Below are 121,896 nucleotides of genomic sequence, written 5' to 3'. Positions count from 1 at the left end.
TAAAGCCTTTAAAACACGGTCAGAAGTTTCTCCCTCTTCTCCAGATCCCTGTGGCTGAACATTTACAGAGAGAAAGAGAGAAAAAATAGAGAGAGTTTATAACAATCTCTGTAGAAGAAACAAAACAATCCAGGAAAGAAAATATCCAAGGATACGGTAAGGGATAAAATTACATTTGTACAAAAATAGATTTTTAACTTTATTGATGCTTTAGATATTTTTTTCCTTATCTTTTATCTTTTTTTTTGTCATTCTAAATTTTAATGTCTTTTTTTTTTTAATCTATGTATCCCATAGCCAAGGCATCCATCACTAAGTATTGGGAATTGCTAAAGCTATTCTTTACTCCAAACCACCTGCTTAAAACAATGAAACAAAAAGAAAAAAACAACAAATAAAAAAGGAAAAACAAAAGAAAAGAAGAAAAAGGAAACAAAAAGAAGAAAAACAAAACAAAAAGGCATCTTAAAATAGATGCAGTTCCTTTGTCTCGAGGAATAAAAATCCAGATTTGGCATCTGCCAATTCGGGAAGGGATTCAGATACAATGGGAGCAAAACACGGAAAAAAAACCAAAATAAAAAGCGAGGAGAGGAAAAAAAAAACCAAACAAACAACAACAACAACAAAAAAAAAAGAAAAATATTGACTTAAACCACAAAAAGCCAGGAAAAGTCTGTAATTGCTACAGTTCTCTAAGTGTATATGTGAGTGGGGTATTATACAGTGTCGATATCTACAGTACATACACGGACACACGGACACCCACCCAGCCCAGCCTGCAGGGATGGGGACAGCACAGCCACCAGCCTGCCTTTGGGGTCAGCAGCTCCCCAGCCTGCTTTTGGGGTCATCAGCCCAGCCTGATTTTGGGGTCAGCAGCCCAGCATGGTTTTGGGTCAGCAGCCCAGCCTGATTTTGGGCCAGCAGCTCCCCAGCCTGATTTTGGGGTCAGCTCCTCAGCCTGCTTTTGGAATCAGCAGCCCAGCATGGTTTTAGGGTCAGCAGCCCAGCCTGGTTTTAGGGTTGTCAGCTCCCCAGCATGGTTTTGGGGTCAGCTCCCCAGCCTGATTTTGGGGTTGTCAGCCCCCCAGCCTGATTTTGGGGTTGTCAGCTCCCCAGCGTGGTTTTAGGGTCAGCAGCCCAGCCCAGGGCTGTCCCCACTGCATGGAGGGCTCAGCAGGGCCAGGGCTCAGCATTCCCAGCCCCCCTGACAGCCCCAAGGGCACTCCTGGGCAGTTGCAGTGCCAAGGGCAGCTGGGCATTGCCATGGGGGGTTTGGGACGTGCTGCACTGGGTATGGGGTATGGGGTGGGTGGAACGTGCAGTGAGGGGTGCAGCAGCTGGCTGAAAGGCTGATGTTTGTGCTATCTTTAGAAAATTAAAGATTGTCCCACCAACAAAAAGGAATTAAAAATAAACATCACACATAGATCACCCGAGTGGAAGCAGATTTTTGCAAGAGCACTGAGAGCTGGTGAAACCCACGTCCTACCTCTCCAGGGAATAATGTGCCTTTTGTTTTCCTTCAGCCACGCTCACCTCTCCACACTCAGCCTTATCGTGATGAGGACAACAACAACAACAAATACAAGCCCAAAGTGAAAAGAATACAAAGGAAAGGCTCAAACTCATGCAAAGCTCGTTGCTTTAAGGCTGCTCTGGCTGTTCCCAACACACAAAAGCTTCTCCTTCCCACGGGAAGTGCTGGATGAGGATGGAGGGGGCTCAGGGAATCCCAACTCCTTTTCACCAGCTGAGAAGTGAAATCCCCAGGACAAGGCTCAGCCTTTCCCAAAATCCCCTCCACCACGGGCATGGATTGGGGCTGTGCTGCTCCAGCAGGGAAACTGAGGCACGGGGATGAGCCTGGGCCCTGCAAAGCCTCCACCTTGGCTTTGTAGGGTGGGATGCTGATGGGGATGGGATGGGATGGGATGGGATGGGATGGGATGGGATGGGATGGGATGGGATGGGATGGGATGGGATGGGATGGGATGGGATGAGATGAAGACTGGATGACATGAGATTGGATGGAATGAAATGGGACAGGGTGGGATGGGATGGGATGAGATGGGGACCGATGGGAAAAAATGGGATGGAAGGTGATGGAACGCGACGGAATGGAAAGGGATGGGATGAAACGAGATTGGACAGGATGGGATGAGATGAAATAAAATGAGACTGGGATGGGATGGGATGGGATGGGATGGGATGGGATGGGATGGGATGGGATGGGATGGGATGGGATGGGATGGGATGGCAGCTCCCACTGTGCCTCCACAGCACCCAACAGCCCTCCCCAGCGACCTCCCAGGAAAAAAGTGGCTCAACCCACAAGAGACCAGTGGGTTTATCCCAGTGCAACATCCACCAACATCCCCAAAGCTTCTCCTCTGTGCCCAGCAAGTCCCAGGCTCCTTTCTGCCGGGGCCTGGGGGCTGCCCAGGGGCTGGGTGGGCTCAGGGCTCGGGGCTGGGGGCTCCTCCACCTCCCTGCACCCCCCTGGGGCTGCGCCAGCCTGGCGCTGGCAGGGAACAGCCTGCTCGTGTTTCCTGGCACCCTCGCCAGATTTCATTTCTCCTGCCTCGTTTTCTTGGCAAATTCTTGCAGGGTGAAGCTGTTTAATAATATTTTCAGTGGCTTGCAGGCTGCTGGGGAAACAGAGCCAAGGCTCTGCCTGCCTCTGCCGATTCGCCACTTCGGGCCAGCCCCAGGGGGAGCTGCCACCTGAAATCCTAAATCCTGAGTGGTTTTTTTTTTATTTTGGAGCTGCAGGGGATGGAGCTGGGCACTCCAGCTGCCAGCTGGGATGGCAACAGGCAGGTGGCAAGGGTGTACCCTCCAAAACAGAGGAGTTTTCAACCAGCTGCAAACCATGGGGAGCAAGAAGGGGATTTTTGGGACCTCATTCTTTGCTTTTTAAAGCACATAGCACATGGAAGTGGTGGGGAAGCCCTTGGCTGCAGGCACAGTGTGTCCATCCTGCCAAGGGGGGAAAACCCTTCCCAACATCCCTCCATTCCCCCTGGTTTGTTTTTTCTCGTGTTTTTGGTGGGGCTCAGGAAATGAGGAGGAGAAGGGGGATGGTTCCATCGCTGGCCACACACTCCTGGGGGAATCCTATCCCATGGGGCATGGGGCACATTCCTGTCCCTAACCCCCAAAATCCTGTCACCAAGACTCAAGGAAAGGGTTGTGCAAAAGCCAAGGTGCTTTTGGTGCTCTCAGAATCCCGGAGAGGACAGGGACGATGCTGCAGCCACATCCCCCACCCAGCCAGGCCCTCCCACCCCCACGGGGCAGATGCAGGGGAGGGGGAGCCCTGTTCTTGCTTCACCACTAATTAACAGCTGCAATTAACCAGCCCTGGCCAAGCCCTCCCACTAATTGTTGCCTTGCAGTGTTTGGCAGGGCTGAAAGAACAGGAGCAGCCTCGTGGGTGAGCCGAAACCCCAAAACCCCAGAGCAGGGTCACAGTGGGATGCTGGGGCAGCACTGGGATGTACTGGGGCGGCACTGGGATGTACTGGGATGCTGTGCTGAGGGCAGGGGTCCCAGCAAGCCCCCAGGAGCTGGGGAAGGGCCATGGGGCAGCCTTAAAGCAAGCTCTGCAGCTGGCTCATGTCCACACCTTTGGGGCGGGCAGCGATGCCCGGGTGCCCTCCGGGGTGGCCAAAGGGCATTTCCTGTGCCCCAGCCTCGTGTTTTGGGGGGGATTCAGCTCAATCCCAAATGCTCTGCTCTGAAGTGGCAGGAGAAGGCTCTGTGCAGCCAGGGGTGACTCATTCAGGGGGCACGGCCTCTCCCTCCGCAAAGTAACTACCGAGACTACTAAGAATAGTTAGAAACCAAAAATAGAAATTTTTTCTTTTTTTTTTCTTTTTTTTTTTGTCTTCTTCTTCTGTTTTTTTTTTCTTTTTTTTTTCCCAAAAAACTCCATCCTCTGAAAATAGCCCAGCTGCAAATCTGGCAGAGTCCAACCACTCCCCTCGAGGGGCTCATCCAAACCCCACTGCCCCCGAGGGCTGGCACCGTCCTTGTCCCCAGGGGAGGGCTGGGGGTGACACCAGTGACACCAGCCCCACGATGGCTCATCCCAAACCTCATGGCACGGCTGGGGAGGGGGCAGGGGTTGGTTGGCAAAGCTCTCTCCGCTCCCACTCCTCTCTACAAGTAGCACAGGGAACCAGCGAGCAGGTCTGGAGACGCAGCAGTGACAGCGAACGGACAGGGAGGAGGAGGAGGCCGGGGGTGCCCCGGAGCAGACGGTGCCTGTGGCCCTGGGGGCAGCAGGGAGGGACGGGCTGGGGCCGAGGAAAGCAGAGGAAGGGCCCCCAGGGAGCCCGGCCGGGCGAGGGACTGACCCAGCAGAGTTCTCTAAGTCATTTGGTGCGGCGCTTCCAGCATTTCCATCAGGAAGGTGTCGATGGGCGTGTCCCCTATTAGCTTGAAGAAGAAGAGGTGCTCCAGGCATTTCAGGCCGATGGATCGCAGCGCTGGGAGGCGGAGCAGGAGCTTGGCAAACCTGGGGGAAGGGAGACACGGCACGGTCAGACATCCCCGTAAGAGACCCGCGTCCCTCATTCAGGTTCTTCCTAATGGTGCCCCACGTTGGGCGCCACTGTAAGAGCCTGAATGAGGGATGGGGAACTCCAGGCAGCTCTTCAAAATGCAGTTTGTTGTATCCATGAGTTACAGCAGGCCAGGGTTGTGGTGACAGAGCTGTGCCTACAGCTGCCAGCTCCAGGAGACCCGTGTCCCTCATCCAGGCTCTTACTAATGGCACCCCACGTTGGGCGCCACTGTAAGAGCCTGAATGAGGGATCGGGGACTCCAGGCAGCTCATCAAAATTTGTTTGTTGTATCCATGAGTTACAGCAGGCCAGGGTCATGGTGACAGAGCTGTGCCCACAGCTGTCAGCTCCAGCTGCAGGCAGGCCTGGAGACCCTGAGTTTAGGTTACAATGCATTATAGACTTTTCTTTGCTGAGCATCTTAATAACAAACCACCAATCTATACCTTAACTATTACCTATAGCCCATCATAACCACTGTAATTACCATATTCATGTTACTGTTCTCCAGTCACTAGAAGTTACTACATTACAGTTTAAGCTAGAAGTTGTTTTTCAGTTTTCTTGCAGTGGAAAATTCTGAGACATTTTTTCTACTTGCCACATTTGCTGCCTTGTTTGCCTGTGCCATCTTTCTGCTTGGTAAAAACATTTTCTTGTTTGGGGTGGGTTTATCCCTTGCTCTAAGCCATAAAAACCCTTTCTAACTCACACACCCTTTGCCTCCTTGGTTATCCAGTGAGACTGGCTCAGCAATTCTTTTCTTCTATACCAAAACTTGCTTCCATCTCTATTCCTTCTTCAGACTCTACATTCAAAAATCTTTCTGCTAAACATACATATCTGTGAGACTCTATTTCCTTTGCTTCTTTTGTGTTTTGTTGTTTTGGGCAATGTTTACCAACTGGTCATTGGTTTTATATGCCTTGGAGCAGCCCAGGTGCCACTGGATGTCACCTCCTTGTGTGAGCGCTCCCAACCCAGGGAAAAAGCCCTTGAATGGCCACAGCAGTCATCTGCTTTTCCTGATGCAAAATGTGTCTTGTACAGCAGCAAAGGGCCAGGGAGAATGGGACCTTGCAGAAAATACACACAAGAGACATGCACAAGCACACAGATATTCTACATGCATGCACAATTCCCTCTCCCTATTTTTTTTTAATTTTTTTTTTTTTTCTGCTGAGCTGGCGAGAACGGTGGGAGCACAGCCAGGAAAAACAAATCAGCCCTACCATCCCATTCAGGAAGTTTCACTTTAAACCAAACCAGATGATGGCTCCAGCCCTTGGATATGTTTAACTGTGAGATAACCAGCCTAGAGCACAACATGCCAGGGCTGGGAGGGGAGAAAAGAGCTCTGACTCCTGATTGCCTGAGGCTGCTGGGTGTCACGTAGGCACCCAGCCCTCCCTGTGGAGCAGCAGGGGCTGCAGGGCAGGAGCAGGGCTGGGTTTTTCCTGGGAGTGCGGAAAAATTCCCTTTTGGTGTTTCCAGGGTGCTCCCAAGCTGCTGCTGGATGGGGATTTGGGGCACCTGAAAAAGAGGGAATTGCAGAAATCCCACAGCATGGAGCAGGGGTGGCTCAAACACAGGGAGAACTTGTTTGCTGGTGAGCACATTGTGCCACGGGGCCAGCAGGATGCCCAGAGTTTGGGAGAACTTTGGGGAGCTCTTGCGCAACCCTGGCCCCCCATCCCAGGGGTTCACCCTCCTGAGGCACCTGGGGTGGTGCCACCACTGCCCTGCACCTCTGAGGGATGCAGGGAGGGCAGCAGGGCCCAGGCACAGCTCTCAGGACGTCCCTGAGCGTGCAGAACCTCTCAGGTCACCAAGGATGGGTGTGAGCATCACACAAGAAGGTTCCCAGTCCAAGGTCACTCAAAGCCAGTGAGAGATCAAATTGCAGAGCCCCTGGTGCAGCTTCTGGGCTTCAAACATTCCCTCAAACACCACTGAGCATTGAGGCAGAGCCCTGGGGAGCTGCTGTGGACTGGTGCTGTCCCTGTGCCATCCTCTGTGTGTGCCAGGCTGCAGATCCTGCACAATGGGCAAAGCAAGAGGGAATCATCCAGAAGAGCTGCTGGCCATGATTCCTAAAGCAACTCTCCTGGTGCCAGGAACAGCTCTTTTGCAGTCCAGAGTCCAGGGTCTGGCTCTGGATTTGCTCCAAAAATGCAGGTTAATAAAGCTTTCTGGGAGAGGAGTGGTACCAGCCCTGCTCCATGCCCTGTGCTCATCCCTCAATCCCTCTGCTCACCACAAACCAAACACATCCCATGGCACCCTCATCCTCACTCTGCCTGCCTCAAACCAACCAGCAACACCCCAGAAATCCCTTCACAACACACCTTTCTTCATCTGCCAGCACTCTGGGACCCAAAGTGGGGGAAAAACCAAATCCAGCATCATTCTGAGGGCACGCTCTGCCCACTGCACTCGCTGCTGTGAAAGCTCCCTTTTCATTCCACCATCCACAGGAGGCCAGGAATGCAGGTGAGATGCAAATCCCAGTTGCCTGGGCTGTTTTCCCCCACCATTCATGCACCAGTAGCAGCTTCCAGTGCTTTGCTTGGTTTCTCAAGAAGCTGTCGGGAGCTGAACTGGCAGTTGCCAGCTCCAGGCTGTAACTGGGAAAATGCGCCCACTCAGCTCCGGAGCCGTCCAGGAACACATTCCTAATTCCCCCTCCCATTCCCAGCTGGATTGGGGGAGGCAGGGAGGGGAGAAAAAGAGCATCAATTGAGGCTTTCACTTCCCAGCAATGATGCTCATCTGCCACCGAAAATTAACTCCATGTGAGTCCTATTTTTCCTGCGGTTTCGCCGGCCGTGGTTTCCAAAAGGGAAATGATACCCCCCCTTCCCACATGTGCTCATCCCACTGCTGGGGCTGTGGGAGCTGGGGCTCCTCAGGTCTGCCCACCTTGCTGGATTTCCTGGCAGGGGAATAAAGAGCTCTGTGCACTGCACAGGGGAGGTTTTTTAGGGATGCTCAGAGCTGGAGAGGGTAGAAATGAGGGATTTATCCACAGGGAATCACTGGGAACACGGAGCCCAGAGCAGAGAGGGGACCCTGGGAGCTGCAGCAGCCATTGCAGGGGGTTTGCAAGGGGACAGGGTGCAGGAGGAGGGGCTCAGGGAGCTCACCTGCCGGGCTGGTCGGGGTATTTGTGTTTGCAGTAAGCCTCTAGTGACGCGTACACCTTCTCCCGCAGCGCCTCCACCTCCGCCGGGTTCGACAGCCCCTTGGAGTCTGAAAGGCAACAAACAAACATCAGCCAAACACCTCCAGGCAGAAACCCCTCTCTGCACTCCCTCCATCTCTTCCAGCCCCACCAAAGTGTGGCTGCAAGCTCTGAGCTCCAGGGATTTGGGGAGCACTCGGAGGTTTACCGCGCAATTACAGATTTGGGGAGCACTGGAAGCTTTACCCCGCAATTACAGATTTGGGGAGCACTTGGAGGTTTACCCCACAATTACAGATTTTTCCTCATCTCACAGCCCAGCCCCAAATGTTTTGGCTCATTCCAGTGGTCCCAGACCCTCATTTAAAAAGGGTTTCATTCCCCCTCCAGCCCTGGGCTGGTGGGGCTGAAGGAGAAGCCCCTGCTCTGGCACAGCCCCAGCACAGGGCACAGCGAGGATCTGTTTTTAGCAGGGTGAAAGGGACAGTGCAGAAATCGATATCCCCAAGCACATGTGCCACGGGAACCTCTCCAGATTCCCCTTCTTTGACCATAAATGGCTAATCCCAAATTACAGACAATAAATTACTGCTGATTACAAGGAGGGGGGGACTAAAAAAAAAAAAAAAAACCCCAAACTGGTCAAGAAGAAAAACAAACCCAAGAAATTGTAATAAGCCCTGCTGGAACAGCATGGCCTGGCTGTGGTGGGAAAATCCAAGCAAGGAGCTGTGCTTGGGCACAAACTGTGCTCAGAGAGGGCAGGGGTGGAGAGGTTTGTCCTTGGCTGCCATCTGGTTCTGCTCTGATCCACTCTGAAATCAAGAGATCCCCCCTGAGAGCTGAGCAGGTATGTGCAGGCTGGCTCCTGGATTTGCTCCCTGGAATGTGCAGGAAAACCCTGGCACTGAACCTTCCTCTTCCCTTGGGCAGCTGGGGCTGAGAGGGAAAAGGGAGCAGTGTGACCCTCCCAGAGTCTGTGAAACTGTGGTCAAACATTGAAGGTTTTGTGTATTTTATGAGCACATCTCATGTCTTTCAGCCTCTCCAGGTCTGCAAAGGGCTTTTCTAGAAATGTAGGTAATAAAAGCCCTTGGATGATGAGGCTGGGAAGCAGAGACAGTTATTTCCATGCTCTGGTGTTGCTCTAATCCACATTTTTCTCTTCAACAGCATCTAGATTCCAGTTTTGTGGAGTTTATTCCAGCTCAAGGACAATTCCCTCAAGCACCTGAACTTTCTTTTCACAGTCACTCTAAAAGGGGGAGAGCTGACAGAACAAGGGGGAATGGCTGTAAACTGAAAAAGAGTAGGTTTAGACTGGATTTTGGGAAGAAATTCTTCCCTGGGAGGGTGGGGAGCCCCTGCACAGGGTGCTCAGATGGTGCCCCATCCCTGGGAATGCCCAAGGCAGGTTGGACAGGGCATGGATCATCCTGGGACAATGGAAGGTGTCCCTGCCCATGGCAGGAGGTTTGGAACAAGATGAGCTTTTTAAAGTCCTTTCCAAACCAAACCAACTTTCACCCCTGCCTCCCCTCCTGCCCTAGAGCCCTCTGCTATTCCAACAGGGCTTTTTGGGGGGAAAAAAGGAGCCAGAAGGGCAGGAGAGCAGCCAAGAGGGGCCAGGAGAGCAGAGCCAGGCACGCACCGGGGTTGAAGAGGACGATGGCTCGCAGGCAGCCCAGCTCTGTCTTGTCCATCAGCATGTCCCTCATTTTGGACACCAGTTCTGTCAGTACTCTGCAAAAGGACAGAGAAAGCACAGAGTCAGCATGAAATAACAATAAAAAAAAAGGGAATTAAAAGCCCCAGGTGTCAGAGCTGGAGTGAGAAGCTCCGGTCACGTTTAACAAAGCTGGGGATGGTGCTGGTCTGTACCAGCTGAGGATGTGGCCTCATTTTCCTCCTCCATCAAAAAATAGCTCATTAGGAACATCAATAGTTCCTGTGAGATACAACAGGGACCATAAAAACCGCCTTCATCCATTCACTGAGAGGCTCTGGCACCTGAGAAAGCTGTCTAAAAATAAAAAATAACAATAAAAACCCACCCCAACAGGTACCTAAAAGTAATTTCCTCTGCCAGTAATTTTTATTGCTCCCTTTGCTCTTACTGAAGGTGTCGGTCTTGAAATATTTTCCACTGATTGCCCAGTTTTTCATGTTAGATCCTGCAGCAAAGTCATGATCTTGCACTTATGACCTCACAGGAACAAATGATGTCACCCAGGTCCGAAGAACAATTTCCTCACAGAGCAGAGCAGCAAAGGTGATTTGGTTTCAGCTCAAGATGAGTCTCAGGGAGAGAAATCAGCATTTCAGCAGCGCCTGGAGTCACACTGTGGGTCAAACACCCTGCAAGCCTGGCTTTAAAACACTTTCCCAAAGCCTGAGATTAAAGAGCCCTTGGGACACGCCTGTGGAACCTGCTGAGTATCGCCGGGGCCTTCTCATTGTGCAAAAATAAAATCATGTCTTGGTCCAATTAAAGATGAAAAGGAACAAAGGAGTGGCCTCCCCGTAGCATTAGAAGGCACCTGGACCCCATGAAAGGGGCTTTGATTTGCACTGGGCAGCCTCCTCTGTGCTTGGGGCCATTGGGTTTTTTGCAGCTTTCAAGGAGGGGTTTTCTCCTTGTGTTTTCATGGGATGGACTCCCTCATCCCAGGCTCCTCAGACCCCTCAAGCAGGAATGGAGGCAGTTTGGGGTGGAGACAGGGATGGGGATGTCCAGGTGAGGTGGTGGTTTGATGGAAACCCAGCCCTCCATCCCTGATGCTGTTGAGTCAGGGATAGAATGAAAGACTCCAGTCTTCAGAAGGTGAATCAGAAGGCAATTTAATGAAAGCAGCAGGTCCTTTTATAATGTGGCTCACTAAGGTGAGACTTGATAGGTCTCAAAGTGAAAACCTCTCACACCATTGGTGAGCACACTCTGGAGAACCAGATCTATAAACAACGGTTACAGAAAGAGAGAGAAGAATTGTTTCAATTCTTTTCCCTAAGTTTCCACCTGTCATTGTCACATTTTCTGGAAAAATCCCTTTGCCCAGGATTTCTCTCCTGGGAAGCTGGAAGCCTCAGAGAAAAAGGAAAACAACATTATCTCATTTGCTTCTCCTGTGCTTTGCTGCTTTGGAATGTGGTTGGAGATTGTTTATCCAACAGGTGGTTGTTTCATTCGTTTCTGCTGTGAATTATTTTGACTTAATGGCCAATTACAATCAAGCTGTGTCAGACTCTGGAGAGAGTCATGAGTTTCATTAGTATCTTCTAAGCTTTCTTATATATAAGCATCCTTTAGTATAATTCAGTTTAGTATCCTTTTATATAATATAGCATCATAAAATAATAAATTAGCTTCTAAGAAGAATATAGAATATTCTTCTTACAATTCTATACTACAAACTCAGCTAACCAAACATTGTGCTGACAAGCCATCACAATTGTCGCAGACATCTTTTCATGAAAAATCCTTTCCTTAGGATTTTTCCTCCTGAGAAGCTGAGAGGCCTCAGGAGCAAAATGGAAACAATGGTTATCTGCTGCTGTGGAATGCAACAGGTGATCTCTGATTAGCTCATGTTAGTTTGTTTGTAATTAATGGCCAATCACAGTCAGCTGGCTCGGACTCTCTGTTCAAGACAGAAGCTTTGTTATGATCATTCCTTTCTATTCTTAGCTAGCCTTCTGATGAAACCTTTTCTTCTATTCTTTTAGTATAGTTTTAATGTAATATATATCATAAAATAATAAATCAAGCCTTCTGAAACATGGAGTCAGATCTTGGTCTCTTCCCTCATCCTAAGACCCCTGTGAACACCATCACAGTCAACCACTAACTCTTAACTTCATCAAGGCCTACCCATTTATTCTAATTAACTCCAATAAAGCTCATCTCTAACTAAAATCTTCGCTCCTCTAAAATCTCTAAATTCCTTACGGTTTATGCCTCACACGTGTGTCTGTGTGTGATCACAGCCCTCCCATGCCATCCTACCTGTCGAAGATGGCCCCGACGCCGGCGCTGTGGGCGCTGTTCCTGTGCACGTGCAGCCCCGTGGCCAGCAGGATCCCGTCCTTCACGGCGATGGAGCGGTGAGAGAAGGAGGCAATCAGCAGCTCGTTCCACCCTGGGCACGAGAGAAACCAGTGGGGCTGCAGGTTAGAGCCGTGGCATCCTTGGGAAGGCTCCTCTCTAACATCACCTCTCTAACAGGAGACTTTGTTATAGATTTTTAAATGTGACAGTGAGGGTGAAAGTGCCACCTCTCCAATGACACTGGACAAACCAACAGTTTATCAAATTTCATCGAACAAACATCTGATGGCTTAGAAAAAGGTTTATCAAACATCAGAAGGCTTAGAAAATCTACAAATTAAAGTGACAAGACTGCACATTAGAGCCATGGGATACTCGAGAAGTCTCCTCTCTAACATCATCTCTCTAAAAGGAGCCTCTGTTATAGATTTCCCAAAGTGACAGTGGGTTGGAGGGTGACACTGCCACCTCTCCAATGACACTGGACAAACCAACAGTCCATCAAATTACTTCTATAAAATAATGCAAAACAATAAGTTATTCACGCAAAGTGTGTAAGAAATTTTGTTACGGAATTGTGAACATCAGAGGGCTTAGAAAAATCTTACAAAGTCTTAAAAAATCAGAGCAACAAGGCTGCAGGTTAGAGCCATGGGATCCTAGGGAATTCTCCTCTCTAACATCACCTCTCTAACAGAAGCCTCTGGTGCAGGAACGTGGCTGGATGTGGGAAAGGAAGGAGGAGCCTGCTTTTTCTTGGATGTCAGGCAAAGGAAAAAAACCATCAGGAACCCAGTGCACTAAAAATAAAGCTAATAAGGGGAGCAGTTTCCTCTATAAACCGTGCAGACAGCGAGCAAACAGCTCTGCCTGAAGCTCCCCGTGGGTGTGGAGCCCTGAGCTCCCCTCTGCCCTCACCTCCCAGCAGTCCCAGCCCTATCAGCATTTGCTATCAGTTCATCAGGCTCCTCCTCAGGCCACAGAAGTTCATTCACCAGCCCTGAGCCCTGTAAAAGGGACCATGGAATCTCTGGCTTTATTTGTGGGTTTGCTGCTTCTGCTGTGAAAATGCTGTATGGGGAGGGATTTGGTTTGTTCTCTGCACAGCCCCATGTCTGTGACTGGAAAACAGATTTTAGTCTTATCAGCTGGGCAGGCTGCTCTGGGATATGGGAAGGACATCCTCTGAGCCCAGACCTACAGGGAAGGGAAGGGAGATGTGACCTCCACACCTTCCAGCTCCCCCTCCCCATCCAACACCTCTTCAGTTCCTAAATCCATCACAGGCTGAGCTCAAGAATTCATGAAACAAAGCCTCAAACGAGAGGAAATGCTGCCAAGCTTGAAGGGTGGAAATTTGGGTGACTTCCAGCCAGGAGCAGCATCTTCAGTAGGAGAAGATGGGGTCTTCTGCAATACCCCTGAACATGTTCTGGAGTTCTGGTGCAGAAACCTCAGGATATTTGGATTTAAGGTTTTTTTTTCCCAGGCTGGAAAAACAACGCAACAATATCCCACACCTCTCCTGTCACAAGAATTCATCTCACAGCCTGGAATAAACACAAGGCCCATGTGTGCTGTATTTACCTTCTGCTGCAGCCGTGGGTTGTGCCATCAGAAATGTTGACAAGGAATAAAGTTCACTCTTTCCTAAGTGGCCACAGGATGTTTCCACCCCAGCCACGGGAACATTTCTTTGGCTATTTACTGGGTGAGGCCTGGCACTTTCACAGGGATTGCAACACTGAAACCCGAGCAGGATGGAGGAGAAGGAGCCTGCAGAGCCCTGCTCCTGTGAGGAAGAGGAGCTCCCAGAGCCAGATCCATGGGAATTCATCACACACAGCCCCACAGCAGCTGCAGCCAACAGGAACCAGAGCTGGCTCTCCACACTCACTCCAAGGGCTGGATTCATCAGCATCCTTCCTCTTGGATTGTTCCCATGCAGAGCTGGGATGTTTCAGCTGAAATAGGGAAGATTTTCCTACCTTGGCTTTCCCAAAGATCTGCCAAGATAGACCCAAGCAGGGAAAATCCACCATAACCACAGGAGCAAACTGGAATTGGAGACCAACCAAGTGTCCCCTGAGAGTTCTGCATTTCAGCCAAGCTCTGGAGTGGCAGAGCAGAATTCTGTGATTCCTGTGACTCCTTCCTCACCAAACAGGGTGGCTCTGGCTCCTCTGGGACAGGGAAGGCACTCTGGCAGAGCAGTGGTCATTGTGTCAATCCATTTCTCTGCCAAGTTTCCCCACCAGCCCTACAAACCCAGCTGCAGGGATGTAACACTCAGCATCCTCTGCCAGGCTGAGAAAACATCAGGTTATTCCTGTCTCAGCTTGGAAACAAGAAAACTGGTGGAAAACATGCTTCAAAAAATCAGGTTTCCTTCCCTTCCCAACAGCTCTGAGAGGGAGTTTTTAAATGATTCAGGATCTGAGGAGAGCTGCTGCCAGCCCATGCAGCACTGCTCCTCCAGAGCTGCGTGCTCCACTTGTTTTGCCTCCCAGGATGCCTGACTGAGGCTCTTAGCTGGATTTTAATGCTTCAATATTTCATGGGCAGCTGTTCTCAGCAGGCCACTCAATAAAACATTGAGCCACTGCTTGGAAGGTTATCTGAGGCCCTGGCAGAGGTGTGTGGAGCAGGGAGCTCCAGGGAGCTGCTCAGCAGGCTCAGGGTTGGAGGCACCAGGAAATTTGGGGTGTGAGGGGGTTGGCAGCCCCTCTCCTGCTGTGGGGAGTGGCTCACAAACAGAGAACACAGGTCAGGAGTTCTCCAGCTCCAGCTTGAATCAGCTGCCTGCTGAAGAGAGAGGAAAACCTGGAATTGCCATGGTGGGGTTGGGTTCCACTTCCCAAAAGGAAAAGGCAGAGCTTTGTCTGAATCCAGCTCCTTGCAGAAAGCCCTCAAAGATCCTCACAGAGAGGCTTCCCCCCTCTCACAAGAGGGTCTAGAAATCCTCTTCAAATCCACACAAAGGGCCCAGGGCCAGCTCTGGCAAAACCCATGGAGCACCTTCCCCCAGAGGCTGCAGGAGCCATCCTGGAAGGGTGCAGGACCTGGACAAAAGTGAATTTGGGAGAAATAAAAGGAACTTTTAAAGTACCAAGGACTTAAATCCCTGGCTTACAAAGAGCTTCATGCCTCAAACTCATCCTCCCCAAGCTCTGCTCCTGTTTCTTGCCCTCCATGAGCTCTGTGCAGCAGCAGGAGCCTGAATTCACTCAACAGGGGAAGACCCTTCCTACAACCAACTGCTTCCACCTCCCAAACGCTGCTCCTGCAGCCCCCATGCTGCACAAGGAAATTTAAAATAAGCCCTGAGAGTTCTATTTTCATCTTGGTGGGTGGGAGAAGAAGTGAGATGTACTCTTCTCTCCTTTCTGGTTTTAATTATGATCAAACATTTCAGTCTGATGAAATTTCATGGGGGCCTGAGCCCAGCTTGGTCTTTCAAGCCTCAGTTTGGGAGGAAGGCAGAGTTTAATTCCTTTGGTTTAAGTCACCCAGCACCCATCTCTGAGTTCCTCATGGATCAGAGATGAAGCTGGGCCATTTTTCAGCTGATTGGCTCCAATTCACCAACACCATGGAAAGCTTTCAAAATCCTATTTAAAAACCAAACTATTAGAGTCTAACAAGAATCAATTAAAGATTTTCAAGCTACCACCAGGACCTAAATCTGAGGGTACAACCTGTCCCAAGGGGACACTGAGCACTGCCCACAGATGTCACTCACCTGCTCTGAGCAAGATGACCTGGTCATCCAGGGGCAGCTCGGAGAAGTGGGGGATCCTCTTGGCCCACTCCACCAGGGTGAAGAGCTGTTTGTCTGCTGCCTGGCAGATGTTTGTCACCGGGTCGTTGGGCTGCCAAAAAATTTAAAAAATAAATTTAAAAAGAGATGGAAAAGCTTGGGAAAGGCAGAGTGAGGGAAAGAGAGGCTGGAGGAGCAGCCTGCTGCCACCCCTGAGGTGGGTGTTATCACTCACAGGCAAAGGAAGTGATTTGGCTGCTCCACCACAAGGGCTGTAATTGTTTTTAGCAAGCCCCAACATGGGAATTGGGAGTGCTGAGACTCCATATCCATCACCCTGACTGATGAATCCTGGGGAAGGGCAGACTCCAGCATCTCCCAGCTTGATAAACCAGCACCAGAGGGGGCATTGCAGGAAAAAAAAGAAAAAAGAGAAAACCCCTTTCCTTTGAAATATTATCCAGTAACAGAAACCATCTGCTCTCAAGGAGGACGGTCAGCCTAAACACACCAAATCCCTGTTTAAAGGAACTGCTCACAGCTCAAGTGGATTTGTGATTAGGAACTGGAAGAGCCTGTTTAACCCTGGGGAAGGCTCAGCTGGCTGATCCAAGTGAGTCTGGAGGGTTTACCTCTGTGGACAGGGATGTGTGAGCCCTTCCCATCTCCCTCTGTAATCCCTGCTGATATCCAGCAGCTTGAATTGTACAATTACCTTCCCTCCATGGCCTTAAAAGAGCAGTTTCCAAACTGCAGGAGAAGTTTGGCTTGCAAGGGGAAGGGTGTAAATTCAGAGGGAGAGCAGACAGGAGTGTCAGGGTAAGCTGTGGCACAGCCCCTGCCCAGGCTGGGCAGAGCAGAACCACATTGCCAAGTCACCCCTGTGCCCCTCAGAGCCCTGCCCAGTGCCCTGGCAGCAAACCCAGAGCTCTGTGCCTCAGTGGCCAACACCTCCCATTCTCCAGGCTTAAAATAGCCAGGATTTGGCACGCTCAGGGCACCTGCCCTGGAATTATTTCCACCTGTCATGTGCAGAGATGGATGGGCACAGGCTGGCACTGCACAGGGATGTGCCCTCCCTGTCCCACCCCCTCCAGCAGCTCCCCCAGGGCTGAAGGGCAGGGCAGTCTCACCCCCAGGGAGCTGGGGCTCTTCCCTGGAAAGGAGAGGTGAGCAGGGACTGGGCTTTTCCTGGGATCTCCCCAGAAAAGTGTGTGAGGAGGAGCTCTGCAGGTTCAGGGTTTCACTGGAAGCACTGGGAATGTTGACGTTCAGAGGCAGGAAGGGACAGAAGGGACACCACAGACCCTGAACATCCCTCATGATATCCCAGTTTCCTCAGCCAGGTGGAGAATCCTGGCATGCAGGTGAGGTGGGATGGGGATCACGACTTATGCTGCAGCAGAACCCAACCCCTGCAGCAACAAGGGCTTGCAGAGCCCCACAGAAAGGGTAATTTAGGTAAATCAGATGTTTTTGCCAAAGCTGGCTCCTGGGCAGGTTGTCACCACGAGCAGGGGCTCCTTGTGCCCCAGCCCTGACAGCACAAGCTGTCCCCAAGCCCTGGTGCTCCAAAGCCTCATCCTCGGCTTCAGTTCCACCTCAGATGGCAATTCCTGGAACCACCAGGGTCCTTCCTGGCAGAACCTGATCACTGGGACACGAGGAGCAGCTAAAAGTGGCCAGAGGGCCCTGCCTGGCTCCAGGGCAGTGCTGGAAACGCTCCCTGGGCACGGAAAGCAAATCCCCTCCTGCAGTAAATAGCAGGGGCACCTGATCCTCCTGGAAAACTGCAGCCTGGAGGCATCTCCCACAAAATGGGCACTTGAAACCAGACTCAAAGGCCAATTAAGACCTAATGGGGAGGACAGCTCTCAGTTACAGGCTTTGCCTTTTGGCCAGGAGCCTGTCCCAGGGCAGGAGCCCAAATTGCCAAGGCATGGGGCAGAGGCACAGCCACCCCCTGGGCCAGGGACAAGCCACAGGCACAAGGACAAGGGGGAATGGATTTGAGCTATGAGAAAGTGGGGTTAGAGCAGATATTGGGGAAAAATCTTTCCCTGGGAGGGTGGGGAGACCCTGGTACAGGGTACCCAGATGGCTGCTCCATCCCTGGAAGAGCTCAAGGCCAGGCTGGATGGAGCTTGGAGCTGGGATAGTGGAAGGCGCTTTTAAGATGATTTTAAGGTCCCTTCTAACCCATTATATGTGGGAGACAAGGGTGCTAATCCCTAAATCACCCTGGCACCCCATCCCAGCTGGAAACGTCCGTGCAGGTCACCAGCCTGAGTGCAGAGGCACAAATCAAAGCACCCAACAGCAAACAGCTCGTGTTCTCCCTGTGCTTACCAGGGCCTCGATTTGTCTGCCTTTCCATCACCTGGGCTCTGGGGAAGGGCAGCAGCTCCCCTGCCTTCCCTCTCCTCATCCCGTGGTGGCCTCGTCACCGGGAGCTGCTGATCTCATCCATCTGCTAAACCTGCTACAAATGTCACCTCGTGCTTGACAATAACAGGGCATTTCAACAAGCCTCCTGCTTCTATTTAGATGCAACACACATCCTTGTTCACAGTAATGCCTGTTGAATTATGCAGGAACCGGCTTTCAATTTGAGGAGACGCCGTGCCAGACGAAGCCATTTATTTCAGCTCCCTCTCTGGGGTTTGTTTTCAAGTCAGCACCAGGCTGGCTCCAGCTCCCCCGAAGGATTTTTGATCCTGAGAGCAGTCAGAGCCTCTCTGAGCCCTCACTAACTCCTTCAAAGAAAGCCCTTTGCAGCTTTGTGGGGATGGGATCCTCCTCCTAAATGCAGGTGAGGGTTTGTGCCTGATCCTGAGGGTTTGTACCTGATTTTGGAGAGTTTCACGGAGGGATTGGCTCTGTCCATCCCACAAAGCCTTGACGATCCAAAAGCCACCTAAGGAATGCTAGGAAAAGCTGTCTTTGCAAAAAAAATCATCCCAAAAAGCCAATTACTGACTCCCAGATCCCTCATAGAATTCTGCTGGAAGTGACCCTAAAGATGCTCTATTTCCAACCCCCTGCCACAGGAAGGGATTTCTGACTCAAACCCTCCAAGCCTGATATAAAGAGAGAGATGAAAGTATTGTTGTAACAGAAAATAAAACACTGCAGAGTCCTAGCACTTGCTCAGAATAGCTGCATTTCATCAGCTCAGCCTCACAGCCACCCAGCAGGAATTGCACAGGGATGTTTCAGTGCATGAGCCTGCTCTCTTGGCAGAGCTCAACCTCTGAGTCCCTCAAAGGACTTGGGGACAACCAGGAGATGCTCCTCAGTCCAGCTTTAGTTGCTATTTTTCAGAGGAATTCCTCTATTCCCCCTGCTTTCATGGAAAAAGGGGCTATGGAGGAGTGGGGGCTGCCCCTAAACACTGCCTGGGCTGCAGAGGGTCTGTCCTAGAAATGGAATTTCAGAGGATGGTTTGGCTCTCACATTAGGAGATTTCTCCCTTTTGATAAGGGAAATCTCATAGTAAAGAGCCCAAAACACTTTCCCTCACTCTCCATAGAATCCCAGACTGGTTTGGGTTGGAAGGGACCTCAAAACCATCTCATCCCAACCTCCAGACCATCTCATCCCCACACCTTCCACCAGCCCAGGCTGCTCCTGACCCATTTCCCTGCCATCCCTCCCTTGTGCACACAACACCCTGGTACAGCTCAGCTGCTCCAAGCAGGCCCAGTTATAATGCAAGTTTCGAACTGGGAAAAGGACCTGAAAACCAACTCACAGGCAAATTTCTCCAGGTTTTCTCTCCTCAGAGCCAAGCAGCTGCATAATTCTGCACCTGAGCAGTCACACCCTCATTCCCCAGCTCTTATCTCTCTGCACTTCAGCCACGCAGGTTTATTGCCTCAATTGGACTCTGAGCTCTTCAGAGCAGAGTGTCCTCCTGCCTTTCAGCTTTATTTACAATAAAACCTTCTCTGAGAGCCCTTTTAATCTCTGCTTACAGCACCTCTCACTTCCCTATGGCTGTGGCACAGAAGACACCAAATGCTGGTGGCTGCTGGCTCTGCTGTGATGCTGCTGAGCTGGCTCACAGGGCCCACAACAGAGCCAAAAATTGCATTTTTGAGCTGGTTCTTTATAGGAGTGTGCCCTTTGTTGATGGAGTGACAAGAGTATTTTTTGTCCTCTCAAAAAAGAAAGAAGCCTAAAAGTTTCTTTCTTCAGTTAGGTGAAAAAGCTGCTTTATAAGCCTAAGGAACTTCAAACTTAAAAATTGCTAATTAGACAAAAACAAAAAAGTCTCAAGCAATTTACTAAAAAAAAAAAAAAAAAGTGAACAAAGCAACTGATTACTTTTATATAGTATTTTATCAAAAGCAAAGACTCCTAGCACTTAGCCCAGTTTTTGTTTGTTATTTTGCCTTTCATTAAACCTTTTTGTTTCTAACACTGCAACAGAAGCCATCTTGGTAATTTTTATGCTTCCAAAAGTAGCTAAGCTATCTTAAATGTGTTATAAGCCTCTAAAAGCTTATGAAACCTGGCTCAAAGAAGTCAAAAGCTTATGAAACCTAGCTCAAGGAAGTTCTATAACAGTCCTTTCCCACAGGGGACAACCCCTTTGTGCCCCAGCTGTCCTGATGGTCACTGTGGTGTCCCCAGGAGGGGCTGGGCAGAGGTGCTCACCGAGCTGGGGGTCAGGCCCATGTTTGCCTCGATGTAGGTCTCTGTCTTTGGCTCCACAGCCAGCTCAGCCTCCAGGATCTTCTCCACGGGCATGTCCTCGTTGGCGCTGCTCGTGGACTCCACCTCGTTCTCGTTGCGGTCCTTGCCCCGCTGCCGCTCCTCCTGCACGGCTGTGAGGGACACACAGGGACAGTGCCAGGGTCAGACTGTCACAGGGGAGGATCACAGAATTCCCAGAATCACCACGTTGGTTGGAAGAGATCTTCAAGATCATCAAGTCCAACCCAGCTTCAACAGCTCAACTCAACCCTGGCACCCAGTGCCACATCCAGGCTTGGTTAAACACACCCAGGGATGGGGACTCCACCACCACCCTGGCAGGCAATTCCAGAACTTTATCACTCTTTGTGTGAAATTTTTTTTCCTGATACCCATCCTGTATTTCCCTTGGTGCAGCTTAGACTGTGTCCCCTGGTTCTGTCAGTTTTTGTCACCACTGAGTCAGGAAGGGATAAGTGACACAGGCTCCAGGTCGGAAGGCCAAAGAGGCAAGGAGCCCCCATATTATTGGAACCCCTTCTTTTACACACTGCTCCCATACAGGTGGACCTGACTGGTCACTAAATCAACACATTCCACACGATTGATTCATTAAGAAGACACCCTTTGGTAAAACATCTTATGAGGAAAACACCTTATTGCAAACACCACCTGCAGATTGCTCTCCATTCTTTCTCTCTGCCTCCCTAAAACTTGCCAGACGAATTCATGGAAACCTTATCTGCCTTTCTCTCTCTCTGACCAGACTGTTATCTCCACAATGTGATGGCTGACTCACAATTAAAATCTCATGTACATATGTTAGAGAAGTGTTATAGAGTTTAGATTTAGATTTATAGTTATGTTTTACCCCCCTTGTGCTGTTATCGGGGGGGGCCTGGGTTGGGGACATTTGGGATTGGGTTGACTCATTACTATGGCAGCACCTGACCCCCAATCATGATTTAAGGAAGTGATCTCCACCACTGAACAGTGAAGAAGGAATCAATGGACAGAATTTTGGAGGAGCTAAAGGGTTAAAAGGCAAAACCTCCATTGTGTGGATGAGCACACGGTGGGAAAAATCCTCTGCTCCCAGCATTGTAATATTATATCTATTCAGCCTTCTGTTGTATTTTTTATAAGGTTTTAATAAACCTTTTAAATTTTTTGGAATTGAGTAGCATTTCTCACAGAGTCTCCCCTGGGCCCTGCAGGTGGCCATGAAACCCCAAAGGATCCTGAGGATCACCCCCCTCCTGATGTCTGTTCCCAGTGTGGGATATGCCAGGGAATGTGGGGTGTGGAGAAGGCAGGAGCAGCCCCAGCCTGGGGAATCAGCTCTGTGTGTGCATGGAGAGGGATGGTCCTGCTTGGACAGGGAAAGCCCCTTCTCTGCAGAGGGACAGGTCCTGGAAATAAAAAGGTCAAAGACAAATGATGGACAGCACCACAAAGGAAGCCACACCTCGAGTCACTGTGGGAGAGGGAAAGGGGTGGGTGAAGGGACAGAATCAGGGAATCCTAAAGAAAATTCAGGTCAGTTTACGGCAGAAATCCCAAATTCAGCCACCTCTGAGGCTGGCAGTGCTGGATTTCCCTGGAGGCCATTGCCATGCCCCTCTGCAGCTCCCGTGGGACAGGAGCTCATGCAAACCTCCATCCTGCCTTTGGCTCCAGACAGACAGGAGAGACCTGTCCCAAATCCTGTGGGGTGGGAATGATCTTGCCAGCAGCCTGTCACATGCTGATGAATTATAGCTGAGCAGCTCAGAGATGAGAAACACTCACTAGATGCTAATAACATTATTATTATTATTAATGACCTCCCTTGGAAACCTGCACATGCTTTTCCTACACCTGGAAGGCAGCTTTGTGCAGCAGCAGTGGGAACTCTCTCTTTCTCCATCACCCTGTCACAGACCCTAAATCCCACATTTTTCCACAGCACATCTGAGCCCACTCTGCTTGAGAACAGCCCAAGCATCTCTGGCCATGAGACACAGCTCTCTGAACCCACCAAGCTCCTTGCTGAGGCACTCCAATAATGTCAAAACTCCAATAATGTCAAAAATTGCAGTGTCAAAATTGCAATTTATTGACAATTACCCCAGCACTCCTTCCCTGCTCCAGCTGAAGCAGGTTATGGGATGTTCAGGTAGAGCATAAAATAAAATTAAAATAAAATAAAATAAAATAAAATAAAATAAAATAAAATAAAATAAAATAAAATAAAATAAAATAAAATAAAATAAAGTAAAATAAAATAAAGTAAAATAAAATAAAGTAAAATAAAATGAAGTAAAATAAAATAAAGTAAAATAAAATAAAATAAAATACATAAAATATAAAATAAAAATTTAAAAATAAAATAAATAATACAATAAAATAAATAATAAAATAAAATAACCCCAGGAAATTGAGACACAGGCCAAAGGAACCCTCTCTAGCTGTTGGTCCCATTAACCCAGCTCCTGGGGCCAATTCCCAGTGCTCCCCCTCCTCCCCTCAGCGTTGCTGTTTGCTGCATGTCAACAGAGCTCAGGCTGTGCCATGTGAAAGCTGTTATGCAAAAAGGCAAGAGGTTCCTTTCTGCAAACTTCTCTGGGCTGCAGAGGCTCCTCAGGCCCACCAACGTTGCCTGCTGGGCTGCCAGAGCCAGGTAAACTCAGATTTGTGTTGTGGCTTTTGTCCATCTGGCATGGATTCTTCTTCTTTTTCAAAACCCTGCTTTAATTTCACCCCTCCAACCCCACTCCTGCTTCTCCAAGCACCAGAAAAAGGGAAGTTTTTGCTTAATGCCAGCCCTCCTTCAGCAGCACAGATGCACCAAGATTCCTCTGGGCACATTAGAGGAGATGAAACACCTACTAAATAACACGAAAGCCTGAGAGAGAGGCAAACCCTCCACAAATGGGATCTTATAAAAAGATCTAAATGCCAAAGTGCTGCTGGAGATTTGCAGCAGCTCTCAAGGATGATGGTACAAAGTTGGGATCACTGGGGTCACTCCACCATGGTGTTAACCCCAAAACCACATCCTCGTGCTGGACATGGGATTTGTGGCAAAGCATTGCAGAGAGCTGGGCAGACTGGGGCTACTTAAAGCCTTCAACCTGCAAATCTCAACCTCATCAGTGCCACATTCCTGGTCTGAATGGTCAGACACACTTCAAGGGTTGAGGGAGAGGATCTTCCAGGGCACTTTGACAGAGATCAGGCCGAACCCAGCTGATACAAACAACCCAGAGACAGATGGGCAGAGATCAGACATGTAAGGAGTTCCTTCTATTGATCCGAGCTTGGAGCTGCTGCACCAGAAAATCGGTGCTGCAGCTCCCTGCAGAGCTGGTCAGGGCCAGCTGACTCATCCCAGCTCAGCCCCACGCACAGCCTGCACTGCAGCACCGACACCCCGGGCACAGCAGATGGCACAGGCCCACCCAGCAGCCAAAGATAAACCCAGCCCTCAGCAGGGAGTGTCATCTGCTCTGCTGCACCCTGCTGCCAAGCACAGAGAGCCTCCTTCAACGGCAGGGCAAGCGTGGAATCACTGTGCCATCACCCCTGTCCATCCATGGATCCATGGATCCATCCATCCATCCATCCATCCATCCTTCATCCATCCATCCATCCATCCATCCATCCATCCATCCATCCATCCATCCATCCATCCCTCATCCCTCCATCCATCCATCCATCCATCCATCCATCCATCCATCCATCCATCCCTCATCCATCCATCCATCCATCCATGGCTCCATCCATGAATCCATCCATGAATCCATCCATCCATCCATCCTTCATCCATCCATCCATCCATCCATCCATCCATCCATCCATCCATCCCTCATCCATCCATCCATCCATGGATCCATCCATCCATCCATCCATCCATCATCCATCCATCCATCCATCCATCCATCCATGGATCCATGGATCCATCCATCCATCATCCATCCATCCATCCATCCATCCATCCATCCATCCATCCATCCATCCATGGATCCATCCATCCATCCATCCATCCATCCATCCATCCATCCATCCATCCATCCATCCACCCATCCATCCATCCATCCATCCATCCATCCATCCATCCATCCATCCATCCATCCATCCACAGGCACAAGCCTAGTGGAAAACATCCAGATTTTCTGCCAGCAGCATTTCCCTGGAGTTCCTGAGGATCTGAGAAGCTGTTGTTCCTTCTTAGGACAGGAGCAGAGAGAGACTTCACCATCCCAGGAAAAAAATGGGGACTGTGTTCCTTGAGATATAGGAAAAAAACACAGAAGAGAGGGAAGGAAAGAAGGCCAAGTGTTTTTTTCACCCATGAAATCTGGGAAAATCCCAGCAGTGAGCAGACCCCTCACTCACCATGCAGACCTAGGACCTCATCCCTGGAGTCCACTCCCCACTCCACTGGGGATTAATCAAATAAACCACAGTGGAGATGGCAAAAACACATTTTTCAAATGGATCTGGTTTGGGAACTGCATTTCTTTGTGGGTTTGGTTTTTATTTATGTTTTTCAGAAGAAAAACACCAAGGTGGCAGCTGCATGGCAGCTTGTCTGGTGACACCAAAATGGGAATGAACCTGTTCTTAGTTTCTCAACAATGCTTTTCCTGGTCCTGAGGGTGGCACAGCTTTTGGTCAACAGAATGGGTCTGTCCACCTCAAATGCAGGAGCTGAGGCAGGAATTTGCCTTGCTGCACCCCAGCAAAGCCTCTGGTGCAAGGCAGAGCTCTCCCAAGCTGTGGCCACCCCGTGTTCCCAGAGCTGAGCTCCCCAGCCCTCTCCCCGCTTGCTGATGGCTGTGCCAAGGCTTTTATTCCTCTTCAAGGCGCCTCAGATGGCTGAGAGCTTTTCCAGGCTGGTTTTCTAAACATAAGGGAAGCATTTGAACCTTGCAATCCACTTGAGGAGAAAAAAAGATGCAGTGAGAGAGCTCGGAGAGGCAGCCCCACCTCCTGCAGCTATGTCTGAGCCCAGCCAAGGACAGAAGCCTGTGTTTTCCATGGCACCTGATGAAGAGCCTCTCCTGTTATTCTGCCTGATTTGGTCTGTGCTTGCCTCAGGCCAGTTGCTGTCATGTTTCATCTTGAGCTTCTCCAGCCCATCTGCACTTCCCCAGGTGGTACAGCAAGACACGGAGCCCCATGTGTCCAAGCCACTCCTTGGTGACCTCTGGTGTGTCTAAAATCCAAAATGTCTCGTCCTGTGGATTGCAGATGAGCCTCAGCTATCCAAGCCCGAGGGCTGATGGGCCAAAATGCCAAGACCCATCCTCTGCAGGTGCCCACATCACACTGCACACCCTGGCTTTGCTCATGGGGCAGCATCTGATGGCTAAAAAAGCAGCTTTGAGTCCACTGCAAAAGTGCCACCCCACCCAGTTCTGGCGCCCAAACCAAGCCCTGTGGGTGGGCACTGCACCTCTGCACCAAAGGGATGTCAGTGGAGGGAGGAGAGGATTTTCCACAGGGCTTTGGTGTTTCTGAGAGGGCAGGAGCAGCCCAGGTTTGTTTATTTGCTGGGAGAGACCTGGAGGCTACAGCAGCTCCAGTGACACTTGCCCAGTGTCAATACAGAGCTTCATGGGATGGAAATCCAACCCTCCAGGAGGAGCAGGGTGGGGGTAAGGATAATTCACTTATATCCACAAATACCCTTTCACCCACAAATATCCTTTCCATGGGGAAAGGATAATTCACTGCCCCAAAAATTGAGTTTTCTCAGGGAAACACCTCTCTGTGAACCGAGAGCACACGGGGAGGCACCAAAGCTCAGCCCAGAGATCCCAAACCTGCCCAGTTTTAGTTTTCCCCCATCCTGCAGGTTGGTGGTTGTTTATGAGGTGCTGGGTGGGGGTTATTGGGCATTTCTGTTTCTTTCACATTGAAATTTATTTGGCTCTGCTGCCTTTCACAAAGCCACATTTTTGCTGTGCATCATCAGCATCTTGAAGCATTTATGCCCCAGGTACCTGTTTATATCCAAAATGCCAAGACAGCTGAGAAAACAAATTCAGACAGTGTTTCTTCTGCTTTGCTTTCGTGTGTCACCTTTCTTTTTTTCTTTTTTCAGAGGTGCAGCTTTCTGCTACTGTAAACAACCTCAAAAGCTGCGACACATGAAATAAATAGGGGTTTTTTCCCCTCCAACATTTTCAACTGAACGCTGCAATTTTTTTAAAGGATGCAAAATACCACAGTGATAATTAAAAAGTGTAACTTCGGAGTGTTAAAAAGTGGATTGAAACCTTTGCATGCAGTTAGTTCACAAGAGGAACAGCTCTGGAAAACAACAGCAAAAAATCTCTAGCTCACTTCACTCTCTGGACACTGAAGTATAAACAAACAGCAACAAAAGGAGAGAAAACCATAAGCCAAACTCGTTTTCTCAACCTAAGAGCATCCTTAAAAACAAAACAAAAAAAACAACAACCCAAACCAAGCATCATTTAACCAGCTGGTTTAAAGAGCAGCACTTTAAAAGGATATAAGAAACAAGCTCATTAAGCTGGAAGACATTTTCCATTCCAAAATTACTCCTAAAAATAACTGTGCTCTTGAACTCTGCCCCTTTACTAGGCTGTGGCCACTCGCCTGCTTTCACATTCACTTGGACAGTGGGCTGGAAACCTGAATTCCTGATTTCTCCTCAGATTCCTGGTGCTGCAGAGGGATGGTCCAGGAGCTGGGATGGCCCAAATTCCAGGGAATCAGGCCCATGTGGGAATCTCCAGTCCCTCTGGAGTGACTGAGCATCTCCCTGAAGACATGTGAAGGTCTCCAGGCAGTGGAGATGCTGCAAGTCCAACCTTTCCCAGGCTGAACCCCTGAGCTTGGCAAGGGAGAGGGGGAAAACCAACCCACAAACACAGGAAGGGACAGAATTAACTCAGGCTGTGAAGAGCAGGCGTGCAGCTGGACAGATGTCCTGCACGCTCCGAGCCTGGCTCTGGCTCCCAGCACAGCAGCTGCACCTGCATCTGGATTTAGGAACAACCTTGGGGTCAGCCAGGCAGCCTGAGCTGCAGGTGCTGCAGGGGAACAGCTCTCTGCCCTCCAGACGGGCTCTGACATGCACCAACACCATTTCACCCACCTGGCACCAAAGCCCAGCCTGCAGCTGGCACGTGGGACCCAGCGGGTGCTGGCTCTCCCCAGGAGCCCCTCACATCCAGGGAAGGCTCTGGGATCCCTGCTCCCATCCTGGCATCTCCAGGAGCCCCTCACATTCCAGAAAAGGCTCTCAGATCCCTGCTCCCATCCTGGCATCTCCAGGAGCCCCTCATGTTCCAGAAAAGGCTCTCGGATCCCTGCTCCCATCCTGGCATCCCCAGGAGCCCCTCATGTCCCAGGGAAGGCTCTGGGATCCTTGATCCCGTCCCGGCAGCCCAGCAGGTCCTGGCTCTCCCCTGGAGCCCCTCACATCCAGAAAAGGCTCTGGGATCCCTGCTCCCATCCCGGCAGCCCAGCAGGTCCAGCCCAGCAGGTCCTGGCTCTCCCCAGGAGCCCCTCACATGCAGGGAAGGCTCTGGGAGCCGTTTCCCAGCCCTGCTCCCTGTGAGGCAGCCACGGGAGCATGGGAAAGGCTCCTCACTGGTATTTCCTGCTCCCTGTGTGATCCCAGAGGCGCTGCCAGCTCTCCTCAGCCGGGACAGCCCCAAGCTCACCACGCCCCTGCTGACCCCGTCACCTCCCTGTCACCCCCTGACACACAGCACCCCCATCCCAAACCCCGCAGTGCTCACTCACAGCTCCTCACAAGAGCTCTGCCTCCCTCATTCCGAGGCAATTCCCAATTTCCCCCTTTTGAAGCCAAGGCTGCTGGTGCACAGACACCTCAGAGCCTGACGAGGAACAGATTGAGCAGGGAGAGTTCAGCTCCTGGGTGCAAACAGCCACCCCCACAATAACAACCCCTGCATTAGTCAAGATCCCTGATGGTAATCTTAATTTTGTTGACTATCCTCTATTTAGTGGGAGACAGAGTACAAAAAACCAAAGCATTCCACAGCTGGCAGAAATTCATGGGGGAAAAAAATGTTCCCAGCTGCTTATTTATTATGGCTGCAGCATCTCAGAGAGCATGGGGCTCACTCACTGTGAATGTTGGGATCTCTCTGACGTGTTCCTAGCAGGGAACAGCCAGAAGGGATGCACACAGCAGGAGGAATCCCCTGCCCCTGCAGGCTTTCCCCTCTTTGAGCCAAGGTTTGTAGCCCTGAAGGATCCCTGTCCCCCTGCTGCTGCTTCTGATGGGCACAAGCTCCATCCCTCCATGTTCACCTCAGACCCCTCAGCTGCTGGGATCAAACCCTTCCAAACCTTGATTCTGCCTTCTCTAATCCAAATTCTCACTCAATAACCCCTTTTCTCTTACCCTCTTTAAATGGAGTACAGCCTTGGCTCTCACTCCTCCTCCCAGCATCACTCCCCAGCCCAGCCCTGCCTCTCACTCAGCTCCAGCACTGATTTTAGAGGCTTTCACTGTGCTTGCACCAACTCCCAGCACCTCTGGGCTACAGGAGGGAGACTCCTCAGCAGGAATCTGCTGTGCCTTTACACAGCTGTAAATTAGCTCTCCAGAACAAGATGTTTTTTAGGGAAATGAGGCCCATAACCCAGGCTCTGTTATTTAAAAGATACAAGAGTTTATGGTAGAGAATAAAACGCCAGCTATGATGTGAATACTTAAGCAATGCAGGATTTAGCCCAAAACTCTTCCTCAAAATAGAGGTGGGAGCAGGATTGGTGTGAGGCCAGTTCCAGTCAGCTGGGATGGGTGCAGTGGGAACAGACCTTTACTTGACAAACCAGGTGGATTTCACATGTGAAACTCCAGAGCTGCTCAAAACCAGAGCTCAGCAAGACCCAACTTCTGACTTTCAGCTTTAGGACAACTGAGACATTTCTGTGAGACACTGAATTTTCACGTTTGTAACAAGAGACAGGGGAGTTATTCCAGCTTTCCCTACATGGGGATTATGGCTAAATCATCAAATGATGACTGTCAAATCACCAATTCCTGCCCGTCCCTCACCAGATCCATCAGCACTGCCTGAGCGCACTCCTGGAGTTACCACGACCCCATCTGTCACACTTTTAAATAATTGTCTGATCATTATGAATTCATTTGCTATTCATTGTGATAATGTTAATCAAGATGAATTAATAGAGTCCTCACACTGTACGTGCTCCCTGGGGACTTCCACCACCATTTAGAAATTAATTAATGGACCTGTAATTTTTAGCGGTGCTGCCCATGCAATCACCACTAAGGGCAGGCAGGGAGCAGGTACAGGGTGGCAGAGTTCCAGCATTCCTGCTGCTCCTCCCAGCCCTACACACCTTGTCCTGGGGGGCTGAGGGGTAACTGGGTCAGTGGATGCAGTGCCAGGGGAAGGGGATGCTCTGCATTTCTCTTGTTGAACACACAGGAGAATTCTTGGCTGCTTTTTGGTCATCTGAGCCTCCCATGGTTCAGGTTTTGGATCAGATTTTCCTCATCCCATTGCACATCTCCCATGGGATCCAGTAGTGCCCAGGGCAGTGCCAGCCCCCATTCCTGCCCTGAATGCCTCAATCTTTGCATTCCACGGCCTGCTGGGGCAGGAACGTTTGTTCTGAGCACTGAAGGGTTAAGCTCAGCAGGGCCAAGGAGGTCCCCTGGGTGCCCTGGCAATCCCCCCACACCTCCAGCACAGACAGCTGTGACACTTGGTGATTTTGGTCCTCGGGTAACCCCATAAACTGAGCATGGCAGGGAGCAGCTCCAGCACTGCCCCGTTTATTGCACACTCCAGACAGCCCTAAGTGCTCTTCAAAGGCTCCCAGGCTGGAGCTGTGGGCCAGGGCCAGAGCAGGGCTGCCTTTATCAGCCTGTCAGGGAGGCAAGTGTGGCTCTGAAGATGTAAGGGGAGAAAGCAGCCCAGAACTGGGGTCACTCTCACGTCCTGTCTGCTAAAAGCCTGCTCTGCCAGCTAGATTAGAACAGACACAGTCAGCATTTCAAAAGATCATTTAAAAGAGGCACTGCCGGGGAAATTTAGATCCTAAATTTAAATTCCACTAAGGAAGAGCTATCTTAAAGAGACCAAACTGCTTTCCTCTTCCCAATGAGACAAAAAATGCAGCGCTGGAGTAGGTGCTGAGGCACTGGCACAGGATACCCAGGGAAGCTCATCCCTGGAAGTGACCAAGGCCAGGCTGGAGTTGAAGGTGTCCCTAGAACATCCCTCTGGCTGTCCAGGATGGCCAGGACCCCTGCCAGGGGGCTCAGAAGCCCTGGCACAGACCCCAAAACACCTGTGGGTTTGATTATGACCCGTGGAGCAAATTACCAACCTTAGATGAGGATCAGCAAGCCACAACAGTTTAAGTAGAATAATAGTGAAGTTATCACGGGGTGGAAAAGTAGATTTTGGGGGTTTTGGTATGGGGGTTCAGGGGGCAAGATGGAGGGAACTGGGCATGTCCAGCCTTCCTCCTTCTCCTTGGCGTCCATCTTCTGCTGTGAAGTTGGCACTTTTAGATTGGTTTAGAGTAGAAGCTCACTGTATAACATAGGTGATATTGGAAAGTAATTGTAAACATTGTACACGTAGTTTTTAGTATAAAGACATAACAGTGCCCTGGGGGCAGGCAGAGTGCCTGGAACTGTCCTGCTGGATGGACCTCAGCAGCACAGGAGAAAATTTTTTATAGATAAGACGCAATAAACAACCTTGAGACCGAGAAATGAAGAGCCCTGACTCCTTCTTCAAGCGCTGGGCTGGGAAAAGAGACTTTCTAACTTTTCTCAGGGTCACTCTGACAAGATAAAGATCCCAACACCCACCCATCACCTACACACTGCTCTGGCACTCACAGGGAATGGAGACTCTGCAAGAAGAGGCTCTGGAGGCCACGAGACGCTGTGGCTGAGGCGCAAAACCAAACCGCAAACGAGATTTTTATCACCAGCGCAACAACACCCCTCGGCAAGGCTGCCACCACCTCTTGGTGCCCTCTAAACCCCCTGCAGCCCCCTGGGCAGGCTGGCCTTACCTTCTCTCTTCATGCCCATGGCCAGACACTTCTGGTAGCGGCAGTACTGGCAGCGGTTGCGCTGGCGCTTGTCGATCAGGCAGTCCTTGTTGTCCCGGCACGTGTAGGTCAGGTCCTTCCGCACCGTGCGCTTGAAGAAGCCTTTGCAGCCCTCACAGCTGTAAACCCCGTAATGTTTACCTGGGGGAGGGAGAAAAATCAAGTTTAGAGGTGGTCCCAGATCCTTTCTTTGCCAGCGGATCTTCCCAGGGACTCTCCCAGCTGGGTTTTGGGGGGAGCAGAGGTTTCTTGGAGGTGGAAAGTGGTGGTTTGGCTTCCACAGAATCAGGATGCCATCCATGGGTCACATCCTGCCTTCCACCCATGGAAAGGCCATTTCTGGGCCATACAGCAGGGTTGGGGCAGTGCAGAACATTTGTTTTGATCATTATGAATGTTCTGATCACTATGAAATCATTGTGATAATGTTAATCAAGATGAATTAACAGAGTCCTCACACTGTACGTGCTCCCTGGGGAGTTCCACCACCATTCAGAAATTAATTAATGGACCTGTCCAGGGGTGTCCCCCTGTACCTCTGTGAGCTCTCTGAGCCCCCCACAGCAGACACACAACCCAGCCTGCCCTGTACCACGTTCCCACCCTCCACTTCCAGCCTGGATCCCAGGAGGAGTCCCCAAGGGCTCACAAACCAGGCAACCAGAGCTCTCCTGGAGCAGGGAGCTTTTAGAAAAGCAGGAGAATAAAGGGAATTAGCCCAGTGGAGGAACTCCTTATCAAGAGCACCTTTTCATGTGGCACTGAGTGACAGCACCAGTGAGGATCAAAGGATGGGGAGAGGGAGGGCACCCCCTGATGTTTGCCAGTAGGGTGAGGATGGGACCCCACTGCTGAACAGGGCCCTGGGGTCTCCTGGCTTGGCTCTTTATCCCCTGCTAGGAGGCACAGGCAGGTGCTGTCCCTTTGAGAGAGCACCCAAAGGTGCTGCCAGGAGCCTGGGAGCCAATGCCACCCCTCTGCCACACCCCAGCCCCCTGCCCTGAGCCCCTGCCAGCCTCACCCGAAGATCTGTCCCCGCAGATGGCACATATGTGCTTGGTGAAGGAGGCCATCGTTCCTGAGGGGTGTGCTGGCACTTTGAGGACTCCATTGAGCCCCAGGGGTGGCTTGATGTCTTCTGTGCTGGTGACGGAGTTCATGGGCGAGTTGAGCTGTGGAGGGACAAGCACAGGGCTCAGCTGGCACTGGGGACATGGGGCTGTGTCACTCACACACAGGACAGGACAAAATTCCAGTGGGCACCAGCACTGCTGAACCAAGAGGATTTGGGCACACAAAGGCACAAGAGCTGGGGTGGCTCTGAGCTGGCAGCAGGGTGGCACAAGGGGCAGGACACGGCCAGCCTCCCAAGCACTGTGCAGGGCTGACCCTGCCCATGCAAGGAGGATGTTTTCCCATGATTTAATTGGGAAGCAAGCTCCTCCTGCACTGCCCCAGCACAGCCCCCAGAGCCAGGGCTCAGCAGCCAGCCCAAGTTCACACCAGCAAGGGGCACAGGCAGGAAGATCTGCAGTGGTGGCTGGTGGGACAGCTGCTGGCTGGGAGAGAGCCCTTGCAGGGATGATGAAGGCCAGGACACTCTTGTTTAGCTCTGCAGTTTATGGATATCCCTTCAGCATTATCTCTCCAAAGGAAAGCTCCATGGCTCCAAATAAACACATCCCAGCTGCAACAGGGCCTGGATTCCAGAGCTGGAGTGGGTGGGACATGTCCCTGCAACTCCCAAATGTCTGTGCTTCCTTCCCCTGGGCCCCAGCAAGCAGAGAACTGGGTGGAACTGGCACCACGGCACTGCTGGGGAGTGAAGGGTTCCTGGGCTGAATCCCCACTGGGCTGTTACACACATGTGTGCAAAGAGAAACTGAGGCACAGAGCTGTAGAACTGACCTATCTCAGTGAGGGGACAAGCTCACCCCATCCAGGAGGGCCTGGGGGTGATGAGGACCTGGACTTGGTCAGCTCTGGAGCACAGCAGAGCTGGCTGGGATCACTGGGGGTGTCCCCAAGGGAATCAGCCTGTCCCAGAGCCACCATCCAGCCACCCTCCAAGCCCAGGATGGATTCACAGGCCCGTGCCTCAGTTTGTTGCCTTTCTCTACTCAGGCCCGTGCCTCAGTTTGTTGCCTTTCTCTACTCAAACAGAGATCCCCAGCAACTGCACTTGTCACAAATTAATTCACGGAAGTCCCAGGGCTTGTGATCTGTCAATTAGAGCAGCACAGCCTCTCCTCTGGCTTTCAAGTCTCCAGGCTGGTGGGGAATATTTGGCAGGCAGACGACTGGCAGGCACACAGCAGAGCCAGGTAAACCCACCCTGGAGAGATGGGATGGATGTGCCTCCCTCTGCCACCCTGCCTGTGCCAGCTGATGGATCAAAGGCAGCTGGGAGCTGGTGCCACCCAGGGACGCACTGCTGGCTTCAGCTGCTGTCTGACAGAGCAGAGAGGGGAGGGAGGAGCAGGTCCCAGCCAGGAGCATCTCTTTTTGAGTGCCACACGACCTCTGTGCTCCCCTGGCAGCAGGGGTGGCCAGGCCAGGGTGAGCTGCCCCAGGAGCTCCTCCCAGAGCCCTCTCAGGGATGTGGAGCCAGTTCCCAGTGCAGCTGGTGGTGATGGTTTGTGGCACACTGCATCCCTGGCTGTGGGAGCCAGCCCAGAGCCCACGGCTGCCTGATGAAGATAAAACCTTCCACCATCACCTCCCCCAGCCCCAGCAGCCCACAGAGCCCACCTGGGCAGCCCCCCAAAACCACTGGGGCAGAGCAAGCCCCACCAGGAGGGTGGGGGTCCCACCAGCCTCCTCAGCCCTGTGAATCAGCTGCTCAGAGCTGAGTCAGCCCGGGGCTGGGGAGGGGACAGTCACCAGTTCCTCTCCCAGCGCTGGCTCCAAAGCTCAGCAGAGCCAGCCCGGGGTTCCCACAGCGCCCTGGCGCCTGCCCTGGGAGCACGTGCAGGACAGAGCAGGGGACAGCAGCCCCTGGCCCTGGCACAGCATTGCTGCTCTGGGACAGCACGGCTCCAGCTCAGCGACGAGCCCAGACAGGGCAGGAACCGGGGCTCTGCTTCCCCAGTGACACCAGCACCTCTGGGCTCCTTCCTTCCCTTTCTACTCATCGCACCCAGCACCCAATCCTGGCTCTGCTGGCAAGCAGAGCTTTATTCCTCCTCCTCCTCCTCCTCCCATCCCAAAAACCACCCCAGCCCTTCTCCAGTCCCCCAGGCACCCTTACAACGAGCATTGTGCACAGGCAGACGATCTAATCCCACGTCTGATCTCTCCCCACTGGCCCCGGGCATCCCAAGCTGCTGCCAGCGCTGCCTGGGGCGGCTGCTCCACACAGCCCTGCATGGAAAATCCTCCCTTGCAGCTCCTGCTGAAAAACCTGCACTGTTTTCCCCGTTTTCTCATCATTTTCAGGCAAGAGGGTTGAAGCAGTGTGTAAATCCCACAGCTGCAGGGTCTAGCCCTCATTCCTGGGCCAGCTCAGCACCAGCATCCCTGCCATGGATGCTGGGATCCCGTGGCAGGATCACTGGTTTTGGGGCTGTGTTTGCAAACCCTCCAAGATCCTGGGATCTTAGAAACCCTGGAAGATCCTGGGATCCTGGGATCTTGCAGGGTTTGCAAACTCCCAGTACTGGAGGGAGAGCACTGGGAGCACCCAAGGGTTGCAGAGTCCTCCCCTCTGCAGAGCCAGAAGGGGTGGGGTGAGCCCCCCGTTTTCTGGGAGCCTGGCAGCTCCTTCCCACCCCGGCGGGGCTGGGATGGAGGGGACCCACCCTGGGGACCTCGCACACGCTGTGCCCTTCTGCTCTGCTGCCTCTCCAGAGGCGACGAGGCGTGGCCTGATGGCAAGTGGCATCTGCCATCTGATGCAAAGCACCTTCCATCAGTGCCATCCCTGCCCGGCCACGGGGGCCACACGCCTCATTACCCCTGCGCCGGGCCAGGGGGGCTGCGCTGCCCCCCCGAGCATCGGCCTCGCTGCTGCCCCCTCCTCCTCCTCCTCCTCCTCCTCCTCCTCCTCCTCCTCCTCCTCCTCCTCCTCCTCCTTCCCCCTGCACTCTGCCGGCCCAGGTAGGCGCCTCTGCCCACTGCAGGGACAGGGACAGGGACCTAATGTGGCCAGACAGGGAACAGATGGCAGGAGCCATTAGGCTGAGAACCTCCCAAGTGTCACCTTGAGGAAAAACCCTTCAGACAAGTCCCTGAACAAAGGATGGGTGTTCCAAAGGAGGGAGGCAAGGGCTGGAGCCATCAAGAGCTGGAGCCACAAGGATCGGAGCCATCAAGAGCTGGAGACACCTGGGCTGGAGCCATGAAGGGCTGGTGCTACCAGGGTTGGTGTCACCAGGCCTGAGCCACCAGGGATAGAGCCATGAAGGGCTGGAGCCACCAGGATTGGAGTCAACAAGGGTTGGAGCCACAAGGACTGGAGCCACCAGAGCTGGAGCCATCAGGGCTGTAGCCATCAAGGCTGGAGCCACCAGGGTTGGAGCCATGAAGGGCTGGTGCTACCAGGGTTGGAGTCAATAAGGGTTGGAGCCACCAAGGCTGGGGCCATCAGGGTTGGAGCCACCAAGAGCTAGAACTACAAGGACTGGAGCCACCAGGGCTGGAGTCAACAAAGGTTGGAGCCACCAGGGCTGGAGCCAGCTCGCTCCCAGCCCCGTCCCACCACACTCTCACTTCCCCTTCTGCCCTGGAGCTCTGCTTCGTTTCAGTTCCCCGCTGGCCGCTCCTAAACTGCCCTTCACCGTCGCCCCTTCCCCACCAGCTCCCCGGCCTGTGGCTCCCCCCAGGGTTGCCTCACATCCCCCTTCCCTCTCCTTCCCCATCATTTTGGCTCTGGGGCTGCTGTTTTTGCTCCGGCTGCCCGTTCCCAGGCACAGTTTCAGTTCCTCTTCCCCTGGCCCTGGGGTGGGAGGGAGAGACGCGTCCACCCTGCTGCTGTCCCTCAGTAGGAAGCAGGTTCCTGCACATCTGAGGGGGTCACAGGCTGAATCCTGCATGAGAGAAGCTCATCCAGAGGCAAATCTTATTCCTCCCTGACCAGCACAGGGATGCTGGATGCTGGGGAAGCTGCCTGTGGGTCCCCAGAGATAGCAGCCATGTAGTAAAATAGCCCCACACAGTAAAGTAGCCCCACGTAGTAAGACAGCCCCATGTAGTAAAAAGCCCTGTTATCCCTGAGAATAAATCAGGCCAATATTTAAAAATAAAGGTGCTGGCAGGTGCTTGAAGTCCCAGAGAGGGCCTGGAATAAATAAACCTGCAGCCAGTGGCAGGTGGTGGCCAATTCCTTAATCTGCCCTTTTACTAAACATATCCCGTGCGAGCAGCCAGCAACAGGTGGCAGGGGCTGGCCAGCACCCCAATCTGGCTATTTTTAAAAAGAGCTTATCTCACCCTGCTTGGAGGGGTTTTTACATAATCTTTAGCCACTGAAGGCCACTCCTTGCCCTGTGAGCAGGCAGAAGAGCCCTGGGTTTGTACAAGTGACAGGATAAGGGGAAATGCCCTCAAGTTGTGCCAGCAGAGTTGGGGTTGGCTGTTTGGGGTAATTTCTTCAATGAAAGGGCGTTCAGGGAAGTGGTGGAATCACCATCCCTGGAAGTGTTAAAGGTGGGTGTGACACTTGGGGACATGGGTTTGTGGTGGGCTTGGATGATCTTAGAGGGTTTCTCCAACCAAAACGATTCCATGGTTCTGTGGGGAACGTGGGCTGGCCCTGGAGGAGAAATACTGCTTCCCAAGAAGGAGAAGAATCCCAGAAAATCCTAGCGTGGCTCTGGCTCCTGCCACAGCTGCACCAGCCCCCAGGTGACCCAGGTGACTCCCCTTCCACCTCAATCCTGGTGACAGTAGTTGATGGCCAGCCGTGTTCCAGCTCTGCTGGTCCCTCACAGCCCACCCCAATGGAGCAGGATGCCTCAGGCTTAGCTTCCCCCTTGTGCTTCTGCTTTTCGCCTCCCCTTGGTGCCTGTCTGCATGAGGAACGCCCAGAGGTGGCTCCTCCTTGCCCAAACAGGTCACAGTGTCCCCTCAGCAGTGTCCCCACACAGGCCGCAGTGTCCCCTCAGCAGTGTCCCCACACAGGCCGCAGTGTCCCCTCAGCAGTGTCCCCTCAGCAGTGTCCCCACACAGGCCATACTGTCCCCTCAGCAGTGACCCCAAACAGGCCGCAGTGTCCCCTCAGCAGTGTCCCCAAACAGGCTTCAGTGACCCCTCAGCACTGTCCCCTCAGCAGTGACCCCAAACAGGCCGCAGTGTCCCCTCGGCACTGTCCCCACACAGGCCGCAGTGTCCCCCCAGCAATGTCCCCTTACCTGCGGGCTGCTGGTGCCGAATCCCAGGCTGGGCGTGGAGGGGACAGACATCGAGTGTGGCCCCATGGGGGAGCTGATGACGGAGAAGGGGGGGCCCATGCCGTTGATGGGCGAGCTCAGGGTGCTGATGGGCGAGTGCAGCTGGCCCGGCGAGCCCAGCGAGGAGCCGATGCCCGGCCCGATGGACGGGTGCAAGGACGGCGTGGCCATGGGCCCCCGGCTCGTGGGGGAGTTCAGGGACGTGGAATTCACCTGGTTGGAGAAATCTGCAAGAGAAGGAGGACAGGGAAGGGGTTGAGTCATCCATGTGGGACAGCTCCGTATTCCTCACCCAAAATTCCTAGTGTACTCCATCTTTTCAAATCACTTGATGGAGTATCCATGCAGGCATGTGGGACACAGCTCTTAGCCACAGCCCACTGTTCCTCCCACAAAATTCCCAGTGTACTCCATCTTTCCAAACCACCTTCTTCTGGAGTATTTATGAAGGCACTCATGTAGGACACAGCCCTGAGCCACAATCCACTCTTCCTCCCCCAGAATTCCCAGTGTACTCCATCTTTCCAAACCACCTTCTTCTGGAGTATCCAGAATTAGAGGATTAAGAGCATTTCCACCTCGTTAAGAGCATTTCCACCTCAAGCCAAGCATCAGCGCCCTCCTCCACCTCCCTGGCACAGCTCTGAGCTCTGCCAGGTGTTGGATTTGCAGGGAATGCCCCAGATGAAGGCAGGAACGATGCATTTGACTCCATGTTCTCAGAAGGCTAATTTATTTCTTTGTAATATTATATTAAAGAATACTATACTATGCTATACTAAAGAATACCAAAAAGATAGTTACTAATACTGAAAAGCTAATAATGAAAGAAATAATAATAAAAATTAAAAAATAGTAATAAAAACTCTTGATTCTTTCCAGAGTCTCAACACAGCTTGGCCCTGATTGGCCAAAGAGTCAAAACAACTCTACCAGAATCCAATGAAACAATTACTTGTGAGTAAACAATCTCCAAGCATATTCTACATAAGCAAAACAACAACAACAAAAAGCAAATGGAATAAGAATTGTTTTCCTGTTCTCTGAAGCTTCTCAGGAGAAAAATCCTGAGCAAAGAGATTTTTTCAGGGAATGTGAATGTCATAGCCAGGGGCTGAGTGTGGCTCCTCCAGCTATAGGATAATTTGGATTTATCACCGGGGAACAGAGAGAGCAGCACTCAGTGAGGTGTGCGTCCATCCACGGGGAATGCTGCCTGTCCAGAGGCTGGATTTGAGCATTTTTGGAGGTCTTTTCCAACCTGAATGTGCCTGTGATTGTGGAATCAGCAGGAGCAGCTCTGCAGGCAGCAGGACAGGCTGTGTCTGCCTGTCCCGGGGGAGCAGAGCAGGGGGGCGGGAAGGAGGGCTTATAAATAGACTCCAGTTCTCCCAAGAGGAGACATGGAGCCATTCCTGGCACATTTCCTCCCCATCCTGTCACGCTGCTTGCAAAACAATCCCCAGCGAGGAAGGGGCTGGCTCCGGCCCCCAGGGAGGGGCAGCGGAAGGCGGCGGGGAAGGCGGGGGGCAGCACGGGCAGGGCTCCCCCAAAACCCACCCGGAGCCCCCAGCTCACACCTGGGACACCCAGAGACAGGGACACACCAGCACGGCCACTTGGGTGTTCATGGTGGCTCTGCAGACCCAAAAGTAAACTAAAATTCTGTCTTGAGTCAAATGCATCCGTCAGGACAAGCTGTGTCCCCTGGACTTTGGAGCAATTAGCACAGGGGAAACACTGAACCCACAGCAGCCCAGCCTCAGCAACCCTCCCTGGACATCCCTGACCCTGGTGGTGGGGGAAACCCCAGCAGGAGGAAGAGAAGGTTCAGCAAGGCAGCGATGCTGCTCTCGCAAAGATGTGGAACCAGCATCCCCCTGCCGCCTCCAGAACCCCACTGCTGCACTCAGAACCCCATCACTGCATCCAGAACCCCATTGCTGCACCCAGAACCCCATTGCTGCATCCAGAACCCCACTGCTGCACCCAGAACCCCACTGCTGCATCCAGAACCCCACTGCTGCACCCAGAACCTCATTGCTGCACCCAGAACCCCATTGCTGCACCCAGAACCCCACTGCTGCACTCAGAACCCCATCACTGCATCCAGAACCCCACTGCTGCACTCAGAACCCCATCACTGCATCCAGAACCCCATTGCTGCACCCAGAACCCCATCACTGCCTCCAGAACCTCAGAACTTCCACAGAGCATCACGACTCAAAAGTTCCAAGCAACTTCTTGGACACTGGGAGGTTCCCACTCCTCATCCAAACACTCCCAGCTCCAAAACCCCGCTGGGAGAGCAGCAGCAATGGGAAAACATTTATACCCAGCAGGCAAATATGGTTTTTTAAACTTGGCAAAATCAACAGGCCACTTGAGGCAACTCAGCCCAGATGCTGCCAGTCCCTGGGTGGAGGGAACTGGAGTTTGGGGAAAATGTAATTTGAGGTGGAGAGATGGGCATCAGGAGTGGGATATGAGGAGTCTGCCCTCTTCCCCACCACAAGTATCCTAAAGGATCCTGACTGCAAAAAGAATGCTACAAAAAAGATAAAGATTTCAAAAAGAAAAAAGCCTAGATTGAGGAAATATCCTTAACAGACACAAATAAATTCCCAAACTGATGAGCACCACTTGGACTGCAGCAAACAGAGGAGGCAATTCCCCAAAGGCATTTTCAGCTCAAGCATTGTGAGACTGTTCCTTCTCCTTGAGGAGTTCTGCCATTTAAAGCTGCTGTGTGTGACTATCTCTTGACCAAAATAAACTCTGTGCCTGTTTCTAAATTAAAGAAAAAAAATAGGAAAAGAAAAAAAAAAAGAAGTTCTGAAAGCATTTCCCCTCTGTCACACCCCTCAAGTGCAGCTATTTTCTGTGTGTGTCCTTTGTTTCAGCACAAGGACCTCTGTCTCTCCCCGAAGATGCCCCATGGCAGTTGGGAGATCAGAAACCAGAGCTCGTCAGCAGCTGGAGAATTTGCAGTGAAGCTCTTTTTCCTGCTCCAAACTACGAGCCTGCCAGCCACTGAGTTTGGATGGGAATTTTCTTCCCAAGGAAAATGACATTTAGGGCAGGGCCACATGATCCGTGTGCAAGGAGCCCTGGGAGTGTTCCCACACCAGCAATCATCCCCTGGACACCAGAGCCAGCCTGAGTTTTGTGTTTCTGCTGCTCATCCCTTTCCCCCAGCAGATCCTTTTGGGATGGATTCCCACCTCAGAGATTTGCAGCAGCCCCAAAACCAGATTTGCAGCAGCCCCAAAACTGATACCAAAGCTGGGAGCAGTTCCAAAATCCAGGGTAGCATCTCTGCTGCATCACCCCTCACTCAGACAGAACTCTTCTGGCATTACCATAATCATAATTAGAACAAGAATATTATTGATCATTTTCAATAATAATAAAAAAAAATCTTTATAAAATATTGGTACTCAACACCCATGAGCAGCTCCACTGCTGTTTTCCACCTCCTTGGCATTCAGCACAAGGCTCCAGCTTGGACCAGCCAACATCCATGGCTGGATGCACCCCAGATGGGCAGGTCAGACCCTCCAGGAACACCAGAAATGCCACCAGCCCTCATCACCCTTCCCTGTGGCATTTTGTCACCCAGTGTCACTCCAAGTGCTGCTGCCTGGCCAGGGCACGTCTGCAGCAGCTGAGGCAGCTCCTGCTGATCCAGCACTACCACCAAGGGCTGTGATTTTAACATTTCTAGACCACGAAATGTCCCAGAGCAGAACAATTTCAACGTGCAGAGGCACTTTTTTTCCCAGGATAGGTCATTTGTACTGGAATAAAGTGTACCAGCATAAGCTTTCACCAGAATAATCTTCATTTATGCCTAAGAGGCTTTGCCAGTAAAACTACAGTGACCTAGCTCTGCTGGAAAACCTTTTCTGGCATATCCTGGGAGTTTACTCAGCAGCTCAGCACTCAGATCTGAAAGAGGGGAAGTTAAAAAAATAACCATATTTCAAGGCACAAACAGACTCCCTGAGCTGTGGTTTTCTGCAGCTGAGGAGAGCTGCCCACCTAGGATAAAACCCACAGCCAGTCCATTGGGGTCAGAGGGGTTTGCAGCAGGTCAGAGGGGCTTTTTGAGGAGCTGTCACTGTAGGACCAACCCAGGAGCCTGTCCCTGGCACCAGCTGAGATTTGGAAAGCCACTCACATTCCCCTGCTTCCGCTTCTCTTTTTTTTTTCTTTTCCCCTCAGCACCTCTTCCTCCTTAATCAGAAAGAGAATCAACCCTGGGTATTAAGCAGGAGGAAATTCTAAATTTGGGTTGCCACTCCCTTCCTTAAGTCAGCCCTTGGTGTCAGAGCTCTGCAGGGCCACGCAGGACCAGCAGCATGGATCAGCCACCTCCTCTTCCTCCTCCTCCTCCTCCTCCTCCTCCTGCTCCTCCTCCTGGGCTCTCCAGCATCACTTTGGGGTGCCCAGGTTGCAAATCCTCACCCCCAAATGCACGTGGAGCAGGTAAAGGCAGAGCCCCACGTTCCTTCTTTGGTGACTCTGCACCAAAATTAACTCAGCAGTGCAAACCTGTGTCCTTTTGCTTTCATTCCTCAAAAGCAGCTTGGGAATCTCTCGTGATTTCCTGAAAAGGAACCTCAAATAATGCAGGTTTCCCTTTCCTTTCCTTTCCTCTCACCTGCCCCACAGCAAAGCAGGGGAGGACAAAAACCAGCAGGATCTGGGCAGGACAGTGGTTTCCATGCGAAAATTGCCATGGTAATGCTGTGACCACAAGAGGTCAGGTCCTCACTTTTGTCCTGATCACCAACTCGGGGATGAATTTAAACAGCCCCTGGCCTACAATCTTGAGTAAGTTTGCTCTCAGTTTGTAGCAGCACAGCTGAGAACTGGAGGGAGGATGGAGCAAGAGCTGCCTGCTCTCCTCCCAGCAGTGGCTCTGCCATGGACCCAGCGGTGGCACACTCAGGGGCACACTCAGGGGTGTGCAGGGTGGTTCTTATCCCAAAATCTCATCCATGGAACCAAAAAACAAGCAGCACCCTGTGGTAAATCCATACAATTTAAGCTGCATTTTTAAAGCACTTTGCCCAGTGAGGACAGGCTGATCCTCCCAAAGCACCTGGGCTCTGAGCACACAGGGAATCCCTGGCAATGGATCCCAAGCTCTCAGAAGATGCAGCTGTGTTTTAGCCACAAATCCCTCCTGAGGATCTTTTCCACAGCTACAGGCAAAAGGGGTGTAGGACCATGGGAATACAGTGTGGTCAAGAGTGTTGAGTAGCTCTGATTTCAGCAAAAAGAACTGGAATCATTTTTTCCTTTTATATTTCTGGACTCAAGTACAAACACAAACCTGAGAACATCCCTCTAAGACCCCTCAAACCCTGCACATGGGGCAGCACACAGAAATCTGCCTTTTAGCAGGCATTTCAAAACCACCACGTGCAGTTTCTCTTCAGGAACCCGCTCTGAGATTTGGGAGAGTTTCTGCAGTTTCCACACTCAGAATCTTCCCCAGGTGATGCTCTGGTGGTTCAGGCTGCTCGGGGACAGTGAGAAACTCAAGTTTCAGCTGCAATCTGCACAGGGTGGGTTCCTCCTCCCAGCAGGTTTCACTTTGGTCAAACTAAAACCTCAAAGCCACAGAGCTTCTCACCTCTGGCTCTGCTCTCTCCCCAAAACCTTCCTGAACCCAGCCAGCAGCAGAGATGCTTTTTGGGACTTCACTGCAGCAGCAGGGCTTTTCCCAGGCTGCAGGAATCCCACAGCATCCCTCTGAGTGCTGCCAGGCACTGGAGCTGCCTCCTGCCAGCATTTCACCTGGGGAGCTTTACCACTGCACTCTGCACGCCAGAATTCCTGCTCAGCACCCAGGAAACCTCTGCTCTCTTCCCACAAGGAGAAGGAGAAGTGGAAAATCATCCCACTGCTCCCCACAGTGGGACCCACCCCAAACCTGGCAGCAGCATCCCCTGTCCCACAGCTGGGTCATCCCTGCATCCTCTGTCCTGTTTGATTTTCTCCACTTTTTGGCAATTTGGCTCAAATTCCTCCACTTTTTGGCAATTGGTGCCCAGAGGTCTGGAGACCCCCCCAGCACAGGATCCACACCAAAATTGGGATAGCTGCTCCTGGTGCTTCAGAGCTGCCATGGAGGAGGAAACACACAGCCCATGCCAGGGCTCACCAAGTGTGCTCAGCATCAGCACAGGAGCTTCTTTGGGATTTTTTTCCCTTAAAACCCCCATCCCACCCTCTCAGGAGCTTGCTAAAATCCCACCCTGCTCCTAGAGCAGTGGCAGAGCTGGAAGCCTGCACCAATCTGCAAGGGGGAAGGATTGGAAAGGGGAATTTTCCAGAAGCTGCTGTCCCCAGTCACCGGAGGAATAGGGTCCACACCACATGGACCCCATCTCAAACCATCTCCAAGGGGGAAGGATTGAAAAGGGGAATTTTCCAGAACCTGCTGTCCCCGGTCTCTGGAGGAAACATCACATGGGCCCCATCCCAACCCATCTCCAAGGGGGAGGGACTGAAAAGGAGAATTTTCCAGAAGCTGCTGTCCCTAGAGGAAACACCACATGGAGCCCATCCCAACCCATCTCCCCACCACATGGAGCCCCCCCCCACCCATTCCCAAGCAGGCAGGGGCAGGCAGAGAAGGGAGAAGGGAGGAGCAGGAGCCATGGGAAGCGTGAGGAGAGCAGAACAGCCCAGGGGGAAGGGGAGCAGGCAGCTCTCCCCCACCCTGGCAGGGCTGGGCGGAGGGGGAGGGTGCAGCCAGGCAAACAAGGATTCTGCTGATAAAGCAAATGTGACTCAATCACACGCTTGTGCAAAGATGTCACAACAGTGCTGAGAAATTACAGGCTCCTATTTCATCCCTCCAGGGCTGGCCCTGCTCTCACAATGCTCTCTGTTCTGCACTCAGAGTGCCCCTCATTTACTGCCTGGGAACCCTCGGCGGGGCCAGCCCATAATGGGGACACTGTGGTGCTGCTGCCAGGGCTGCCAGGGGTGCCTGATGAAGGGCTCGACGTGGCAGCTCTGCAGAGCCCTTTGAAGAAGCAGCTCAGAGCAGGGCTGGCCCCTCTTGGTGTTTTTGGGGTGTGGGACAGGGGATTGATGCCCCCCCAAGCCAGCTGGCTGCCCCAAATCTGGCAGAGTTGGGGTTTTCCAGGCAAACCATGCTTGGGGTTGCATCTCTCCAATTTTTTGGGTGTCTTCAGGCCCCTAAAAGGGAGATTTGGGGGAAAAAGGGGCAAGGGCTCAGCCACCACTGGTGCAATTGTCCCCTGTCCCCCTTCCCCAAGCACAGGCCATGCTGAGAGGTGACTGGACCTGCTGGTCCCTTTCCAGCCCCCAAACTGCACCAGTGAAGCCAAACTAACAGGAAATGCTGCCAGCAGAGCTCCCTCTGCTCCACAAAAACAGAGGGCTGCTCCTTCCTGATGGGCATCACCATGGTGGGGACGTGGTGATGGTGGCACTTCCCAAAGTGTGCCCATCCTGCCCAGGGAGCTCCTCGTCCTCCCTGCAGCCTCTGACCTCGCTGGCTCCATCCCAGTCCCCAAAAAGAGCACAGTGAGAGCTCACCACAGTGGTCCCACAGGTTGCTGGAGCTCGTTATGGCCTTTTAATTACATTCAATTGCAGTTTTATGGGCTTATGGGCAAATTGGAAGTGATCTGATTGCCCTTGAGGGGGTGCTGGGCTCTGAGCTATGAAAATCCAAGCAGGATCCAGCACGGGGAGCTCGGGAGCTTTAGGCTCATTCCAGCAGAAAGAGGAGAAGCTTCCACTCACCCAGGAGATCCCCCAGCACATCCCAGTAATGAGCCACACATGTGCCACGTGCTGGGCCCACTGGAGAACCCAGATCCAGGTCATCCCACCACTGTCCCCAGCACTTGGGACATCCCTATGCTGGGTTTCAGGATGTGGAGAGCAGATGGGGCTCAGACCTGGAGCCAAGCTCTCCATCCCTGTGGAACCCTGATCCCCAAAATATCCCCCTGCAAAGCAGGCAGGGCAATAAGCATCCCAAAGGATGCTGAGTGCTCTGGGAAACAGGAGTGGCACAGAGATCTTTTATGGAAAATCCTTTCCTTAGGATTTTTCCTCCTGAGAAGCTCAGAGGCCTTAGGAACAAAATGTAAACATTGATTATCTGCTGCTGTGGAATGCAACAGGTGCATCTGGGATTGGTCTCATGTGGTTGTTTCTAATTAATGGCCAATCACAGTCAGCTGGCCCAGACAGAGAGTCCAAAGCACAAACCTTTGTTATTCATTCTTTCTTATTCTATTCTTAGCTGGCCTTCTGATGAAATCCTTTCTTCTATTCTTTTAGTATAGTTTTAATATAATATATATCATAAAATAATAAATCAAGCTTTCTGAAACATGGAGTCAACAGTCTCATCTCTTCCCTCATCCTCAGACCCCTGTGCCCACTGTCACACAGGAACTCCCAACCACCAGCTTCAAGGCAAATCTGGGATGAGCCAAATCCTCAAGGCCAAGAGCAGAGCAGCCCAGCAGCTCTCCCAGGCACCGCCTCTAAGATCCACGGGCTAAAATGTGTTGCTCGTTTGTTAATGAGTCCTGGATGTGCAGGATGTGCAACGCATTTTAGCCCATGGACAAACCACCCACTTTGTGACTGTCAGCTGCAGGTCCAGGAGGAAGAAGGAGCCTGAGAACTGGGTGCTACACAGGAAGGTGATGGGGAGGTGCTGTCCCTCCTGCCAATCCCCAAAATCTGCTCCCACCTGAGCTCAGCACCATCAGCCCTCGTGGCTTTGGAGACCCCACAGGATGGGCCAAGCTCCACGCTCGGGTCTGAGCCAGCAGCAGGAGGTGAGAGGAGGAGGAGGAAGGCAGCCCTGAATTGTGGATCCCTGCCTCTGCCTGGCTCCCAGGAACAGCAGCCCACAAAGCACCAGGCAGGAGGATTATATTACGGTGCTGTGCGTGCACATTAATCCAGATTTGAGATAATTACAGTCATTCACTTGGCATAATGGGCTTTAATTGATCCAGCAGGGCCTGGGCTGGTGCTCACCATCAGTGTGCAGCTGGCAGCCACCAAAGCTGTGCTGCCACTGACCAGCAAAACCAGCACTGATTACTGGTTTTCCAGAAAACCAGTTGTGGCTTTCCTCAGGGAGTGCTAGAGGATGGCAAGGCCACGTGGACTCCTCCATCTCTCAGTTGAGACCCAGCAAGCCTGGCATGGAGGTGTCATCTGGTCAGGAGACATCTCATGAGCATCCAAGTGGGATGAGCCAACCCTCCAGAGGGTTTCACTGCTGGGAACTGGGCAAGGACAGCCCATGGGAAGGCTGTTTTCCAAGCCTCCTTGGAGAAATGCCCACCTCTCAGAACCATGCCTGGTGGGAAGCTGGCCAGCAGATCCCCGAAGGTCCCTCCCCAGCAGCATTAATGCTCACAGACATGGAAACACAGACAGGGATAGGAACCCAGGGTCCCAAAGCTGCCATCCCTTCCCACCTCAGCTCCTCCTCCACATCTCCACCGATGGCTGGAGAACCCTCTGGAGTGAGCCAGCTCCCTCACGGGCAAACCACCCACCTTGTGACCCTCAGCTGCAGGCCCAGGAGGAAGAAGAAGCTTGAGAACTGGGTGCTACACAGGAAGGTGTGTGACAAGACAGTGAAGGCACAGTCAGATCCCCTTCCAAAAAAACAAGTTCCCTCTAGAAACTAGATGCCATGCACTTTTTTCCAAGAAGAAGAAGAAGCTGCCTCTGGTTTTATGTGACCTGCTGGGGATCAGTAACACATTTTGGGCAGGAGGGGATGTTTAAGCCCCCTCAGCTCCAGCTGTGTGGCCGCAGGGATGGGCAGGCAGGCTGGGTGGGTTGTTCCCCCTTCCCAGGCCAGGGAGGAGGCTTGGGAAAGCTTTTCCCTCCCTCAGGCAGGCAAGCAGCAAGGGATGGGCTGCCTGCAAGCTGCCTTTGGGTTTAAGTTTCTGGTTGGAGTCCAAAGCTAATTAGGCTGCGCCAAGTCCAATCAGATAGCCGCAGCTAATTGAGCTCGGCACTGACGGGTCAATGTCCAGCAGGGCTCGGCGTTCCAGCACTTCTGGCAGCCCACAGATAACTGCCAGGGCCTGGGAAGGGGAAGGACCCCTCACAAAAATGTAAAAATGTTCCCTTCATGTCCAGGCTGAGAGCTGAGCACGGCCCTGGGTTAACCCCTGAGCCACCACAAGCATTGTCCAAACCCCAGGGCTTGGCAGGGCAGCCAAGCACTGGGATCAGGGAGAGCATGAGGAAGATGAGGGACTTTGAAGAAGGCTCCAACAAGCCCTTCCTCGGGTGGTCCTCAGGCCTGCCGAGCAGCTCCCCCAGCTCCTGTTTTCTCAGGCAGATTCCAGCCAGGAAAACAACACCATCCAGCTTCCCAGAAACCACAGAGCTCCTTTTTCCCTCTGATCCTGCCTGGACTCCCAAGCTGAACAGCAGGAAGATGGCAGCCTGGATCCCTGCTCCAGGAGAATCCCCACATCCACCCCCAGCTGCTGGGGAAGGCTGCTCCTCTCCAGCTGACAAATGGATGAGAGGTTTCATTAATAAACCCCAGCTTCTCCTCACACTTCTGATTACAATCTCTCTGTTTGGATCCCTGCTCATGTTACACGTTCGTCTCAATTATATATTCCCTTCTCCTTAAATCCCCACTTATCTCCTTCACCACGTAAATCACAGAGTGGGCTCTGGTTTGGTTGGGTTTTTGGTTTCTTTTTGCCTGCCTAACTTTCCCTGCTCCAACAGCAGTTAGAAAATAAACAGGAATTTAAACTGCAGCATGTCCTTGTAGAATTTGAGCTCGTCTTCCAGCAAACCCATCCAAGGAGGTGACACTGATCCTGCTCACCACCACTTGCTTCCAGCCCCACCACGCTCACTTTTATTTATTTTTGGCCCAGCCAAATCCTTACTGGGGCATCCCTGGGAATATTTTCCCCCCTCAAATCCCTTGTTGAACACGAGACACCGACCAAAGCAGCAGCACAGGCCCAGCCCAGCCTGGCTCTCCCTGCACAGCCCCACATCCCTCTGGCAATTAAGGCAATTGCTTGCATGGAAACCTAATTATATTAGGGAAGTATTTAGTAATTTTTAACTGTTGGGCTGGTGGCTCTGCTCCCTCCCACATTCCAGCAGCGCTGGGTAGGAGTTGCAGCACTGGATTCTCCCCTTCTTCCACCACTGCTTTAAAGAGAGGAAGAGGAGCAAGGTGGTGTGGTGGGCTTGGAGACCCTGGATGAGCTGGAGAGCATGCAGCAGTTGGCATGGGGTATCTGGGAATGCTCAGCCCTGGCACATGGTAGCCTCTTGGTGCCACCAAGACAAAGATGCTCCAAATCCCCTGCCTCAGCACCCTGCTGCCCCCAGCCATCTCTGATGCAAATTCAACACTCCAGCCACAAGGTTTTGGGTGTCCTGGATCTGTGTCCATCCTCCACTCTGGTACACAAAACTCGAGTAGGCGAGAGCAGAGCAGAGGCACCTCTACACCAAGCCCCACCAAGTACCCAAAAATCACCATCCCAGGAGCACCCTGGCCCTGTTTGTCCACAGTAGGAGCCATGGATTGAGCTCCACCACAGATTGACCTCCACCACAGATTGAATTACACCATGAACTGAGCTCCACTACAGACTGAGCTCCACCACAGATTGAGTTCCACCATGGATTGAGTGCACCATGGATTGAGTTCCACCATGGAATGAGCTCCATCATGGACTGAGCTATACCACAGACTGAGCTCCACCATGAACTGAAGCTCCACCATGGACTGAGCTCCACCACAAATTGAGCTCCACCACAGATGGAGCTCCACCATGGATTGAGTGCACCATGGATTGAGTTCCACCATGGATTCAGCTCCACCATGGATTGAATTCCAGCACAGACTAGGTTCCACCATGGAGTGAGCTCCACCACAAATTGAGCTCCACCACGGATTGAGCTCCACCACGGATTGAGCTCCCCCATGAAGACCGCCACAGGGCCCTCACATCTCCATGGGCACTCCCAGCTCAGTCAGGAGCCAGCAGGACCATGGGGCTCCCCCAGCCCAGCCCTGACTCCCCAGCTGCCCACTCCCAGCCCTGGAAGGGCCGGCGGTGCCTTTAAGAGGCCGGAGGGGAACGCGATGGCCGCTTTTCCGAAGGCCCATTAATTTGCCAGCGTCACATGCTCCGCAGCTGCAGCCTGGCAGTGATTTATACTCCTCTGAAGTTCATCAGAGGGAAAAGTACTTCCCAGGCACAGCCTATCCCCCTTCCCTCCTCTGCTCCTCTCTCTCTGCCCGTGTCCAGAGCCCGGTGAAAATCCCGCAGCCCCATCCATCACCCCGAGTGTCACCCCCTGCCCTCGCCACCCAGCCCAGGCACTCCCCTTCTCCCCGGCATCTGCCAGCAAAAGAAAACTTCCTCTGCCTCCCTCTCCTCCGTGACCCACCGATGAGAAAGTCATTAATTAATAAGGGGCAGCGCTGCTCCGGCTCCTCTGCGGCCTGCAGAGCCCCCTCCTCCCCATCCCCAGGCCCTGTAGCCAAAATAAACGTCAGGGAGGAGGAGGCGGGCGTCCCCTCCTCCTGCCGTCCTCCGGGGAGGTTCAAAAGTTCAAGATTTTCACATTTCCCTAACGTTATTTCAGGAAATTGCTGGAGAAAGGAAAGCCGGCGCTGCCGAAAAAGCGATCCAATAACACACAGCATCCAGAGGCAGGGCTGGGTGTGTGCCAGGCGTGGCTCAGAGGGAGCCCCATCCCCACCCCGACGCTTGTTTTTTGGAGCATCTGTGCACACCACTGGGTTTTTCCTAAAGCAAAGCCACAGCCAATCCAAAAGCAGCCCCAGAGATGGCAGACACCAGGATAAGCTGCCACAAGGTCCTTGGGTCGCTCCCCAGAGAGAGGGTACTCAGAGCACCAGCACTTATCAAATTCTAGCAGCTGGTTTGGGGGTGATGCTGCCAAGTTGGTTCAGAGCATCCCCAAGAACATCCCACATTGTAGAGAATATGGGTGCCACACTCCTGGGTCCCCAAAGAATGACAGCTTGGTCCCAGATGCGTGCAGGGCTCTCTGCAAGCACTGCCCTGACGTGTGTTTGGGTTCCCTCCTTCCTTCCTCTCAAAACCCTTCAGATTTCACATTTGCACAGACCTCAAACGCGACCGGAGTCGCACCTGGGTTTGCATCAAAACCGGGCTCAACGACAGCTCTCACTGCAGGTCCGTGGGAAAGCCTGGTAAAACTACTGAAACTCCTGGCAAACCTGAATTTGGGGTTACAGTGAAACATGAAACTCGGCTGCTTTCATGTGGTTTGGGGTTTTTCTGTTGCAAAACACTCGGCGCAGCAGCTCGGGGCGAGAGCGCGACAGCCGAGCGCACCGCGGCGTGTCCATGGCAGAGAGGAATCCAGATACAGCCCTGCAGCTCTCCCTGGCAAACGATTAACCAGGACTGGGAGCCACCTCGCGAGCCGGGGGGCTGGAGCAGTGCCACCAGCACGGGCAGAGCTCTGGGCACTGGCAGGGACCCAAGGCGGGGAGGTTGCACCGGCACCGGCGCGGCTCCGATGGATCCGTGGTTGTGGAAGAGCCTGGACGTGCCATGGCACGTGGAATTGTGCCTCAGGCAGGTGCTGGCAGCTCCCTGTGGGACGAGGAGAGCCCAGCATGGCTCTCCTGAGGGCCATCTCATCCTACAGCTCATCTTTTCCCTGCCCACTGATGGCAAAGAAGGGGTGGGAATCCTTCACTGCCCAGCATTGCCTCACTCCATCCAGGCAGTGAGGGGGTGGGATTGGTTTGATCTGGGATTTTTTAAGTTTGAGGAGTTCTTGGGATGCTTGGAGTCAGAGCTTCTGCTTTGAGCCCACTTTGTCCAACCAGCCCCACTAATTCCAACTGGGAAGTGGTGATGGAGACAACGCCTTGAAAATGAGCAGTGTGAGTATTCCAGATTGCCTTGGAGGAACAGGAGTTCTTCCCAGGTATCCATCCCCCTCAAGGTCTATTAACCCCTTGCTCTCCAACAGCTCCTCAAGGTCTGGGTGTCACCCAGGGCACCTCAGGCGGGGAAGAACCACAATGGATCAAGATTTTGGATCAAGATTTTGGATCAAGATTTTGCCACCCATCCCTGAGGCTCCTCAAGGCTGTGACAGAGCTCCAGGCACCAGGCAGTGCCTCCAAGAAAAACCACATCCCAGAGCAGGGAGCAGACACTCAGCCAGGTCAACCAGAATCCCAGGCTGATTAAGGAAGTTTGCATTAATTAGAGAAATGTGTTAATATCCTGGGAAAGCCACCAGCCCTGGAATGCTGTGCAGACACCTCCTGCTCTCCTGGAACAGCTCAGTCCCTTGTCACCACAGCCTTCCCCACTCCCTCCCTGCACTGATCTCTGACAGGTATCACCCCCCTCACTCCCATCTCTTATTTACACCCCTGGGCCATTTTCCCCCCTCTCTCACACATTTTAAAGCTGCCCACTTTAAAGCACTGCTGCAAATTCCCAAGACATCCCAAATGAGGTTTAAGGCTGCACAGAACCCAGGTGACACCAGGGCCAAGAAGCAGCACTGGGATGTTGGGTCACTTTCTGAACCCAGCCCAGGCTAGGACGGGATTGAGCTCATTCGTATCTACCCTATAAATAATAATAATCATAATAATGCCATTTTTGCAGCATGGTTCTTTCAATAGGGGATGATGAATGTATCTGTAACGAGCGGTGGTAAAGATTTTCAAGCCATCTAATTAGGCAGCCGTTTCCTTTCCAGACATGCCCAAATCCCCTTGGAAAAGGAAACGTGGCCTCCAATGCTCCCTCTCTGCTGTGGGAACGCTGCCCTGTATCCTGAAACTCAACTTCCCCGGGGGCACCCTTTGGAATCCCCAATTTCCCATATCCCAGAGCTGCCTCGCGCTGAAGGAGCACCCAGAGGGAGCTGGAATCACACAAGATCTGCTCCAAGAGGAACCAAAAAATGCCAGGGAGGTGCTGGTGTGCAGAGCCACTCCGCTGCAGATGGTGCCAGGGAGATGATGGGGAGGAGAAAGGGACAATTCAAGGGACAGGGCAGCCCATCCCATGCGGATGTGTTTTTCCTTTTGTGCCTGGCATTCCCAGCAAACACTAACCTCATTATTGATTTCTGCTCGTTTGTCATTTTTATAACCTGGCCAGCACTTCTCCTGAGGGCTGTGACTAATCCCACTTCCCCGAGCTGGAAGGGGAGAGAGAGGCTTCAACTCTTTTGGGATGGGCTCTGGCAGGGCACCCACAGAAATCCCAAACATTCAGGACTTTATCCGTGGCAATGGGGACACCTGCCCTCCCCAGCTGAGCCACCAGCGCTGGCAAGGCTGATGGAACCAGCAACCCTTCCCTCCTTCCAGGCACTTCCCAGCAAAGCCTGGGGATGGAAGTCCCAGAGGAGAAGCTCCATTGAGTTAAAGGCAGCAGATGCTGCTTCCCAGGGGTGGGACACAGGGAGCACCGACCACGGCATCTGCAATTATGGAAAGCCAGATAAAGAAAATCAAATCTCATGCTTCAGGGCATGGGCTGATGAGCCCAAGGGTCAGGAAGGAATTTCTCTCCCCTTACACAGCAGTGCACAATTGGGTCAGTGCATTACCAGGTGCCACAAGCCTGGGATTGTTTTTCCCTCTCCTTTAGAAAGCCCTTGGCACAAGAGCTGTGTCTGAGGGAGATGATGCCTCTCCCATCACCCACATTCCTAAAGCTTAGAATTCCTATTCCCAGGTGAAAGATGGATCAAGGACCTCACTCCAGGCCACCCTCTGCTCTGACACCACTCGTGCCCCTCTCAACCTTAATTATTTCTACCACAGTCACCTAAATTAGCACAACACTTCCTGTGAGAAAGGCCCTTGTCTTCCCCAGAGTTTGAAAACACTGTGTACACCTTTGGTACTATTTAAACAATGAGCAGGAATAATAAAAGCAGCAGTGTTGGCTTAGGAAATAATGCACTGGAAAAGGAGATGAATGGAGAGGATGGAGCAAAAAAAACCCTGATGGTTTTATTCCCAGAGGTTGGGAAGTGATGGTTTTATTCCTAGAAGTTGGGAAGTGATGGTTTTATTCCTAGAAGTTGGGAAGTGATGGTTTTGTCCCCAGAGGTTGGGAAGTGATGGTTTTGCTCCCAGAGGCTGGGAAGTGATGGTTTTGTCCCCAGAGGTTGGGAAGCGAAGGTTTTGTCCCCAGGAGCTGGGAAGTGAAGGTTTTGTCCCCAGAGGTTGGGAAGTGATGGTTTTGTCCCCAGGAGCTGGGAAGTGTTTGTGGTAACAGCGGTTGCTCTCACTTCACGCCTCATCCAGCATCCTTTCCCTTCCTTGAGCAACTTCCCTGTGCTAAAACTCGCTTAGCTGGGAGGATCTAACCACAGGGAAGAGGGTTCAGTTTCAAATTAAAACAAAGTGAGCAAACAAACACAGATCTGCTCTGGAGCACGTGTCTATCTGCATCGGCCCTTGCTAAGCCAGGCTTTGCCAAGCCACACGCCTCCTAATCCTGACAAACAGTTGCTGGCCTTTCCCACTGCCAAGCAGCGATTCCCTGTCACCCAGGGTGGCATTTCCCAGTGTGATCTGCACTGGTCACACTCAACACCTGCCAGAGCCAGCAGCTCTCCCCAGAAAGCACAATTCCTGTGAAACCACACTTCACAATCCCTGTTAGAGGGGGCTGCCGGGGGTTTCATCAAACAAGACCTGTGATTAGAGCACTCTGAGCTATGGAATTCATGCACCCAGCTGTGAACAGCTACCCAGCAGGGAATTTGGGGGCAGGATGAGGATGGCATCCCTGCCCTCCTGCTCTCAGGAACCCAAGGCTGAGCCAAGCACCTGAGACAGGAGCCTGAGCCCCCTGGCCAGCATCACCTGCCCGAGCCTGTGACCTCGCTGTCAAGCTCAGTTTGGAGCTCAGTGCAAGATGAGCTGTCCCAGAAAGGTGTAAATCAGCCAGAGGGTGGCTGCTGAGCTCCAAAGAGGACACAGTCTCAAGCTATGTCAGGGAAGGTATAGGCTGGATATTAGGAAGAAATTTTTCACCAAAAGAATAATGAAGTACTGGAATCACCATCTCTGGATATGCTTAAAAACAGACTGGACGTGGCACTTGGTGCTATAGTCTGGTTGAGGTGTTAGGGCATGGGTTGGACTTGATCTTAAAGGTTTCTTCCAACCTCATTATTCTGTGATTCTGTGACTGATTCTGTGATTCTGTGAGTCTGTGATTCTCGGATTCTGTGATTCTGTGAGTCTGTGATTCTGATTTTCTGAAACGAACCCCACCCCAGTCCCAGCAGCACGTGGGCACATCCATGGGCAGGAAGCCACGTGTGCACAGGGGAGGTGCAAGGCTGGAATCAAAGGTATGAAATGGGACTGAAGGGGATTTGGCATGCCCAGACTCAGTCCCTACAACCTAGACACCCAGCCAAGACAGGAAAGCAGGAGCAGAAGCTGGGATGGGGCAATGGGAGTGGGAGAATAGTTTGCAGGGGAATGTCTGAAGGAGCCTGTGGTGGCTTGCTTGGGGAAAAAAAAAAAAAAAAAAAAAAGGAATGAAACAAAAGAAAGGAAGGAGAATATAGCAGCTGTGGAAGAGGCTGAGGGCTGTGTGGGAGCACCCCCAGCAGCATGGGGAGCATTCCCTCCCCATGGGCAGGGCTGGACGTGGCAAAGGCTTGCAAAACCAAACCAAAGGAAGGAGTGGATGGGGCCAGGAGCCAGCAGAGGGGAAGGAACCGTGCAGGACACCAGGACAGAGCTGGGGGCAGTCCTGCAGCCAAGGGGAGAGAGGGGGGGCTGCCCTCAGGTCTGCATTTGAGTGCCCAGTGGGCTCCTCGAGGTGATGGAGACACTGCCTGCATCCACCTCCCCATCCCATGGCTCAGCAAAGCTCCAGAAATGCTCAAAACCCCCAAGTCACACCAAGACAGGAAATTCTGGCCACCATGAAGCCATTCTCCCCCCAAAACCAGCATGTCCCAGAGCTGGTGTGAGAGCACAGAGGAGGAAACATCCCTTCCCTTCCCCTCAGCCCCATCCAGCAGAACAGCTTGGAGCAAGCTGGGAACATCACCATGCTGGGAACAAAGCCGTGGTTGTACCCTGGGCACTGGGAGAGCTGGGAGGGCAGTTTCTTTTTAGTTTCTTTCTTTAAGTGGAAAGGCTTCAGGGGGTTGTTTTTTCCTTTTTTGTTTTTTCCTTTTCGTGGGTTTGGTCTTTTCCATGTTAACCGAAAATGTCAATGAAACCAGGACAGTTCCCAGAAAAATTACTTACACAGATGAATTAATTTCATGTTGGGGGGAAGTAACAATGGAAATTCTCAAAAGAAACCATGTCAACAGCTGTTTTTGTAAAAAAAAACAAGTTTTGCATTGAAACAATTTCTGGTTTCTGCTCCTTTGCAGTGATGTGAAATTCTGCAAAGGCTGAAATCAAACCGAACAGAAAGATTTGGAAAAAATCTTAGAACAAATTTGTTCCAAAAATTTGGAACAAATCTTCATAAGACCCATCCAACACCCTCCCAAACCCCCTCAGGCCTGGGTTCCCAAGAAGGGTTTGGTTCAATAAGGATTGGACAGGGATGAGGTGACACATCCCCATGTCCCAGGGGCAGCACCTGGCTCTGGGACCCTAAAGTGAGCCCAAAACATATCCTGACCCTGCAGGACATCAAAAGGGGACGCTGGACTGCTGAACATTAAAAATAACCCCAAAAGAGGAGGAAGAAGCAGAGGCTGAGTCACGAGTCAGGGCTGCAGCACTGTCAGAGGTGCCCAGGGTCAGCCTGGCAGGATTTGGCTCGGGCTCCACCCAGCAGCACAGGAATGGTGTTTCCCTTCATTCCCCAGCACCTCTCCTCGTCCACCCCTGCTCCTGCCAGAACCCTCAGCTCTGCCATTTGCCTCAATCTGCTTCAAATTACCCACAACAATGCCGGGCCCTGGGCGGACACGCAGAGTGTCTCAAATTTATTGTCATTTCCAGCCGTCCCTAACACTGCGCAGACACTGCTGGGACGTTTCCTCCTCCTTTAAGAGCCTCCCATGGCTCTGCAAGGCAGAGAGGGAGATGAGTGGAGCCAGCTGGCTCTGCGGCTGTGCTGGGGGCATGGGAAGGGAGCACTGGGGGTCCCCGAGGTGATGCTGAGCTCGGGGCAATGTCCCCATGGCCCTGCAGTGACCCACGGGGACACGCGGCCGCTGAACCCGTGCTTGGCTCCTGCTCCAGGGAGGAACGGCCCAGCCAGAGGGGCTTTGAGGGGGCAGGACCACCCTGCATGGCTGAGAGCACACCAAGGGGTGGGATTGCTGTCCCTCAGATCCCTGCATGGAGCTGGCTTTTGCCAAGGAATGAACTGGGACGTGCCAGGGTGGCTGCGCCGGTGACATCCCTGCACCAGCATCTGCTGCCCTCCACATCACAGCATCTGCTCTGAATTAAAGTTCATCCTGTCCCACCTCCTCCATGGGCAGGGAACACCTTCCACTACCCCAGGGTGCTCCAAGACCTGTCTAATGTGGCCTTGGACACTGCCAGGGCAGTCACAGCTTCTCTAGGCACCCTCTGCCTATCCTCTGAGTAAAGAATTCCTTCCCAATATCTCCCCTAAATGTCTGCAACCTGTGCCCACCCTTTGAGTAAAGAATTCCTTCTCAATATCTCCTCTAAATCTCTGCAACCTGTGCCCATCCTCTGAGTAAAGAATTCCTTCCCAACACCTCCCCTAAATCTCTGCAACTTGTGCCCATCATCTAAAAGAATTCCTTCCCAATATCTCCTCTAAATCTCTGCAACTTGTGCCCATCCTCTGAGCAAAGAATTCCTTCCCAATATCTCCTCTAAACCTCTTCTCCTTCAGCTCCAAGCCATCCCTGGCTGGCATCCCTGCAGCCAGGCAGGCACTGAGCCTCTGCCTGCAGTCAGCCTCGTGTTGTCACACAAATTGCACCTGGGAAACTGTTACAAGAATTAATTGATCATATAAGTACAGTAATTGGAACTTGCAAAGCATAGATAATTGCCTTTTATTAGTTCCTGTAGATAATCCATTATGCACTGATTAGGCCTCAGTAAGGATCTTACAGCCCTGGTTTGATTAATGGCAGATTATGGATATTAAACTCAAGCAGGAATAGATAAGTTACTATTTTCTTTCTTGCCTTAGGAGTACATCACCCTGTGAGTTTTGGCCAGGAGTTTTCTGAGGTGCTGGGGAAGTCAGGCATGTCTGAAATCCCCACCTGACCTGACCATACTCCATCTCTTATGGTGGGTACCAGCTCCCAACTTCTCCCAGTGGCTCAAGATCCCCCAATCCATATTTATCAACCCGCTTCCCACTGACAGCCACTTGTTCTGCACAGTCTGACCAGCTCCAAGCCTGGAAAAATAACTGCCATAATTTTTTAACCCAAACCTCACCCCCATCTCAGATCCTCTCATTTCCACACACATTTATTTTCCACAATGCGCTGCCCAGGACAGAATATTGATCTGCATTTCCTGCCTACAACTGCCTGGCTGCTGCCTGAGGTCCTTCCTGCCCCACTGCCACGTTCAGAGGGGCTGTCCCCACACCAAAACCATCATTTTCCCTCCAAGAGGGATCCTCAGTGGGATCAGCTGTAGGACCAGGGCTCTGCTCCAAGGACCATCACTCCCCGTTTGCAGAGTAAGGAGCACAAGACGGGGGCAAGTGGACAAAATCTGCCTGCAGGCTACAGGAGGCTTTATTTAAGAGGAATAAATAAAAAATAAGGCTGTGATTATCTCGGGCCACTCTCCAGCTGCCACCCAGGGACAGAACGGGGAGGGGAGGGAGCGTTTTCCAAACGAACAAACAAACGCCAGCGGATGTGACATGCCGAGGCACAGGGACAGATTCCTCCTCTCTTCCCGGCCAGATAACCCTGCTGCTGGGGGTTAGGAGAGAGGAGGGAAGGAGGAAAACAGCAAATATGAGGAAAAGGGGAAAAAACAGCCCTTGGAGAAGCCACGGGAGCGAGGAGGCTGCGTCCAGCGCCGGCCTATTCATCGCGCACGCTCCGCGCTGCCAGGGCTGGGGATGAATGGGATTTACTGCCCATTAAAATAAAGCCCTCTCTGTAGTTTATAAACAATGTGGCTGCTCGGTGGGAGGTTGGACATTTTAGTTCATTAAGCAGCAAATAATCTCTGTCACTTTTTTTTATTTTTAAGTTTATTTACACGTAGGGTTGGGCTTTTTCATCCTTTCCTCCTCCTCTTCCTCCCCCCCCGCAGCCAGGAGCCAAAATCTTCTCCAGGCCCAGAGCCTGCTCCTCCTGTGGCCTCTGGCCAAGCCACAGAAATAATCCTGCTTGTGTATCAAAAATGTTCCTTACAGGAAAAAGAAATTTCTATCTGCCTAAACGCCAGGCGTGGCCAAGGGGGTGCCAGGGCAGCGCTGCTGGGCACAGAAGGAGGCTCAGCAGCCATCCTGGGAATAGAACTGGCCCTGGGGGAAAGCCAGGGACACCAGCAGAGACTGCCAGGTCTCAGTGTGGCCTGGGACACCAACAGGGACAGGGACACCATGATCAGAGCCCATTGTGCCAGGCAGGAATGTGAACAGACCCTTCCCCTGGCATTAGGGTAACACACTGTGTGCCTGCCTGGAAATGCCAACCCTGTCTGGGAGCCTTACCTTGGGCAAGGGAAGGGTGACAGGGTGACACAGCCCCAGTGAACCCCTCATGACACCTCCAGCTGTGTCTGCCTGGCCCTTTTCCAGAGGCTGGCAGAGCTGCTCCTGGCCAAAACTCCCCAGTCCCTGGCTCCACACCAAGCTCTGCCAGCAAAACCCCTCGGGCAGCAGAGGGAAACCTGCAGGATGCTGAGGATGCTGACACCAACTGTTCCTGGAGCCTACCCTAAAAACAGCCCTGGGATGGCACCGTGGAGCCGGTGAGGCTCTGTGGTGCCCTGTCCACCTCCAGCACAGGGCACAACTTCAAGGGAACAAGGACATGGGGCAGGGACAGCCCCCAGGTTAGCCCCAGCAGCTGTAAGGATGCTCTGATGGACTTTTCAGGATGTGAACTCCCTGCCAGCCAGGGCCAGGGATGCCCTCCTGAACTGTGCTCCCGGCTCATGCTGAGTGGCTGCCCATCCTCTCCTGCTGCCCCTGCCACCCCCAGTGACAAGACACAACTGCGAGGGAACCAGGACATGTAAGGATGCTCTGATGGGCTTTTCCAGGGGGATGCCCTCCTGAATTGTGCTCCCAGCTCGGTTCTAAGTGGCTCCCCATCCTTCCCTGCTTCCCCTGCCACCCCCCAGTGACTCAGCCCTGCTCCCTGATGGGCAGAAGGGATCCCTGCTCTGTTATCTCGCTCCTGGAGCACTTGAGCAGACGGCAACCGTGCGAGCCATTATATCATTCACGCACTATCAAAAGCTCACACAGTGGCACTTAATTACAGCCCCGGAAGCACAGGCTTCCTTAATAAATCAAAGAAATAAAGTCTGAGATGATGCACTGAACAGAGGGGGTGGGCTGGTGGGGGGAATAAAGAGCTTACAGTCTCCCTCTGTGTGTCCCCTTTAGATAACAGATGCTCTCTTCTTAACCTCTCACTTCATCAGATCAGCTCCAGCTGTGTTTGGATCAAGTGCACAGCCTGGCTCACGTCCAGCCTGCCTGCTTCCCTGCTCCAATGCCAGCTCCATCCCTGCTTCCCTGCTCCAATGCCAGCTCCATCCCTGCGGCTCCAGCGCTGGCTGTGCCGGGGTGCCACAAGGAGGGGAGCCCTGCCGAGGCAGGCCCTGTTTCATTAAACACATTTCACTCCATCCCTGCTTTCAGCCACCCAACTGCTTCACCAGATCATCCCTGAGACTCTCGGAGGGGTGAGCACCAACTCCATCAGCACCCTGGGGCTGTCTGTCCCTGGTGCATTCGTGTCACTGCAGTGACACACGGGGCATGTTTGTCACTGCAGCCCCCACGGCTCAGCTTCCAGAGGCTGAGCCCAGAGCCCAGCCTTGTCCTGGCCATAAATCACGGGAGAAACCCCCCGAGATGCCCTGGGTTCATGCACCACCCAGCTCTCCCTGTTTATTTGGAAGTGTCACCTCCTCGCTCCCATGATGGATGGGGCTGGCCCAGCAGTCCCATGAGATCTCTCCAGGCACAGCCCCCCGTGCCAGGCTCTGCACCCCGGGAATGTTGGGGGTGCCAGGAGTGCCCAGGTGCTCTCACCCACCTGCAAACGTGCGGTGCCAGCCCAGGAGCCGAGCGCAGACAAAGCCGCTGAGAAATCCCCGCTGCTGCTGCTCCTAATCCCCCAACAGCACAAAAATAATGGAGCATTATCTCATCAGGCTTTAACTCACTAATTACCCCCGGGATGGCTTAATAAGGAAGGGACACCCACCTGGCAGAGGCAGCCTAAGCCTGTCTGCTGGCCAGTTACACAACACCACGCTGGGACAGGGGAGCAGGAACAGCCCTGTTCCCAACCTGGGGGATGTCCGAGGGACCCCAAATCCCCACAAAACACAACTGCTTCCCCAGAGCTCATGGCACTGCCCTGAACATCCCCATGGACCCAGCCAGGATGAGGCAAGTGGGAGTTTGCTCCCAAACTCCCCAAAACAGCCCCAAAATCTCAGGGGCTCGGTGGAGGAAAGCACCTGCTCAGAGATCATCCCACATCCTCCTCGGGCACATCCCAATGGTGCAGACTCTGAGATGGGTTTAAACCCTGTCCTGCCAGCTTGACCTGCAGGTGCCAAGGGCTGTTCCAAACCCCCCTGGCAGGACCAACATCTCCTGACCACAAGAGCCCAAATCACAAACAGCTCCAGCAAATCTTAGCCAGGGCTGCCCACGAGCCCACGTGTCCTGCTCGGTGAGCGGAGCTGGAGCGTGAAAAGTGAGCTGGGTGGAGGAGAGAGCTTGGGTTACAGCTGGGAACAGCCACAGCGGGGATGGAGAGGGCTCTGACAGCTCCTGGCTGCTCCCTGGGCAGCGATATCTCCAGATCTCTTACAAATAAATATCATTGCTCATTATCTCGGCATTAAAGTTACATGCTGGGCGAGATGGGCACTGAGCTTTCTCTCGCTAATCTAAAACGGATGCCAGCGCTTCCATTATTAATCTGCCAGGTCCCTGCTGCTCCATCGCTGCCAGCTCTGCCACTCCACATCCCCACAGGGCAGAGGAGCAGCTCAGCAGCCTCTCTGTAAAGGGTAAAGTCTCCTCCAGGGCCAGGTCTTAGGAGTTTCCGGAGGTTTTGGCTTTGCTGAACCCATTTCCACAGAGCAAGGGGCAGTGGGGACAGTGGAGATTCCCCACTCCACATCAGCTCAGCGTGCAAGGATACACAAAAGCATCCAGGAGAGCTCTCCCCAAACCTTCAGCTTGACAAGGGTGGTGGCTGCAGACCTGCTAAGTGTGGGAGATCCCTGTAAGAAAATCTCCTGGCACAAACAAAACTGAGACCAAAACCCCTCAGTGGCTGAGTTCACCCCAGGAGCAGCACCCCAGTGTGCCACAGAGCAGATCACAGGCTGGGAGCACGTCCCTTGCAAGGCACTGATGGGGTTTAACAACCAAACCCTGCTGTATCCCGGGCTCCTGACCCAGCCTGGCATGGAGCTGAGCTGCTGCAGGATCCTAGTAGGAGCATCAGGGGGTAGGATGGTTGGGATGGATGTAGAGCAGAGATCTCTGAAGCCAGGTCAGGAACTTGGGGTTTATTGCAAAGGGCCTGGGTGCAGGGCCCTGCTGGGAGCTGCCAAACACAGCTGGAGCAGGACCGAGAGAAGAGAGGGGGAGAGAGGATGAGAGGGTGAGAGAGTAAGAGGAGTTAAGAGCGTAAAAGGGGTAAGAGAGTGAGGTTCCCGTTACAATCCAATAAATCTTCTGCGTTGAATACTGTGATTCTCACTAACCAATCTAGTACAAGATACAAATCCTACAGCATTTCCATACAGCCTATAAGAATCGCTACATTACCATACTGTGTTACATTTTAAACCCTAAAAACTCCTCTTTGGGCCCCTTCTGCCAAGGTGGCAGGGTCTGCTCTGACCCTTGGGCCTGTCTGCAAGCAGAGGGTGTTGTTCCATCAAAAGGGGATTACCTTCAGCTGGCCATGCCATTGTTTTCCTGTTGTTCAGTAACTGAGGTATCTCAAACCTTGCTTTCATTTCAATCTCTCTTATAGTTTCCATATTCTCCAAATCTTTTGCCAGGCAATCATATTTATAAAGCTTTCCTGTTCCATCTTCCCCAACATCAGCGTGCCACAGAGCAGATCACAGGCTGGGAGCAGGTCCCTTGCAAGGCACTGATGAGGTTCAACACCCACACCCTGCCGTACCCTGGGCTCCTGCCCCAGCCTGGCATGGAGCTGAGCTGCTGCAGGATGTGGCGGGCACTGCCCTGCTGCCCACGCGTGGCACCAGCCGCTTCCTGCCACGCCACAGGACGGTGAGTCACCAGCACGGGCTGCACTACTGCTCCTGGCCCTCTGCAGCTGCAATCCAGGGCCCTGCAGCAGCTTCAGGGCAGGGATGGAGGCACAGCCTCCACAGGAGATGGGCTTGTTCCTGCTGCTGACAGCACAGGGCAGCCCTGATGCCCAGAGAGATCAAACTGGACTGCTAATCACTGGTCTGGCGTAGAGAGAATGCCCCAAAGGCTCAGCACAGGAAGTTTCCCTTCCCCTGACCACACACAGATGGACCAGAAGCAGCTTTTCCCATTTCCCCAAGGTTAATGCCTGAGGCATCCACCCAGTCCAAGAAATCACCCAGCACAGCCCCAAGTCACAGCGAGGTGACAGCACCATCACCCTGCCTGCTGCCTTCCCTTCATTTCTCCTTTTTTAAGAGAACAATTAAACTTCAGCCCCTTCATTATTTATACCAGACTCTGACCTGGCATCCTGCTGGCTCCTGCTCCTTCCCTTCACATCTCAGCAGCCCCCAGCCACGCTGCCACACTGTCCCCATGGGATGGGGGCTCCTTGTGCCAAGGGGAACATTTCCTGCCTGCCCTGACGTCAGGCAGCCGCGTCAGGGAAATGAACGCGGATTTCAACATCCTCCGGTTGGTTTGTCAGCTGCTCCTTTCCACATCCCCACCGTAAACCCCCCCAAAAAAGCACAACCCCACGTGTCTACCCCGCCGTCCTCCTTCTGCTCGCTTGGCTCCATCCAGGAGAGCGTTTGTCACCTCCAAATAAATTTTTATTAACCGAGCTGCAGGTGGCTGGGGCTTCCCACCTCCTGTGCTCTCAGCTGCGCCGACACCGGAGCTGTGCCGAGCTCCCAGATGTCAGCTGGGAGCAGCTCCTGCTCCTGCTCTGAGCCCAGCATCCAAAGAGATGCTCCAGCATTCCCACTAAGCCCAGCAGGAATGGGGAAGCAGCTGGGAGCAGCTCCTGCAGCTCCTGCTCTGAGCCCAGCGCCCAAAGAACTGTTCCAATCTTCCCCCCAAGCCCAGCAGGAATGCTTCAGATAACAGAGTGGCAGCACGAGTGGATGCAGGGGATGGTGGATGAAAAGGAGCCCTCCTTGGGCTTTTCCTCCCGGTAAAATCACGGGCAGAGTGAAGGAACACAAAGTTCAAAGGCAAGGGTCTCTCCTGCAGGACTGACCCTCCCCAGCCCTGCTGCTGCAAAAGTGGGATAAAGATTTTCTGAGTAACAGAGGAATGGGAGAAAAATGAGGGAAAACCAGGAGAAAGTCCCAAGCAAACTGCCTGCAGCACAGGGTGGTTCAATGTGGGAATGGAAACCTTCCCAAGCCACATCCCTGGGCATCCCTGATCCCCAGCCCAGGGACAGCGGGAGCCACAAGAGAAGGGAGAGCAGGAACCCGAGACTTAGTGGTCCACCACAATGGGCTGCCAAGGACGGCGTGCAGCAGGGACACAGGGGTCCCTGTCCTCTCTGGGGACAGCCCAAGGCCACCACGCCGCCCTTGACGCACAAACCAAAGGGATTTGGGCACCTCTGATGCCCTTGGGGACACCACCGGGCTCCTGCCCAGGGCGACGATAAACCCGAGATTGGGAAACGCTGAGACGCTGCCACAGACACTTTCAGAGCCCGGCCGGTCCCCCCGCAGCCCTGTCACCGCTGTCACCACTCCCCTTGCTCCCTCCCACCCCTCTCGAATTAGCAGCCATCGACCTCCTCCCCCTGCGGAGCTGACATTAATCCGGGCATGTTTGTTTAACAACAGCTCCCATTGATCTGCAGCCTGATCCTCCCAGTCAATACAGCCTTTTGCCAGGGTCTGGAGTGCAGGGCCTGCCTCTGGAGTGGCCCTTCAGGAGAAAGGCTGTGCAGGCTGATAGGATCAGATGCTGTCAGTGCTGCTCTGGGACCCATTAGCTTTAATTAGCTGATGATGCTGTAGAGGCCACATAAAACAATGAAGGGGATTGATCCCTCGTGTAACACTATTGACAGTGGAGCTGCATCTGGGATCAGTTTGGTGCCGGATGCATCTGTAGGGTCTATAAAACCAAGGCCTGTTTTCTTTTTCTGGGCTGTTTTTTTGGTTTTTGGGGGTTTTTTTAGCTTTAATTTTAAAATCCCATCATGGCAGGGCTGCCAGGTTTAAAAAAAAAAAGGGGGAAAAAGCCAGAGAGGAGGGGAGCGCTCTCTGGTTAGGGCACATTTAAGCATTTAAACTTCCTCCCTGCCAAAGACCCTCCTGAGCATGGCACACGCCGGTCATTAGGTCATTAAGGCACTGCCTCCAGGTCATTGTCATTATCCCACTTGGAAAACAAGCCAGCAGCTCTCCATGTCCTGTGCTTTGAAGGGAACACCAGCCCCTGAAACACCTGTGTTCTGCACAGCCCTTTCCCTCTGTGCAGTGTCACCCAGCACACCTGCAAAGCATCACCACCACACCTGCACAGCCCTTTCCCTCTCCAGTGTCACCCATCACACCTGCAAAGCATCACCCAGCACACCTGCACAGCCCTTTCCCTCTCCAGTGTCACCCATCACACCTGCAAAGCATCACCCAGCACACCTGCACAGCCCTTTCCCTTTCCAGTGTCACCCACCACACCTTTCCCTCTCCAGTGTCACCCAGCACACCTGCAAAGCATCACCATCACACCTGCACAGCCCTTTCCCTCTCCAGGGTCATCCATCACACCTGCAGCAAGCAACCAACATCCCCCAAGGACCACAGAGAGAACCCTAAAACACCAGGATGTCACTGGGAGCTTTTCCATTTTCAACTGGCCTGCTGCAATCAGAGACACTGAGGTGGGAAAAGGCCTTCAGATCATCCAGCTGGGCATCTCCATGTGGGATTTCTCCTGGGGGCCTGGGATGCTGGCAGCCAAGTGTCTCTATGCCCCAGGTACTCCCTAATGAACGAAGACATCCCAGTGGGATGAGCCCACAGGCATTACAGGCAAGCAGAGCTCAGTGAGAACCTCCCCAGAGCACTGGGGAATCACAAGAGGTTTCACCTCGCACAAACTCCACCCTGGAGCCTCCAGCAGATGCAGCAGCACATCCCTGCTGAGCCACAGCTCGGGGATGCCAGTCCAGAAACAGATCCAGGGGCTGAAAACTCCCCTGAGCAGGCAGCGAGCTTTCCTAAAGGGAGCCAAGGGAAGGATCTGCACAGGGAGCACAGGAAAGCATCCCTGACGACAGCAGAGCACCCCTGACCACAGGAAAGCATCCCTGACCACAGCAGAGCATCCCTGACGACAGCAGAGCACCCCTGACCACAGGAAAGCATCCCTGACGACAGCAGAGCACCCCTGACCACAGGAAAGCATCCCTGATCTCAGGAAAGGATCCCTGACCACAGCAGAGCATCCCTGATGACAGGCAAGTATCCCTGATGACAGCAAAGCATCTCTGACCACAGGAAAGCATCCTTGACCACAGGAAAGCATCCCTAATGACAGGAAAACACCCCTGATGACAGCAAAGCATCCCTGATGATAGCAGAGCATCCCTGACCACAGGAAAGCATTCCTGATCCCAGGAAAGGATCCCTGACCACAGCAGAGCATCCCTGACCACAGGAAAGCATCCAACCACAGCAGAGCACCCCTGATGACAGCAGAGCATTCCTGATGACAGGAAAGCATCCCTGATCACAGCAGAGCACCCCTGACCACAGCAGAGCACCCCAGACCACAGCAGAGCATCCCTGACGACACCAGAGCATCCCTGCAGAGTTCAACCCTTGGAGATCCCTGGAGCCCTCTCTCCACACAGCAGCTACAAAATCTCCCTCAGAACTCTCCAAAAAGGCGAGGCAGAGAAAACTTGTGCCCTGAGCCCTGTGGGGCAGGCAGTCTGGAGGCTGAGAGCAGTGCCAGGGCAGGGAGCAGCCGGGCAGGCGGGGCAGGGAGCGGGCAGGGTGCCACAGCCAGCCGAGGGGAGGGAGCACATGCCAGCCCTGCCGCTGACACCCCGGCCTAACACTTTCCAGATGTGGCTGCAGGAAGACAGAAGCAGAGCTGTTCCCTGCTGAGGAAGCTGGAAACGCTCAGAGATAATGTGGAATTCCTGAACGGGAGCCAGCGGCGGGCCGGGGCTGGGGCGCGGGGACAGCCAGGGAGAGGCAGCGCACACAACTCCTCTCTCTTTGTGTGTGTGTCTGTGTGTGTGTGTGTGTGTGTGTTTTATTTCGGGAACTGTGCATGTAAAAGCCCTTAATTTATACTCTGTGTGGGTTGCCGGCTGTACCCAACAAATGGAACATTTTCTCCATCCCCTGTGAGTGTGATAAACAGCCGCTGCAGAGAGCGAACAGAGCCTTTTTCTTCCCCGTGATAAATACACTCCCAGCTCCTTGGCTTGCAGATTATTATTTTTTCCTCTTCTCCAAGAGGGAGGACTGGGCTCCCTGGCCAGGTAGCCAGCCCAGCAGCAGGCAGGGGAGCAGTGGGTGCTGACTGGGTCAGCTTGGGAGCTCTTCATCCCCAGCAGTGATGAAGGTGGCACAATGCTGTGAGCAAACCCTGCACCAGACACCTGCAGGGACCAGAACCTGTTGTAGGAGTGATGGGGGTAGATGGAGATGAGAGATCTCTGCAGTCAGGTCATGGAACTTGGGGTTTATTGCAAAGGGCCTGGGTGCAGGGCCCTGCTGGGAGCTGCAGCCACAGCTCAGAGCAGGCTGAGAGAAAAGAGGGGGAGAGAGGATGAGATGGGAAGAGAGCAAAAGGAGTAAGAGAGCGAGGTTCCCGTTACAATCCAATAAATCTTCTTCTGTGTTGAACATTCTGATTCTCACTAACCAATCTAGTACAATGCACAAATCCTATAGCATTTTCATACAGCCTATAAGAATCACTACATTACCACACTGTGTTACATTTTAAACCCTACAAACTCCTCTTTGGGCCCTTCTGCCAAGCTGTAGGGTCTGCTCTGACCCTTGGGCCTGTCTGCAAGCACAGATCCCTTTTTGTTTCATCAAAAGGGGATCACCTTCAGCCTGCCACACCATTGTTTCCCAGTTGTTCAGTAACTGAGGTATCTCAAACCTTGCTTTCATTCCAATCTCATTTATAGTTTCTATATTCTAAAAATCTTTTGCCAGGCAATTGTATTGATAAGGCTTTCCTGTTTCATCCTCCCCAACACCCTGTCACACAGCAGGCAGAGATGGGCACCCATCAGGGTGTCCCACCAGGGTGCTACAGAGCAGGCACTCCATGCCAGTGGCACCCAGCACCCATTTCACACCCAAACCCTGCCCACATCCTGGCTGAAAGAAACTTCAGAGAGGTGACACCCAGGACAAGGAAACTTTCATCCAAAATCAGGAAGTTTTGCCATTTCTGACTGAGGAAGGTGCCTTGGACAAACAGCATTTCCTGTGGTATTTCAACACTTTTTTCGGAGCAATCTTTTCTCAGAGAGAGCAATCTCAGAATGGCTTCCAGGAACGTGGATGGGCTTTGGAGCAGGCCCAGGAGGAGAACAACACAGGAACCAGGAAGGTCTCTTGGAGCATCCCTTGGGTTCCACGAGCTGGCATGAGGGGCCAGAACAGGCTGGCACAGGTGACACAGGGCAGGGAGCACAGCAGCAAAGCACTGATAAGTTCAACCTGGAACCCTGCACATCTCCAAATCTCCACACTGGCAGCCCACGGAAATTGGGGTGATGGCTCTTCTCATTTGTAATCCAGCTGATGGGGAGCCCAGTCCACTCTTCCTGCAGCTTGGTTTATTTAATGTTCCCAAAAAAAGGAGATGTTGCTTGAGATAACGTTGGGTGCAGCACTGCAGAGACCTCGGCGCTGTGGTTTTGTCACCAACTTCCTGACAGCATTCCCTGGGCACCGGTGGGAATGGGGTGGCTCAAGGTCAGCTCTGGGATCCTCCACACAGGCAGCAGGTAAAGCTCTGGTCCAAAACTCCTCCAGTGACCCTGGCTGACAGCTGAGGGGTCTCCAAGAGGACATTTCTGAGCGCTGCCCCCAGCCTGGCCCCCAGTGTGGCAGCAAGTCAGGACAGAATAGGTCAAAGAAGCCAATTCCCCCTAAAACAGTCCCTTGGTGAGCAGGAAGGGGCTGCCACCAGTCAGTAACCCCAAAACACCCCCAGGAGCCCTCTGAGCCAGAGGGGAGACCCTGAGGAGCAGCCTGGGGACAGGGACCCGGCCCTGGCCTTCCCCCCTGTGCACTGACACCCACATGGATCCCGACCCCATCACCCAGTGCCTGGACCTGCCCATCTCCTCTGGGGATGCCAATCCCACATGGATGTTGTTCCACACCAGTTACATCTTTATTTGCTCTGGGGACAGCCCATGGGGAATGGCTGCTCTCAGCTGTGCCTCCCAGGGCTGAGGGGAGGCCAAGGAGCAGCACCACAGCAGAGCTCCCATCAGTGATACTCCCCTTTAACCTCTGTTAGCCAGCCAAAGTCCTTGAATTATCCACCCCAGCACGTCCCTGGGGCTCTGCTGAGCCCCCAGCCCCCCTGGCCACGGCTGCCCAGCCTCCCAGGCAGCGTCCCTGGGCGTGGAGAGGCAGCAGAGCTGATGCTGATGGCCGTGAAGGTCAGTGCAGAGGGAAGGTCAGCCCTGGCAGCCCCGCGGGCAGCAGCGCCCGCTCCCTGCCCTGGCCCTTCCCAAACCCACCCTTTCATTTTTTCCAATAAAAACCTTGGAAATGCATCCCTGGGAACGGGAGAGGAAAGCAAATCCATGGCTGTGTTCACTCTGAGCAGCTCTGCGGGTGCCACTGCTCCCTGCCCTGCTGTCACTGTCACTGCCAGAGCCACACAGGCTGGTTGGCAGCTGCTCTCCCGCCGCTCTCCAGGGAATGCTGGAGTCCCTGGGAAGCTCTTGGGGCAATGGGATGACCCGGGATGCTGTTTGCCACAGCAGGGTGTGATTCAGAATGATCTGAGTGACATTCCAGCCAGCCACAGCCGTCCCATTCTGTACTTCCCTCACTCACTGCTGGGGGAAACTGAGGCACACAGGAACCCCACCTGTGTGGACAGGACAACAACCCACACTGCCCATTCCCCTACAGCAATCCCACCCCTGTGTGGCTGCACATTGTTTTTACCAGTGACATTTCCATTTCTTTGCCCTCTTCTATTCTTTTGACTTCTCAGTGCAATCAAAAGCCCTCCCTCAGCAAGAAGAGCCACGTCCCCAGCGCTGTCCCCAGGCACTGCAGGCCCCCAGAGCTGTGCCCAGGTGCTCTCCCCATGCTCCTGTCAGTGCACAGAGGCTGCCAGGCCCAGGAGTGCCCCACAGCCCCCAGCCCTGCCTGCCTGGCTGCACGTGTGCACACACGCGTGCAAAAAAAAGCCGCCCCTAATCCCCCTTACATCTGCTCCTCCCTGCATCCATCCACCAAACTGGAAACTCCCCAGCTCCTCACACAGCAAAATGTGGGGGGCACACATCCCCAGAGGGCATGGCTCCTCCCCAGCCCGGCCCCAGGGCTCCCAGCACAAAGAAGAAAACACAGTGGCCAAGCTGGGCATGGCTGGATGGAGGAGAGGAGAGCCATGGACACAGAGGTGGGAAGGAGCCTGCATCCAAGCAGGATGAAAATCCCAGCCTTACTGGCATTTTGAAATCCCTTACTGGGATACTGAAAATCTCTCCTTTTAAAGGTGGTTTCAGCGTCCCTCCTCTCTCTGGGAGCAAAACACAGCCCCGAGGAGAAGGACAAAGCCACCACGTGTCCCACCCCTGCTCCGACACCTCCTCGTCCAGCCCAGGCTGTCACTTGTGATTTGTGGTGTTAATACTGCAGGGCAGGGACACCAAGGGGTGACAACAGCAGGGCAGAGCCAGCTCTTAGAGGGTCACAGCTGAAGGCAAAGCAGCAACACTGATGGGTCCCAGGATCCAGGGTGGAGGAGGAGGACAGAAGAAAGCAGGCGAGGAAGGCAGGCTAAGATCAGCAACACAAAACTCTGACTTTACACGAGCCTGGTCCAGTTTAGGGATGGAGCAGCAGCACCTCAGAGAGGAACCAGGATGCCAGGAGAGCCGGGACGAGGTGACAGGCCACAGGATTGCTCCCTGACACCAACAGCAGCCGCCAAAGCCGCACTGATCCAGCCCCAGGCATCACCTGCTGAGCCTGCCCCGGCTGCCCCGCTGCTCCCACCCCGCTAATGCCCGGCCTGAGCCCGGCAGACTCGACAGCAGGAGCCCTTTTTAAGACCTGCAACCCTTGAGAGGCTTAAGGACAAGAATATCTCCATTATCCCAGCCCTGCAGCTTAGAGGCTGGGAATTACCGGCGGGGGCACCCGGGACCCCTCCTGGCTGGCATCCCCCGCTCCAGCCCTGCCTCTGCTTGCAGGGGGATGACAGATCTGCCCGAACCCCCCCCTGCAATCTGCAGTCCATCCCCTCCCCGGTGCTTTTCACACCTCCCATCAGCAGCCAGGCATGTGAGCCTGGCAGGCAGCCACAGCCCGGGAACGTTTTTGCTGGGAAAAGGGCAATTTAATTATCCTGCTCTTCTGTTTCATGACAACACAGGAACACGCTGCTCAGACACGGAGAGTGCCATGCAGCACACAGAAATCCTGCCTGCAGCTTCCCTGAAGGGGCTCCTGGATTCCCCAGCATGGAAATGAAGGGGTTAAAACAAAGCCCCAAACCGCCAGGTTTTTTCAAGAGTCCAAAGGAAAAGGGGAAAATGGGTTTGTTGGCCAGCTGCAAGGCTTCTTCTGAGCTCAGAGCGAGCTCTGAGTGTCATCTGGGGGCTGTTTGGCCACGCTGGTCTATTTTTACAGGGGAAAATGGTATTTTGAAGGGGAAGGTTGAGCAGAAGAGGTATTAAAAATACTGCAGCCCTCTGCGGGGAGATCAAACTTCACTGAGTTCCTCCAGACTTCACAAACCATGCCTGACCTTCCAAAGCCCCACTTAGCAGAAAATTTACTACTAAAATATATTAAATAATAGAAAATGTACTCAAAAGCACCCCTTAAACACGGGACACAGGGACAGAGAATGCTGCCAGCTGCATGGAGTGGGCAGGAGAATCCCGGGATGCTGGCTGGGCTGGGCTGGGCTGGGTGAGGAGCAGCACGTGTGCCTGCTGTTTGTTGTGACAGCAGCTCCATTAGCACCCAGGAGCCAAGCTGCCTTCCCAAGGACACGGCACAGACACTCTAATTAGTGCCTTAACCCTAATTAGTACGTTAATGAAACTCTTGTTGGCTGGGAGAGAGCAGGTGTGAGAGGATGGAGGGGGAGCTGCAGGGTCCCCTGGGCTGAGCCAGCTCTGTCCCAGGCCCCCAGGTGCCTCTGCCACCAGAGCTGCAGGGACAAAAAACCAATGGGGAGGAAGAATAAAAGGACTTCTGAGGTGGGAAGGTGACAAAAGGACAAACAAGCTGGTGTGGGGCACAGCAGTGTGCCAGCTCAACCACCCAAAAGCCTGGCACCAGGGAGTTCCCACGCCCCAGTGAAACTCTGGTGACAATCCCAGCCATGAGCTGGCACGTCCTGGGCACAGGACAGATTACAGGTGACAAACACCCAGCTCTCTGCCCACCCAGCAGGGCTGGCAGTGGCATTTTGGGGACAGCAGCACTGCAGAGCCACAGCAATGTTGGGGAGCTCCCCTGCAAGGCTCCCTTAAAAATCAATTTGCACTCTCACAGCTCCTCTGGTTGAACCTTCCCTCCCTTTCCCCCTGCAGGAGCAGAAGGCTCAGAGCTGCCATCCCTGCAGTGGCAGCACCAGATGTGACAGAGGACGCCCCGTGGCCAGCGCCTGACACCAGGCTGGGTGACAAAAGGCATTTCTCAAAAGGCTCTGAGAAATGTGTCCCCCCAGCCTGCTGGGGAGCAGCCAGAGCTCTGCTTCCTGCAGGGCTGAGCATCAGCAGCTCCCTCCAGCCTCTCCTCTCCTGCTGCTGCTGCCGGGGAAGGATGGGTTAAACTGCCCCTGGAGTGTCCCTGCCCAGGAAGGTGCTCAGCAGGGCAGGTGAGCACCCTGTGCCTCAAGGATTGGGCTGGGGGGTGCAATGCTCATGGTAACCAGCTCTGGTGGATGCTGGAACTGCTCTGAAGGATGCTGGAACTGCTCTGAGTGATGCTCAGGATATCTCTGTGTGATGCTCAGGATATCTCTGAGTGATGCTGAGGATATCTCTGTGTGATGCTCAGATATCTCTCAGTGATGCTCAGGATATCTCTGAGTGATGCTCAGGATATCTCTGAGTGATGCTCAGGATATCTTTGAGTGATGCTCAGGATATCTCTCAGTGATGCACAGGATATCTCTGTGTGATGCTCAGGATATCTCTCAGTGATGCTCAGGATATCTCTGAGTGATGCTCAGGATATCTCTGAGTGATGCTCAGGATATCTCTGTGTAATGCTCAGGATATCTCTCAGTGATGATCTATCTCTCAGTGATGCTCAGGATATCTCTCAGTGATGCTCAGGATATCTCTCAGTGATGATCTATCTCTCAGTGATGCTCAGGATATCTCTCAGTGATGCTCTATCTCTCAGTGATGCTCTATCTCTCAGTGATGTTCAGGATATCTCTCAGTGATGCTCAGTTTATCTCTCAGTGATGCTCAGGATATCTCTGGGTGATGCTCAGCACAGCCACAGCAGGGGATGCCCTGCCTGGACACACCTGCCCTGGCTGTGACAGTGCAGGACCACAGGGGACAGGCCTGTGACCGCCAGCTGACCCCCCTGAGCTGGCTTGGGGTCACAGAGACCCCACACTCACCTGAGCTGGCTCGGGGTCACAGTGACCCCACACCCCCCTGAGCTGGCTCGGGGTCACAGTGACCCCACACCCACCTGAGCTGGCTCGGGGTCACAGACACCTCACACTCCCCTGAGCTGGCTCGGGGTCACAGAGACCCCACACCCCCCTGAGCTGGTGGCCAGGGGCTGTGACAGTGCAGCTCCACCTGCTCCCTGCCCTGCAGCACAGGAGCCTTTCCCGGCCTCATCCTGCCACCCCCACGCCCAGGCTGAAGCCAAACCACTCCGAAGTGCAGCTCCCACCCCTCCTCCTCCTCTCCTCGGCGTTTGCAGATGGGTTTTACTCATCCCTGGCTCCAGCCCTGCTGCACAGCCACGGCCACGCTCGTCCCTAGGAGAGTCTGAATGGGAAATGAGCAGCAGGAGTGCAGACTTCAAGGCTGGCGGCTTTAGATGTCATTTGGGTTGTTTTGTTCTTAATCAGATCCATTGTCAACCCACAGAAATGTGCCTGTGACACCCTGGGGACGCGTAGTCCTGACGCTGTCTGGGGAGCAGCAGAAATGCAGATGATTCAGCTCCAAAATTATCAGCAGTGGGGTGGGATGGGATGGGATGGGATGGGATGGGATGGGATGGGATGGGATGGGATGGGATGGGATGGGATGGGATGGGATGGGATGGGATGGGATGGGATGGGATGGGATGCAAGCCTCCCAGCAGATCCCTGGCTATTCCTGGGCAAGAGCTCAAAGCCGCCCTTGCATATCTCTCTCTCCTCCTCTTGCAATCAGAGCAGAGAACACAATTCCAAATTCCCTCATTGAACACATTCTGGTCTCCCCCAGCCCTGCAGGAAGGGAATGGAGCCGGAGCTCCTGGGTCATGGCTTTGCTGTCTGGCATCCCTGAGTGCCAGCAGTGCCAGGAAGGACAAACAGCACCCCAGGCACGACCCTGTTGGCCTTTCCCATCTGCCAGGAGGGTTTGTCCCGGCTCCTGCTGCCGCTGCTATTTTCTCCTTGTTTTCCTAGACATTGACACTTCCTCCCTGCACCCACAGGATGGTTTCCAGGCTTCAATTCTCTTCCCTATGGCAACAAAAAGCCAGCCAGGAAACCTCAACCCACTCACTCAACTCTCTGGCACAGAGAGGGAGGTGGGGAAGCTCCAGCCCCTCTGGGCTGGTCACTCCAGCTCCACACAAAAATATTTGAAAGCAAAACTTTGGTGACAATTACAAAGGTGTGGCTCACCTGGAGTGTCACCATAGCCCAGGCGAGCAAGGGGACACCAGAAGAGGGATGGGATTTGCAGAAATCCCTGTTGCACATCCATCCCAGCCCAGATTCTCTCAGATGCTGGGTTTGAGCACTGGATTGATCCAGCCTACAGCTCCCCTGCTCCACCAGCATCCCAGGGATGCTGCTCCACGAACACCCAAATTGTCCCCACTGCTCCTAAAATACCCAAACTGTCGGGGAAAGGCCAGAGCAAGGAGTGGGTGCTGAAGAGGAAACAGGGAGGAAGGATGAGAGAGCAAACAAATCATCTCAACTCAAATCAAAGCAGGCCACGGAAATGATTACGCTTAAGCTTTTCACGCCTGGTTAATTTTTTTATTATTCAAACAAACTCCTGGTTTTGTTTTGCCACCTTGAAGGAAGAAGCAGAGGGGAAAGAGCTCCTCCAGCAACCCCAGATAATAACCACTGGGAAAAAAAGGCTTCCTGATCCAGCAATGGGAGACAATCAGCACGAGCTGAGGTGCAGGAGCATCTTTAACATACCCTGCCTTGTCAAAACAAAAATAGGAACATTTGTGGGGAAAAGGGCTGAAATTAGGGATTTATTTGGGGTGGGAAGGCACTGCATCACGCACTTTGCTGCCACAGCAAAAGACATTTTGGGAACTCCAGGGAAAACTGGGCCGGGGATGGGATCCAGGGATGGGATACAGGGATGGGATCCATGGATGCCCAACGAGTCTGAGCAGTGAGGACACGGTGCAGCAGGAAGGATGTGACCCTGAGGTGCCTGCTGGGCTCACAACCCCACTCCCATCTCTTCTTTCAGTTGTGTCTCTGCTCGGGACTTTTGGCATCTTTGCTTTTTCCCAGCGCTCCCACAAAGCCACCACCAGCCTTAGAAGGATTTTCCCCCTTCCAGGACAATTCTTCAAGGCCAACAGAGGGATGAAACCCTTCCAAACCCACCAAGCAGCAGCTGAGATGCTTCTCCAGCTGCTGAGGCCGAGGAGGAGCAGCCTTTCCCCCTGTGCAGCCGCTGCTCCTTTAACGGCGCCGCCAGAGAAAACACCCGCGCTGCAAATCCAACTGTGCGTCATTCAGCTCTCATTCTGATTGTTAAAAATTCATTAATGAGAGCAGATTGGTATTATATCGCTGCCTTAATTAAAGAGGGCTACGGAACAGCATTTTAAATAGCAATGTCATTTTCTAATTGACACAGCTACATTATAAAGAAAAATACTTAAACAGAACTTGAAACCGAGCCGGTTTCTTCTGATGGCAGAGCTCATTTTGGCTTCAATTTTTAATCTGCTCATAAAATATTTACGGGCAAGGGAAGGGATAATGTTTCTCCAGGTGTACAGTTCCCCTCCTCCTGCCCAGGACCCGGGGAGGATGGTAAGGGAGGAAGGCTCCAGCATCCAGGGAAGCTGCTCCTCCATCCTCCTCATGCAGGATCCCATGGCTGCGTGCCTTCCTAAGCCCCAGGAGATTGGGAGACCCCAAGCCCTGCTCCACTTGCATCCTTGCAGTTAAATCCCACTGGAGTTGAGTGGAAAATGTGGGGTTTTTTTGCTGTTTTGCCTGAGCCCAGCATTTCTCCCCCACCAAGGGCAGAAGGATGACAGGGAAAAGCATATCTGTGCCTGAGAGGGGTTCCAGAACTGCCTGGGTGCCTGTGGGCCTGCAGAAATCCCTGTTGCATGTCCATCCCAGCCCAGATGGGCAGGCACAGGGATGTGGGATGGGGATGCAGGACAGCTCAGGCCAAAAGCATCCCACATCAGGCCACGTCCAGACACCGGATCTCCCCTCTCGCGCGCAGACACTCAACACCTTCCTCCCCTTTTTCATCTGCTTCATCCACAAACTCCCTACATCCAACAGCTAACTCCACGCACTCCAGAGCACAGAGTCCTCCTGTTTTCCATTTAGGAAAAAATCTGGTCACCACTTCAAGCAGAGCAGGGAAGAAAACAGAAAAAATTCCTGCGCAAGGCAGCGCGTCCCCCTCTCCCCACCCCGCACGCAGCACTCTGGGAAAGCAGCCCCTGCTCACGCCAGCAGGAGAAGATTTTTGCACCAGCATGAGTGGAAATTAGTGGCATCAGGCCACTGGGTTTTGCCAGGCAGCCGGGGTGAGCTCATGGCAGAGCTCACAGAGCTCACAGAGCCAAGCCCAGCGAAAGCGGCAGCACCGCGCCTTGGCCACCGCGCTCGCAACAAGCACGAGGGCAGGGTGAGCCAGAGGACAGGTTGCTCACAGGCTTAAACTCTGGAGCTAACTCTCACTAGCATTCCAGATGACCTCCCAGGTCCTAGAGGCACCCTCCGCCCTGCCTCAGTTTCCCTCCTTGCTCGCTCCCTTTGTCCAGGTGCCTCTGCAGCATCCCCAGCCTGAGGGGTGCGGGGATGGGGGGATGCTCCAGCCAACCCCAGGTTTGGAGCATCCCTCACCCTCTGCCTGCTCACAGCAACTTCCAAAAGCAAAACAGCAGCAGCCCACAGGGTGGCTTGGCATGGCTGTGCTGTTTTTCCAAAATTTAGAAAACCAACAAGAAGGGAAGCATCAACTTCTCCCTCGCTCTCCGAGGGAGGGCTGCTCACCTCCATACCCCATGGGAAACAATGAGCAGGAGCTGGCACCACACAGGATGAGCCCAGGGAGGTGGCAACACACCCACCAAGCTGCTGGGGGGTCCAATCCAATCCAATCCAATCCAATCCAACCCAATCCAACCCAATCCAAACCCTTGTCCATCCAAGCCTCCCTCTGCCACCATCCTCCCCACGTCCCCTGCTCCTGTGGCTTCTTCCCCTCCTGTTGTGAGAGGGTGAGGCTGTCCAGCTGGCTCGTGGAGGATCTGGCCAGGCTGTTTAATCAGGGAGAGTGATTGGGCCGTAATTTCTTCTGATAAAGTATTACAGATGCTGCATTTCGAGCCATCTGGCAGCAGCCCACGTTTCCTGCCTCTGCTTCTCGCGCTCTCGGGAGGAGAGGGGAGAGAGGGAGCAAAAATTAACGGCAGGACGGCAGGGAGGGCTGTGCTGGGATGGGAAGGGATGGGATGGGATTGGAAGGGGAGCAGGGAAGGAATTCCCAGCTCCCATTCCTCCCACAGGATGGGACAAGTGAAGAGCACATCAATGTCCCCAGGAATAAGCAGAGCAAGCGGGGCTGCTAAAGCCAGGGCAGGGACAGAGCCCTCAGAGCATCCTCCTAAGCAGGAAAATCCCCCTGGAAGGGTGAAACTCCCTTCTCCCTGCCTGCCCCACACTTCAGCCCCAACACAGGCACCAATGAGGGTCCCCAAGCCTTTAACTCTGGTCACAACATTGAGAAAATCATCTCATCAGAGCGAGGCAAGCCCAAAACCAAACAGATCTGAGCCCGTGCAGCCTCAGAGCAGAGAGTAATTCACCCTGAGCCCAGCAATCCGGCAGCACAGGGGGAGGCTCTGCAAACAAGAGGCAGCTCCTTCGGATTTAGCCCAGCCTGAGCAGAACCACATTAAAAATAACTGAAGGGAAGGGCTCTCACTTCATTACTCCCGACAGAACTGGGTCTTGGTCACGCCAAGGATCTGCTGGGGAGCCCTCACAGCCCTGCCTGGAGCTGCTCAGGTGTGAGGGGGGTGCAGGGGGCTTTATTTCCCACTTTTCCCTCACCTGCTGGTGCAAAATGCACAAATCCCTTGTGCCCAGCATTCCCTGCATCCCCATCCTGGGGAGATGGGGATGGTGCTCCAGCAGCTCCAGCAGCACACAGAGGCACCAGAGATGCTCCTGGCTTGCAAAACCACAGGAGATGCCTTGGGATGTGTGGGATCAAAGCCCTGAAGTTTCCTTGCGAACCACAGAGAGTTAAAGGCTGGCCAAGGCCCTGCAGCACGAGCTTTATGCATATGTAGCCAATGTAATGCAATTATGCATTAATCTATAACTAACAGCCACGGTAATACAACATTACAGTAGGTAGATTATCCCATCTCCTGTCATTTATTATTGTTATTTGTAATCCATTAGTGTCCAGAGCTGGACTGGGGTCAGAGTGCAGTGTCCTGGCAGGCTTTCACCCACCCTGGAAGGAGAAGGAGGATGAAGACCCTCCTGCTATGGGGCCAAATCCTGCCCCACAGTGGCTCCTGGGCAGGGATCCCTCTCTCTGTTGGCACCAGGACAGTTTTCAGGGCTTCCCAATGGGATACATCCACCAACACAGCATAAAGCCACCACGGCTTCGCCCACCATTCCCTGCCCCAAAATGCTGGGGCCAAAGGGGATGAGGGGCTCAGCAGGAACCTGGGAGCCCAGGGGCCAGAGCAGTGCCCCACCATCCCCATGGAACCACTCCAGCTGCCCTGGAGCACAGGGAACAAAGCCCAACTGGTTCCACACAGCCACCAATTAATCTTGATCGACACCACCCTCCAGGGTGAGTCATCCACCCCGAGTCAATTTACATTTTTATTAAATCACACAGGAAAATCAGGAGCCTTGTTACTTCCAACTCAACACGAGTTCTGTGTTCCCCCACCGTTCACCCTGTGGGGAAACACCCTGGTTAAACCTGGCACCTCCAGTTTAACCATTTCTCCCTGGCACTCCCCATCCCAAAGCAGCTCTTTCTGCACGGCCTGCAACTAAAATCAGGCTGGAAACCAGATCCTGGAGGGGAACTGTGACAGCTGGAGATGCTGCTGCCCAGGGAAGGAGGGCTGGGTGCATTCCTGGACACCCAGTGCGTGCCACAGGCAGCACCAGTGGCTGTTAGTTATAGATCCAGACCCTGCAGGGACCTCCAAGGGTTCAACAGCTCTGTTTGTGTCACCACCGTGGAGCTGGATCTGCCTCAGGAAGTTCCCTGGGAGGGAAAGGCAGGTCCATGTGCACAGCAGCAGCTAGGGGATCAATCAGTGCAGGTTTAAATCCATCCTCACACCCATCCCATCCTGTAGGACTGTATCATCCTCACTGCTGCTACATAGCAGTGCTAAATTCAACAGCCTTTTATTTATGGCTCCCACATGATGCAGGAGGATCTGCGGGAGAGCAGGGAAGGGATTTCTGGAGCAGGGATAAAATCCAGTGTGTGCACAAGCCAGAGCAAAGGGCTTCCCCTGGCGCAGCACGGCAATCCTGTGGCTGCTCAGCGGGCTAAAACAAGAGGAAGGGTCTCCTGACACTGCCTGGATTAATATTTGCTCTAAGAGAAAGCCCAAAAGCTCCTGCTGGGATCAGGATTCCATCCTGCTGGGGACTGGGATGGAGAGTGCTTGCTCAGAGGAGCACTTAATGTGACTGGGTCAGAAAATTATTTCCCAAGGATGAATGCTCCAATGATGGAACGTTTCCCAAGGATGAACGCTGATTGTTTGTGAAGTCTGATCAATTTGGGCCATATTTCCTGTGAAAGGAGCAAGAGGAAGGAGGAGAATTTCCATCTTGCAATTAAATTCCAAAAATCCTGTCTTTTTCTCCCAAAGCAGCACAAAAGCACGGTTTGAAATCTCTGTGCTTCCTGCCAGCGGGGAGGGCTCCAAGTTTCAACCACACTCTTTGCAATTCAATTAGCTGCATCCTAGGCAAGGGCTGAAATCCCAAAATCTGAGCAATGTGCTCAGGGATACTCGTGGCACAGAGATACGACGGCACAGGGGTGTCATAGCACAGGGATCTCGTGGCACAGGGATGCTCTGAGCCAGCTCAGCCTTTTGGGATCACACTGTACCAAATCCCCAAACCCCAGCTCAGCCCTTTGGGATCACACTGCACCAAATCCCAATTCCCTTTAGGATCACACTGTACCAAACCCCATCCCAGCCCTTTGGGATCACACTGCCAAACCCCAAACCCCAAACCCCAATCCCCAGCAGAGCCCTTTGGGATCACACTGCACCAAACCCCACTTCCCTTTGGGATCACATTTTACCAAGCCCCAATGCCAGGCTCATCCTTTTGAGATCACACTGTACCAAACCCAAACCCCATCCCAGCCCTTTGGGATCACACTGTACCAAATCCCAATCCCCAATTCCAAGCTCATCCCTTTGGGATCACACTGTAGCAAATCCCCATCCCAGTCCTTTGGGATCACACTGTCCCAAACCCCAAACCCCAGCTCGGCCCTTTAGGATCACACTGTACCAAATCCCAATGCCCTGCTCAGCCCTTTGGGATCACACTGCACCAAACCCCAAACCCCAATTCCCTTTGGGATCACACTGGACCAAATCCCAGCACAGCCCTTTGGGATCACACTGCTGAGCCCCAAACCCCAGCTCAGCCCTTTGGGATCACACTGCACCAAACCTCAATCCCCCCATCCCATCCCTTTGGGATCACACTGCACCACACCCCAAACCTCAATTCCCAGCTCATCCCTTTGGGATCACACTGCACCAAACCCCAATCCCCTTTGGGATCACACTGCACCAAACCCCAATCCCAGCTCATCCCTTTGGGATCACTCTGCACCAAACCCCAATCCCCTTTGAGATCACACTGCACCAAACCCCAATCCCCTTTGGGGTCACACTGCACCAAACCCCAATCCCAGCTCATTCCTTTGGGATCACACTGCACCAAACCCCAATCCCCTTTGGGGTCACACTACCAAACCCCCATCCCCTTTGGGATCACACTGTACCAAACCCCAATCCCAGCTCACCCCTTTGGGATCACTCTGCACCAAACCCCGATCCCCATGCCATCCCTTTCGGCCCCTCCAGGCACTCCCATCCCCCGGCAGGATTTGCTGGCTCAGCAGAGCAGCTCTGCCCCCTCCCCGGGCTGCGGGAGCTCCAGGAGCAGCCGGGAGAGGGAATCCCCTCCCCAGCATCCCCCTCCCCTTCCCGGCTCCTCCTCGGGGGGCAGCCGCGATGCGAGTTCGGATTTCCCAGGCTGCCTGCAAAGGGCCTTTCTCGCATTCCTGCCGTGCCTGCAGCGCTTCTCAAGTCCTGTTTTTCCACTCCAGCAGCCCCCCCTTCCTTGTTTTCCTTCTCCGGCTGCTGACCCAGATTTCATAATGAATGAATCCATGCAGCGCTCTTCAGACTTTAATTATTTTTTTTTCACTTTTTCTCATCATACATTATGCATCAATAATAAAAAAAAAAAAAAAAAGAAAGAAAGAAAAAAATCCACCAAATACCAACGCACCCCAGCACAATTAATTTAAGGCTGAATGGTTCACCTCTGCCTGTCGCTAATCGCAAACGGGCCTGGAAATTGCAGCGCTTGTTTTAGGCCTTGTGTTAATGTCAGAATGAAAACAAACAGGTTTCAGGAGGCTGCTGTGCCTCAGACAGCAATGCCAACTCATGGCTTTCTTCAGAAGAGAAGCAAGCACAAAAACCAACCAGAGAAGTTGGGGGTTTAGGCTGTTTACAGTGAGAAGTCGCCACGTAGCTGCCTCTTCCTGCCCTGCTCCTGACCACGAGGGAGAACTGCACAGAAAGGGCAGGAGGACACAGGGGGATCAGGGGGGAAATGAGGAGATCGGGGGGAAATGGGGATCAGGAGGGAAATGGGGATCAGGAGGGAAATGGGGATGAGGGGGGAAATGGGGATCAGGAGAGAAATGGGAAAGAGGAGGGCAGTGGGAACCATGAGGGCAACGGGAAACAGGAGGGAAATGGGAACCAAGAGGGAAATGGGAACCAGGAGGGAAATGGGCACCAGGAGGGAAATGGGGATCAGGAGAGCAATGGGATGAAGGAAAGAGATGCAGAATGGCAATGGGATGAAGGATGGCAGTGGGATGCAGGATCGCAAGGGGATGAAGGATGGAGGGAATTCCTCCATTACCAGGACTGCAGAGGCTTTGGTGCAAACCTCCCAAGCTCACAACCAGCACGGTGACTTTGCTTTTCCCAAGGGATGACATTTTAATCCCTCCACCTCCCAGGCCTCAGGGAAATCCCTGAGCCAACCCTCCCTCCCTCGGGGTGGGCTCAGGGAAACACCACAGGCTCAGGGGCTCTGCCAGCTGTGCCCACACCTCTCCCTTCCCTTCCAGGCAGGGCCAGAAACACATCCCTGGCTGAAAACCAACTCTGGACCAGTTGTGACCTTTCCAGCTGAAATTCCAGCCCTGCCACAGGCACAGGCAGTGCTGCCCTGATTTACAGATGCTCAGGATCTGCCCATGTCTGTGCCAAGCCCTTCCTGCAGCCCTGCCTACGCAAGTCCCTGCAGAAAAAAAAAAAAAAAAAAAAAAAAAAAAAAAAAAAAAAAAAAAAAAAACACCAAAGCAACACATGCAAACACAAAAGGCCCTAATTTGATCATATTCCTCTGAACTAAAAGCACCTTTGACCTAAATTTCCACCACGGGTTGGAATTCACCCTCGGCTGGCAGTGGATTAGGAGAGAGCAGAGCCTAAGAGAGATCCAGGATCCTGCTGCCTCCCTTCCAAGCAGAGGGGAAGGAGGGCAGGAACCCCCTGCACACCCTACCCAGCCCTAGAAGCGCCTGGGTGTCTCAATTTATGTAAAGTGGAGCTAATTTCACATTATCATATGATATTAGAGCAGCCTACCTCTCTCCTGCAGCCCATGTGCAAAATCCCTGAGCAAAGCTATGAGGAGCATATGGAAAAACATCTCCAAGCACAAACATCCACCTACAGCCTGAGCTGTCCAAAGTCACAGAGCCATCACAAAAGAGGTTTCAAGCAAAAGCAAACAGTCTTGTGGATGTTTTTTCTCTCCCAAAAACACCCAGAGATTGAAGCTTCTCCTAAACACGTTCAGTATTTTTGCTCCTGCTGGCAGTTTAAAGGGAGCTGGCAGAGTTCTCTGGTTTTGTTATCAAGGTAACAGCAAGAATTATTCCTGCTCTGTCATTAGGAGCAGTTTCCATCCTCTCCAAGGCTGCCAGAGGTGAGGAGAGGCTCTGACAGAGGCAGGAAGGTTTGGTGGGTGCTCGGGGAGACAGAGCTGACCACGAGCTGCCCCTGCATCCTCTGACTTTGTCAACACCTTGGCAAGAAATTTCCTGGAGAGGAGGGAGAGAGGAGATTACACAGTGCTGACAAGCTCCTGGGATGTTTCTGGGATGCCCTGCAAGCTGTCAGGCTGTGATGGGCAGCAGGGATCCCATGGCACAGTCCCTGCCGGGCTGTGGGGATGAGACTGTCGGGTGACACTGGACTGAGTCACCTGAACCTACCCATCCTCATCAATCATCCTGGCACGAGGAACAAATAATCCTCAGGGAAAGATGGTTTTGGAGGCTGCTGAATTGTTCTTGGCACTGCTTAGGGGAGTTTTGATTCGCCAGAAAATCCCAAGCATTTTAATAGCACCAGAATATTTGCTCATGAGATGATGAGTCTCATGAAATGGGACCTGGCCTCTGTGTCCCCCATCACAGGGACACTCTACTCTGTCATGTTGATGAGGAAGGATGCTGAGACCAGCCAGGGTCACCTCCTGCATAGGGTGACATGGCCATGGGGGCTGTGGACACAAGACCCACCTTGCCTGGCCAGGAATTCCATCAGGAGCTGCACCAGGGTGGGATGAGCAACCATGCCCACCATGCATGCCCCAAACATGCCCACCATGCATGCCCACCAGCCTGGCCAAGCTCCAAAATACCCCTGTGCCACCAGACCAGGGGGTTAATCCTCACCTTGTGCCCACGCCTCTCTGCTCTGCTCTTTCCCAGTGCCAGCCAGAAGCAGCTCCAGCCACCTCCCAAAGCGTTGACTTTGGCTGTGGGCAGCCACATCTCTCCCTTGGGGCCACCTCACAGCCTGTTTTCCCTTGGCCCAGGGAAAAACTCCTAATTATTGCTTTTTTTTTGCCTCTCCTTTCTTCTATTTTAAGCTCGCACGCCTAAAATTAGATCTGCTCGCACAATAGGGCTCTGAGATTTAATCCCTTCCCTAAAAGCTGACAAAATAAATTGAACGTTTGAGTCATTTCTACAAACTCCTCAGCTGCCAAAAGGAGTAAATAAACAAACAAACAGAAATTGCAGGAGGGCCAAACCACTCTGTCCGGAGGGATTTCAAAATAGCTGCACCTGCACCAAACCATCTCCTGCACCCAGCGAGGAGCTCCTGGAGGGCTCCTCTCTGTAAATCTCACTGTGCTGTGGATGCTCAGATGCTGCAGCAGCTCCTGGGGAGCCGAGTGAAGAGCCAGCAGACACAAGGCTGCCTGTGTGGGTGGTGGGCACCAGAACATCGTGGCTCCCCCTAAAACGCTCACGGGGACAGAGCTCAGAGAGACGCTCAGGTTCCAAAGGCTGTGGGCGCACAGAGCTTGCACAGGAAAAACAGAGAGGGATCTATGGTGGGATCTTCAGACTTTAATTATTTTTTCTTTTTTTTTCTCATTATACATTATGCATTAATAATAAACAAAAAAAAAAAAAAAAAAGAGAAAGAAAAAAATCCACCAAATACCAGTGCACCCCAGCACAATTAATTTAAGGCTGAATGGTGCCTGCTGTTCCTGCAGCCCCTGGTGACGGCTCACCACACCAAGAGGAGCAGAATCAGCCCTGGCTGGAGCCACAGCCCTGCTGTTACCTCACCTCCAGCTGCTCCACACCTCAGCCTGCCAGGTGGGGCAATGGCACAGACCGCGCTCACAGCACAGCAATTAGTTAATATCTGCAAAGTGCCCTGCAGTTAATTAATTGCCATTAACTCATTAGCCAGATTTTGACCTCCTAAGCCCGGCTTTAAGGCCTGCCCTGCTAGGCAGGGGCTGGTGTGCTCAGCCAGCTGTGTGTATGCAGAACCCACGCCCAGCTGGCTGTCCCTGTGCCCAGGCAGCACCACCAGTGTCCCCTGGGTGTCCCTGCATGGCTACACGAGGCCATGCAGCCCTGCCACCCTGCCCGCCCTCCCAGGGGTGGCTCTGGGGCTGTCCCTGCAGGGATGTGGCCACCAGGCTGAGCGCTGGCTGGCTGTGTGTGCACTGGGAGCAAATTCCCATCTGGCACTGGATTAGTGCCATATGCTGCCCAGGGAACCTGGCTGCCTGCAGCCTGGCACCAGGGGGGTGCCCACCTTCCTCTGCAGCCCATCCTTGCTGTGCTGGTACCCAGCCAAAGCAGCAGGGTGAAAATTTAACAGCTGTACATCCACGTCCCATCCCCGTGGGTATATCCCCCTCCTCAGTGAGGGATGTCCCTTCCAGCATCACCCGAGGCTGCACGAACACTGCTGGGGGGATGCAACAGCCAGGGCTGCAGCTGCATCCCTTCCACACCCCCTTCTGCACCCCAGGACAACACTGGCACAAAGCCCTGGGTAGAGGCTCCCATCAGCCCTGTCCATCCTGCCAGGTGCTGTGGCACTGCCAGGGCTCAGACCCTGCAGGTCTCTCAGGGACCAACAGGCAGCAGGCAACAACAACCAGCACATGATGCTCGTCCCAGCTGGAAAATCACCTGCCAGCCCTCTGCAGGAAACCCCAAAGTTTCACCCCAAAGAGCTCCTTGCTGTGCCCCAGTCCTTCACAAAAGCTCCACGCTCACTGCCTGCACATCCACCCTTCCCAAAGGGCTTTCCATGGACAATCCCAGATGGGCCATGGGGCAAGGCCCACACCAGCAAGGTGGGCAGAGCCCAGGCCCCACACCTGCTCCATGGGATGCCCACAATGGGCAAAGCCACTGGGCACTCCAAAACACTCCAAACCACTCCTGGATGCTCCAAACCAGTTCTCCAGGATGCCCACAATGGGCAAAGCCACTGGGCACTCCAAAACACTCCAAACCACTCCTGGATGCTCCAAACCAGTTCTCCAGGATGCCCACAATGGACAGATCCCAGCCCTGCCCACCCCATGCCACCTTTCCAGGACTCCCACACCAGGCAGATCCCAGCCCTGCCCAGCCCATGCCAGCTTCCAGGGATTCTCACAATGGACAGATCCCAGCTCTACCCATCCCATGCCAGCTCCCAGGGATGCCCACAATGCCCACACCAGGCAGATCCCATCCCTGCCCACCCCGTGTCAGCTGTCCAGCTCGGGCCGGCAGCAGCCCCGGCACACGAGACCGCGGCCTCGGGAGCAGCCAACAACAACAAACTCGTGTGTGAGCCACAAAGGGGAGAAACTCTGCGAGGAAACAATCCCAGCCCGACTCTTCCCGAGCCCACACTGTAAATAACGCCACACACGGGTTTGTTTTATTTGTTTTAATGATGGAAACACAGCCCGGATTGTCCTGCTGGCTTGGGCAGGCCCTGTCCCCGAGCAGGGGAAGCGAGGGACACCCTGCAGAGCCACTGTGGCCAGCAAGCCTACAATAAACAATGAAAACTGTGCCTCAGAGCTCGGGGCTGAGCAGAACCTCAGCAGAACCTCAGCAGAGCCTCAGCAGAGCCTCAGCAGAGCCTCAGCACTCCGCCAGGCTGAGCCCAGCCCAGGTGGCACACAGAGGCCAAAGCTCTGGGCTGAGCAGAACCTCAGCAGAACCTCAGCAGAGACTCAGCAGAACCTCAGCAGAACATCAGCAGAACCTCAGCAGAGCCTCATCAGAGCCTCAGCAGAACCTCAGCAGAGCCTCATCAGAGCCTCAGCAGAACCTCAGCAGAGCCTCAGCAGAATCTCAGCAGAGCCTCAGCAGAATCTCAGCAGAGCCTCGGCAGAGCCTCAGGAGAACTCAGCAGAGCCCCAGCAGAACCTCAGCACCCTGCCAGGCTGAGCCCAGCCCAGGTGGCACCCAGAGACAAGACCCAGCAGTGTCCTGTGCCAGCTGCCCAGCTGGCAGGGAGGGAACTGAGCCCCAGAGACGGGAATGTTGCACACTTCAGTGGTTGTTTCCAAGGCAGTGGTGTCTGGTCCTGCATGCTGGGGCTACAGGCCTTCCCAAGACACTCATCCTTGTTTTCCACAGCGATCTCAACACCAGATTGGCTCGCCCACGTCTCCATCGCTGCTGCCATTGTCCTGACACACCATTCCCATTGCTCCACAGGCAGGAGGAACCTTCTGAAATGGTTTTCTTGGCCTCAGAACAAGCCTGTCCTTCTCTGCTTCCTCCTCCTGGTCCAGCTGGGGATGGAGGGTCCAGCCCTCACCTCCCACCACATCACTCAGTGCCAGGAGGAAGCCAGGCTACCCAAAGCCAAGACAACCCTCAGACACAAGCAAGTTAAAAACACCTCTTTTTCAGACCAAAGTTCAGTCCCCAAATGGCAAGAGAATCCAGGAAAAATGCAGCAGGCCCGGCTGGTGGCCGGCTTCCAGCAGCAGCACCTCCCTTCGGAGGAATCCAGCAAGGAGTCTCACTAATCCACCCAGGACACACCAACATTTCTTCCTCATATTACTGGGTAGGGTGTTGGTTTTTTTTGTGGGTTTTTTTTCCCCTCTTTTTCGTTTTTTTTTCCGTCTGCTCAGCAGATTTGCGTGGGAAGGCACCAGAGCCACGGGGATGGAGCTGGGATGGGGAGGGGGATAGAGGGACCCCTGGAATTGTGTGTGCTCCTGGCACCAGCCCAGGGAGCAGAGTGGGGAACAAACACTGAACAAATACGTAACATTAACCCCGTGCCTCAGTTTCCCTGCCCTCACAGATGTGCTGGGGGGCAACACAGGCACTACAGGGGAATGAGGGGACACAGACAGCACTGCCAGCACCCAGCAGGACGTGTCCCCAGTAGGATGGGTCCCCAAGCCTTTCCTCCAACCCCAGTGAGGACCCAGCTTTCCCCCCCAGACCATCCCACCCCACTGCTTCTGCCCCCTTGCAATTCCCAAACTGCACCCCAAACCCACCTCACCCTCTCCCCAGCTCTGCCCTGATAAGGTCCCACACGTTTCCCATGAGGGTTTTTGCCCCTCATCACCCTGCTGAGCTCCAGCTTGCCTTGTGCTGACTGCAGACAGGGCACACGTGGCCTTGCCATCCACATCAATCCCTCACTGTTGGGAAGGACAGGAGCTGGGGGCTCACATTTGGTCCTCAGGGGCTCAGCACCAGCCTCTCCCCAGCCCCTGAGGCGCTGCCCTCCCTCCCTCCCTCCCTCCCGGTGAGATGCCCCCTGAGGAATTTGCACCTCATTCCTTGACACCCGCTTTAATTACAGGTATCACGGCAGCTCCTGTCTTTCACAAGAGCTCTGAGCAAACTTCCTGCTCTCTTTTGTCTGTGAGGGGTTCCTGAGTCACTGCATCCCTCCTCTCACAAGCAGAGGGTGGTGGGCTCAGCCGAAGCCCCCCCAAAGGCTGGGGCAGAAACTCCTGGCACTCAGCTGTGACATCCCAGGGTGATCTTCAGAATTCCAGCCCTGGTTTCCACCAAGGAGAGCCCACAGGCAGGAGTGACACTGAGACATGGGAGGTGCTGTCTCTAAGAGCTCCCTGCACTCAGGATGCTCCATGCTCACCCACCAGCCAGCACAACAGCAAAACGCTGAAAATCCTTCCCCAACAGCACATCCTGATGCTGCAGCACCCCCGTGCCTGTGGCACTGCTCACCAGGCTCTGCAGGGAGCAGGCACACCCCAATGCCAGCTTGGTTCTCCTCCCCAGCTGCTCCCTGGCACCACTGCCCCATCCACCCATCCCTTCCTGATGGAGTTCCCTCTGCAGGGTTGTGGGTTTGAGTGCTGTTGTATTTTGAAACATAAAGTCATTAATTTCAGCCTAATGAGGATTTTATTGGCTGGGGATTACCATTATTCAGCTCAAGGAGATGCAAATAAACATTCACAAGCTCTAGTTCCGTGGAAGGATCCTGATCCTGCTGATGGCTCCCACCCCTATCCATCCAGACAGGTCCTTCCACTGCCATCCACCTTCTCCCTCCCATTCCCAGATTTCCCTGTCCCAATCCACGGGCTGGGATTAATTTCAGCCTAATGAGGACTTTACTGGCTGGAGATCACCATTATTCAGCTCAAGGAGATACAAATAAACATTCACAAGTTCTAGAGTCTGTAAAAGGATCCTGATCCTGCCGATGGCTCCCACCCCAGCACCAGACAGGTCCTTCCACTGCCATCCACCTTGTCCCTCCCATTCCCAGATTTCTCTGTCCCAATCCACAGGCTGGAACCCCAAAGGCCTCAGGAAGGGACCCTGGGCTCACAGCAGCCACACCACACCACTCTGCTTGCTTTAATTTTTAATCAAGTCACAAGACGGGGCGGATGCAGCTGGAAATAAATCATCAACCACAACAGCAATAAAAGCACCCTGGTGGCCTCGGCTCAGACGTGGTGAGCGCAGGACGAGCAGCCAAACCACCACTGTCCCATCACTGACAGGGTGACAGAGCAGCTCCTGTGCCAAGCCTGGACACTGCAGCTGTCACTGAAGAAATGGTGACAGGGTTGGGCCAGGAGCTGCTACAGCCAGTCAGGCCAGCTCCGTGTCACAGGGAAAAAGGGATCCAGGATTGCAGCAGTCCCTGGCACACCTGCCCTGGAGACACACATCCCTCCTAGCTCGGGGCTGCAGCTCCCCTTTGCAGCCTCCTCCAGTCCCAAGGGGAAAAGGGGAAAGAAAGTCTGTGCAAGCCTCTCCCACGCAGGGCGCCAGCAGAGCTCCTGTGCAGGGATTGAGCAACGTGGGGATGAGCCAGCAGCATCTCCCCAGCCCTCACCCTCACCACATCAGCCAGCTCCCCTGAGCCCACCCAAATGCATGCCAGGAAATGGAATTTCCCTCTGCTGCTGCCCAGAGGATTCCTCTGCACCAGGCAGGAGCACGGGGCTGCTGCCTCCCCACCAGGGTCCCTGCTCGCAGCTCGGGGATGTTCTCCCTTTCTTCTCTGTGAGGATTAGACACACTTCTTTTCTCTCATTGCTTTTCAAAAGAGAGCCTTTTTATCACTGCTGATCCCTGGGGGAAATCTTTCTCTGTTTCTCTCTATTTCTCTCTCTCTCTTGCTTTCATAGCTGGGACAGTGGGAAAGGAAGTTTTCCTTCATCTCAATCTCGGTGCTGACAGGCACAGCACAGCCCCCCGAGACCCTGTGTGTACCCCCAGCTCTGCCTGACCCCACCAGGGCTCTCCAGCAGCTCCCAGGCCTGACAATACCCAGCACAAACCCTCCCTGAGCCATTTCGAAACCCACACTTGCGAAATCCTCATAAAAACCCCGGGCAGGACCCGCCAGCAAACCCAGCTCAAGGCAGCCACAGGTGCTCTGCCCTCGCCTACCTGCTCCCATTACATTTCCCAGCGTTTTTAAATGGATTTTTTTTTTTTTTCCTCCCCTCTCCCTCCTCCCTCTTCCTGACTGCTGCGGAACAGATCGAGCTGAGGAGAGGAAACCAAAGCTGGGAGCTGGCAGGGGTTTAGGCACGCACGGCGCTTTTAATGCAGCGCTCGCATGAGGATGGGGAGAAATGCCCAAGCGTGCCTGGGATCACAGCTCACAGCAAAACAAGCAAAGCCATCCTAAAGTGCTGTCAAAAACACCCAAAAAGTGAACTCATGTTTTTTTCTACCCTCTGAGCTCTCTCTGTTACAGCAATCAGGGCCCAGGCTGGTCACAGACAGGGCGTTTTTTTAATTATCGACCATGTTGCAATCTTTTTCTCTTTTTATTTTTAGGAGGCCCTTTAAAACTATAGAGGAAATTATCCAAAAGAAGTTTGTTCAAACGGCCTGTCAGTTTGAGGAAGTGAAATTAAACCAGAAAAAAAAAAGAAACCCTAGCCCTGAATCCTAATAAATCACACATCCACACACACACAGAAAACTGGAGAACTCCGGGCATGCCTCCAAAGGCAAGGAAATGGATGATAAACAAAACAAACCTAGCTCTGCCCGGTAATAAAGGCTTCCACAGGGGGAATTTCTCACCCCGGAATCACTTCCACTGAGAAGGGCACAGCTGGTGGCACATGGGGAGCTTCCCCACTGAGCTGAGCCTGCAGGGACAGCCAGCGATGCCATCCCATGCTGAGCTGCTCTGCATGGACAAAAACCCTACACTGCATGAACTTCCCTCCATAAATCCCTCTGGAGCATGCCCTGGTTCTGTCCCCACTGAGAACGGGTCGATCAGCCTGTGATACAGAGAGGTGCTGCTTGGTTGTGCTGCTGTCACCAGCTGGGCCGGCAGTGGGGACCTGCTCAGGGCTCACAGACCCACCCAGAGCAAACAAGACTCACCTTGGAGGGGGGGGAAAAGCTGCAAAACAAAAGCAAGGAAAAGGGCGGATGGAAGAAGGATGATGATGCTGAAATAAACCCCACCAGGCACTCAGGTGTCCAAAGCAGGAGGCAAAATCAGAGTGTGGGACAGCAAAAATGGCAGTGCCAAGGCTCCTCTCAAGCTCCAGATGCAGCTTCCCACAGGTGAGGGTGCTGCAGAGTGATGCCCATCCCTCCCCACCACGGGGCTCATCCTCTGAGCCCACCCAGCAGCAGTGAGAGCAGGGCAGGCACACTGGCAGGGCACAGCCCAGCGACCCCAGAGCAGCCCCTGCATGCCCAAAGCTGCATTTTGGGAGACCACAGCTGGGCCAAGCGCTGAGGCTGTGACAGCAGAAGCAGAGGAGGGCTGGGGACATGCAGGAGTGAGCCCAGGTGCAGCTGGCACTGTCCCCATGACCGCCCTGGCACGGCCACCAGGGTGGAATCTCCCTCCCTGCTGCAGGGAGCTGAGCCCAGCCCATCCTCTGCTCCGTTCTCTCTTCCAGCAGAGGCTGCCATGAAGGAGTTAAAGCTTTCTGAGCTGGGCTCTCCAGAGGACTGCAGTTAAAAGTCCACCAGGCATTTTCCCATGGTGGACTTTACCCCGGTGCGATAACGCGCCCGGAGGTGCCAGCCTGAGAGGGACCAGCCAGCAGCCCTGGCACAGCAGGGACAGCTGGCACCAGGCTGGGAGACCCCTGAGAAACCTGCACAGGACAGGAACCTGCAAACCAGCCACCAAAAGCAGCATTTGGGGTTTGGCAGTGAGAGCCGCATGGAGCAGCACTGTGCTATCCCACCTCGTGTGGAAATGATGTGCCTGCCCCCAAGGAGCCCATTCCATCATGTCCAGCTCAAAACAGGCTGAAATTCCCACTCAGCAGAGCCCAGAGATTTCTCTCCCCATTCCTGAGGGCAAGGCAGAGACAAGCAGCACTGCTGTCCCTGCTGGAACAGGCACCTGGCTCTGCTCTCCAAGGTTGTCTGCAAACCCTCCCTCAGCAGGACGACACACACCATTTTTGAAAAGCTGGGTGATGTAACCAACCCGTATTTATCATGCTGAAAACATCCCAAAGCTCCATCTCTTCCAGCTCCCAAGCACACAGTGTTCTCTTAATAAAATAATTGCAATGATGAATAGCTCCTTATAATGTTCTTCTTCTGCAGCTAGTGACAGGGCCAAGAGCTGGGATGGAAAGTCCTTCTCCTCAATGAACCCTCAAGGTACATTCAGAATTTTACCTCCTCCAAGCAAAAAGGGCTGAAAAACTGGGGAAGTGCTGGCAGTGCTGTTCCAAGTCATCCCACCAGGCAGAGAACACCAAAATCCCTCTCCTCCAGCTCAGCCCCATCATTGTCTTAGTAATAAAGTCAGCAAATCACTGCAGGTCAATCCCAGCCCTTGCTTAAGCTGATGCAATCCTGAAGCCACCTGATGAAATCAGTGCTGAGCTCCAGATCCTGCCACAGGCTCCACAAAAACCCACCCTGACAAAAGCTCCTCTGCCCAAAAGTCCACGGGACCCCCAAAACCAGCACCAGGAGCTCCAGATCCTGCACTTTGGAAATCAGGCTGTGGATTCAATCCTTCACTGCCATTTCCACGCTGACAATCACAGGGCAGCTCAATGCATTGAGGATTGGGGTTGGCTCTTTTTTTTTTTTTTTTTTTTTGTAAAGTCATTTCTACCTTATTCATTTGTAAAGGTGCTTTGAATTAGGCTCTGCCTTCCCTTCCCACACAAAGCTGGGTTTTACTCTCAGGCTCTCCGGGTGTTTTCCCACAGCCTGTGCTCTCAAAGGCTCAAAACTGAGCAGAGAGGTGGCACAGAGGGACCTGGGACCTCGACTGCAGCTGGAGGGACTTCCCAGAGCCGGGGAGAACTGGCAGGACCGGCTGCTCCCACCCTGCAGGCACATCCCTACACCCAGCTCCAGGCTCACCCCTTCCTACCCAGCACTCTCCCACACCCCAACGTGTCCTAAAAAGGGCTGGTCTGGGCTCTCCAGATTTTGTGCAGGACTGGAGCATCTCTCTGCTCTCAGGATGAGCTTCACCCTCCATGGCACTGCTTTCAAGGCTGTATCCTAAAGTTTGCCTGCTTGGGAAAGCCCTGAGCAGAGCTTTGGGGATCCAACACCATTCCCAAAGCTGTGCCCCCAGGGTGTGATGCTGCACCTTCCAGCATCTGAGGGAAAATTCAATTTCTCCAAGAAACAGACCTGGAGGACTCCTGGATCAGCCCCACATCCCCTGAGCTGCCCCAGAGTTTTGGGAAGGTGCCTTTAGAGGAGGATCCTCCCCTCATGTGTGTGTGTGCGTGGGCTCCAGATGGGCACCTTGCTGTTTGTCACCTGCCTACCCAGGGCCTGCTGCAAGAAATCCCTGCCCTGCAACATTTCCTGCACACACCTAGAGGCTGTGAAACCTGGCCAGACGTGGTTTCCCTCACCTGGCCAGCCTCAGCCGCCGTGGCTCAACAACACCGGGACGACCGGAGGAGCGGCGCCCAGCTCGCCTCAGCCAGCCCAGACTGAAAAATGCAGTGGGAAAAGGGAGAGCCCGAGCCCCACAGAGCCTGCTGGCCTCTGATTGCCACAGGACAAACCTGCCCCACGGGTGAGGCACGGGCCTGCCACGAGGGAATTGCTGGGTTTTGCCCCTTGAGACTCCAAGGTGAAGCACCATGGCACTGCTACCAAAACACGGCCCCAAACACTGCCAGAAAGCCCTTGGACAATGAAATCTGTGTCTCCTAACCTCACAAACAGGGTGTAATTCGGGGTGCCAGCATCACCCACCCCACACTGCCCTCTGGGGGTGCTGCTCCCAGCCAGTCCCAGCTCTGAAGCCTGTTTAAAGGCTCCACATTTGCACACAACAGGTACCGAGCTGGCCTGGGGCCAGCCTATCTCCAGCTGGGATCAGCTAAGCCTTCCTAAGTGCTTAAACAGGGGCCTGCAGGTCCCAGGAGCCTTAACTCTCCCTGGAGCCCCTCTGAGGAGCATGGTGTAAAAAACAGCAAGGCTGGCAGAGGAGAGATGTGGGTTTAGGGCAGCACAGGTCACTGCACGCTGCCCTCCCAGCCCCATTCCCGACTGCAGCGCTCCCCAGGATCGGCCTGGGCATCCTATTAAAAAAAACCCACATCGGGGGCTGGGCAGAGCAGCCTGTAAAGCACAGGGCATTAACACCCAGGCTGGCACAGCTGGCTCACAGCGTGCCCAAGCAGCCAAGCACAATCTGCTTAGGGGGCAGAAAGTTTTGGTTTGCCCCGGCAGGAAGGGAGCCTGGGTGGCCTCTGTAGGTACAGGAAACCCCTTTCTATCACACACATCGCTCTGCTTCCTCTGGATTTCTTTAACCTTTCACTCTTGGCCTGATTTATGCTTTCACACTGATTTTTGCACGCCTGCATTTCCCTCCTCCTCCTCCTCGGTGCTGCGGAACCACACCAGCAAAAAAAGCTGGCAGGGCTTTTTTGGCATCCAGCTGCCCAGAGCCAGAATAATCCGTGCAGGGAAACCTCCTGCTCTGGGTTTGGCAGGAGGAGGGGAAAATGCTGTGTCCTGTGTTGTTTGCTCCAGCACGCAGCTCCAGCCCACCCATGGGATCCACGCCGGGCTGCGTGTGATGGGCAGGCACTGGAGCAGCAAATGTGGGAGCCCAGGGACACATCCCAGGCAGAGATGGAGATTCTGCTGCACAGGAGCTGCCTGGGGAGCCCCGGGCTCCAGCACAGCCCAGGGCTGGCTTCTCCTTGCAGACAAGGAAAGGAATCCGTGAGCAGCTCAGCGCCGAGCCCTCCAAAGCATCCAGGCACTGCACAGCAGGCAGCACCCTGTCCACAAAGGGCATCCCTGGCACCACAAGCACGTGGAGCAGTGCCCAGCCGTGCCATCAGAGGCAGGAGGGCGTGAGGACAGCGGGGACACAGCCCTAATGTCACCTAAAGGGCCCCTTGGGTGGCAAGAGGAGCTGCTTGTTCCCAGTCTCCGCGGGGATCCTGGCACAAAATGAGCAAAACATTGGATTGTGTTGGAAGCTTCCTGGGATGGGGAAGCTGAGGCCAGCAGCTCCAAGGCACTGTCAGAGCAGGGACAGCAGCTCAGGGGAAAAGCTGGGGAGGAATCACAGCTGAAGTCAATTCTCCAGGCCCAAAGTGGGAGCATTTTAATCCATTCAGTTGGATAATAAAGAGTGGGAGCAGGTGGCCCTGATGGGATGACAGAGCCAGTGCACCAACCTGGTGTTCCATCCCTGCTGGGGTGTCCTAAACCCCACACAACAACCTGAGCCTCACAGGGAAAAGGAGAAAACTCAGGAAAGCATCTCTTCATTCCATTTGCATGGGACATGAGAGGCCACCCTGAGAGCCACCCTCAGCCTGGCACGGGCACCAAAAAGGAAATGAAGTCTCAAAGGTTATCACTGTGGTGTTTGACTGAGCATAAAAATCCCGCTCTGAAAACAAAAACAATGAAAGAAAGGCAGGGGGAGAGAGGCAGGGACGTACAGCCCCAAAAAACAGGAGAGGGGATGCAGGAGCTCACCCCACATCTCCATGGCAGGAAGAGTTTCCCAGGAAAATAAATGCAAAGTCTGTTATAAAAGTTTATCAGCGAGGAAGAGCGAGCGCGCCTGACTACAGGATAGAGATGTCATTATTTTCATGCATCTGCCTTACCCAATTTTATTTAGTTGCTTTCTGCACCATTTCATGCTCATTCTGCTGCTGAGCTAGACAATTGCTTTATAACTCTAGGGTGCAATTTCACTGTCTGTGAGCCACACGCACGCACAAGGGGAGAGCAGCACCTCCCTCCCTTCTCCCCACAACCCCGAGCTTTGGAGAGGAGTTTTCTTCATATATTTGAGGGGGGAAAAAAATAGAAATTAAAATGCTAAGGCACTGTGTTTAATATATTCCAGCAGTGTGTGTGGGGAGCAGCCCCAGCGAGCAGAGGCTCCCCATTAAGGCTGAGCAGGATGAACTGGAGGGCAATCTGCTCTCTCACGCTACTGAGGATGAGAGAGACAGAGCCTGGCAGGCTGCAGGGCAGGAGCGCTGTGAATCACGCTGGATTTTTATGATCAATTGAAAGTCACACTTGAACAAGTGCAGGTCAGCAGGGAGGGCTGGTCACGCAGGTGCAGAGCTCCAGACAGCGGCTTTAACTCGCTCAAATCACCTGGTGCCATCCTTGCTACCCCTGTTTCCTGCTCAGCCATTGAACATCCCCCACAGGGCTGCTGTGGGGTGGGAGGGTCACCAGAAGGAGCCCCAACACTGATGGGATGCAGTGTGGGATCAGGGATTTCCCTGACACAGAGTGCTCCAGAATGACCATGCCTGCTCCATGCCATCAGAGACCACAGCTCTCTACCCCAGGCAGAGCCACAGCTCCCCAGGCCTGATAAATTCACTCATCTCCCACAAAAGGGGCAGTAAAAGAAGGGCTGGGGGCAGGAGAGGAGCCCAGTTTAGGTTGGTAAGGATGATCAGTACAGAATATCTCCAATGTCCCTTTTCCAAGAGCTCCCACCTGCACACGCCTGCTCCATGTCATCCAAGACCACAGCTCCTCCACACCATGCAGAGCCACAGCTCCCCAGGCCTGATAAAACACTCATCTCCCACAAAAGGGGCAATAAAAGAAGGGCTGGGGGCAGGAGAGGAGCCCAGTTTAGGTTGGTAAGGATGATCAGTACAGAATATCTCCGGTATCCCTTTTCCAAGAGCCCTCACCTGCACACAGGTCTTGGGGAGCAGGGCAGGGAAGCTGCAGCACTGGCAAACCCCTCTCACCAATCCTTCCCAGCCCCAGGAGCAGCCAAACAGCTCCCCCAGCTCCGTGTGATGCCCCTGGCTCTGCTTCTGCCTCTCTGATCCAATTCCTCTCTGCCAACACTCAGCATCCCTCTCTCAGCTCCGCCATCCCAACCTTGCCATTTCCACATCTCAGGGTGGATCTTGGCAGGAATTTCACCCCCTCTCCTACCATCTCCATGCCTCAGGATGGATTTTGGCTGGAAATTCTCCCCTCCTGCCCTTCTCCTTCCTCTCTTGCCTCACCACTGCCATTGCCTCACTGCCACTCCGGAACGGGCACGTAGGAGACGCGCTGCCCACAACAAAATTGTCTCGCACAGCCCACAGAGTTCACAGCAAAGGGAAAATAAAAAAAAAAAAAAACAAAACAAAAAAACAAAGCAAAACAACTCTCCTCCAGCACTCACTTGTCAGCCAGAAATGGAAAAACAATAATCAAATGTTCCTGAAAGGAGATGGGGCATCCCCCCCTAACCCGGCCCTTGCAGCACAAAGGATCTGCCCCAGGAGCTGAGGGGGCTGTAAATCTCTGGAGCTCCCTCAGCTCCCCCTCCCTGGAGTTTTTTCCCTTTTTTTCCCAAGTCTGTAAAGCTGAAGAAAGCCAAAACTCCACAAAAGAGGAGCCCATGAAAAGTAACAACCAGCTGGGAATGCCATTACCATTTTATTGGTCCCCAATAGCGCTATTGCCCCTTTTATCTCCTGGCTCTGCAGAGATCCTGCAGCTGATGGGATCCAAGGAAATCCAGACAAGACCCAAATATCAACATCCACTCATGGCCCAAAAAAAATCTTTGACCAAAAAAATCAAATCCCCCAGGGTGTGGAAGAAGGAGCAACGAGCACAGTGGGAGGGAGCAGAAGGGGATGCCAGAATTTAAACCCTGCTGTTTAATTCCCAAATCTTTGGGGTATTGTTTCCTCCTTGCCCTGTGCTTTGGGAGCACCTGGCTCACCCACAAACCCCACCTGGGAGCTTTCCTTTGCTCCTGGGCCAAACAGCAGCTTTGTGGGGAGGAGTGGATTTGGGGTTTGGAGGTTTTGGACCCTGCAGAGCCCAGTGGAGCTCGGGGGAGCTGCCACCGCAGCTGGATCAGCTCTGCAGGGCTGGCTCAGCTCTCACCACCCCACACCCTCACTCCGGGCCCACTCCCAGCTCGGACACTCCCCCGTGCCTCAGTTTCCCTCCCTGGATCTGCCCCACCTTGGGCAGATGTGGAGTTTGGGAGGCAACAGCCACATCCCCTGCTGATGTGGAGCTGGCACGGGCACAGCTGGGAGCAGAATTACAGCCCCAAGGTGCAACCTTGGAACTTTTATTGTAAGAGAAAAGGGAAAGAGAAGGGAGGGGGGGGAAAAAAGCCCAAGCATTTCGTGTTCACCAATGCTCTGTTTGAACAGGATTATTTTTTAACTCCACGTTAAACAAAATTTCAAAGGAGAGGAGCTGCATTTGGGCTTAATTTGAGCCCTTTCTTCCCTTTCTCACAAGGGAATTGTTCCCTGTTTATCTCAGAAAGCACCCTCCATTTTGAAAAGCTCCCTCCCCTCTAAATAAAAACTCAGGTTGATTTCCTTGACTTTGCTTTGCTTTTCCTAAGCCAAACCTTGTCAGAAAAGGCAAGTTCTCACAGCCAGTTTCCATCTCAACAATAGAGCATTTTCCCAGGCTAAATTGCTTCTGTCTGAAAATCTTCTGGCAGTTTGAGCTGGCTGGCATGTGCGGGGATCCTTCTGTAGGGTTTTTTAAATCCTTATTTGCAATATTATTTCATCTGCTCCGCGCTGCCTTGATATCGGAGCAGCCTTTGGAGAGACACAACTGCTCCTCCCTCCTCCTCCTCTGTCCTCCCTCCAGGCACACGCTTCCCTTTGAGGAGGAGGAGAGGGGAGAAATAAAATAAAAGACAAGCAAAGAGGAAAATGTCAGAAAGCTGCTTTTTGTGTGCGTGTCAAACGTTCAAAGTTATTCCAGACTCTAGTCTTTAAATGTAATAAAATACAGCAACTCCTGACAAAATCAATTAAAATAAAACCACCCAGGCTGCCTCCCCTTATTGCTTTGTAGCTCTGCTGACTCTCCAAGAGCCCACCTGGGCCTTTTAGGGAGCAATTAGGGAAGTGATGGGATGGATCCCGTGCAGAACGAGCATCCCTCAAGGGCTGAGCATCCCTGGCACTTCTGAGCATCCCTCCACACTTCTGAGCATCCCTGGCACTTCTGAGCATCCCTCCACAATTCTGAGCATCCCTCCACAATTCTGAGCATCCCTGGCACTTCTGAGCATCCCCCCACAATTCTGAGCATCCCTGGCACTTCTGAGCATCCCTCCACAATTCTGAGCATCCCTCCACAATTCTGAGCATCCCTGGCACTTCTGAGCATCCCTCCACAATTCTGAGCACCCCTGGCACTTCTGAGCATCCCTGGCACTTCTGAGCATCCCTCCACACTTCTGAGCATCCCTCCTGAGTGTCCACATCACCCAGGATCCCACTGAAATGCCCAGACCCCTCCACAGCAAAGGTCAGAGCGAGGGGAGCCCCAGTTCCCTCCTGCCCTCCCCACAGAGGAGGATTAATTAGAGCCCAATTAGGCTGCCCAGCTCACAAGGAAGGGCCCTGCAGCACTTGGCCAGCAGGGCTTTGAGGGATCCCAGGCTTTGGTTCATGGAGGAGCCCAGCTGGGACCCCTCAGTGTCCCCACAGCATCACCGCACCCCTGCTCAATCCCTCGCCAGGGGCCACCAGCTCTTGCTGTCTCACTGCTGGGTTATTTATAGCAGGAACGATTTGGGGATTTCAGGCAGCTGGGAGCCCCCCAGGGAATGCTCTGAGCACACACAATCCCCAGGAAAAGGCACCAGGATGCTCACAGGAGCACAGAGCCCACAGACAAGGCAGGACCCCAAAGCCCTGCAGCACCCACTGTGTGTTTCTCTCCTTAACCATCCTGCAAAAAACCCTAAAAAATCCAAATTTCAGCCCAGTGGCATATGGCAACCCACCACTGCTCCCAGAAAACAATACTGAACAAAAAGGTTTTTAACCCATTTCTTAATAAATATTTATTTTTGCCTTGAAGATGTGGGTGGGACAAAGCCAGGGTGTATTTTCCAGTGAAATGTTTTGATTCCCCCCTTGTTGGGTTTTTTTTTTTTTCCCTCAACAAGAGCAAAATGCCAATAATAATATTTGCAATGAATAACTCAAATTCTGTGGCTTTCTCCCCCGCTCTCTTTTAAATAAATAAAATACCCCAAATTTGAGAAACACAAACGCTCCCTCCAGCCCAGCAGGACGATGTGGAATAAACTCAGGGACGCTCTGATTTATTTCACTGCCACAGTTCTGGAAAAGGCAAAAAATTCCTTCCCAGCTTGTTTTGCATGTGACAACAAGAGGTTGAGCCCCACAAGAGAGACCAGGACAAACCAGACTTCACCTCCTGCTCCTCATGGAGCCAGCCAGGTGTGGGGCAGAGGAATTTCCCTCCCTCAGTGGGATGCTCAGATGCTCCCCACACCCCTCAGCTCTCCTCCCTGCACGTTGTCACACCAGCTGCTGATTCCTGAGGGTATCTAGAGCAGGACTGAGCATGGTGGCGAGCTCTCAATCCACACAGGAGCTCTCCAGGCTCATGGATGCTCACCAAGCACCCTGGGCTGTCCCAGCTGGATGTACGGGGGTTGTTTTGCTGATTCCCTCGGAAATGCTGCGGCTCCAGCCCTGAGCACAGCACGGACAGTGCTCACCCCACATCCTGAGCAGCTGCAGCTGGGCCTGGCACGGCTGCAGGGCGGGGAGAGGGACACCCGGACAGAGAGGGACACACGGAGGTTCCAACCTGCTGCAGTGACCTCCGGAGGGAAGCACTCACACACCCATTAACTGCTTCTTCCCCCACCAAGCTGAGCTCACCATCCCCGTTTTCCTCCCCAGAGATACCCAGGGAATGGGCAAAGGGAGAACAAAGCACTGAGAGGGCTGTAAAAGGCAGAGAACCTGAAGAAACGAGTCCTTGGTTGGCACATCAGTGCCCTGTGAAAGCCTGACCTCAGCCCGTGCACCCCACCACGGATTTTTTTTCTACGTTTTTCTACATTTTTGTACATTTTTCTGCTATTCTACATTTTCTACAAAACGTACAATTTGCATTTCCTACATTTTCTCCTCCTCCTGGACACCTGGCACAACACAAAGTACCAAAAACTGGACAGCCCTGAGCAAGCTGAGCCTAGCAAAAGCAGGACTGCAATTCCAGATGGCTCTAAGGCAGCAGCTGCTGGACCCTGAGGGGTTTTTAAGCCCCTCCATGGCTGTGGAGGTACCCGTGCCACATCCCCCGTGCCAGGCTGCAGGCTGTCCTGGCACTGGGGTGGCACACAGGTGACAGCAGCCAGCCTGGGAGATGCCCAGGGACGTGCTGTTCTCACACGGGGAGCCTCTGGCTGGCATCTGCCAGCAGCTCTCCAGAGAAGCAGGAAAATGAGATACGACTATTAAAAGTGCCCAGAGCTGGCCACACTTCCAGCCATGACATCAGCAGGGTTATCTCAGTCTAAGCACGGGCAGGACTTGGCCAGGAACCACCAGGTTGGCCTTGCTGGGCCAGACTGAGCTGGGACTGCGATGGGGACACAGGAATGGAGCTGAATTTTGGGATTTTGATGGGGACACAGCAATGGAGCAGAATTTTGGCTGTGCTGCTGCTGGGATTTTGATGGGGACACAGCAATGGAGCAGAATTTTGGGATTTTGATGGGGACACAGCAATGGAGCAGAATTTTGGGATTTTGATGGGGACACAGCAGTGGAGCAGAATTTTGGGATTTTGATGGGGACACAGCAATGGAGCAGAATTTTGGCTGTGTTGTTGCTGGGATTTTGATGGGGACACAGCAATGGAGCAGAATTTTGGCTGTGTTGTTGCTGGGATTTTGATGGGGACACAGCAATGGAGCAGAATTTTGGCTGTGTTGTTGCTGGGATTTTGATGGGGACACAGCAATGGGAGCAGAATTTTGGCTGTGTTGTTGCTGTTCCCCAGCTCAGGCCTGTGCTGGTGTGCAGAACAAACCCCACAAGCTGGGCTGGTTTTCTCCCCTGGGTTTTTCCAGCACCAGCTCCTAAAAATGACACGAGATAGGGTTGGTGAAACACTCCCAGACCCTTAAAAGTTGGGAGCTGGTGGAGTTTGGACCATCCTGACTCTAAAGAGGCCCCATGGCTGATCCAGCTCTGCTCTGGTTTCACTGGCAAGTTCACATTTGTGAGCTGAAGCTCTCAGCTCACATTCCCTTCAATCCCACAAACTGCTCACAAGCTTTTAGACACAACTTGCCTGCACCGCCCACAGCAGCACCAAGATCTCCCCTCCAAAACCTGCAGCAACCCTTGCAGCCAAAGGGATTTTTTCCCAATAATCAGCGACCAAAGATCAGCACATAAAGTTCGGGAGTTTCTCCAGCACAATCCCAGGCCACACAACCCAAACAGCTCCCACAGACAGATGGATTTGCTCCTGAGACAAGGATGAGAAGTTTTAACCTCCCCCAGCAGGGCTGTCCTGGGGGGATGCCCTGTTTTCCATGGGGATGCTGCACAGTGTGTGGCACAAGCCCCATTTCTAAATGAGCAGATAAATCAGTTGTTTTCCCCTTGCACCAGCGTGAAAATTTCTAAATTTTCTAAATCCTTCGTTTCTCAACGAGCAGATAAATCAGTTGTTTTCCACTTGCACCAGCGTGAAAACCCTTCCTTGAGCCAGCAGTCACAAACTCTCCCCCTCCTACCCCCTCAAACGACCCTGACCAATAACACAATGTCATTTTTAGCATTTACAGCATAACAGGAGAGTTCAGGACTGACAGAAAACACAGTTCATGTACACAGAGGCCTGAGCCCGCCCGGATCAACAGAGATTTGGATTCTCTTCCACAAAAGCATCCAAGGAAATGTGAATCCCCCCAAACTTAAACCACTCCAGTGGGGCAAGAGAGGCCCCTTCTGCTGGGATGAGCCCCAAAAGCCGCACTGGACCCAGCCAAAAGGAGCTGTCTTGGTTTGCAACCAGGGACACACTGCAGGCGAGAGATGCTTTTGGCCCCAGCAGCATCTCCCAGCCCAGACAGCGAGGGGCACTGTGAAAATGAGAATTTTGGGGGGGCACGGAGATGCCACCCACAGCTCTGCCAGCCCACAGCACCAGGGTGTCCCTTCCAAAGCCCCCAGACCACCACAGCCCTGGAAAAGCCTCTCAGCAAGCTCGGCTTGCGGGAAAACATTGTGATGGTTGTTTGTATTTGAAAGGGATAACTGAAATTGCAATTTGTCAACAAAACAAGCAAAAAAAACCAACAACACAATACAAAAAACAAAAACAAAAAAAAAAAACAAAAACAAAAAATCAACAAGAGGAAGAAAGAATCAAAAGAAAGAACCAAACCACAGCAGCGGCAGGCTGGGGAGGCTGAGCAGAGATTTAAAGCCCAGCAGGGACGGTCTGGCCGGCCGTAGGCAGGCTGGGAGCCCCGGGGCTGAGCGGGGACAGGGATGGCAGCGCTCTGCCCGCTTCCCCCGAGCCCGGACTGGCGCCAGGCCACTCCGCTCAAACTTTTCTTCCCCCCAGCCCGAGCAGCGAGCTCTGCAATATCACTTCTCCTCCTGGAAGCGAGACGCAGGAGGCATTCGCCCTTACAAGCCAGGACTTGACTCAGTCACCGAAACGATGGCAAACTCCGGTTGGAAATGGGTTTTAAAAGGAGGAGAGGGTGGGGAAGAGGGGGGGTTAAAAAATAAGAACAAAAAGGCAGGAGGGTCCCAAGCGCGGCGGGGCTGGGAGCCGGCGATGAGAGCCGGGCGCTGCCTCCCCCTGCCCGGCTGCGCGCCCCGGATGCCGCGGGGAGAAGAGAGAAATAATTAAAAAAAAAAGGGAGAAAAAGTCAAAAATTAAAAAAAATAATAAACCGAGGGGAAAGGCAAGAGGGGGAAGCGCAGGCTGCGCGCTGCCGAGCCCCGAGCAGAGCCGGCCCCGGGCGGGGAGGGGGCTCTGCCCGCTGCCGCTGCCCCGTTCCGAGCGCCGCTGGGGCCGCTGCCCGCCCGGCCCGGCCCGGCCCGGCCCGGCCCGGCTCGGTTCAGCTCAGCTCCCCAGCCAGGGCCCGCCGTTCCCGGGGCTGCGCCACGAGAAAAAAAAAATACCAAAAAACCATCAAAACAGCAGCAAAGCAAAAGAAAAATCCCAAGTGTGCGGCAGGGGCCGGGGGCAGGGGCCGGGCCGGGCTCCCCGGGGAAGGGGCGAGCGCATCCCCCGCCCGCCGGCCCTCGGTGCGCGCCGCTGGAAGGGGCAGCCGAGCCGGGGGAGGGGGAAGGCGGCAGGACAGGCGCTGATTTTATCGTGCCCGAGCACCCCCCACCCCCCGCGGCAGGAGCGGAGAATCTCTCGGAACAGAACTCACCCAGCGGCAGGAAGTGTTTGGTGTCCATGGCTGGTGCTTAACTCATGCCAAGGGGCTCGGCGAGCGCGGCGGCGAAAACACACAGGCAGGGCGGGCGGAGGGGAGGGAAATCAGCGCGGGGGGAGAGAGGGGAGGAGGGGAGAGAAAAAAAAAACACCCACGGGGAGGAGGAGGAGGAGGAGGGAGGAAGGGAGGAGGAGGAGGAGGAGGCAGCGGGGAAGCTGCAGCCCCGCCGCGGCCCCGCAGCGGCGGCCCCGCGCAGCCGAGGCCGCGGAGTTGTGGCAAACTCCAACAATGTAACTCCGGGGCCCGCGCAGGGGAGCCGAGCCTGGCCGAGCCGAGCCGAGCCGAGCCGAGCCGAGCCTGGCCGAGCCGAGCCGAGCCGAGCCGAGCCGAGCAGCGCCGCCCCGCGCCCGCCCCGCCGGCCCGCGGAGAGCGCTGCGCTGGTGCTGTTGGGTGGTTTTGTTTTTTGGTTTTTTTTTTTAGGGGGTTGTGTTTTGGGTGTTTTTTTTTTTTTTTTATTCTTAAAGTGATGGGGGAAAGGAGGAAAATAGAGGAGGGGGGGGAAGGAAAAAATAAAAGGAGGGGGAAAAAAAAGAGGGAGAAAAGAGGTGGCGAGAAGGGGAAATTAGAGATGGGGGAAAGGATGAAATAAAAGGGAGGAAAAATAAGAGGGGAAAAAGAGGTGGCGGGAAGGGGGAATTGGAGATGGGGAAAGGATAAAATAAAAGGGAGGAGGGGGAAAAGAGGGGAAAAAGAGGTGGCGAGAAGGGGAAATTAGAGATGTGGAAGAAGTGGGGGAGATGAGAGTGGGGAGAAGGGAGGGGCGAAGAGAGAAGGAAAGGAGAGCAGAAATAGAAGGGAAATAAGCGAGGGAAAAGAGAAGGAAAAGGAGAGGAAAAAAGATGGGAAAGAGCAGGAAGGGAAAAAAGGTAAGGAAAGAAGAGGGAATTAGAGATGTGGAGGGAGGGGGGAGATGAGAGTGGGAAGAAGGGAAAGGAGAGGAAAACGAGAGAAGGAAAGGAGAGGGGAAAGAGAGAAGGAAAGAAGAGCAGAAATAGAAGGGAAATAAGCGAGGGAAAAGAGAAGGAAAAAGAGAGGGGAAAAGATCGGTTTTGTTTGGTTTTTTTGGGGTTGTGTTTTTTTTTTATTCTTACAGTGGTGGGGAAAAGGAGGGAAATAGAGTGGGGAGACAGGGGGGAAAGGATAAAATAAAAGGGAGGAAGAAAAAAAACAGAGGTGGTGAGAAGGGAAAATTAGAGATGGGGAAAGGATAAAATAAAAGGGAGGAGGAAAAATTTAAAAAGAGGGGGAAAATAGGTGGCGAGAGGGGGAAATTAGAGATGGGGAAGAAGGGAGGAAAACGAGAGGAGGAAAGGAGGGGGGAAAGAGAGAAGGGAAGAAGAGCAGAAATAGAAGGGAAATAAACGAGGGTAAAGAGAAGGGAAAGGAGAGGAAAAAGATGGGAAAGAGCAGGACGGGAAAAGAGGTGAGGAAAGAAGAGGGAAAGAGAAAAAAGAGGAAAAAAAGAAGAGGTGCATGGGGCTGCAGCGGGAGGGGGAGCAGAGGGGTTCCCAGGGTGATGCTGAGCAATGCCAGCTGTGCCCAGCCCCGGAGCCCTGCCTGTCCCCAGGCTGTGTCACAGCGCGGGCAGCGCTCGGAGCACGATTTATTCCATTTCCCATCCGTGAGGCACAACAAACAACTCTCTGTGCGTGTGCATGTGTGTGTGTGTGTGTGTGCAGCTCCTCCGCAAACTCTCACCTCCCGAGCCCTGGTACCACCCCTGGCTGCTCCCCTGAGCCCCGGCCCCCCTTGCCAGGCAGGCCTCCAGGTTTAATAAACGATACTCAGCCCTGTAAGAATGTGTATTAGCGGCTTGATGGACCAGAGCGACTCCGCTATGCATGAGGCATATTAAACACGGTATCGACCCCTCGCTCTGCACGGCCGTAACATGCATAACAAACAGGCTGGGGCCACGCTGCAGCTGCTCTCACACACGCTGGGGAGCCAGGCTGGGCACTCTGCGAGGCTCCGGTGACACCAGGGACAGCTGCTGCTGGCACAGGTAGCTCCCAGAGCAGGGCCAACCCTCCTGCAGGGAGTGCACTGGGGTGGCTGGGACGATCAGGGGTGTCCCAGATGTTCTCGCTGTGTGGCACATCCGTGGAACGCTCCCCAGCCTTATCTGCCCTGATTTGTTCTTTAATTGGCCAAGTGTCTCGCGCCAGAAATATCAGCGAGCTCCTCCTGGAAAAGTGAGGCCTCTTATCTGCCATCGGTGTAGCCTCTTATCACTCCATCTCCTGCCTGGCACTGTGGCATCTCCAACCTCACAGGAAAGGCCCCCAACACTTGAATTTCTCCTACAACTCTTTGGTTTATAGGAGAACACAAGATTTAATTGGCCAGAAATATCAGCGAGCTCCTCCTGGAAAAGCGAGGCCTTTTATCTGCCATTGTGTATCCTCTTATCACTCCATCTCCTGCCTGGCACTGTGGCATCTCAAGTCACACAGGAAAGGCTCTAGAAAGGCCCTCAATACTTGGATTTCTCCTACAACTCTTCTGTTTGTAGGAGAACACAAGATTTAATTGGCAAAGTGTCTCAAGCAGCTCCTCCTGGAAAAGCAAGGCCTCTTATCTGCCATCGTGTCTCCTCTTATCACTCCATCTCCTGCCCGGCGCTGTGGGATCTCCAGCCACACAGGAAAGGCTCTAGAAAGGCCCTCAACACCTGGATTTCTCCTACAACTCTTCTGTTTGTAGGAGAACACAAGATTTAATTGGCCAGAAATATCAGTGAGCTCCTCCTGGAAAAGCGAGGCCTCTTATCTGCCATCGTGTGTCCTCTTATCACTCCATCTCCTGCCTGGCACTGTGGCATCTCCAACCACACAGGAAAGGCCCCCAACACTTGAATTTCTCCTACAACTCTTCTGTTTTTAGGAGAACACAAGATCCTACCCTTCCTGCAGGGCAGAGCCACATGGGCATGGTTGGATGAGGGGTACACAGCTGGCAACACCCCAGGATCCCATTTTTGGACCTCTTCACCAATCCATTCCCATTAGAATAAAAATTCCCGATCCATTGCAACCCACCTGAAGAATAAAAACAGCAAAAAGGACCAATCTTGTGTCTGTGGCTGCAAACTGACACTCAGGTGGAGCTGCAGAAGTTAAAACTAAATAAAGCGTCTTGGATCCTTTTAATCCTCTGCTCCTGTAATTTCAGCATGTCCAAACAGATTTTGGTGTGTGTTTATAACTGGTAACTTCATTTGCTCCCGGGCTGGGACCTTAAATGCCAAGTTTCATCTCCAAGTCAGTTTTTAAGGGTGAGTTACATCAACTCCTGGGAGAAAAGGGGGGGAAAAAAGGAAATAAGCGAGGAAATAAATGAAAGTTGGGGGTTGTCGGAAAAAGCAGGTTCAAAGTCTCTAAGAGTGCAAAAATCACGGGTTTCGTGGATATCTGTGTACAGACTGACAGCTCAAAGGTAGAAATGGGTTTCCTAATAGACAAACTAAAGCTCATGTGTCTGATAAGGACAAACACAGCTCGGGGCAGAGCTGGGCACTCACCTGCCTGTCCCAAGGCCTTTGGGGCTCTGAGTGTGTCCATCCCCAACACAGGGCTGGGGATGTGGCCCCAAAGCCCCATCCCAAAGCAGGCTCAGCTCCCAGGGTTACCCGAGCCAGGGCTGCAAATCCACCTTTGCAGGCTCCCAACACACCAAATTACCATAACCAGGACATTTCATGCTCCTCTCCCATCAAGCTGTTTAGAGCAAATTAAATTTCTCCCTAACCAGGCTGTAACAGTTCGTGTTAGATGTGGATCTAAATGTTAATTGCAGTGACAATAACAGGTCTGATCCTGCACTCCTTATTTGAGTAAAACCTCCCACAGAAGCCAAAGGAATTTTGCCCCAGAGAAGGCAGCTGGATGCAGTCCCACATTTCCAGTCTCTTGAAGATGCCAGAAGGTAAGCCAGGATATTTCTGTGATGTTACAAACCTTCTCTTTCCCTTTCCCCTCCCTTCCACCTCCCCAGAGTTCTTTAATGCACCATTAATTTAATAAGCTGCCTAATGCTGTGCTCACCTTCAGCCTGGCACTTCCCAGCAAGGGCCTCAATCATCATGGGGGGGCACATTCAGGTGATTTTGGCAGCTCCTTGCCTTGTGCATCTGGTTGGTGCAGGGATGCTTGAAGGTCCTGTGCAGCCTGGGAGAGCTGGCTTGGCAAAATGCAGCTCCTCTGCACCCTTGGGTGATGCCAGCACCCTTCAGCTCCTGGGGAAGGCAGGCTGATAAAATGGGATTATTTAGGGGTGCCTGGCCTCAGCTCTCAGTGCTGGCTGGATTTGGCAGGGAGGGATGCTGTGTTCATCTCATAAATCAATCAGGCAAAGGTTTCTCCTTCCATCCACACTCCCACCCTGTTGCCATCGCTTTGGGGCAAAGGGATCCAGGTGCTCGTGGGCCTCAGCAGGAGACAGGCACTCAATTCAAAACTTTCTTTTATGTCTGTACTTTCATTTACTATCTCTGTGAGATTTCGAGAACTCTCTGTGAATTTATTTCTTATTTCTTTTTCTTGTATGATGAAAACTTCTTTGACAGTTTTGTTCATCATTTGTCGCACACGCTGAAGTATGCAGGGTATTACCACTAATATAACTAATAAAACACTTAATACATAGAGACTCATTTTGTTTTGGGAGCTGGGACCACGTTCAGAACTGAGCCCAGGGAGTGAATCTGGAAATCACAGCCTCTATGATTTTTTTCTAAGTGGTTCCAGCTTTTCTTGTCCATAACCCTGAATTATCTGACAGGGCACAAAGGCAAAACCTGCTGTGCTTCCCCTGCTGTTTTATACCCTCCTGCACAGTTAGGAAAAAGAAATTAAATCTATTTTCCTGCCTGGCTGCATTTTGTTACGAATTAAAGAAAGAATAAATGCAAAACCTGAGTGAGAAAGAATGGAAGGAGCTCATGGGCTGTGTCTGGGTTCCCCCTCTGGCTGCACATGGAGGCTGGGACAGGTGCCCAGAGGTGCCAGATGTGGGAGCAGGGATGGCTGTGGCCAGGCAGTGTGGGGCTCCAGTGACCTGAGAACCAAACCCAGCCAAGGAGAGACTCCTTCCACCCATGCAGAGCTTGTGGGACCGTCCCAGGCTTGTCCTCCCCTCCTGCAAGCTGCTCTCCCAAAGTCACTGATGCGGGACCAGGATCTGTACTCCCAGCAGAATTACAGCAGAAAAGTCCCTGCACTGTGCAATTTCCTGCCTGGGTCTGCAGCTCTTCATGACAGCACCTACCTCCTGCTCTCAGGGGCAACAGGAGCTCACAAATTGCTTTTTTTTTCCATTAGGAAGGAGAGAAAGACACAAGAAGACTTTGGGGGACAGACTCTGGAGCCTGAAAGTGAAGTTATTCCCTGAACAGAGCCTTGCCAAGACCCTCAGCATCCCTCAGACACATCCAAACCCAAACCCACCCATCCAAACCCACCGTCAACATCCAAATGCACCCAGCTGCTGAGGGGGCTCCTGCATCCCTCAGACACAAAACCCAAACCCACCCAGCTGCTGAGGGGGCTCCTGCATCCCTCAGACACAAAACCCAAACCCACCCAGCTGCTGAGGGGGCTCCTGCATCCCTCAGACACATCCAAACCCACCCAGCTGCTGAGGGGGCTCCTGCATCCCTCAGACACAAAACCCAAACCCACCCAGCTGCTGAGGGGGCTCCTGCATCCCTCAGACACAAAACCCAAACCCACCCAGCTGCTGAGGGGGCTCCTGCATCCCTCACACACATCCAAACCCACCCACTCAAACCCACCCTCAACATGCAAACCCACCCTGCTCCTGGGGGAGACACCAAGCAGCAGAGCTCCAGGATGAGCCACTCGTGTCAGTGCTGCCAGGTTTTGTTTCCCAGCAGCATTTAGCAGGCTGCTGATGTTTGTTTGTGAAGTGAGATGCTCATGATTTATTTGATCTGCTGGAGAGCCTCATTCCCACGCCGAGGACAGGCAGAGTTGCTGCATTCTCTCCTCTTTTGGGCACTGCTCAGATCAAATCCTCTCTTGCACGGGCAGAGCTGGACATTAGACATTGTCAGAGACCTCCAAACCCCAGGCCACGAGGCTGCATTTGTTCTTGTCTGTCTCTGCATATAGAACAAGTGTTAATGGAGTGTTCAGGCTCTGAAAACAGGTTTGGGGAAAAGGTCTCAGGGCTCTGGTCTGGATCCAGCTTGAATAATCCTAAGGGAGGTTTCATCCTCTCCTCGTGCTTTTCTGGCGGATTGGGTTTGGCATGTCTCACCTGGCTTGCAGGGACAGAGGTTTAATGAACTGCTTTGCAAAATGACTTTACAAATGGAGAGTCTACTGCTGCCCTTTTTAACACTTGGAGATCTCTTTATTCCAGCTCATCACCCAGGCTGGAGCCTGGCTGCCAGAGAAGCCAGCAAGAAAAGCATTAAAGGGATGGGAGATGAAACTCAGCACAAGAACTGTGAGATTCACAGAGCATTGTCCATCCTGGCAGTGCCACAGCAGCCAAACCTTCATTGATGGGAGCCCAGGAACCCAGGCAGAGATTCACAGAGCATTGTCCATCCTGGCAGTGGCACAGCAGCCAAACCCTCACTGGTGGGAGCCCAGGCAGAGATTCACAGAGCATCTCCCATCCTGGCAGTGCCACAGCAGCCAAACTCTCACTGGTGGGAGCCCAGGCAGTGCCAGGGCAGCCTCTGAGCTCAGCCCAGCCTGCTCAGCGTGGCACAGACACAACCTGATTCACACCAGGGCTTTGGAGGATGTGACTCAGTCCCTCAGACACAGCTCCTCTGCTGGCCTTCCCCTGGTCCCTGCATACAAAACACTTTGCAAATGAAGTGTGAAGATAATATGCTTTATCATGGGCATTTATTACCCGTGATTGTGGTATAAATCTCCCTCCATTCACATACATATACATAAGGTGTATATAAATATGCAGTATCCAGCAGTACCCAGAGCCCTTTTTGATGATGTCAATGTAGCCCCCATAAAGATAGTGGGAAATGATTCATAATATTTATATGACAGACATGATATGAACTGTAATAGCCTGTTGGGATGGAGAATATCCATAGGTCTCTGTCAGCCACAAATGTGATTTAAATATTATATATGTGGCAACTGTAGCATTAGTAATATGATAGCTGTTATTGATAGTGGTCATAAAATGCAGTAGTTTTGCACTGAAGAATGTGAAAAATAATCTAGTGGTTTTCCTAATGCTCTTCCCAGCAATGCACTGAAAGGAAGTGTACTCTCAATGCCTCCTTTTTTCAATGCCTCCTCCTCTCCTCCCCCCAGCCCAAATTACCATCACATTCTCTCAGATTACTGCCGGGGCCATATTTTACTCTGCTGATGTCAGCTTGTGGCATCTCATCCCCCTGGGGCTGCCTGGGGAGGCCAAAGGGTCCCTGGGCTGTTGTGGAGGCTGGGAGGGTCCTGTTGGTGCTTCCTCTGAGGGCACAGAGCAGGAAAAAGGCAGAAAGCAGCAAGAGAGGGGCTCAGGGCAGTGGTGCCACTCTGGGTGTGAAGTCTGGACCGTGGCAAAGGGTCATCAGCCAGAATAAATCAGCACAGCCCTGCAGAAACAATGCAGCCACGCTGAGTGATGCTCACTGGGCTTGCCCAGGGGGGTTCTGACACTCAGAAATGGCAGTGGGACATCTAAATCTTATTCCTTTCCTTTCCTGGCCTTCCACACCCAAAACCTGCCCAGCCAGGGTCTGCTGGAGGACTGGAGCAGCAGCAGGAGGATGGATGAAGGCACCAGGAACCTTCCATGGACATCAGGGCTTACCTGGGCTGGAGCACAGGAGAGCTGAGGTGACACCTCTGGCCCCAAGGGATTTGCATTTTGGCCACCACACACCTCAAAAGGCTCCTTAGGGGCTGGTGGGAGCTGAGGGAGCCCTGGCCACAAAACCAGCCCCACATCTGAGTAAGAATGTCTTTTCCATCACTTCCAAAGCAGCAAAGGTCACTTCCCTGCTGGCTGCCAGCCTGCCTTGATCTCCCCATCTCTGCCCCTGGAGCAAAAATAGAGGGGAAATCTCCTTAAATCCATGAAAAACCACTGCCACATCCATAAATTACACCAGCCCTGGATTTCCCTGTGAGCAGAACCCAGGGAGGGTGACACTTGCCAGGGTGGGCAGCCCAGCTCAGGGTCCCTTGGATGCCACAGCCTGGTGTCACCCAGCGGGGTTTGGGGGGGATTCAGGGGTTCAAATCACCCCAGAAATGTCTGATGTCCATGCAGGGAGCTGCTTTGAAAGGGAGCCTCCACCAGGGATGAGGTGCTGCCCAAAGGATGCTGCACCTGTCAGGGGCAGGAGGTTTGGGATGCTGCCTCCATCCCTCCACATCACAGGGAATAAATCAAGGCAGTGAAATGTGCTCCAAACACAGCAGACCTCAGGGCGAAGCATTGATCAGCTCCCTGGTGTGGAGCCTTAAAAAATAAATTAATTAGAGTTCTGTTAGCAGGGCTTTGCAGAGGGCCCCACAGTGCTGGCACTAACGAGGGCTGTGGGGCTGCAGGCTGACCTCTCCCACCCCTCTCCAAAGGGATTGCATTCCCCAGGACTACATTTAAATATTTTAAAGCTAGCAGGATGGCCACATTGCAATTTAATCCAAAGCACCCAGCACACAGACCAAGGAAGGGCTTGTGCACAAATGAGTGATATTCCAGTGAGGAAGAGGTGCTGATTTTCCCCAAAAAAGTAAAGGGGAACAACAACCCACCCTCCATCAACAACACGTCCAGCCCTGCCTTGCAGATGATTTCTTCCCATTTTTAACTGTGACAATACAGAACATTTTATAAAAGAAAGCAAAATTCTTTTTGAAAGTTGAAGTCCAGGAGTAATTTAATGTCAGTTTTCTCCATCATCTGCATTTCAAGGGACCTGATGGATGGCCACATTTCAATTTAATCCAAAGCACCAAGCTCTTGGTGGACAGACCAAAAAAGAGTTTGTGCACAAATGAGTGGAATTGGAGTGAGGAAGAGGTGCTGATTTTGCCCAAAAATGTAGAGGGGAACAACAACACACCCTCCATCAACAACACGTCCAGCCCTGCCTTGCAGATGATTTCTTCCCATTTTTAACTGTGACAATACAGAACATTTTATAAAAGTATTTTTGGAAGTCCAGGAGTAATTTAATGTCAGTTTTCTCCATCATTTGCACTGCAAGGGACCTGATCTTCCTCTTCCCCACCCTGGTGTGAGCCAGGCATTGCTCCAGGGAAAACCATGGGCCTATTTCTGCTGTCGTTTCCACAAACATAAATCAGGAATTTACTCAGTTGAAATAAGTGGAGCTGCCCCAGTGTAAAAGCAGTGTGAGCTCAGAGTTACAGTGCTGTAAAAGCAGTGTGAGGCTGGAATCAGCCTCGGTATTTATGGAGATGGTTTGAGGAAAGCCTGGGGAAATTAGTAAAATCGGGAACAAACAAAGAGAGAGAGAAAAAAAAAACAAAAGAGGCATGTGATTTCCTGATGATTTGGCAAATCAAATCCTCCAGGCCAGCACTCATATTCCTTCCTCTGCTGTGCTGCCTGTTCTGCTGAGCACTCCTGCCAGAAGAGCCTTGCTGCATTATTCCTCTTCTGGGTGACGCAGCTGCGAGATGCTCGCTATGGAAATGCCGTATAAAAATAAATTGAATCGAATTAGGGAAACAACTAAAGTAATTTCTTCTCTGTCCTCACATTAATCCATTTAGGTTGATTCTCTGGGTGCTCCAAAGGGGATTTGCATTACTATCCTGTCAGCAGCCACAGTCCCTTCCTCTCTGCTCAAACAAGCCTCGGCACCTCCTAATTTGATGTCTTTTTATTATTCTCCCCCTCTGCCTGCCCCTGCACGGAGACTTCAAGGAGGTTTTTTCCAGGGTGATTGGCTTCCCTGGCAGGTTGGATTAAGGCACGATTTGCTCTCAATTGCGACGTTTTAATGAGATTCAATTTTTTTTTTTTTTAAGCGGGGAGGGGAGAGAAATTAAGAGAAGGGAAAACAAAAACCATCTTGTAAATGAAATCATGATGTGTGAGGCCTGAGATCTAATGAGAAGCATATCAGTGGCAATCAGAGTTGCTAATGGAGCCTCAATGGAGCATTGATATCTGCTCCGAGGCAGCCACGGCGATTCCGGCAGAGCCTGGGCCCTCATCCCCATCCCCATCCAGCAGGGATTTCTGCTGCCCTAAAATCACACGTTGTGTTTGCGAGAGGATGAATTCCAGAAGGTCCCAGGGCCCGGGCTGTAAGTAGGTCAGGCGAGATGTTCATCACCACGCTCTCCCATGGCCTCACAGCCTCCGTGCCCTGAGGCCAGGATGCAGAGCAAGCAGTAAATAGCACAGGGCTGGGGATAAAGGGCTCCATCCCCCTGCCAGGCTGGCCATGGGGACCTGGACGTGGCACTGGGGACACCCCAGGGTCCTCCCTGTGCTGTCCCACACACTGGTGTGGCATTGGTTCCGCTGAGGGATGTTCTGGTCCATCCCTGCTTTGTTCCTGCTGAGTCTGTCAAGGTGAGCTTGGGTATTCCCATAGGTAAAAAAGGAGCTGGCTCTGCAAAATATTCCCAGGAAAATCACCAGCAATGCCACTGGTGTAAGAAATTCAGCCCTTGATGCTGGTGAGGAGCTCTGCTTGCCTGAGCTCAGGGACAGCACTGCAGCACCGCCACCCCTCACATCAGCGGGGGGAAATGCTGATTTTGCACCTCTTCTCAGTTGATAAAACTCCCAGGATTCGCCATGAAAAGCCCAGAATCACCCTCAAACGGGGATGGTCCCCAAAGTAGGAGGTCTTGCACTTGGCTCTCTCGCGCTGCCCCAAGCCCTGAGCCCTGCACAATCCCCCCTTTCCTCCTCCTCCAGAGCCCATGAGGCTTTCTCCGCTCTGTTATTTCAGCCCTTTGGAATTTCCCTGCAAAAATGAAAGTCCACCAGAAAAATTCCCTCTTGGATGTGTCACACCCCCCCAGAGGGGCAGACACAGAGGGCTGGTATTGCCCGGGATGCTGTGAGTGGATCTGGGGGCACAACCCCTGCTCTGTTCTCCTCTCAGATCCCGTAGCACCCCCAAAAGCGCTTTGGACAAGCAGTGCCTGGGTCATTGCCCTGTGCAGCTCCCGTGCCTGCTCTCCCAGCACTGTGGTTTCCAGGATGCATCCTGCAATCCTGACTGCCAGCTGCTGAGGCTGCATGTTTCAGGGAGAGAGAGGCAGCTCAGGGATTTCCAGTGTAAATCATGGGACAATCCAACATAAATGTTTCAAAAGAGATATGGGAGGGGAGATGGAGAGCAGCTTTTGGAGGGGGGGGGGGGTGATTCTGCTGCCATTTACACGATGGGAAGTCCTGGAGTGACCTTGGCTGATTCTCCCAGTTTCACTCAGATTTTGTGGCAGCGTCACCAAGAGCTGGGTCTGACCCCTGAGGTCTTGCTTAGCAAGCAAGGTTGGAATTCCAAGAGTCTTTTCCTGAAATTTCTTGAAATCTCTTGGTTTCCTCCCTCAGCTCGCAGGGGTTTGTACCCCTGGCACAACTCTGCTCCACAAACACAAGAAATCCCAAAATTTTTGGTGCAGCCTGACAGTGAAATGCCCTGGCCAAGAATGGGAAAGGCAGGTCACAATTCCTGTGGCTTTTTGGGAATATCTGGGTTTGCTGCTGCTCCAAGCAGTTTTTGATCCTGCTGTTGGGTGCAGCACTGAAACACAGTTTGTGGTCCACCCTGCTGTAGGAAATATTATCATCCTAAAGAAATTCCCAAAATGCATCCCAGAGGTGCATAGGCAGAACAGGAACCCTCCACTTCCAGACCCAACTCAGCACCAGCCACAGGAGATGTGCTGGAGGATGGAAGGTTGGCCTCTCCTCGCTTCTGCTGCTGAGGTTTTCCAGCATTGATGGGGAGCATGGAAGGCAAGGACCAGGACAGTTTTATTTTCCGTGCCTGCTTTTCCTCAAGGATCAATGACTCCGGGGTTTTTTGCCAGATGAACCCTGGTTAAGTGAGTGTATCTTGGCTCACTCCAGGCTGGCTCTCGCTCAGCATCTCAGCAGGCACTGAGTTTGAAGCTGGGTTAGATGTTGCTCTGGCCTTTGTATCCCTCTCCAGTGGGCTGGGCTTAAAAACTTGCTTTTGGCCTTCTGAGTGTGTGATCATTCCCTAATTCAGCCTAAACACCTTTCCTGTGTGGGCAGCAAGGCTCAGGTGTGTGCCAGTCCCAAGGGCACCCGTTGGTGCCATCCCAGAGTGCTGCTGGGCTGGGCTTAAAAACTTACTGGGATTAAATTTACTGGGCTTAAAAATTTACAGAGTGCTGCTGGGCTGGGCTTAAAGACTTGCTTTTGGCCTTCTGAGTGTGTGATCATTCCCTAATTCAGCCTAAACACCTTTCCTGTGTGGACAGCAAGGCTCAGGTGGTGCCAGTCCCATGGGTGCCATCCCAAAGTGCTGCCCTAGGCAGGGATCCATCCCCCAGTGCTGCCTTTGATGCCAGGCAAGCTCAGTCCTGCTGCTCCCAAGTAATCCCTGGTTCTGCAGCCACAGCTCAGTTTTACCCAGAATTTTGTTGGTGGTCAGGTTTCTCCATTGGGTGCTGCAGGTACATGGCAAAAACCATCAAAGCCTGAGGAGAAAAATGGGGAGAAATTGTCCAGGCCTGTGTGGACAAGGGGCTGTCATGTCCCTGTCCTTGTCCCTGTCCTGCTGCCCACACCAGCAGCCCTTCCAGACCCTCCCCAGGTAATTACAGAGCTCACATCACCTCACCACACCAGTGGGTACCTGCCCCGTTATCACCATGGCTCCACAACATTCAAACCTCATCAGTTTTCAGTCCTGACAGGGCTTTTTAATAACCTGATGAGGGTGCAGCTGGACTTTGACATGTCCAAGGGTAATCAGAGATTCTGGGTCTGCCACAGAAGCAGAATGCAAAAGGAAACATTATCAGAAATAACAATAACAGTGTTTGTGAGCTGCACATGCAGGAGCTCGGTGTTGGGGTTGTTGCTTCATTCCAGAGAGCTCTCCTGCTAAATCTTTTCTGATATTAAAGCTGGCTCGATAGGGTCCTGCTCCCTGGTTGAAACATCAATATTACTAATAAATAGAAATAACAAGTGAGGTAAAGGGCCAGACCAGCCTGACCTGCTTTATGAATTAATGTAGTGAAAACTGGCCCTTTTCCTCCAGCCTTTATATACTGCAGGCACATATATGAACATTGTACACATTTATTGGACATCAGAGCTTTGGAATACAGCTGGAGCCATGCTGTAACCTAATTACTGTGCCAGGGAAAAAGTGGGAAAGGCCCAATGCACATCCCCCTTTGGCTTTCAGGGTTGCTGTGAATGAAATCACCTCTCCCAGGCAGGATTTTTGTGCAGGGTGGATCCCCTCCAGCCCCAGAGCTGAGGGGTTTCTGTGGGATCCAGGGCTCGTAGTTTGCAGGGATTTTAGCTGGAGTTTGTGGGTCTTGTGGCAAGGCCATGTTTGGTTTGGAGCTGGGCTGTTTGGGGGATTGCTGCCAACAGGAGCTGGGCAACCTGACCCCTCCACCCTGTGAGTGTGCTGGTGGCTAAATATATCCATATATCCTTGGCTATATATGTCCATATATCCATGTATCCATATATCCCTGGCTATATAGATTCAAATATCCATATATCCCTGGCTATATATACCCATATATCCATATATCCTGGCTATATATATCCATATATCCATGTATCCATATATCCATTTATCCTGGCTATATACACCCATATATCCATGTATCCATATATCCATATATCCCTGGCTATATATATTCAAATATCCATATATCCTTATATCCCTGGCTATATATACCCATATATCCATATATCCATAAATCCATATATCCCTGGCTATATATATCCTTATATCCATATATCCATAAATCCATATATCCCTGGTTATATATACCCATATATCCATAGACCCCTGGCTATACATACCTATATATCCATATATCCCTGGCTATATACACCCATATATCCATATATCCATATATTCCTGGCTATATATATTCATATATCCATATGTCCTCATATCCATATATCCCTGGCTATATATATCCATATATCCATAGATCCCTGGCTATATAAATGTACATATATCAATATATTCATATATCCATATATCCCTGACTATATACACCCATATATCCATAGATCCCTGGCTATATATATCTATATATCCATAGATCTCTGGCTATATATATCCTTATATCCATATATCCCTAGCTATATACACCCATATATCCATATATCCATAAATCCATATATCCCTGGCTATATATATCCATATATGCATATGTCCTCATATCCATATATCCCTGGCTATATATATCCATATATCCATATATCCCTGGCTATATATATCCATATATCCATAGATCCCTGGCTATATAAATGTACATATATCAATATATTCATATATCCATATATCCCTGACTATATATATCCATAGATCCCTGGCTATATATATCTCTATATCCATAGATCTCTGGCTACATATATCCAAATATCCATATATCCATATATCCCTGGCTATATCCTTATATCCAGATATCCCTAGCTATATACACCCATATATCCATATATTCCTGGCTATATATATATCCATAGATCCATAGATTCATAGATCCATAGATCTCTGGCTAAATATACCCATATATCCATAAATCCCTGGCTATATACACCCTTATATCCATACATCCATAAATCCATATATCCCTGGCTATATACATATAAATATATCAATATATCCATATATCCCTGACTATATACACCCATATATCCATATATCCCTGGCTATATATATATAAATCTATCAATATATCCATATATCCCTGACTATATACACCCATAGATCCATATATCCCTGGCTATATATATCCATATATCCATAGATCCATAGATCCCTGGCTATATACACCCCGATATCCATAAATCCCTGGCTATATACACCCACAAAGGTGGGGTCAGAGGTGCTGGGCACTGCTCTGCCCCCCTGGATCTCTGCCCCGTGGTTCCTGCCTGCTGGGGGATGATTTCTGGGAGGTGCGAGGCAGGCGTGACCGAGCTTTGGGATGTGAGCTGATCCCAGTAATGTTCCAGCCCAGATCCACTTCCTGGGGATGCCAGCACAGCTTTACACCACGGAGCAGCAATCTGGGGCCAGCCCTTGCTCCCAGACACACACACACACCGTGTGCTGTCCATAATTTATAAGCTATTCAAAATTTATCGCCGAGAACAAACTCCGGCTGCCGAAGGGTTTTAAAGCCTTGTTAAGTATTAAAGTGGAAATATCCGTGCTGGTGAGGATGGGCATGAAGATGAGGAGCATCCTCCCTGCCTGCCCACCTGTGCAGACTTGGCGGGACTCAGATTACCTTTCCACCCCCTTATTTTCCTTTTTTCCCCTTTGTGCTGCCCCTCCATGCCTGCATTTCTCCAGCCCCTGGGTCAGGGGTTTAAAGCCTTGTTAAGTATTAAAGTGGAAATAACTGTTCTGGTGAGGATGAGGAGCATCCTTCCTGCCTGCCCACCAGCTCAGCCTGTCCTGTGCAAACCTGGGAGGACTCAAATTACCTCTCCACCCCCTTATTTTTCCTTTTTGCCCCCTTTTTTCCCTTTGTGCTGCCCCTCCATCCCTACGTTTCCCCAGCCCCAGCAGCCCCTGGGTCAGGGGTTTAAAGCTTTGTTAAGGATTAAAGTGGAAATAACCATGCTGATGAGGATGAGGATGAGGATGAGGATGAGGATGAGGATGAGGATGAGGATGAGGATGAGGATGAGGATGAGGATGAGGATGAGGATGAGGAGCATCCTCCCTGCTTGCCCTGTGCAGACCTGGTAGGACTCAAATTATCTCTCTACCCCCTTATTTTTCCTTTTCTCTCCCTTTTTCTCCCTTTGTGCTGCCCCTCCATGGCTGCGTTTCCCCAGCCCCAGCAGCCCCTGGGTCAGGGGTAGGTCGGGGCTGGCTGTGCCCCCCTCCACTGCCCCCAGC

General features: G+C 52.8%; 1 protein-coding gene across 1 annotated transcript; it reads right to left on the bottom strand.

Annotated features, from left to right (window-relative positions):
* Nucleotides 1-3,902: 3,902 nt before the first annotated feature.
* RXRA (retinoid X receptor alpha) lies at nt 3,903-105,854 on the bottom strand. The gene is made up of 10 exons (XM_058038023.1): nt 105,732-105,854; nt 37,721-37,986; nt 32,392-32,542; nt 31,332-31,511; nt 20,229-20,398; nt 15,549-15,678; nt 11,765-11,897; nt 9,413-9,504; nt 7,724-7,829; nt 3,903-4,528 (listed from the first exon to the last, which is right to left on the bottom strand). The coding sequence occupies exons 1-10, from the start codon at nt 105,757-105,759 to the stop codon at nt 4,381-4,383; spliced, it is 1,404 nt and encodes a 467-aa protein (XP_057894006.1). The 5' UTR covers nt 105,760-105,854; the 3' UTR covers nt 3,903-4,380.
* Nucleotides 105,855-121,896: the final 16,042 nt, after the last annotated feature.

The sequence above is a fragment of the Melospiza georgiana genome, chromosome 20, assembly GCF_028018845.1.
Source record: "Melospiza georgiana isolate bMelGeo1 chromosome 20, bMelGeo1.pri, whole genome shotgun sequence".
NCBI lineage: Eukaryota > Metazoa > Chordata > Aves > Passeriformes > Passerellidae > Melospiza > Melospiza georgiana.
The sequence above is the reverse complement of the archived record's forward strand: the minus strand, read 5'-3'. Positions and strand labels throughout refer to the sequence as shown.

Coding starts and splice junctions, on each gene's coding strand:
- RXRA (XM_058038023.1), bottom strand. CDS start 105,759: ATGGACACCAAACACTTCCTGCCGCTGG. Junction 11,898..15,548: donor GGTCATCTTGCTCAGAGCAG/GTGAGTGACATC, acceptor TCTCGTGCCCAG/GGTGGAACGAGCTGCTGATT. Junction 7,830..9,412: donor CATCGTCCTCTTCAACCCCG/GTGCGTGCCTGG, acceptor GTTGCCTTTCAG/ACTCCAAGGGGCTGTCGAAC.